General features: G+C 46.2%; 2 protein-coding genes, 1 non-coding gene and 1 pseudogene across 4 annotated transcripts; 1 reads left to right on the top strand and 3 right to left on the bottom strand.

Moving 5' to 3' along the window:
• Positions 1-25,835: 25,835 nt before the first annotated feature.
• Positions 25,836-35,048, bottom strand: LOC116893536 (annotated as a pseudogene).
• A 23,420-nt stretch (positions 35,049-58,468) lies between these two features.
• On the bottom strand, positions 58,469-80,301 carry Nsun2 (NOP2/Sun RNA methyltransferase 2). 2 transcript variants are annotated; one of them, XM_032894827.1, is made up of 19 exons: positions 80,126-80,301; positions 79,861-80,018; positions 79,239-79,343; positions 75,943-76,048; positions 74,034-74,105; positions 73,295-73,379; positions 72,018-72,210; positions 70,131-70,205; positions 68,649-68,779; positions 65,898-65,971; positions 65,293-65,423; positions 64,779-64,875; positions 62,854-63,035; positions 62,494-62,586; positions 61,826-61,961; positions 61,289-61,369; positions 60,915-61,053; positions 59,566-59,605; positions 58,469-59,304 (listed from the first exon to the last, which is right to left on the bottom strand). In XM_032894827.1, exons 1-19 carry the CDS (start codon positions 80,294-80,296, stop codon positions 59,025-59,027), a joined length of 2,349 nt encoding a protein of 782 aa, XP_032750718.1. In that variant the 5' UTR covers positions 80,297-80,301; the 3' UTR covers positions 58,469-59,024. The 2 variants fall into 2 exon arrangements, with proteins under 2 accessions (XP_032750718.1, XP_032750719.1); XM_032894828.1 differs by lacking the exon at positions 74,034-74,105.
• A 550-nt stretch (positions 80,302-80,851) lies between these two features.
• Positions 80,852-116,131, top strand: Srd5a1 (steroid 5 alpha-reductase 1). Its single transcript, XM_032894826.1, has 5 exons — positions 80,852-81,341; positions 91,743-91,909; positions 98,210-98,311; positions 104,994-105,144; positions 114,385-116,131. The coding sequence occupies exons 1-5, from the start codon at positions 81,061-81,063 to the stop codon at positions 114,449-114,451; spliced, it is 768 nt and encodes a 255-aa protein (XP_032750717.1). The 5' UTR covers positions 80,852-81,060; the 3' UTR covers positions 114,452-116,131.
• LOC116894973 lies at positions 112,380-112,509 on the bottom strand. Its single transcript, XR_004387164.1, has one exon. It is a non-coding gene; the product is annotated as a small nucleolar RNA SNORA24 (small nucleolar RNA).
• Positions 116,132-129,798: the final 13,667 nt, after the last annotated feature.

The raw sequence follows: 129,798 nt of genomic DNA, 5'->3' as shown, positions 1-129,798 counted from the left end.
AACAATATGAGCTCTGGGAAAATCAGGGCTGCTGTAACCTTGTTGCTTAGTTTGAAACTGTATGACTTTACGTGGCAAACAGTGTTGCAGTTTGGACAATGGTAGGATGGGGTGCTGGCTAAATGTCATAGATTGCTGTGAACTTTTAAACCAGCCCCATAATTCACTCTGACATTTTAGTGATTACACTTTTCAAATGTGTTCTGTGGTAGTCCTCAGAAAAACAAAGTGTACACATCCGTACAATGCAGAGGAAGAAAGGATTTGTCTTTGGAAAGTAGCAAGTGCACAAGTCTATAAAGCTACTCCACCCTCGTGGGAAAAATAACGATTTTTGGAAAGCAAGCTTTTGAAACCAATAAAGGAAATGCCTTCTCAGGGAACATCTGCTGTGCCCCCGGTGCTCTCTGCCTGGTGACAGTTGGGATCTCCAGGGTTTTCCCTGTGTGTCATCCTCTGAAAAGCGTTGGAGCAGATTTCTGCCGTGTCATGCCCTTGGGTTTTCTGTGCTTTGACTTCACCATGGCTTGCTAAATGGAAATTCTCAAGCACGTATGGGTCTGCTCCTTACAAATCAATGGAATGTAACAGAACAAAATCTAATCACACATCCATGTGAGATGGAAGTCTTTTTCCTTCCACTGCACTCTCATTGTAAAGATGTGTAGACATTTTTGCTGAAGAGCTTCATACAGTTTCTCAACATAATTGGAATATTGTGCTCAGCACTAGACATAGCCTACAACAGCACCGAATTACACAGACCTAGGGCACGGCAATTCCAAAAGTGGCAATTTAAAAATATCTTAAGCATAATTTATTTAAAAGGCACTTCAACTCTTTTTTTTTCTTTTTTACATTGATACGTAAGTCAAGTTAGGTTCTATTTTAAGCTCTTTAACAGAGGGGTTTCTCAGTTCTTAAAAATATTCATAGTAGGTTGTTTTTTCCTAATAATGAGCTCTTTTTTCTTTTAAGCTCTAAAAGCATGGGTTTGGGGTCGGCTGGGCATGCGTTGTGGAGTCACACAACCTGCCTTCCCCTTCTGTGCACCGATGTTAGGGAACGGAGCCCCCAACACTCAGGTTCATGCTTTCCAAATTGAAAATTTGGCATGAGTGTCTTTTCTTGAGGACTGCTGTGACAAAACCATCAGTCTGTGGGAAGAGAGGAGCTCATAAAGGACTGGGTGCAGCCAAGGAGGTGCCCATGATGGCTGCTGCAACCACGCTACTCTCTTCTTGCTGCAGTCTTTATCCGAGGCACAAGACACAGATCAACAAGTGCTGGCAGCGATCCCTAGAGGGTAGAGGGATGGGCAGAGGACAAGCACACAATGTCACACACGTCAGAAGCAGGCCAGCTGTAGTTGTATCCGAAAGTTGGCAGGTGGTAACTGGCATCCCTAAATCCGGAGACACCACTTTCTTGAGGCAAGAGTATGGAATCTGGGCTCTGATAACAATTTCAGGTGTGTTTGGTGTCATTTGGGTGCTGGGGAATGATATAATACAGAGAGATGTTCTAGAGCCTTCCATGATTGCCTCAATGTACTGTGTAAGTCTGTTCTCCCGTCAGAGCACAGGTCCCATCTCACTAATAACAGGAAAAGTAGAAGAAGGATCAAGGCAGATCTACACTCAAGCTCTTTGCCAAGTGGAGGTGAACTGTGTGGCTGTTACTTTGTTTCAGGGAACGGTTATGTATGTAACATACAACAGTGGTCTGGGGGGGGGGGATTTGTGCTGTGGCAACCTGGACAGTTCTGAAACAATGTCTACTTTTGAGACGGACCTGTCTGTCTGTGGCTGCCTGAATGTAGCCCAGACCGCCCTTCACCTTACTGCATCCTCCTGCCATGGGCTCCTGGGTAAAGAATAACTTTTAAAACCTGTTTCTGGTCACTTTAAAAAGGCTTTTTGAGTAATTTGGAGCAATTACTTCCTATAATTTTGAGCATCAAACTGAAGTATTCTAAGCAACACGTGTGAGCATTTCCTTTTATTTTCCTTTCCTGTATTTGCTACTACCTCAGACCTGTCTTTTCTCACCTCCATGGACAGCACAGAGAGGGACTTGTGGTCACAATAGCACATAGGCTTAGAGACAGGAACAGATATTAAGTGTAATTGATTTTTCTAATCTGATTCTACTTAAATGTGATCAATTACTTTCCCTTGTCACTAAAATGTTACATCATGTCAATCCAAAAGCCACATCTCATTTTAATTCTAGGGGACATGCCAAGCTAAAACTTTCCAAAGTTACACACCTTTTCAAATAGCAGCAACTAGCCGTTAGAAGTTCTCACTTTGATCAAACACTATGAGATACACAGGTGCACACATGACTTGTGTGCTTCCCATGAATGTTTCCATAATCAAACAAAGCAATGGGTTCATTATGGCATTTTCATAATATATATTCCTATATATTATTCCTCTGGACCACCCACATTCCAGAGGCTGTCTTCTGGATTTAGCTTCTGAACTACATAAGAGTTGCTTTCCCACAAAATATTACTTTCCAACATAGCACACACTTCCCTGTGCTGCTTCCTGGTCCTTCTCCCCGCTTCTCTGTGACAGAGTCTCCTGGGGACCTTGGAATTCACCTGCTAGGGGTCTTATGTCCTCTGCCACTTGTGTCCAAGAGCTCTGGACATTTTGACATTTTGACATCTGGTTAGACATCTCCATATCCAGTTGTCAGAAATGAAGACCAAGTTTGTCAAAATGTTTTCTATCACAGGAAGCAAAGCAAGCGTTTGGCTTCTAATATCCCTGTCGATTGTGTGTTAAGTGAAGGCACTTGGAAGAGCCTCGATGGTCACTGGGGTGCTCCCGGTCAATGGTCATTGATTACTGCCCCAGCTCTCTGCTAATGCCTCAGCTCCCAGCTAACTTATCCACACTTCCATTCTGGCTCAGGGAGACTTTCCAAGAAGCTGAATTTGATATCTCCAACTGAGGAAAGGAAACTCTACAACAAGGAAAATAAACTTGAGGCCTCACTTTCAGAAGAGTATTACAACATAGAAAATAAGTTCAGACTCTGTGGTCCTCACCGTAAAGCTGGGAGCAGAAATGGGGGCCCATTGACTCTGGTCACACCATCTGGTCATACCCCATTCACCTTCACAGATATGTTAAGTAATTCCTGATGAGATAATGCTTGGTACAGGCTGGAGCCATAGTCCAGTAGCCAGTGTCTTTCAAAGGTAGACTCAAGGTGAGGCTTAGAAAGTAGACACGCAGGGTAGACTGCCCTTGAAGCTTACAGGCTCTGAAAAAGTTGAGTCCACGAGCCAAGGGCTACAAAAGATGACTGAGCACTGAAGGCTAGTAAAGAGGCAACCATGACTGCTGCCTTGTGTATCCAGAAGGGACTGGCTATGATGATATCTCAACTTCAGGCTTCTGTTATTAAGAACACAGAGAACACAGAGAACAAATTCCAATATTTTAAACTGCAAAGTTCGGGTTAATGTGTTATCCTAGTGCTTATATAGTGAATAGTGTCTCTTCCCTCAGTAAGGGGAGGGAGAAGAGGAGAGGAGAGGGAAGGGAAGAAGGGAGAAGGAGAAGGGGGAAAGGAAGGGGAGGGAGGAAGAAGGGAAAAGAAGGGGAGGGGAGGAGAGAAAAGGGGAAGGGAAAAGGGGAGAAAAGGAAGTGGGGAGAAGAGGAGGAAAGGAAAGGAAAGGAGAAAAAGAAGGGAAGGGGAGGTGGAGGGGAAAGGAAGCAGGGAGGGGAGAAAAGGAAGGGGAAAAGAGGAGAGGGGAGAAGGGGAAAGTGAGGGGAGAGGAGGAGAGGAAAAAGGAAGAGAATTTCCTCTGCCCCAGAGGAATCCCCTCTGTGACAGTACTTCAGAACTGTCATTCATACCAGGATCTTGTCAGATAATGTCAGTTCCCATAGCAGCCCTAGGCACTAACTGCCAGAGGGTATCAAGGGACCCACCTGGTAAGTAAGGAAATGTAGTAATGGGAAAATACAGATTTTTGTACAGTCCCTTGGTCAGTTATCACTGTGCCCTTGGTATAGTGCTAGTTCCCTCAGGTTGCTCTAACAAACACTACTAACTGATTAAATTCAAACAATAGGAACTGGCTCGGTATATGGCTCAGTCAAACAAACAAGACCTGAGTTGAATCCTCGACATATCCCTTGTCCCCTCTCCCAATCAGGGCTGGGGAGGTGGCCAAGTAGGAAAAATGTCTACTGCAGTAGTATAAAAACAAGAGTTCTCCACACCCATGTAAAAAGCCGTCTATACCCATGCACCTGAAATCCCAGCACTGGAGTAGAGGGATAAAGAGGATCCTGAAGCTTGCTGGCCAGCCAGTCCAATCAGAAGGGTGAGCTCCAGGTTTAAGAAGATACCCTGTCTCAGGAAATAAGGTATGAATTAACAAAAGTAGGCGCCCCAATATTGAGAGGAGTGATCTAGATCCAGTTAGTCTGTGGGGAATTGTCTTGGTTGTTAATTGATGTAAACAGGTCAGCCCACTGTGGGCAGCAGCATTCCCTAAGCAGAGTCCTGAGCAATATAAGAGAAAAGAGAGCTGGCTAAGCACAAAGCAAGGATGCATTTGCTCTCTTTGGGTCTCATTTTTTCTCAGCTGTGTGTGTGCTATGACTAGTCCTGCCTTGACTTCCCTGCAATAATGGATGTAACTTGAAATTAAAGACTTTCATCCCTGTGCTGATTTTTGTCACAGCAACAGAAGTGAAACTAGGACACCTGGCTTCTGGCTGCATCACTCCCACACCTGCCTGGTCCTCACCAGTCTCCCCTCCCACCTTCCTCAGTCCCAGCACATTCTAGGCATTGTTGCCAGCACAGAAATTTGTTCCCACATCTACATCCTGGCTTGACCTGCAGAGCAAGGCCCTCCCCTCTCTCCCTCCCCTTCCCTTCCTCTCTCCCTCCCTTGTCCCCTTCCTCCTCCTCCTTCTCCTCCCTCCTCCCACTTGTTCCTCCTGCTCCCCTCTCCACTGCTCTGAGACATGTAAATCGCCCTCTCACTGGAGCACTGCCCATTCTTAGTGCCCCACCACCTCCAACCTGCACTCCAGGTTCTACCTGACTCCATCTTACAAGAAGGCTTGTATTGGGGTGCTGCAACCCCCATGACAGCATTCATGGCCAGTCCCCAAACCTGTGAATACCAGGTACTGTCAGCGGCTCAGAACAGTATGACTTGTTAATGGGAGAAGGAAGAACAAGCAGGACCATCATGGTGCCTCTCGGTCTGGGATACCCCCACACTCAGCATTTCAGTAGGAAATCAATTGACTCTTTGGGAACCCAGTTCCCAGCTGCTAAAGAGCATCTTTCTCTGATAATTGGTTTTTCTTCCATCTTGTTTGCTCTAAGTAATGAAATGTTTGCCAAGTCACCAGCTGATGGTCCCAGGCCTGCCACTCAGTGTTGAAGATGCTCCTGAGCCCTGAGTCGTCTGCCTATAGCATCAGGAGAAGAGGAACAGAAAATAAAACTAGTTTGGGTGTAAAAGGATCAATGTTCTCCAAAATGGAAACGATCACAGGAATGTGTACCCAAACTCTGAAGGATGTTGCTGTGCTTGAGGGAGGGGTGGCACCTCCCTGTTACCCTACCCTGGCTCTGAATCAAACAGGAAAGTCCAAAAAGAAAAGATCCCCATCTTCCCAGGTTAGTGTTCCAAACCCCAGGAGCTAAAACTTCACACAGCACAGACCTTGGAGGGCTGCAGCACATACAGGATTTGCCTGTGGCTGAGCAGCCCCAGGGTCGTCGTTTCTTTCTCATCGAATCCAGAATCCAGCGGCACACAGCCTTGCTGGTCTTTAGCATGATTGGTGGATTCGGTAAGGTTTGCGGAAGGACTAGGCAAATGTCAAGGGGACAATTTACCTGAAGGAAGCCAGAGACAGTCACCAAGGGCGAGAGTCTGAGAAGCCAGACACCGCCCCCTTGTGGCCATCTGCCTCTGACTGCATAAGCATGCTTGGGGCTGTTGAGGGACCACTGTTTCCCAAGTTCATACCGGCCAAGGCAGAAGAGATGTAAGTCATACGTGAAATAATTCAGCGCTGCTTTGCCAATTCTCTTTTGAGAGAGATTATCCCTGCATTCCTACTTGGGAACTCACGACCATATTAGACTGCAGGTACCTTCCAGCCCCGGGACAAATAGAAGACCCAGAATCCTCAACCACAAGCAGAACCCAGAATAGCCACACAAACAAGACTTGGGTAAAAATATCCATCTAGTACCCACCCTGTGATTTATGTTCTTTCTTGTTTCTTTATGTCTCTCCCAAGCTCCCTCTCTTTCTTGTCATTGTGAGCAGCGGGCTGAAATAAGGCGTGCATCGATAAAAGATGTTTGATCCCCTTTGGGGTCGCTCAGGCTGCATCTGCATTTCACATGGGGCCCAGCAGGGACCTCAGAAATAAAGAAGCCCTTGCAGGGAGCGGGCTGTGTGGGCCCAAAAATGAGAGAGTTCACACTAAATGGGCTCAAATTGCCCACTTGAGCTTCCTAACATCTTATTTGTGTGGGTTCTTTTTTCTTCCCACTTCAGTAGGGGGCGAAGCAGTATATTTTCTGTAATTTTTTTTTTTTACTTAAAAAGAGAAAGGTGAAGGGGACAAAGAGAAGCCATAAATGAAAAGGAGAGAGGTGGTCAAGCAACTGGGGGTGGGAGGCTTAAAATAGCCAAGGAGCTGGTGCTTCGGAGGAATAAAGAGCTGGAGGGATGGACTGACCTGCTTTCTCCAGGACTGGTCTTGGTCTGAGGATAAAAGAAGGAAGCAGACGTTCTCAGGATGGGCTGAAGCAACTGCGAGTGTAAGGTGTGAGGTACATTAGGAGTCTACAGGAGATCTCACATCAGTGACTCAGGGTCAGGCTGGGGCTCTCTGGTGGTTTGAACAGGTATGGCTCCCATAGACTCCCATGTGTTTGAGTACTTGGCCCATAGTGTCACTCTTAGGAGGTAGGGGCTTGTTGGAGGACATGAGGGCTTGTTGGAGGAGGTGAGGGCTTGTTGGAAGAGGTGAGGGCTTGTTGGAGGACATGAGGGCTTGTTGGAGGAGGTGAGGGCTTGTTGGAGGAGGTGAGGGCTTGTTGGAAGAGGTGAGGACTTGTTGAGGAGGTATGGGCTTGTTGGAGAGGTGTGGCCTTGTTGGAAGAGGTGTGTCTCTGTGAGGGTGGGCTTTGAGGTCTCCTATGCTCATACTGAATCCAAACACAGACTCCTCCCTTCTGCCTGCAGATCAAGATGTAGAACTCTCAGCTACCTCTCCAGCACCCTGTGTGCCTGAATGCTGTGACACTTTCCACCATGATGACAGTGGAGTAAACCTCTGAAACTGCAAGCTAGCCCCAGCTAAAGGTTTTCCTTTATGAGGGACTGTGGTCATGGTGTCTTTTCACAGCAGTGAAAACCTAGCTAACACAGGCTTTATTTACCAATGAGAGACCCTAGGAAGTGGTATCATTTCCAGGTGACCAAGAACCAGACTACTTACTTAGTAGTAAGGACCAATCTGAAAAGATATCTTACAAGCTCCTCTTGAGACTATGAACAGGTCAAACCTGTACACTGTGGCTGTCACGTGTGGAGGCCTGATGACCTGTACCTGCCTAGTGTTCCTGAGGATGTCCTAGTAAATGCCAACCCACCTCGCTAGCAACAGAAACTACGGGTTTGATGAAATCTAAGACCTCGAGGTGGAGCCTCAAGATGGAGCCTTATTCTGGACAGCTCCATTGTCCTCTCAGGGTCACTGGAGGAGGGTGAGAGTCAGAATCGAGGAAGATGTGAAGACAAAGCTGGAAGCAGCCCGGCAGTCAGTGGAAAGGAGCCACCAGGGAGTAGATGAGCTATTGCAGCCTGCAGAAGTTTCTCTTCAGCCCTGGGCCTCAGGCTGCCCTGTGTGATGAAACATGTTGGCTCTGTATACTGCCATGTTTGTGCTCTGTGTGCTGCTACAGAAAACCAACGCATCTGCCCCCTGAGAGGGTGAAACAACACGTTCGAGTTCCTAGGTTCCTAGGGTGACCTGCTGAAGGTCCTAAACAGCCCCAAACATCCAGCTGCTCTCAGGTCTGGGCTGTGCCTAGGATCATCACACGCGGCTGTCATCCAGCAGGGCAGCCAGGAGACAGGTGAGGAAGGTTTTCGAAGAAGATTGGACAAGAAAGGCACAGCCTGAATGTAGGGGATGGGAAAGGGAAGAGAAACCTGCTGGGCTGTCGCTGCAGCATTGTGGGCACAGGAGCCCACTGTTCTGCTCCAGAGGGACAGCCAGGGAAGGGTGGGGGCCATCTATGCTTCACTCAAAGACTGGACCAGATTCCTTCTCACCCAGTGCCTTCTCCCTGGTCCAGGAGATTATGCTCTCTGTATCTGGGCCATTTTTTTCCTGCCTCTTTGGTTTATCCAGAATACTGGGAAGATTCAACTGTGATGCCCACAGTAAGAGTGGATCTTCTGTGCTCGTTCTGCTGATGAGAGACGAGCCCCGGGGAGGACAGGTGATTTTTGGAGCAAGTATACACGGGGCTCAACAGGAAGTGTCAGGGGCTTGCTTGCTCTACAGCGCTTCTTGGTCTTTGCTGATCTTCGCTCTGTCGAGAGAAGTACAGTCAAGAATTTCTCCTGCTCTTCCTCCTGCTGACTTTTGCCAAGGCCTCGCTGTCTCTGCTAGGATGCGCCACTGCTGTAGACTTGTGCTGCTCTCCGGACTCTACCGTCCTCGATGGCTGGTGTATTCTTGAAGTGTTTGCGAGTTCTTTGAGCTGCCGCTGTTAACCTGTGAGCTGAACTGCCGATTTCCTGATAGAGCAGTTGGGGTTTACTTCAAAGAACCATTTCTAAACAGGTCCACTCCCCCGCACACCCGCACCCCCCGCACCCCCCCACCCCCGTATCCTTTCTTTTCCCCTACCTCTGGTGGGTGGTGGGCTAGAAAGGAGGTTAAAACATTTAAGAACCACCGTTAAAAGTAGGCTGAGAAAAAAAATTTCTTTTTAAAGCCTACAGTTTGGTCCAGATAGTCAGTGTGCTGTCTATCCTACAACACAACAGCGTTGGTGAGGAGACCGTAACTGAGAGCTGGGTCCCAGTTTGCATTTCTGGTTTGGTTTCCTTATGGGGCTAGGTGGGGATAATCCCACCTAGAGCAGGGCTTTCTGGCACAGGCTCTGCCTGCTGGCCCACTCAAAAGTGAAGTGAGGAGCTAAAGAAACCAAGTCGGATCCCTTAGCCTCATTCCTGGCGCTCAGTGCTGCCACCACCGAGCCTGGAGCCTGCCCTTTTCCCTTGCTTCACTCCCTGCAGAAGATGGCAGCTGCAGCAGGCACAAGCTTCTCTCTTCTCTACACCCGGCCCCTGGGTGCACCACCTTTCCGGCCCTAGGGATTTGTCCTCTCTTCTCCACACGCGGCTGACAGGTGCCCTCCCTTCCAGCCTCTCGCACAGGTTGGGCCCCAAGGTTTTCTCCTGCCCATTTTACAAGGGCATCCAGAGGTACCCGAGACTTCCCTCATTCTGCCTAGGTAGCCAAAGTTCAGCTCCTTCTCTGTGCCCTCAACTCCTGAGCCCCAAGAAGGGTTCCAAGGCTTCCACCTGCCCCAGGAGACTGAGGCCCATTTCTCAGCTATGGGAGCCTGCGTGCATCCAACCTTGTAACTCCATCCAGCCTTGCTGGGGAGTTAACCTGTGTGTCCTGATGCTTCCTTCATTCCGCATCCTCATTCCCAGGCTCCCTACAAATTCCCATTCATATATCTGATGTTCTCATTCCGATGGATGCGTGGCTTCCACTCCTGGGCTATGCTGATGATGTGTCGACATCCCAAGGAAACGGACAAGGTGCCCTGGGAAAGCAGAAGAGCCCAGCAGAGGTGGCAGGAGAGCATGACACGGAGCAGACAGCAGAGTGCTGCCTCATCCCGTCCGTATTTGTGGTGTGCTTTACAGATAGACTCATCCAGATGTTAGCAGCTAGGCTCATCCAGATGTTAGCAGGTTAGCAAACCTGAATGCCCTTGCTGGACTTAACATTAGAGAATTTTACACCTCAGTTCTGTCTTTATTGTCACTTGTCATGCTGGAAATCGATATGGGGGGGAGCCCCGCAGCAAGGCTGGGGCAAACATCACCTGCCCAACCTCAAAGGAGCCCATCTTCTGCTCCTAGAGAGTCAGCTTTGCTGTTTTCCACACTCTCCTGGCACCATGGGCATCTGACACACCTATTGATCACTACCTCAGGGAGAGAAAGCAGCTCAGATCTGAAGCCAGCTCAGCTTTGACCGGAGGAAAGCTCCTCACGTGACTGACAGAGCCATGTCTCCACAGGAATGCTTGCCAAGTAGGAAACACCAGGGGAGTCCCTGCCCGCCCCTTCAAGTGTCTTCTTTATGGGGTTGGCTTTCTGTTAACATTTTCTTTTCCTATAAAGTGTCTCATGAGACACGAGCCTCTGTGACCTTGGCATGGCCATTTCATTAGCATTCAGCATCTGCCAAAGGCTTGACAGGCACAACGGTTTTTACAGTAACTGTTTTTGTTGTTGCTGCTTTCGAAGCACAAATGTTTTTTAAAGAAATCCATGGCGCTGTGATCTCAGATGTGCAGCTGAGAGCAGCGAGGGAAAGATGGAGTTTCTGTCCCGAGGCAGACATGCTGGGCTGAGCTGTTCTCTTTCAGCTCTTCAGTGTGCTACTGCAGCTTTCAAAGCTCAAACCTGACTAGATACAGAGCGCAGTATCCTCTGACCCTAGAAGGCACCGGTGAGAAGGAATCTGCTCCTGGTCTTCAAGTGAAGCACAGATGCCCCTCCCCCTCCCTTTCCTTGGCTGTGCCCTCAGGCTGTCCCTCCTGCTGTGCCCCACCCTGGAGCAGAACTGTGGGCTCCTGCACCCACAATGCTGCAGCAACACCCCAGTGGCTTTCTCTTCCCTTTCCATCCCCCACACCCAGGCTTGTGCTTTTGAAAGGGCTTTTCGAAAACTGCTTTGAGCAGTTAACTCTCTGCCCTTTGGAAGTGTATAATTCTGGGGTTGTTTTTGTTTGTTCAGATAATGTGCTCCCGCAGACAGTTTCAGAACACTTCGCCGCTTCCAAAAGGAAACTCCTTGCCTTCAGCCATTTCCCTCAAGTCCCTTAGTCCATGAACAACATCACCCCAGGCCCCTGGAGTTCTGGAATCTACTTTCGTTTCTACAGAGAGCCCTCTTTGGGAATTCATTCCCTGTAAATGAATCATAGCCTCTGCCCCTTTGTGAATGGTTTTTCCAGGGAGCATCCCATTCCTGTTCACCCGTGCTAGAGCAGGCATGAATCAAACATTCCTTTCCACGGCTGGAACATTCCCTGCATAGACTTTCTACTTTGGTTTATACATCACCCAGTAGTGGATGATCATCTGGAGTGTCCCCACATTTGGTGATTGTGAATAGAATGTGCTGGCAAAAGAATGCCTCTGTGAATATTCGTGGACAGTTTCCATTTCTCCTGAGCCAACATCTAGGAGTGGCACAGTCGGGTGAGGTGATAAGCTGTCTGTGCAGTTAGGAAAGGGCTTTCTAAGTTGTTGGCACCTTGCTATATTCCCACCAGCAGGGAGAGGTTTGGACTGCCCAACATGTGATTTTTCCCATTGCCAATGGTGAGGGCCAGGTCATCCAGTGCCATGCACCCTGTGGGGCTCTGCTTCCTGAATCACTTCCCAACAGTCCGTCACACCCTATATTAGTCAGGGTTCTGTAGAGTCAATGAACTTATGGAATGTCTCTCTAGATTGAGGTAATGTATTGTAATGGCTTACAGTCTGTAGTCCAGCTCCCCAACAATGGTGAGCTGTGAATGGGAAATCCAAGAACCTAGTAGTTGCGTCCCATGAGGCTAGTTGATTCAGCTGGTCTTCTGTGGAAGTAGATTCCAACAGATGTGCTGGCAAGTAAATGCAAGCTACTGAAGAAGAGTGAATCTTCCTTCTAAATGTCCTCATGTAGATCTCCAGGTGTGGCCCAGATTGCTTTGTCCCAGGCTGACCTTGAACTCAGAGATCTCCTTACCTTTGTCTCCTGGGATTAAAGGTGTGTACCACCTTACCTGGGCCTAAGCTGTCATGGCCACTTTGCCTCTCGATCTCCACACCAAGATCCGGGTCAAAAACTTGTGTCTTCCAGCCTCAAGAGCTGGGTCACAGGCGAGTCCTCCAATTCTGGATTGTAGTTTCATTCCAGATAAAGTTAGATTAACAACCAGGAGTAGCCATTACACACCCCCATGTCGTTCTGACATCAAGGACTGTCACCCTCCTCCCCAGCCCTTGCAGGAACTCAGAAAGGCAGAATGTTGGCCTACCAATCATAGCCACCATGACCCAAATCGGACTCACACCTCCCCTTCTTAATGTCCTTCTGTCCCAGCATGCATTTCTACCTACAGCCAACACCTGCCCACCCTCCCACCCCATCCTGTTCTCAGATTCAGCACCCAAATAGGTTCTGCTGTGCCTCATTGCCACAACATCCCTGCTCCCCAGAGCAAGAACTGGGCTTCTCTGATGCCGCCACAGTGTTGACGGATGAGCTCTTCAGGTCACTTGCCCCCTCCTCTGCTAAGCCCTTAAAGTGCCTCAGAGGACAGATACCCTCTCTGCCATTAAAGGTAATTCTCTTCTATGTCCCCACTCTCACCTTCTCTCATCCCTGAGGCTTCACACTTCATTCATGAGGCTTCACACAACCTTCATACAACAAAGACCATCTCCCCAGTGAACTGTTGGGCTTTTAAGTGAGGGCCTGCAGATAGTGCCCCCAAAGTCTCACAGTCTCTCTTATACTATGGCAAATGCCATGATGGTAAATACTGTGTCTTACTGCAGATGTAACTCAGTCAGCAGAGCACTTACCTACCATGCAGGAAGTGGCAAGTTCAGTCCCCAGCACTGCATAAACTGGGCATGAGTGTACATCTGTTGTCTTAGTTAGGGTTTTACTGCTGTGAACAGACAGCATGACCAAGGCAACTCTTATAAAGGACATAATTTAATTAGGGCTGGCTTACAGGTTCAGAGATTCAGACCATTAGCATCAAGGTGGGAACATGGCAGCATCCAGGCAGGCCTGGTGAAGGAGGAGCAGAATTCTACATCTTCATCTGAAGGCTGCTAGGAGAAGACTGGCTTCCAGGCAACTAGGATGAGGGTCTTAAAACCCATACCCACAAGGACACACCTACTCCAATAGGACCACATCTACTCCAACAGGACCACACTTACTCCAATAAGGTCACACCTACGCCAGAAAGGCCACACCTACTCCAAAAGGGCCACACCTACTCCAAAAAGACCACACCTACTCCAACAGGACCACATCTACTCCAACAGGGCCACACCTACTCCAAAAGGGCCACTTCTTCTAATACCACCACTCCCTGGGTGGAGCACATACGAACCATCCCACCTGTAAAGTAGCTTGGAAAGGTAGAACAAGAAGATGAGCTCATCCTCTATCGAGTCAGCTCCAGATGACTATGGGATGCATGAGACTACATCTCAAAAAGCAAACAGCTGCCACTAATAGAAGCTTCTCTCCTCCCACGGTACAGAGAGTGAGCACAGATCATCTGCAGGTTGGGACACACTCCGGCATCGGAGAAGATTCCATCTCAAGCACAGAAACTTATCAAGCAGGTCTGAGAAGAACACAAAAGCCTTGGAGTGGGGATAATTGCAAAATGCTGGGAAAAGGCCTTTACCTTCTCACATCATGGGGAGATCTGCATGAGATCTGCATGGACATAGGCTTGGCATGGTCACTGCATTGATAACTCATGGCCCACTCTCCTGCAGGCCTCTTGGAAGACAATGTTATTCCCAGTCCTAGCCTGGCTTTTACCTAGCTCAAAGTCTCAATTACCTCCTTGTTTCAGGCAGCTCACCTCCTGGTGAGTCACTAATGTGCCACACAGTCACACAGCATGGGCTGTGCTCTGCCTGAGTGTGCTCTCTGGGGCTTCAGAGTGACCATCGTCCTTCTCACCAGGGTCACCTTTTCAGAGGGTCCTCTGAAACTCAGCTGGTTACCGCCCACCAGCCAGGCAGGCCCTCCACCTCCAGGCTCTCATCAATGATTATGTTGTCTGTTTATTCTCTTAATCCCTTTCCCTCCATCCAGGACATGTCCCCTCTCTCTGCTAATCCAGCATCACCCTCTTCCTTGTAAAATTGAGTGAAGGCATACAAAGTTTTCTTTTCAAAGACTCACAGACTGTACTGGCTAGTTTTGTGTGTCAACTTGACACAAGCTGGAGTTATCACAGGAAAAGGAGCCTCAGTTATGGAAATGCCTTCATGAGATCCCGCTGTAAAGCATTTTCTCAACTAGTGATCAAGTGGGGGAGGACCCAGACCATTGTGGAGGTGCCATCCCTGGGCTGGTACAAGGTTCTACAAGAGAGCAAGCTGAGCAAGCCAGTAAGTAACATCCCTCCATGACCTCTGCATCAGCTCCTGCTTCATGACCTGCTTCAGTTCCAGTTCTGACTTCCTTTGGTGATGAACAGCAACATGGAAGTGTAAGCTGAATAAACCCTTTCCTCCTCAACTTGCTTCTTGGTTATGATGTTTTGTACAGGAATAGGAACCCTTGACTAAGACAAATTGGTACCAGAAGTGGGGCATTCCTGTGACAGCCTGACCATGTTTTGGGGAGGACTGTGAAAGGACTTTGGAACATTGGGCTAGAAGAGCCATTGGGATGTTAAGAGCTCTGTGGGATGTTCTGTAGGAGCTTAGAAAATAATGTTGAGAACAGTGCAGAAGATAAGAGGCCTGGCTTATGAAATTTCAGAGGGAGGAATAAAGACTCTTGTCAGGGATGTTGCCATTTTGATTGTGACAATTCTATGGTTTTGGTTAGCTGGAACTGAAAAATCAGCTGTGATTAACAAGATACCAGAACTACTAAAGCGAAACCTTTGCATTACTGGGACTATTGATGCTGGTCAGCTGGAGCTAAGAAATTAGTGGTGATTAAGAAAAGACCAGCCTCATTGATATGAAATCTTCTGGGAAATGTTTTCTGAGATCTCAAGAGGCTATGTTCCAGAGATAGCCAAGGTTGTACCTTGTGCTGTGGCTGGACTTTGGTAGTATGTGTAAGAGTCAGCCAGGTGGTACTGGTTTTGAAGGCATGAAGGGATCGTGAAGAGCAGCTGAGGCTGGGCACTGTGAGAGGCCATGGAAGGCCACTGGTGAAGATGCACCCTCAGTTGCAATTGATGGCCCAGGACTGAAGCAGTCATGCAAAAGAGTTGAGGCTTGGCACTATGAAGAGAGTCTGTGAGAGGATATTGGTGAAGCCCAGCTGCAGCAGAAGACAGCCATGCTTTGGAGACATCAGTACCGTGAGATGACCGCCAAGAGCAGCAGCAGCAGTGGAGAACAGGCAGCTGGAGCCTAAAAGATAAGGCATGTGCTACAGAGGGCAGAGCTGGAGAAGTGACCCAAGCCCTTGGATAGGCCTAGAAGATTGTGAGTGGATCCCAGATGTTGGATGGCTGGAGTTTGAGTTTGCTTGATTGTGACTGTGCCCTGATATTTTTCTCTCTTGAAGTAAGAAAGTATATTTTAGTGGAGTTCGCAGTTAAGACACTTGGAATTTTAGAAAGACTTTGAATTTTAAAAGATACTGGGTATTTTAAATGGATTGAACTAATATGTAAAGACTGTGTGATTCTTAAAAGTTACTTAGATCTTGGGGATGAATAAAAAAGTAAGGGTTGAGGATTAATAGTGATGTGTTTGTGTGTCAAGTTGATAAGGAGTCAATTGTACTGGTTGGTTTTGTGGGTCAACTTGACACAAGCTGGAGTTATCACGGAAATGCCTTCTGTGGTAATGCCTCCATGAGACCCAGCTGTAAGGCATTTTCTCAACTAGTGATCAAGGGGGTAGGACCCAGACCATTGTGGGTGGTGCCATCCCTGGGCTGGTACACTTGGGTTCTATAAGAAAGCAAGCTGAGCAAGCCAGGGGAAGCAAGACAGGAAGTAACATCCATCCATGGCCTCTGCATCAGCTCCTGCCTCCAGGTTCCTGCCCTGTGTGATTCCCTGCCCTGACTTCCTTTGCTGATGAACAGCAATGTGGAAGTGTAAGCTGAATAAACCCTTTCCTCCCCAATTTGCTTCTTGGTCATGATATTTGTGCAGGAATAGAAACCCTGACTATGGACACTGAGGGACTGGTTGCCTGGTATAGAAGTAACAGGGTTTGCTGCAGAGGTCCTCCCATCACACATTAGCTATGGGCAAGTAATACGACAGTGGTGTGACCTAAGGACTATGTGCCACCAGAAAGGAGACCTTATCCTTCCAGGGAGGCCAGAGAGGGCTTTACAGAGGTGACTTTGGAGGGATGGGGAAAGGGGGATCAAGAGGCTGGAAGGTCATGACGCCACTGTGCACACATCTGTGTGTGAACTCTGTAAGGGTGTAGATATTGTTGAAAAATTATAAAAAGTGGCTTTCCTTTACCCCGCTAGGTTCTGCACCACAGTTCCTCAAGATATCTGATATATATCTTAATCTCAGTCAGCAAAGTCTCTCACCTGATTTGCTCCATCTTATTTCACACTGCCAAAGGCCTTTCTCTGAGCCTGGCAACAATCTCTCTACCCTTCCAGTTCCCAAGGCAGGCTGCCACCATGGCAGAAATATATATCCTAATTCCGTGGCACTCAATGTCCCAGCCGCCACATACTCTCTTAAACTTAAATCACCACATGAAAGAACACACAACACAATAACCTCTGATCCACAATAACTGATAAGATATAATTGCCCACCTAAACATACAAAGCCCTGTACACATCCATCCCTTAAGAACATTCATAACAACCTGTAAAGGTATGGTGTGGAATCTTAACGTCAGCCCACATGTTCTCTCCCCGGCTACCGGAAGTCTTCTCTTCTCTTCCTCCTTTCCGTTCCAGTCTCCTCCCCTTCCCGCAAGCTTTTCTCCCACCCATCCTTCCTTCTCATCCAATGACAGGCCTCATTCTATCTTGTACCTGCCTCGTCTGTGACATCATCCCACACGTAGACATGCACGAGCAGCGTGCACCTGGAAGAGTAAGGTGAGCATGCATGTTTGCATGCACAAATGAGTGTGTGCTCACACAGGCATGTGTACATGCCCACACAGCACACTAGGAGAGAGGTGAGGTTTTCACTCTCTCCCAAGGTCAGCAGTTTTAGAGTTTCGGGGTTTAGAAGGAACAACACCCATCTGTTGACTGTAAGCAGTCCAGGACTGTGAGAAGTGGGGCAGAAAGGAGGTCAGGGTCAAAGAACCCTCTAGGCTCTGCTGCAGACTCCGCACCTGATGGGACACAGTCACCGAACAGCAGGACTTTCTCAGACCCACCAGCGATATAAATAATGACATATATAATATAATGATATAAATAATGACTTCTGTATAGTTTAAAGCTAAGGACTTTTGCTTAGACAATCTCCTAGCCAGCTCATCTAACTTGACCTGACTTTCCTAGCCTAGGACTCACCACGTGGCTAATTCTAGACCGCTCTGTTCAACTTTAGCCCGACTGCTCCCAAACCTGCCAAATCTTCTGCTTTCTTCCTCCGCATCATCTCTCCCCAACCCTACCCCATCCCCAGAAGTCCCACCTCCTACTTCCTGCACACCTATTGGCCACGCAAACTTTATTGCAACCAATCAGCAGCGAGACAAGCTATTGGCCATCCAAACTTTTTTCTTTTTTTCGGGGCTGGGGAATCGAACCCAGGACCTTGCGCTTCCTAGGCAAGCGCTCTACCACTGAGCCAAATCCCCAACCGGCCATCCAAACTTTATTACAACCAATCAGCAATGAGACAAGCCCTAAAACAATTCTTGATTGCCTCGAGGCGTAGAGAGATGCTGACCTTCAAGTGTCTGAGCAGATGGGGAAGGACAAGTATTTACAAATATAATAAGGCCAGTGATGGGCCACAGGAATGACAATACCAATATCCTGCCAGCTTGGGCTGGTACAGAACGAACAACTGAGAATACAGAGACACACCTTCACACAATGTAAAAAAAAAGGTTATCCCAACAATTAGCCCTCGTCCTAGAGCCTGATTTCCGTGGACAGCAGTCATTAGCACATTGCCTAGCCCTTGCTGAAGGGATTATGCAGCATGGACAGCCACAGGTTGGGATTCTCGTGAATAGGTTGCATGACTCAGAGGTATCATCTACACATCCACAGGGAAGCGCGATAGAGATTTTTTTTTTAACTTTTGACGATTTATTTAAATGAGTGGTTTGCCTACATGTATGTAGGTACGCATGCATGAATAGTTCTGAGCCACCATGTAGATACTAGAAACTGTACCTGGGTCTTTTGCAATAACAGCAAATGTTTTCAACCCTTGAGCCATCAGTCCCCTGGGTAGGAATTCTTATGAATGAGCTGCATAGCTCACAGGCACCATTCACACATCCGTAGGTGGACATGGATGGGGATTCTCATGAATGGACTGATACCCCCAGATATCACCATTCAGCCTTCACTCCTCCATCGGTTGATGCCCACAGCAATCGCCTCTCGCTCCCACAAGACCCTGCTGCATTCCGAGAACCATTTCTGTTCACACATTCTTTCATCCTTTGTTGTAAAATTATAAAAAATAAATGGCTGTCTTTATCCCCCACTAGGTCCCGCACCGCAGTGTCCCAAGATATCTGCTAGATATCTTGGTAGAAACACATGGCAAATCCATGGCAGCCCAGTGTCTCTACCGCCACACACTCTCCCTATTCAAATCGCCACAAGAAAGAACACACAACCCAGTAACCTCTGATCCAATTGATAAGATATAATTGCCCACCTACACACACAAAGCCCAGTACCATCCATCCCTCAAGAACATTCACAACAACCTGTAAATACACAGAGCGGAATCTTAATGTCAGCCTCCATGTTCTCTCTGTGGCTTCTCCCTGTCCCTCGTCTCTTCCTCCTTTCCGTTCCTGTCTTCTTCCCTTCCCTCAAACTTTTCTCCCGCCCATCCTCCCTTCTTGTCCAATGACAGGCCTCATTCTATCTTGTACCTGCCTCACCTGTGACATCATCCCACAATCCTTCACCATTTAAACTGCACAGACCCTATATATATATACATGTATATATGGGTACTGCTATGTGTATTTATGTGTGTTAGAATACATGGACTCATATGGGTACTACTATGTATATTTGTGTGTTTTAGAATACATGGACTCATATGGGTACTACTATGTGTATTTGTGTGTTTTAGAATACATGGACTCATATGTGTACTACTATGTGTATTTGTGTGTTTTAGAATACATGTGTTCGTTGTATTTATTAATATATGTAATATGTGTGTGAGTGTATATTTAAGGTAGTTGTCATCAGTTACTTCTAAACCTGTCTGCATCTATATTTTCTCTTACTGTTGTTTGTTGGAGACACAGTCTCCTATATACTCCAGGTTGGTCTCGGTCATCCTTCCTTAGCCTTCCAAGTGCTGGTATGACCAGAATGTGCCACCTCATGTGGATTCCAGCTTTTTGGTTAGACAATCTTCCCCACCATGTAATCTTCTGCCTGTGTATTCCGCTGTCTACCCCCACACAGTTGATTCACATGTATGGCTTTGCTATTCACATGTATGCCTTTGCTATTCACATGTATGCCTCTGCTATTCACATGTATGCCTTTGCTATTCACATGTATGCCTTTGCTATTCACATGTATGCCTCTGCTATTCACATGTATGCCTTTGCTAGCTACTTATCTCAATACAAAGACCAAACCCTTGACAAAGCCACTTAGGGGCGGGCTTGTTTTGGCTTGCAGTTTGAAGGGGCTGTCCAGCGTGGTGCCAAGAGCATGGTGGCAGGAGCTAAAAGCAGCCAAGCACATCAACACCTGCAGGCAGGAAGCAGAGAGACGAATGCTGCTGCTTGGCTCCTCTTCCTCTCTTTCCTCTCAGCCCAGAACCCCAGCCTATGGGATAGTGTTGTTCACATGTAAGGCGGGTCTTCTCATGTCAGTACTACAAATTCTGTAATGATTTGAATGAGAAATGCCCTCCATAATCTCTGGCATCTGTCCCCAGCTCATGGTGCTGTCTGGGGAGGCCTAGGAAGAAGCATGTCACTGTGTACAGGTTGTGAGGCTTGAAAAGCTATGCACCATTCCAACATGTCTGCCTGATGCTTGTGGTTGAGGATGTGTGCTCTCAGCTGTTCCCACTGCCATGCCACTGTCCCTCTGTGATGGTGATAGACTGCTACCCCCCTGGAACCTGAACCCTAAAGTAAGAGCTTCCTTCTGTAAGTGGCCATGGTGTCTTGTTACAACAGCAGAAAGGGAAATGAGATCATTGGTAGGCCCACTTAAACCATTTCTTCTGGAAGTTGACTTGGTCCTGGAAAGTGATACAAATTCCCTCACAGATACGGTCAGAGGTTTGTCCCCCAGGTAATTCTAAGTCCTGTGAATCTCACAACACTCACTACTGCAAGGCTTTAAGAGTGATATTCTGAGATTACCTTTAAATGATTGTTGTTTCAGTGAATTATAGTCATCAAATAGAATTCTTCAGTTTTTAAAATCTACAATATTTTTCAATTTTGTAGTCAATAAAGTGGTAAAAATTTACCTTTCCCTTGGCAGTACACCCTCGTCCTGCAAGGGGAAGATGTGCTGTCTCACATCCATTATCCTTCTCATTTAAAGTCTCCTTAGGGTTACAGATTTAGAGCATGTTTTAGGCAATTGTTGTTTATTTGGGTTTCATTTTGACAGCTCCATCTTTGTCTGTTTAAAACATTAGGTAAGGTTATTTTTTTACAAATCTTTAGATTTTTTTTGAAACTTTCAGCTAGCATGTATCTATCTACCATCTATCCATCTATCGTCTGTCTTTATCCATCTTACCATCTACCTATTTGCTCTCTAACAATCTTATCTGTCTATCATCTATCTACTTATTATCTATATATCATCTAATTTCAAGCAGGAGTGTTTGAGGACCTAGATGCCTGCTAAATGTATAATTTTGTTTCAATACATTACAGAGGAAATTTTAATTTAAATCAAAAGATACTCAGCACATCTGACATGCTTACCTGTCATTCCTAATGAGATCTTTTAGCCAAGTAGGGGTTAAAATTTAAAAATTAAAAAAATTTTAGCCACAAGTTTCATAGTAAAAATCACTATAAAATGGCAAAATATCACCACTAAATTAATTAAGGCCAGGAATTATATACAGAATGGCCTGCTTTTGTAATTTGTGTTTAACATAGTCTGGTTGATTCTAAAGCACAGTAAAATCCCAAGAAAAGGGGGACATAATCACATTTTATTTGCTAAGATTATTCAGTATTAGAAAGTCCAAGAGGCCTTAGAATTAATATGAACACATGCATGCAAAGTAAAATGCAATTACCAAGAGCATTTCTCCTCATCCACGATGTTTCTAGAAATAAAAATGAGAACCATAGATAGTGAAGAAAATTATAAAATTTTATTAAAAACATAAAGCAAGTTAAGAAAGAATAAAAGGCATTCTGTAGTTTCTGATGGAAAGGCATCATATCACCTTCGTGAAATTGGTATTTTTAATCCACTTGCAATTAGTGTCCTAACAGGAGTTTGCATGGATTGGTCCTGAGGAGTAGGAAGATGAAGGCCTGAGAAGCGCTGAGGGGTTAAAGAGCCTGGGAAAAGCATCGTGGAGGAACAGCACATCCTGCTGGGAAGGCTCTCGGACATCAAGTGTGAGCATGGACCAGGTTTCAGATGGAAAGATGATGGTACCTGGGAAAGCCGGACTAGCCTCCTGTCTACTTGAGAAGCCAGTATTCAGCAGCAGTGGTAAAAACTGCCAGATTGCCTCTGCTACACCTGAACACACATGGAGCCATTCAGGATTCTGACTCCCCAGCTCTGAGCTAGTTTCTAGGGCAGACGGATGGAAGGTGACGATTCTCTGGGATGGAGAACTCTTTGCAGCATGTGAACAGCAGGACAGAGTCAGTACCTAGGCCAGCTCCAGAAATCAGTACCTAGGCCAGCTCCATGAGCCCGCAGCCCAAGCGCACCCTCCTCCTTTCTCTTAAAATGGGCTCTGGATCTAGTCTAGACATTCAAGCTCTGGCCAACACCCGTGTTTAGGAAACTTTTTTCAAGTGAGATGGTGGTTTTCTCGGTGGAGTGGAAAAGAACAGACTTTGTGCAGCCTGGCCTGTGATGTTTGCTTTCACTTTTAACTTATTTACTTTACATCCCACTCAAGGGTCCCAATCACCTCCTCCCACAATCCTTCCCTCCCATTCCCCTTCCCGTCCTCCTGTGAGCAGACAGGGGTCCCCGTGGGTATCCCCCGACCCTGGCATGTCCAGTCTCTGCGGGGCTAGCAGATATGCAGCTTGGTCTTCATGTGGGTCCCAAACAACTAGAGCGGGAGCTATCCCAAAAGCTGTTGCCTGTCTGTGGGATATGCTCTTCTAGCTGGGCTGCCTTGTCTGGCCTCAGTGAGAGAGGCTATGCCTACAATGTCTTAGAGCAACTGAAATTAGGATTTCACGGCCAGGGCCTTCTCCAACTAAGTACCCAAAACTTGGAAACTGTGCCTTAGTTCACACAGTCCTTAGTGGCCACAAATGAAGGAGGCCTTAGTAGGTCACTGTGATGTGCCAAGTGGATGGTGGGTACCTTCCCAGGGAGCATGGGTTGCTGCATTGGGCTCTATGGGGTGAAGTTCCTAGTCAGCCAGAACTCAGGCAGCTTCCACTGGTACTTATCAGAAACCCAGCACCTCCTGCTTTTCCCCAGGATGCTGATGGAGCAGCCAATACCGCTAGAACCTTAGCCACGAGGGGAACTGGACGCACCTGTATCTCACAGGACATGGTTTTGCCTTAGAAGAAACGGTGTCTATTGGTTAGGACAGAGAAGTTGACTAGCAACAAGGTCTTTCCAAATGCTCTACAGGCCCATAGGAAGTGAGCAGTGGTTAGGGACCACACAGCAGAGGGGTGGGGCAACCAAGCTTCCATGAGCAGGTGACCCAGTAGGGCACTGTGGCTCCCTGACCCAGGGAGATGGAGGAGGAGCAGATTGGTCAGATACAGGAGAGTTGTCCTGGAGGATGACCAAGAGTCAGAACTCAGGGACAGCAAGGATAGCAGAAGACCGAGAGGCTTGAAGTAGATGACTACATACCCAGGACCAGAAATCTGTGGAGGCCACACCCAAGGGAAGGGAAAATGGTGAACCTCTTGATGAAGAGCAACTGGACTGTCAGCCTGCAATTTCTGCCTAGGCTCAGGGCATGTGTATGGTGCCTCCCCTGAAGCTGGGCCGCACTCCAGTTCTGTCCTATGCAGTTAATGTTTCAGTCCTGAGAAGTCTAGTTTTGACCCAAAACCTTACAGATGATCTCTCAGGTCCAACCATATGCAACTGCCTAATACGAGATTCCCCCAAATGCATTCTGGCCTTGTCTGCTGCACTGCTATCTCTGGAAGGAACTTCAGTGAAAAGGGCTAGGCAGATGTGCCCATCTGTGTATCTGATTTCCCAGCCTCACCCTGGCATGAGGTCATCTACGTACTTGCTCTCCCAGCTCTGGCACCTGGCACCTTCATTGTGGACATGACTGAAGTCCTTCCTCTGCACTGACTGTACTGGCCCACCACTCCTCCTTTTCTCTGGGAGGCAGGAGTCACTGAGAGTCTGTGGTTCTCCTGAGCTCTGAGATGATACTCCATCTGCCCTTGCCTGGTGCTGCTCCATGAGAAGGAAATGTCACACAGGGAGCCCATGCCTGCAAAAGTAAGTGACTGAAGGACTGACAGCTACTCTCAGTTGGCCCATGCCCCAAAGTCACCTCCACCCTGATCGGTCTAGTGCCCTTGTCCGCAACTGTAGGATGATGTCATTGTGCAGCAAGGTGGGTCCAGGATAAGGCAAAGCCTATCATTGGATAAGAAGGAAGGGTAGGCAGGGTCATTGGAGGAGAAGGAAGGGTAGGCAGGGAAAAGTCTAGGAGGGAGGAAGAGGAGCAAAAGAGATGGAGATGGAGGCTATGGAGGATGGATTTAGATGAACTAGATTGCTTTTATCTTGTCTAGGTGAGCAGTTTATATCTTTATAAATTGGTAATGAATTTATTATGTGGATGACTTGTGGACTGAGAATTTAACATGTACATCTAATTGCTAAATTACAAGTTTCTGGAACTTTGACTTACTGGGCTAAAGAGGACAGTGTGTGAAAGAAATGGCTGAGAGGCGGTTGGAGCGTGTGGATCTGGTTCTGTTGCCCACGCAGAGTGAGAGTGCTCAAGGCCTGCAGCACGAGATGTGTGTATGCCAAGCATGGTGACTACCACCTAGGGGATGGTGCAGAGAGCGCAGATAAAAGGGAGACAGCCTGGGGTGGGCAGCTTGCGGACCTTGTGGCAGAGTAGCAGCTAAGCTGGAGCAAACGGATCCGGCTCACGGGAACTGATAGAAAACGTTCCCTTTTCATTTTTACTGCAACGCATAACTATAGTCTGGAGGACTGTAAACTCCTCTGGGAGAGGGGGAGAGAGAGCTGGAAAGGATTCACTAGCAACGGGCTCCCAAAGAGGTAAGCATACCACAGCAACTCTCCTCCAGGAAGGGTCCCAGCGAAGCCGTGGAACCCCACTGAAGGCCAGGCTGTGGCTTTGAGAATGGTTGCCGCGAGCCTCACTGTGTGGCTCATGTCTCGTGGGCACAGCTTTTCATGCCTGCTGGCAGCCAGTGTGTCTTTCTTCCCACACAACACTCTGAGCTGCTGAGATCACACGGATCAGCTTTGTATTAAACCATGCACGTGTAAGCCCAGCACCTGTGTCTTAGTTGCAGCATCTGTTGCTGTGATAAGATATCATGACCAGGGGTTGGGGATTTAGCTCAGCGGTAGAGCGCTTGCCTAGCAAGCGCAAGGCCCTGAGTTCAGTCCCCAGCTCCGAAAAAAAGAAAAGAAAAAAAAACATGATCAAAAGCAACCCCAGGGAAGAAAGGGGTCTCTCAGCTTACACTTCCACATCACAGTCCATCACCGAAGGAAGACAGAGCAAGAACTCAAGCGGGGCAGGCACATGGGGCCAGGAACGGAAGCCGATGCCACGAGAGAGTACGGCTCACGGGTTTGCTTGTTCATCTAACGGTCCCAAGGACCACCAGTCTAGGGGTGACGCTGCCCACAGTGAGCTGGGTGCTCCCACATCAGTCAAGAAAATGCCACCTACTTTTCCACAGACCAGTTCTACGAAGGCATTTTCTCAATTAAGATTTCTTCTTCCCAGATAATCCAAGCTTAAGTCAAGCTGACATAAAAATTATCCAGCAGAGCATGAATCCGTGATAAACTTGCTGAATGAGTGAAGGAATGGGCAAGTGAATGAAGTCTTCAGGTCTCTGGAGAGCTAAGGCATTACCAACTGCTCTACTGCTCATGTCTCCCTCAGCCCAAGCACCAGCCCAAGCCTGAAGTTGCTCAGCTAACAGAAGCAGAATTATCTTCAATTCCTATCTTCACTTCCAAAGCCAGACCCAGTGAAAATGTCTCTTTCCCTTGGGTGTGCCTGCTTCCTTCCCTCTGAGTTTATGTTGTGGTCCCTGGAGCACAACAGGCCTAGAAAAGAAAGAAGTTTCACTTCCAGTCTCTGGAGGCTTGCTCTCACTCAGCTGCCATGCATCAAAGACCCATAAACCACATGGGTAGGGTCCTGCCCAAATCCTAGATAAGGTTCTTCCAGGCAGTGGCATCACTGTGGAAGTCTATGAGGACACCATCCTCACCATTGGGCCGCAAAAGGTGCAGGAGCTCAAACCACCGAACTGAGCCCAAAAACATCTAAGGGAGTAGGGGAAAATGGATAGTGAGAGATAATGCAATGTTTCTAAATTATTATTTTTGCCTTAAGTCACTAAGTTGGGGTGAATAGATACTTGACAAAATAATGGGACGGGCAAAGTCGTTGTTGAAACAGAGATAACAGCTGTGCCCCTGCCAACAAGCCTCCCGTTCTACTTTAGTACAAACGAACCTCCGCTTGGCCGGACCACTCTAAACATCACTAGAGTCCTTTGAAAGTCAGCTGTCTCTAGGAATCATCAGCATCATACACCAGAGAAAGAAGAGGACGTGTCGTTTAGAGGGTCTTTAAAATGTCCACTTGCGGCAAAGGCATTTGTACTGTCCACTTGGTGAGATCTAGAAGCATCTGGAAGATGGGCATGCCTGTGGTAGATTATCTGGATTAGGCTAACTAAGATCTGCCCACTGTGGATGGCACCACTTCCCAGACTGAGATCCTGAATTGTAAAAAAAAAAAAAGGAAAAATTGAGTTGAGCATTGACAGTCACTTCTCCTTGCCTCTTGATTGTGAACGTGGTGTGGTGTGGGCAGCTGCCCAGAGCTCCTGTTGTCACTTCCACTGTATGATGGATAGCTGTGAGGAAATAAACCTTCACCCCTGGGCTGATCACTAGGGAATTTTATCACAGAAACAGCAAAGGAACTAAGACAGTCCCCAAAGCCACTCCCACTGCAGCCTGAGCTCACGCAGTACACTCATTCCCATAGTGTTTCCTCCCAGGCTTTTCTCTGTAGATGTAAAACTGTTTGCCCAAAGACCCAATATTTGAGCATGAACAAGGTCTTTAAATAATTGATCATTAAATAGCTTCAATATAGACTATGAGTCCAAGGAAAACCCAAGATTATCATATGAATAAATATAACTGGGTCAATAGTATCACTCTGGTAAACCCCTGATGTCAAACAGACGAATGTTTGTGTGACAAGAATTCCAGTCACCTCAAAACTTGCTAGAGTCAGAATATGCATAGAATGTGGTGACAAGCATCGGTAATACTGGTTCACAGACTATAGAAGCAGACATGTGAAGGAGGACTCAAGAGAATTTAGTATTCAATGACAGCCTAGACTGCCCAAGCCATAAAGGATCAGAATGTTCTAGCCAAGACCTGAGAATAAGCAAGAATCTGTTTGACTATGTAGGAGGAAAGCTCTTTGCTGGACAACAATGTCTTCCTCCAAGGGAGTGTTGATGGAGTGTAGACTCTGATCTTGGCAAGGCTAGGGTCATTCCTGCTCCCAGGAGAACATTAAACAGCAGCAGCCTTTTCTGAGGAAGGTTTCACAGCTACATTAAGGCCTAGCTAGACTGGGAGTTCAGTAGTGGTGGAAAACAAAGATACCCCCACTGTGGGGAGGAGTAATCAGGACTGTCTGAAGAGCTCATAGCATTCTACCTCGGCACCTTACACAATGGTCTCAGAAGACCCCATATGTTCTCTACCATATGCAGGATCTAGCCAGTAATGTATGTATATATAAACAGGTGTACACGTGGACACAGTGTAATGCATGTATATATAAATAGGAGCACACATAGACACAGTGTAATGTATGTATATATAAACAGGTATACACGTGGACACAGTGTAATGTATGTATATATAAACGTGGACACAGTGTAATGCATGTATATATAAACTAGTGCACACATGGGCACAGTGTAATGTATGTATATATAAACAAGTACACACATGGATACAGTGTAATGTATGTATATATAAATAAGTACACACATGGACACAGTGTGATGCATGTATATATAAACAGGTATATACGTGGACACAGTGTAATGCATGTATATATAAACTAGTGCACACGTGGACACAGTGTAATGTATGTATATATAAACAGGTATACACGTGGACACAGTGTAATGCATGTATATATAAACAAGTGCACACGTGGACACAGTGTAATATGTGTATATATAAACTAGTGCACATGTGGACACAGTGTAATATGTGTATATACAAGCAAGTGCACATGTGGACACAGTGTAATGTATGTATATATAAACTAGTGCACACGTGGACACTGTAATGTATGTATATATAAACTAGTGCACACGTGGACACAGTGTAATGTATGTATATATAAACTAGTGCACACGTGGACACAGTGTAATATGTGTATATACAAGCAAGTGCATATGTGGACACAGTGTAACACATGTCTATATAACGTGCACATGTGAGTACAGTATAACATGAAGAAAGAGAACAAGAAGGCGAAGTCTAAGGGATGATGAAAGATTGAATGTAGGCAATGCAGGCAATGGATACTGAAGGTGATTGCCTGAGCAACTTCACAGCAATCTACGACAGAGTGATGCTGAAGCAGAACAGTGCAGGCTGAACCACTGTCCCATTCCACAGAATGCTCTGTGCATTTGTGGGCCAAAGCACCAAAATAACTTTTATATTTAAAAAGACATGGTCAGTGGTCCTGATGCAGCTACTAATATAGCTATGTACCAACGAAGATATGTACGCCTATTTCACTCGGACTAGTAATCATTCTCAAAGTCTCTGCAAGCACGATTTCTATTTGAAAACTCTGATATCAAGGAATATTAGGTAACTGTGACAGTTTGAATAAAATGGCTCCATAGATTCATGGGGGCATGGCATTATTTGAAACGATTAGGGCATGTGGCCCTGTTTGAGTAGATGTGGCCTTATTGAAGAAAGTATGTCACTAGAGATGGGCTTTGAGATTTTAGAAGCTCAAGCCAGGCCCAGTGTCTCTCTCAGCAGATGCATCAAAACCCAGTTGGACAACGTAGTCCTGTGAGCCTGCAGGTGTTTAAAAGTGAGAAGGGCTGGGAGTGTGCCTCCAGATGACATTGACAGAGGGACACTGTGTGGACTTCTTCTGGAAGATTGCTAAGCAGAGCCGCCCCTACACCCCCAAATCTACTAACATTGGTAAAGACCAAAAAGAACAAAACACAATGAAAAAAACATTCTCAGAAATGAGTTTTTGGATGTTCAGATCATGAGAAACATCCTAGAAGTCCTAAAGCAAAACAGGGAAATGTCCACCTAGGTTTAGCAGTAACCCAAAGGAGTTGACTTGACCATGAACTGTAGAATTACTTCAGGAACTCATATTCAGGTATTAAAAGTCCAACATCCAAGTCACAGAAGAACATGGAACTTATTTTCTCAGAGTCTGTCCCCTGAGGAGATAAGGATGGATCTGAACCAGCTCAAAGACGCCTGAACTCTAAAGCCAGGAGACATCACAAAGACCAAGGTTCAAACCAAGTTGGAGATTGTGAAAACAAAGGAGCTGATTGAATAAGCTGTGATAGACCTAAGAATGGAGGAGACACTTCCCCAGAGGGCAGATGTCATCAAGCAGTCCCACTGGACTGTGAGAATACTAAAAGGGTGCTTGAAGCTCTGGCTAAAGAATCCCAGAAGGAAGCACCTGCAGCTTCTCAAACTCAGCAGGGCTTGTCATGACATGGAGTTGCCAAGTCAGACCAGAACACTGTACCAGATTCAACAACCATGCTCACCGAAGGGAATGTGGTTCAGTTCGATGCTTCGAAAGAAGGAAATGTATACATTTCCCTAATCATAGCCGTGGCCTGAATCTCTTGGAATAGAATTGAAGCATGTAGTTTTTCTATACCACTTTGAGTTTCCAGAGAGTTGCATGCAGGCACCCACCCAGGAGCTATCTTGGATCCACTAATATAACACACACACACACACACACACACACACACACACACACACACACGCACTTTGCCACGCACACGCTGCCTTTACGCTACGCTTTGCGCACATGCATACGCATGCCGCCAGATATTCTTAAAATGCCTTAGCTAACACAATGACTGGTCACTCCTATTCCTTCCCCTGCTACCCTAGGCCCAATCAGAGAAGTGACCATTGGCCACTTACCCAAAAACTCACATGGCTGATTGGCCTTTGTTCCTGCCCCTACTGCATCCCTTTCTCTCTCTCAGTCCTGATTCTCCGAGTCCTACATGTACAGCTCTCAGTGTCCCGCCTTGTGATCAGCCATTGGCTGCTGGCATCTTCACTGATAGATCAAAAACCAACTGGGGGCAAGGACCTTCAGCATCAGTAAACACAGATTCCCAATTAAATCAAAGCATCAGAACCACTCCTTCACACATAAGAAACATAATGTGGGATTGTGGTTATGATGCTGAGCCTGACAGGGCAATCTTGGCAAAAGTGGGTTAATAAATGAAGAGAAAAATAGTATAACACCATATCTAATGCCTATTCATAAAATCAGATGACCAGACTGAAATTACAGCTGTCAGTTGTCAACAGAATTATGGTTAATCCCTCTGTTTCCCGTGTTCAAGGAATTTCATATTTTATTTCTGATTTTGTGTAACTTAGTGCAGTAACAAAAAAGGATATTTCTATATGCATAAGGCATTGCTTGGTTTTACTGTCATTTAACTTTACACATGAAGAATGAAAATATGTTTTATATAAATACCACTGTACAATTTATAATTTATTTGTATTTTATACATTAAAGACAGAATTACAATTAATTTGTATGTTCTCTTAAAAAAATCTTATGACACATAAGTTCTAAGCAAAGTGGTTGTGCATTTTAAACAATTTGTAGCCTAAGGAGAAGAGCTGGCAAGATAGAAACAAGGGCATCTGAATCAGAAAGAAACAACAGAATTTCTTTTTACAGATGATATGTTTTCTTAAGTTTAAAAAAATCTTTAAAAACAACGCGCGCACACACACACACACACACACACACACACACACAGTTAGAACTCTCAAAACAATTCAATTAACTTTCGGGGTACAATGAACACCATACAAAGTCAGTGGTGTTATGCACCGACGATGAGATTTCTGAGGACAGACAGATCCCTCCACACAAAGAAGTATATAAATGGCTAAAAGAAAGTAAAGCTGGCCAGTGTCTCAGCAGACAAATGTAACTCAACACCATGATAAGCTGTCAGCTCACGCTGGCTGGAAGAGCTCTCACACTATCAATGTTATGAAAGCAAAATATGGGAGGGGATGTAGAGAAATGCAGTGGTTGGAGCTTTGAAACCACAAGTGATAGTTTAAGAACACATTCTGAGAAGCTGTGTGGTGATGAGAGACCCCCCCAGACACAATGTTCCTGAGCTTTTGTGACCTACTCTTGCGTTGAAGAGTGGACATTGCAATGTGTGTTCACTGTTGATGGCATGCAGTGACACCAAACAGAACCATTCCTAGAGAGGACTCTGTAAGTCCCTTTCAATGATGAGGAAAGCTTTTTTGATGGTATTAAAGAAGACCCAGGAGAATGTGATCTGAGGGAATACTTTGGAAAGTTGGCAAGAATGAAACCATCCAAGTATGGAAGGCAGGCAGAGTAGAAAGGATTTGGTAACCATGGCATAGTTGACTGAATTGCTCAGAAATACCCCACCATTAGTGGGCATAGTTATGAAGTGAAAGAGAAGCTTGGCCCAGGGAATGACACTATTAGGATGCGTGGCCTTGGAGGAAGTGTGTCACTGAGGGGGTGGGTTTTAAGACCCTCTCCCCAGTTGCCTAGAGGCCAGTCTTCTAGCAGCCTCCAGATAAAGATGTAGAACTTCCAGCTCCTCCTGCACCATGCCTGCCTAGATGCTCCCACCTTGATGATACTGGACTGAACCTCTGTAAGCCAGCCCCAATTGAATGGTGTCCTTATCTGAGTTGCCTTGGTCATGGTGTCTGTTTACAGCAATGGATACCCTAAGACAGGCCCTTTCTAAATAAGAGGTGCAGCCTGCTGGATCACAAAGAGCTCATGGAGGTGGATATGTCAACTTTAGGGGGAAACATTGGATTTGGTAAAGGTAGTTTCAGTCATGGTGGAATGGAAGGCTGTGGTATGGAGTTGGCAGCAGCTGAGGTAGCTACAGAAGTAGCAATGGTGGAAATAATGGTAGAGGCAGTGGATATGGGCTGGAGAGATGGCTCCATGGGTAAGAGCTCCAACCGCTTTTCCAGAGATACTGAGTTCAATTCCCAGCAACCACATGGTGGCTCACAACCATCTGTAAAGAGATTTGATGCCCTCTTCTGGTGTGTCTGAGGACAGCTATGGTGTATTCATATAAAATAAAATAAGATAAACGTAATCTTCAGAGGCAGTGGATAATGGATTTAGAGCTGATGTTAGCAGCTATAACAGTGCCCCTGGCTTTAGTAACAGAAGAGGTTATGGTGGTGTTTGACCAAGATTTAGAAACCACAGTGGTGTGTGGGAAGGATATAATTGTTCAATAAAGGAGGACATTTGGAGACCGTTAATTATAGTGGTGGTGGGAACTATAATGACTTTGGGAAAATACAGGGGACAACAGCAATCTAATTTCAGACCCACGGGAGTGGTAGTGTTGGCAGAAGCAGCTCAGGGGGTCTTTATGGAGGTGGCTTTGGGTCTGGTGGTGGAGGTGGTGGAAGAAGAAGGGTCTGGAAGGTCGCAGAAGGGTTAAGAAAGAGCAGAAGGGGGAGGGGGGAGGTCCTTGGGAAAGCTATTGAAGACAGCCAGCCTAAATGCATTAGTAGAACCTTACTGCAGCTTAAACAGGAAACACTTCTTGTTCAGGACTGTCATGGGTGCCGTTTGTAAAACGTGTAGCTACTGAGAAACACTATGTGGTATCCTTTAGATTCCTGAGGTCTTTTGTCTGTTGTGGCCTTTTCTTTCTGTTTACATTACATCAGGGATATTACCTTGTAAATGATGGTAGTGGCACCAGGAATAAAAAAAAACGAGGAATCTTTATCTTAAAACAAAACAAAACAACTTAAGCTATGGTGTCTTGGTAAGGAAGCCTCTTTCTGATTACAGAACTAGAAAACTCATCACCTGGAAACTCTTCTTAGAACATTATGCTTTGTGATTCTATTTTCATTTAAAAGAAAGTGAACTTTGGGGTTGGGGATTTAGCTCAGTGGTAGAGCGCTTGCCTAGGAAGCGCAAGGCCCTGGGTTCAGTCCCTAGCTCCGGAAAAAAAAAAAAAAAAAAGAACCCTCCCCCAAAAGAAGTGAACTTCTGTGCATGCTGAGAGATGCAGATCCAGTTTCATAGTTGCTCTGTGGACACTGGCAAACCATCTTTCCAACTCCCTTTGACAAACTGTCTCCTTCCTGTCCTTCCCCACAAGGCCACAGCTGTACTGTGCAGGGTGGACTGTTCCTCTGCCTTGTTCTATGAGATTACACCAACCCTGCATCTTATTATATAGTAAGACTGTCCGTGTGTGTGTGTGTGTGTGTGTGTGTTAGAAGTTGCCTGGCTAGTCCTAGAATTGTCTCTTTTTTATGTATTATAATCCAGGCACCAAGCTCATAAAATCACTGCAACTCTGTTTAGAGCTGCATTAACTTTAGAGATCTATTTGGAGAGAATGTTCCTCTGTGTGATGTGCCACTTTTTCATGCTTTGGGGCTTTCTTAAAATCTCCTTATGTGTATAGGTTTTGTATCTATGGGTTTCAAAAAATGATCTTTTCGATATATTCTAAGATCATTTAAATGGGATTTTTTTATATTATCATTTTTGTCATTGAACTTTATATTTATATACAACCATCTTACTAAACATGTTTCTAAAAATGTATATAAGTTAATGTTATCATTATCATTATATACAAGTGAATTCTCTTTTAAATTACAATCTACTAATTTCTCTTTAAGATTTTTTAAAAGAATTTCATATATGAGTACTGTATTTACATCATTTTTATTGCCTTCTCTCCCTCTAAAGCCTTCTGTATTTTTCAAATCCACAATCTCTTCTTTATTATTGTGTGTGTGTGTGTGTGTGTGTGTGTGTGTGTGTGTAAGAGAGAGAGAGAGAGAGAGAGAGAGAGAGAGCACCTGCAACCTACTGATCCATTTAGTGCTGTTCCTATGTATGTGCCCTCTTTAGGGTTGACCACTTGGAATTTAATAACCTATCGGAAGCTCGTTCCTGAAACAGACGGACGCTCCTGCTCAGCAGTCATTAATTGGTCTTCTTCTAGGGGTGGAGATCTTGTGAGGTTTCCCTCACCCACATTGGCATGTCAACTTACACTGTCTCGTTTACTCGGGCCTGTTGATCATATTTTACGGGTACAGCTTCCTTGTCATGTATAGGAGACACCATCTCATAGCAGACATCCTGGTCCTCTGGCTCTTACACTCTCTGCCCTCTCTTTTTCAATGTTTCTGAGCCATAGGGATAGGGATTGCATTGTATGTATATCAGTTGGGGGTGACTACCTCACATTCAGTGTTCTCTGCGTTCTGACTGGTTATGGATTTTGGTGATTGTCTCTGCTGCAAAAAGAAGCTTCTTTGGGGAGGTGTGAGAACTACATTTATCTGTGGGTATGCAGATAAACATTTAGAATGCAGTTAGAGATTATCCTGGTTTGGGAAAATGGCAAGAATAAAATGGGTCATCTTACCTTGTTGCCTTTTTTAAAGCAGATGCTTCAAACATTTCCTGACTAGAAATGCCTTACTGGTATGCTGGCACACAGTCTTACCTGTTACCCAACTTTTATTCACCGTAACAAAATGCCCAAGGTAGCTAGCTCCCCCACCCCAACTTCTGCATAGTCCATTGACGCTTTCTGTGTATGTGTCTTACATCTCTAGAAAAAGAACCCAGGATTTTCCCTCCTGTGTGCTTTTGTCTTGCTTCTTCATGGTTCATGATGCCATGAAGCTGAGACCGCAGAACTGAGGTTGCCAGTGCAATGAACCAAGCTGGCAGGGTGGCAGCAAGTTGTCCTGCTATCTTTTTTAGATCTTTGAGCTGCGCATCAACTATAGGGCTGATGGCTTCCCATTTGCTCAGCCTTCCTGTGAGGTGTACAATTTTCCCAGCTCCATGATCATGCATGATTTCAAACTCACCCATGAAACTGTGCTTCATCACCACAGTTAGGAACCGAATGATGACTCTGGCAATGGCCTGATGAGGACCTGGCATTTACCTCTCTTCTCAGCATTGCTGGTCTTCTTGACAGCATCTTCCAGGACATTCATGTGCACCATGGGGTGGCGGTGTGCAAAGATGGTGGAAAGAGGGAAAGTAGCTTTCTAAACTTTTCCAGATGTTTATGTCTGTGCTCTAGTTCACCCTCTGCTTTTAGAGCTCATGGGAGGCAGCTCATCGTGGCAGGCAAAAAGGGAAAGAGAGAAGGGGCTGAGTATTTCCCAGTGATCTCATTTCCTTTCACCGGGCTTAACCTCCTTAACGTGGCAAACACAAAGATTTGAGCCTCCATAAAGTTATTTGTCTAGAGGTTAAATATTCTTTTTTTTAAAGATTTATTTATTTACTTAATGTACTACTGTAGCTGTCTTCAGACACACCCAACCCATCTCACACATCTCACACCAACAGATGGTTGTGAGCTACCATGTGGTTGCTGGGAATTGAACTCAGGACCTCTGGAAGAGCAGTCGGTGCTCTTAACTGCTGAGCCATCTCTCCAACCCAAGGTTAAATATTCTTAGAAAAAGTTCGCTGCATCTTAAATCTTTATTGTAAACATCTCTTAATGCAGTTTTTTTTTTTTTCCAGAGCTGAGGACCGAACCCAGGGCCTTGCGCTTGCTAGGCAAGCGCTCTACCACTGAGCTAAATCCCTAACCCTGCAGTATCTTTTTAAACTGTCTGCTTGGGGCTGTGTGGCTCCTTGGTTGGCAACTATGAACCCTTCCTGCTCAGCTAGCCACAGCAGCAGTTGCCAGAGATGAAACTTTGTAACTACCTCAGGACAGTTTCCAGGAATGAAACTTTGTAATTACCTCAGAGCAGACAAGAGACAAAAGCTGATGAAGCTGCTGTGATTGTCTGTGGTTCTTGAGTCCACCAGGACCGTGACCAATATCCTGCCACTCTGGAGGATTTGCAGAGGATGCTGTCTCAGCATCAGCACCATCGTCCTCACAGAGTTGTCAGTCAAGCAGCCACTCCTTCAGCTGTCCTACAAGCTGCCATCAGGACAGTCGCAGCTGCAGACTGTTTAACAACAACAACAAAAGGCAAACCTCTAGGCTGCCCAAGAAGATTTAAAAACAGCTACTCCCCAAGGAGACTTCTTCTTCCTGGTGGTGGAAATCATCAACTGTCACGACCACCTTCCTAACCAGGCTTTGTCTCAAGGAGGTTCTGCTTTGGCCATGACCAGTTCAGATGACCCTAGACCCACTCCAGGAAACCCCACTCGCAATCACTGCTGATCACAGTGGACAGTCTTCAACATTATTGGGGAGACCTTCTCCCACACACAACAGCTGAGGTACATGGGTCACTAGCAGGGACACTCTGTTCTTCCAAGCAGTAGTTCCTCACAATACACCTTAAGCTCCAACAAAGCCTCCTCCAAGCGGTTTATGTACTGGCTCCTGAGCTTTTGTCATGAGCAGAGTGTGGTGTGCTCACTGCAGAAAGAACTGGGCTCCCAGCGTAGCCAGCCTTCTCAGAGCCCAGGAGATAGAAGATGTATGGCAGAGAGCATCCAGGTGCAGGGACGGTAGAGAGGGGAGTCCGTGAAAGACAGGAGACCGAAAAAGATGACAAGAGACAGTGGCAAACACAGTACAGAAGGTGGAGGGCCACAAAGAGCCAAGGATGCAAATAAACACCGGAAATTGTGGAGAGCTGGGGCCATGGAAGTGCCTTGGATGCTGTAGGAGTTCTGGAAAGCCAAGATGAATTAATGGATTCCGCTTGGGGGTTAGGGTCCCACAGGCAGAGCTATAACATCGGTTGCTAAGTTTTCAATGTCTTAAGCCCTACCTGTAGTACTAGCTGCTGGAAGGTGGGCCATTGGATTAAAAAAAAATAATAATGTCTTGGGGTATGGCTTTTTTTAATGCTTGTAAGGGTAAGGATGTTGCTTAAGAAGAAAGCTCTTACCTAGAGTTAATGAAGTCCTGGATCTGATCCTCAGCATCACAGAACAATGAAGAACCAAGCAAGCACGCTGGTGAGGGAATTACCCAGGCCGGTGAGTCTGAATATCAGCTTTTGGCTCAACCACTGTTGTTATTCAAAGCGTCCTGAGTGGGTGAATGATGCAGCCTGGACTCACAACCCTGCCTCATAAGAAGCCAATTTTTCTTTCCAATAATCCAGTTATTTCCATGCAGAAATCTTCCTGACTGTCATGTTATGATAAACAAGTGCAGTTGATTGACAGCATCTGCTCACTGCTCGACCTCTTGTGGGAACATAACAGACCTGATGGGATTGATGGAGTAAGGTTGCCAACTTGCCACGCCTCTTTTCTAGTTAGTGAACAGTGTGTGGAGACCTACATGGTAGCAGTGATGCTGACTCCAGCAGCAGCACGCACAAGCCACGCCTTACTAGAATGAAGCAGGGCTCATTTTGATAATGAAGGCCATCTAGTACAAGAAGCAAAGTGACACAATGATGTAAATGACCCAATGTCCTTGCAGATTCCAGAACTACGGGTGCTGATGGTGGCATTTTGTAACATTTTTACACAGGAAGAAAAGTTGAATGGACAGGCAACAAATAACTATGCTAATTGCTTTTGTGCTGAGAAGAATTGTTAGAGGGTAGCAAGAGTCAGACAGGAGAAATAGATTGTACTGATTTGTTGCAAGACGTGACAGCACTAGTTAATAACAATCCACTGTGCATTTCAAGTTCGCCAGAGACTTCAAAGGTTCTCATCAGGAAGGAACAATAAGCACTGAGGTTGCAGATGGGTTAATTATTATCATTTCAGCATTCCACAGTGTACAGAGGTGTCCTGACTACACATGGTACCATACAGATACATACAATTATTAGTCAAACAAAGGAAAACAAGTTCTATTTTTACTTGCTTTTAAAGTTTTAATGCATTGGTATTTCTCATATGATAAGGAAAAAAAATTAACCCATAATATAATGGGTGGTGGCTTATTCTATTTAAAGAATTTTTGCCAGAAATTTTGTGTACACTTTAACTCCAGGATAGGAAGCAAAGATTCTGTATGGTCCTTTATGACCAAACCTGGGTTTAGTCATAGTCTCAGTTGCTCCAGAGACTGAGGAATGAGGATTCAAGTTCAAGGTTTACCTGGGCTGTAGGTGAGGCCATGCATAGCCTGGGCAATTATGAGACCTTTCCTCAAAACAAGTGAACAGAGAGCTAGACAACTAGTGGCAGAGAGCTTGCTTAGGTTGTGTCAGATGTGGGCTCATGCCCAGCCTTCTCCACCAAAATAATAACAATGAGATTAATAAGGACAACGCGTAGAGCCAGGACAAAATCCAGTGTGGCTTTTCTCTAAGGAACTCTACAAGACCTACCCCTTCCTCAGTCTCCCCATAAGTTGTTAGCTCACAACAGCTATATTTTTCTGTGTGGTGTCCCAGACTTCAACAATTATAACAGAACTGTTTGAGCCTGGTGCCCAACCCTTCAGGCAATTTCCTAAATCTTGCCAGGTGCCCCTTGAATTAGCAGGAGCAAACAGAGTGACCTCAAACACATATTTAAGAATGAAATTCCTAGCGAAGTACCCATTGCAAAGTAGAATATTCAGTTGGTTGTGTGTGGTGATGCTTGTGTAGCCCACATGTAGGAGCTAGAAGCCAGCTTTGACTATAGAGTGAGCTCAAGGCCAGGCTGGGCTACATAAGACCCAGTGTCAAAACAAAACACATTCAGTAGACAGGGCTAGTGATATGTAGAATTGCAGCAACTGTTCGACTCAGAAGGTTAAGGTGAGGAAGAAGAGCTCAGGTTTCAGGTCAGCTTGGATCAAAAGAAAGATAAGAAGAGTAAGAGGGAGGGAAGAAAGAAGGTAAGCTTAGGATTGGGGCATAGGTCAGTGGTTCAATTCCCAGTATACAAGCGCAGCATACACACACCACACATATGCACGCATATGCACACACAAACACACATACATACCCACACACACACCACATATACACATATTCATTATAAAACATTTACAACATTTCTTTTTGAAGATCTTTGATCAAATCTCAGCATGTGATCAGAGTGGAGGCCTGGGTTCCTGGGTGGGATGCAAGACGCAGACAGACCACGCCTCCCAAGATAAGAGGCTTGCAGAGTCCCGCCTTCAGTTTCAGCTTGCCACCTGGAGTGGGCCTGAGACCCAGAGAGTAGCCAGGCTTTATCCTAGGGCCAGAGGCCTCCCTGTGGCACTGAGACCAAGGCCCTTTCTTGATCAATGGGTTCCCACTGAGGCCATTTCTTTCAATGTGTTTGGCTCTTTTTTTTTTTTTTAGGTTGGGGGGGCTGTTTCTCAGAACGAAAATAGAGCGTGATACAACCCCTCACACACCACGGTTTAGCTCTGAGTCAGCCACCCTCCTGAGCTAGAGGAACCTGGCTGAGCACTAGCCTCTACCTTTTCCTGCTTCCTGACAACACGTGACCAGTCCCCTCAGCCCCCTGCTGCCCTGGCCCCCCTGCTGTGATAGGCCATACCAGACAACTGCCAGCCACACTAAACCCTTCCTCCCACAAGCTGCTTTTGCCAGGGTGTTTTATCACAGGAAAAGTGACTAGTACAGATGACGTTGTCCCCATGTGTCATCTTCGTCTACTTCCAGTCCAGGCCACTCTGATGCACTCACTAAATGCATGGGCTCCGTTTTTCCTGTGCACCCAGTACTGAGCCAGGGTAGACCCCACCACCTATTCCGATTCCGTCGAACTTCAGAATGGCTTCCTCTCTGGGGAGGTAAGATATCGGAAGAATAAATCTCCCTGGGAAGGAAAAATAGAATGAGTTCCCCAGGTAGGCTGGGGCGGGTGAGGACCAGCATGGGAGGGACCAGGTTATGGGAAGGGATGGAGGGAGAGAGTTCGGGGAGAGACAGCTGGAATTGGGGGGCATTTAGGGAGTGTTGTGGAAACCTGGTGCAGTGGAAACTTCCTGAACCCCAATAGAGACAGACTCCTAACAATGGAGGACACAGAGTTTTAGCTGGCCGTCTTTTATAGCCAACCAAGGCTTCCAGCAGTGGAACTGGGTTACATTCGATTGAGTTATTAGCCCAGGAGATCCCTAAATAACCCAGGCTAGAACAGAAGGTCATCCTCTGAAAGCTGACTGTGGGCCCCATTGCCAGGGACAATCGCAAGTCAGCTCGTTGAACCTATGGAGGTCGAGCTGGTATGAGGTTGGAGCCTTCACCTCTACTGCAGGCTGTGAAGCGGGAAACCTGTACACCAGCCCGGCCACAAAACCCTCAGCTGCCTGAAACCCGTGCTGGGGTAACTGTGGCACAGAACTTGTGGGAGTGGCCAATGTTTGATTTAACTTGAGACCCATACCACTAGGGGGAGCCCTTGCTCTACATTGCCTGGATGGCCAGGCACTCAAAACTACATAGTCCAGAGATCTAGAGTAGAACCAAACACAAGTGGAAAAAAATAATCAGGAAATGATTCCTAATGATATTCTGCTAGATCTGTGTCTTGTCCAGTTGCCATCGGAGAGGCTTCCTCTGGCAGGAGAGGGGAGCAGGCTGCAAAGACCCACAACCAGACATTATGCGGAGAGTCTAAATTAGGGGTCTCCACCGGGTCCTCCCCTCAGAGACTGAAGGAATCCTGTGGAAGAGGGGGAGGGAAGACTGTAAGAGTCAGGGGGGATAGAGGACAGCAGGAGATCATGGCCCACTGAATCACCTAAGCAGGGCTCCCACGGGCTCCCAGACACTGAACCGACAAGCACAGCGTTGCAGAGGTCTGCCTCAGGTCCTCTGTGTGTATGGTATGGCTGCTAGCTCGGTGCTCTTGTGGGACTCCTAACAGTACAAGCAGGACTGTCTCTGACCTTGCCTGCTCAAGGCTCTTCCTCCTACTGGGTTGTCTTGTCAAGCCTTGTTATATCTGATTTCACCTTGTTTTGTCCTGTCTGACCGTTGTCTCTTGGAGGCCTGCTCTTTTCTGAAGAGGAAACGAAGGAGGAGTGGGTCTGGGGGAAAGGGGAGGTTGAGGGGAACTGGGAGGGTGGAGGGAGGGGAAACTAGCTGAAATGTACAAGAGAAGAATCTATTTTCAATTAAAACAGAAAAAAAAATGACTTTCTTTAGGTCAGAAACCAGCATTTATTGGCCTCTCCTGGAGCTGGGCAGTGACACCATAAACAAAGCATCATAGTGAAAATGTTTGCATATTTGTAGATCTCAGTCCAGACTGGTAAAATGCCACCCTCCCCCTCCCCCTCCCCCTCTGCCTCGTACTGCTTTCAGACCCATCTTCCGGAACATGATCACATGAGCGACCCTCCAGAACATGGCTGCACTGCGGGAATTATCTCTGTTTAATTTAAAACATGCTGTGTACGTCTGGAATGTTCCCGAATGCCCAAAAGAAACGATTTCAAAGGTTTCATCTCATCACTCTAGAGAGTTATGGTATCTGCTTTTTTGTTCACGATCCTGAGAGGGGTTCTCTACTCAGAGTCACCACCAGCCACCCCACAGGCCACTGTACTCCCTCCAAGGGAACATCTGAAAAGCCTGTCTTTTACAGCAGGTCCTAACCAGGGCAGGAGGACACCCTGAACCAGGCTGCCCTCAGCCCAGGACCTCAGGCAACAGGGCATGGCAGTTTGTGGGCATCCGGGGGAAGAGGAGTCAAACAAAGACATTCAATACAGGGTCTCGTTTTGAAGTCCAGTGCATGCCACACCTGGATTGGTTATTTTCATCCCTTACACACCCACAACTATCGTGTGCATGGAGTGAGATGAGAATAAACTGATGGTGTAAGCCAGGATCGACAAACACAGTAATGACCATTTCCATTGAGCCTGGTTTCCTCCTAGGTTCTTTGTTTGGAACTGCAAGACCAATTACAAAGACCATACCAGCTTAGGTTTACTGAAGAGATGTGTATCCAGCCGCGCACACAACCCGCGTGCTCAAGGCAGGGAAGGGATGGAGAAACCCACTGAAGTAGCAGTGGGTAACAAATTCTGACAGGTGGAAACGAGCGAGCCCTGAGAACATTACCTCAAAGCGAGGAAAGCCACTCAGAAGACAAATGGTGCCACATGATTCCACTTACACGAGACAGCATTGAGGGGAGACAGTGGTTTCCACTTGGTGAGGAGGAGGAGCTGTCCAGGGAAGACACAATGCTGATGACTGAGGAAGAACAGAAAACTCGGAGGGCCAGGGAAGCAGGGGCTGAATACAGAAGGCGGGGAAGCCTCAGTGAGAGGACCTTGGACAGAGGAAGGGCACAGGCCTGGAGAGGTGTGGTGAGGTTGGGAAATGGGAGAATGTGGAGAACCAGCGGGGAGGAAGAATAGGAAACTTCTGCTTAATGGGCATATGGTTCCAGGATGCTGGAAATTCAGTTCAATCTAATTAATGTGACGAATAATATTCACAGTATGCATATTTTACTGGAAAATAATCCCCAAGACCCACTGTCTGCCATCTCATTGCTTCGTGGGCTTTGGGGCACAGACTCAGCAGGCTGCTGTTGTGTAGTCAGAGACCTGTCTGTCTCCTTCCAGGATGCTTCACAGGGCACGATCCAGCTCTCATACACTCCAGGTTACTTAGTCAATCACTAGGTCTGAAACTCTAGAAACTCTAGCTGTCGTGTTAACTCTCATCCAGAAGCCTGTCAGGTCTTTGGCCTACAGGCCCTGCCCTGACCAACTCTAAGTCCCTGAGCCCAAGGACCTTGAAGTCACTCACCTGATGAGATCTGACTCATTAGTATTAGCTCTAACTAGATCTGCTCAAAGTCAGCTGGTTACTAAAGTAAGCAAGACGAAATCCCTTCACTTTCCTAGTTCTGCCGATGTTCCAGGAAGGGTGTGGTACAGGGTGTGCCTAGTAGAGTGTCATGGGATCCATGCCAGACTTTCACCTGTCTGTCCATCCTTTGCCTCTGCAGGACCGGCCTCAATGAATCGAAATGACCACAAATCAGGTGAGAGTGGGTAGGCTGACATCCCCATTGGCTGATAGGACCCCAGGAGAAAGAAGAGTGTACAACGAGATGCAGAAGGAATAACACACGTCTGTTCTGGAGACCTGCATCTGCTTTAAAGACCTGTGAGCCCCCTTGATAAGACACACAAAGGAAGGGCCAGCACGAATCCCTACATCTCTCTGGCAAAGGAGCCTCTTGTGGCTCTCAATTAGGCAACACTTCTCAGCTTAATCGTCAGGCTCCAACTGTTCCTAGACTTGAAAGCCGTAAAACTAGGTCAAGCAAATGATTTCAGGCCTCCAGAGCAGTAACTCCTGCCAATCAGTTCGTTTTCTAGAAGCTGTCAGTGCTTTGAGGATGGGCCAAGTAACAGTTCCCTACAATGGCTCCCTCCCTGTGAGGGAGCTGAATCCCAGGTGCCCAGCCTTGTCACAGCAGAATCTGCAGAGTAGACCAGGTCTTCTCAAAGTGACTCAGGCTATCCTAACAGACAGCCAAGGTGGAGAACCAGATAATCATTTGGGGAATAACTTCTACTCAGATAAAAATCATATACATTGATTTCACTGAAGGAGCAGTCAGCTTATTAGAGCAAGAAGTACAGCCCTTCAGAGAGGACAAGTGCATCATGGGAGGAAACTGGCTGGGTACAGCTGGGGTGGAAACGGCTCATTTCAGGACATCCAGGCTCATCTGGTGAGCACTTATAGAGTGTGCCCCGAAGACCAGATGCTAGAGGTACAGTCAATTGCACACACGATGGACAGGGACCTTGCCTCCAGCAGGCTGCAGTCCCTAGAAGTGTATTGTGCTAGCTGGTTGGTCCTTAGAATGCTAAGGGCCTGGAACTAAGGGCCTGGAATTTTTTGTGGAGCAATAATTTTACTATTTTGTATTAATTGTAGGAAAATTATATCATGGTTGTGTTAAGGCAGAGTGTTTCTTGACATTCTTTCCTCCTAGAAATTTATGGAATGAAATTGTAGAATTCTCTCTCTCTCTCTCTCTCTCTCTCTCTCTCTCTCTCTCTCTCTCTCGCTCTCTCTGTCGTGTGTGAGAGAGAATGGAAGAGAGAATGTGTGTGTGTGTGTGAGAGAGAGAGAGAGAGAGAGAGAGAGAGAGAGAGAGAGAGAGAGAGAATGAGAGAAGGGGAGAGGTAGAAGAAGAGGAAGAGGGGGAAGGGGAGAGAGAGGAGCTGTGGCTCCCTGAGACTGGGCAGCAGCTACAGGAGGAGCCTCCTAACACTCTTTCTGTATGCTTGGAATTTTCCATAGGGAAAAAGAACAAAATTAAAATTTAAGGCTTAATAAATCAGGAGACAAAGTCATAACTTAGTGACTACAAGTTTAAACTTTTATCATGTTTTTATTGATCGAATGGGTGCACAGGTGTCATGGCACAAACTTGGAGATGGCGTGGGGGGTGGGCAGCTTGTGGAATCATTCTTTCCTTCCACCATGTGGGTCCCAGAGATAGGACTCCAGCCCTGTCTAGCCCTCATCTAAGTCTTTAGAGGTAAATTAAAAAGAATGGAGTGAAAGCAGCTGCAAGGCATTGAGGCCTTCAGTTAACCAGTGTATCTGTGAATATTTACAGACAAGCGCAGAGACAATTGTGAAACCGAGGTGGCGCTGAAGCCCTGCCTTCCTGCAGATGAGGCATTCACAGAGCAAAGCCAGCAGCGCTAGGCCAAGACACATGTGCAGTTCTCGGTGGAACTTAACTGGGGGCAGCGTGAGAACTCTGCACATTTACAGAACTGAAATGGACCAAGGGGAACACACGCTCCTCTGTTCTGGAAAAGTGAAGGCATTTCCAGAAGTGTGATTGCCCACACCCAGAGAGGACATAAAAGCATATTGTAAATCTAAAAAGAAAGCCCCTAGCCACAAGAGCTGGACACCCAGGGAGCCCAGGCGCTGGTGGCTGTAGATGGAGTGTCAACTCTGAAGAGAGCCAATAGAAGAGACGGATTGCGACCACAGTGGCAAAAGAGGGGTGGCACCAGAAAGAACTAGGTTGAGTGGTTGCCACAGGTGGAAAGGGAATCTGTTTTCTAGCCTTCCTGAGCAGACAACACAGTGCTGGGCACGTAGACATATGTGCCAGAGGGAGAAAGGGGGAGGAGGACGGAGGGGGAAAGTCAGGAAGGGTGGGGGGAAGATCGCAAGTCCCTGGATCGTCTCTCTATACTTACCGGCACCCGCCTCAGGAGGCTCACAACTGCCCAAGTCCATGTCCAGAGAGCTGACACTTCTGTCCTTGCAGGCACTGCTGTCTCCTGCACAAACCCACACACATGCACAACCATAACGAAAGTTAAAAAAGTAAAATGTCACGAAATGTGCCATGCTAGTTATTCTGAATCTGTGTTCTTGGGACACTGGCACTCATGTTTGGCTCCGGAACAAACTGTCTCTTCTCTCCTTTCAAGTGGGAGGTGTGCTGCTGACGGAAGGGCGCTGCATGTTCTCTACAGACCTTCAGGAGAGGACAGAAAACATTTGGGATGTGAACACCCAAGGCCCAAGTCAGTCTTAGAGAGAGAACTGGGTCTAAAAGGCAGAAAAGATGCAGAACACATTTGATGTTCAAGCCTCAAATGGTATCAAGGATGTTGTCTTAGTCAGGGTTTCTATTCCTGCACAAACATCAGGACCAACCAGCAAGTTGGGAAGGAAAGGGTTTATTCAGCTTACACTTCCACACTGCTGTTCATCACCAAAGGAAGTCAGGACTGGGACTCAAGCAGGTCAGGAAGCAGGAGCTGATGCAGAGGCCATGGAGGGATGTTACTTACTGCTTTGCATCCCCTGGCTTGCTCAGCTTGCTTTCTTATAGAACCCAGGACTACCAGCCCAGGGATGGCACCACTCACAATGGGTCCAACCACCCTGATCACTAATTGAGAAAATACCTTACAGCTGGGTCTCATGGAGGCATTTCCTCAAGGGAGGCTCCTTTCTCTGTGATAACTCAGATGGTGTCAAGTTGATACACAACAAGCCAGTATAGGGGTGTCGTGTGGTCAGTCAGCTTCCTGACTCCCCAGGGCAAGTCTCAATGTTCATCCGGTCTCTCAACGAGGGGCCATTAGAGTCCATATCATGAAACAGTCCTAGCACCGTTCTGGGACAGGAGAGTAGCACCATGTGGTCTCCTAATATGGGCAGTTGAAGGACATCCTCTTTTGAGTAATGGAAAAGACATGAGGCATAGCATAGGCCTCACATGTTAGCACGGAGCACCAGCTAGATCGGCCATAGCTGTCATTTACCCCATTTCTTTGGCTTTCAAATCCAAGCTAAGTGTGTGTGTGTGTGTGTCTGTGTGTGTGTGTGTGTGTGTGTGTGTGTGTGTGTGTGTGTGTGTCTGTGTGTGTGTCTGTGTGTGTGTGTGTCTGTGTGTGTGTCTGTGTGTGTGTGTCTGTGTGTGTGTGTGTGTGTGTCTGTCTGTGTGTGTGTGTCTGTGTGTGTGTCTGTGTGTGTGTCTGTGTGTGTGTGTCTGTGTGTGTGTCTGTGTCTGTGTGTGTGTGTGTGTCTGTGTGTCTGTGTGTCTGTGAGTGTGTGTGTTTAACTCTGGTATGAAAAGCCACCCTCTGAGAAGCCAGTATGACTACCCTGGAATCCTGGGTAAGAGACCTAAGGGCTCTTAGATGGAAAGATTGGAGAGCACTGAAACTCCAAAGATTCCGGGATGCTGACAGAGCATGGTGTGTTTGGGATGAAGCAGAAGAGGGATGGAAGACTGGTCCCAGTGACTGACCAGGAAAGGCAGACCAGGGTCTGTGCCTTTTCATGAGATTCCTGGGCAAAAGCCAGCATCTTGGGGCCCATTGTTTAAATGTCTGTTAGTCAGATTCAAGGACACCGAGGTCTCATTAATAAAAACCACTTCATTCTGCTAGGCTGTTATAATGCCAATGCCTGGATGGTGGTGTGTGTGTGTGTGTGTGTGTGTGTGTGTGTGTGTGTGTGTGTGTGTGAATGTGTATATGTGAGTGTGTATATGAGTGTGTAGGCATGTGTGAGTGTGTGTGTGCATGTGTTTGAGGGTGTGTGAGTGTATGTGCCAATGTATATATGTGTGTATGAGTGTGTGTGTATGCGTGAATGTGTATATGTGGTGAGTGTGTGTGTGTGTGTCTGTGTGTGTGTGTGTCTGTGTGTGTGTGTTTTGTGTGAATGTGTATATGAGTGTATATATGAGTGTGTAGGCATGTGTGAGTGTGTGTGTGCATGTGTTTGAGTGTGTGAGTGTATGTGCCAATGTATATATGTGTGTATGAGTGTGTGTGTATGCGTGAATGTGTATATGTGTGTGTGTGTGTGTGTGTGTGTATGTGTGTGTGTGTAAGGGCAGTTCTTTCCTTCCACTGTCAGTTCCAGGGATCATTATCGATTTAATGTTATTAGCGTTTTCAAGTGTTTGCCTATTTTTAACAATGCACTGACAAATGGCAAAATGTAAAAGGGCATGATGTTTTCTCCCCAGATTCCCCCCTCCACAGTCTCCTCCCTCCTCCTCCATCTTCCGAGGGATGGCAGGCAAGTGGACATACTGGCAGGCTCTGCAGAGTTCCACACCGTGCTTCCTTTCTCATGCTGGTTCATACCAGACTTCTGCACAGCTGTGCTCCAGTGCGGATGTCCCATGACAGACCTTGTTCTGCTTTCAGACTCATTCAATGCCACGGTGACTCACCAGGCAAGTCTGTCCCCTCTCGCCAAAATGTGCATTGTCCACCTTCCCAAAAGCACAACTCCTAAATCAAAGAGTTGAGTGTGTTTCACTTGGCGGCATTGGTAAAACTGTCATCCAGACAGGTTTGATCAACATGCACTTGGCCCACACGGTATGATAGGAACAGAAACTAATTGCTTGGGTTTTCATTTCCTAATGAGACAGGACAAATTTACGCATGATTATTGGCTGTCAATATATATCTATTTTTCCAACTTCAGTCTTCAGTGATGTTTTCCGTTTGGTTTGAAGGCATTGTGTATTTGTTTAAAAGTCAGCCCTTTGATCCAGCGTTTGTCATTGTTTTATGCTGCTTGGCATGAGGGAAATGCTTATGTTCTTGAGCTTGTATATATCTATCTTTTCTCATGTCTCTTGGGTTTGGGTCCTATCTTCCCCACTCCAATACTGTAACTTCAATAGACGTTAATCTACATTCCTCCTGAGACACGTCTGAAACAATTGAAGCCACTAACCTGCTTAACACCCGACAACTTGTGAGATCTGGGATCACCTGGTGTCTTGGTTAGGGTTTTACTGCTGTGAGCAGACACCACTTCCAAGGCAGCTCTCATAAGAACGACATTTAATTGGGGTTGGCTTAATAGGTTCAATCCACTATCATCAAGGCGGGAACATGGCAGCGTCCAGGCAGGCACGGTGCAGAAGCTGAGAGTTCTGCATCTTCCTCTGAAGGATGCTAGCAAAATACTCACTCCCAGGCAGCTACACACACAGTGACACACCTACTCCAGCAAGGCCACACCTCTTAATAGTGCCACTCCCTGGGTAGAGCATATACAAACCATCATACCTGGGATACGGTCCTCTGGGCATGCCTGAGAGGGATATTATCTTGCTTAGGTTGAGATGGGGGACAAGCCCACTACGGGTGGTGCTATTCCCTGGAATGAGATCCTGGGTTGCATAAACATGAGCAAGTGAACTGAGCACACATGTTTGTTTCGCTCTGCTTCCTGACGGTTGGTGCCATATGGCCAGTGGGTGAAGCTGCCGCCATGACTGTTCTGCCATGCTGGACCGGGCCCTGGTGTTGCGAGCCACAAGCCATTTCTCTCACGTTGCTTTTGTCAGGGTGTTTTATCACAGCAACAGACATAACCAAGACAATACCTATCCACAGAATGCCCACCCTTCTAAACTGGAGGAATGAAGAACAGTAGGTCTATGGTGGGCACGGTGGCACATGTTCAATCCCAGCCTCTGGGTTACAGGCAGAGGTGGGCGGAGATAACAAGCCCCTGAGCCAATCGTATAGCTAAAATGTACAATGGTTGTTGACCTTTTGCTCCTCCTAACTCTGCACAGCCTCACTTCCTGCCCTTGCAGCTTCTTCATAAACCTCGTATTCTGTTATCAGATGAATTCTCTATTGCCCACCCGACTGTCTCGACCCGCCAGCCACCCAAGTAATGACACGGAGGCTTTTCATTAATATGAAAGCTTAGGCTTTAGCCTAGGCTTGTTTCCAACTAACTCATATAACTTAAATTAACCCATTTATACTAATCTACACTCTGCCACGGTCCCGTGACTTCTCCTCAGTCCCAGCAGGGCACCTGCTTCTTCCTCTGTCTGGCTGACAAATCCTTTACTCCCACCTTGCCTCTGCCCCATCCCCATTTTTTCCCAGAGTTCCATTCTCTGCCAGGATGTTCTGCCTTTCCTTTCCTGGTGGGCTATAGGCTCTTTATTAAATCTATCAGAAGGAGATGGAGAAGAATGTTTACAAAACACTGAGACAGGTGCTTCTTCCTAAAAATAACAATACCCAAGTCCGGCCTGTACTCAGCTCTCTGTGAGCACAGAAATTGTCATCTGAATAATACAAAGACAACTTTTACACACAGTGCACAAAGAGATCATCTCAACAATTCTGAGTGGCAGAAACTGGATACAATTAAAGCTCCAGAGAGGAAAGGGAAAACATCTTGCCAATCTCTTCCTGGCATGTGTAGTGTAAATGGTCTTGAAATAACACTTATAAACCATAAGTTTCCATCCCTTGTCCCAAAGTCTCATGTCTATCTGTAATGTAAAATACAGTCAAAGTTAGCCCCCACAGACTTAATTTACAGTTTCAAGAAGTCTAAAGTCTCTTTACTGTGAGCACCTTTAATGTAAAAATCAAGTTGCAAACTTCAAACACTGAAGGCACAAAGCAAACTTTATTTTTCAAAAGGGAAGAATCAGGGCATAAAATCAGTGGGATAAAAACAAAACAAAATCCAACAGAGAAAAGACCAAAAGTTTGCTTCTCCTTGTCTGTGACTTGTAATCAACTGGAGTTCAAAGGATGTAGATCCCCCTGAGCCTTGCCCTACCACACACACACACACACACACACACACACACACACACACACACACACACACACACGCATACGCACACACACACACACACACACATGAGCCTCTATCCCAGCTCTCCCGCTTACAGCACACAGCTTCTCTTTTCTGATAGTCCAGGTCTAGTCTGTACCTGCGACTTTCCTTGGTGAGCAGTTACTCATAGAGTCCTTGTTCCCCTTTGAATCCTCATGAACTGGGTCTCCATTGTTCATGTTTCTCAGCATTACTGACTTGCAAGATTTAGTAGCCTGTTAGGTTCCGCTTCCAGCATTCCATATAGTCAGTGTACCAAATGCTTCCACATTCTACCCGCACAATAGTTCCAGAGACTCAGAAGCCACAGGGTAAGGTTAACCATGAAGGCATGGTCCTACTCTCAGTACCAATTCTGACCTGGCTTTGCTGCTATGATAAAATACCCTAAAGGGGGCAACTTATCTTTTGATTTCAGCTTACAATCCCAGATTATGGGTTATAGACCATCACTGTGGAGAGGTCAGGCAGGACCCTGAGGCAGCTGCTCACATCCTCCTTCAAAAGCGTGCATGGCTTGTGTTCCGTTGGTTTTCTCCTTTCATACAGTCTTTGAGTGGCCTCTGTACTTACACAATGAGCCAAATTAGTAGTAGAGATATGAGTTTATTGGGAGCAGCTCTCTGGTGGGTTTCCTGATCTCACCGGAGGAGCTCAGGGAAGTCCAGCATCCAGGATAGGGTAGGAAATTCTTAAAGGAGAGGGGGAAGTGGTGGTGTGGTTACAGGCTTAGTGACTTTGGGGCCAGTGTCACTTAGGAAGTCAGGACTAGGAGCTGGCTTTGTCCAGTGTGTTGCACAGGCTCTCTTCATGGGCCTTTGTAAGTGCAGGCTCCTGGACTTAAGAGGACAGGGATGTTTCAGTCCAACCATCTCAGTCTTTGTCCCCCAGCCTCTGGACTAACAATCTTTACATTAGTTTGGTGGTTGCCTTCCTCTGGGCTTCATCTAAACTTCCTGTGCAAAGTCACACTGCATCCAAACAAAGAAGTGTCTCACCTTGTGTGACCTCCCTGCGAAGGTGGTCCCTGTGAGGCAGGCTGGCCTCAAACCTTGCCAAGCCCCTCGTGGTGTTGCTATGGGTTTGCTGAAACCTAGCCTCAGATTAGCGATGCTGAGGGATGGGGTGTTTGCGGGGAGGTTAGATCAGAAGGGTGTGGCTCTTGTGAATGGAATTAGTGCACTTATAGAAGGGCCTGACAGAGGCTTGTGAACGTGGAAATGATGTTCACAGGCATATAACCTGTCAGAGCCTTAACAGCACGATTCTACTCACAGAACAGTGAAGAAATGTTTGCTATTTATACACTATTAGCTTAAGTCCTTTCATTCTAAACCAGGATGGCCCAGAACAGAGCGCCACCTCAGTGTATATCCCCATGTCAAAATGAGATATTGGGCCTTTAGTGGATGGACAGGGGCTTCCCAGCAGAGAAGGAATCCAAGAGAGCGTTGCTGCACTGGACTGCAGCCGTTACTCCTATGGGCTGTTCTCCTTGTATCAATGCTGGTGTGTCACCCATACTGCTTCCTTTGCTCCCTCTATATTGGTGTGAAATAAGACTGGGTATGTAGGCTCTTGCAGGCTTTTATCTTCTGCAGTGCAGTGCCCAAAGATTTATTTACTTTCTCATCCCTGTTATTTGAATTATTGATCAGTCATACCCAGCATATATTCTATTTCATGACTGTTTATTAAGTTTGTGGATACAATCCCTCCTACAAGGCCACACCTCCCAATATGGGCCAAGCATCATATGGGGCCATACCTATTAAAACCACCAAATTCCATTCCATGGCCCCCATGGGTTTGTAGCCATAATGTAATAAAAAATGCATTTAGTTCAACTTCAAAAGTCCCCATGGTCTATCACACTCTCAACAATGTTTTAAAAATTGCAAGTTTAAAGTCTCTTCTGAGATTCATGCAATCTTTTAACTGTAATCCCCTATAAAATGAAAGTTAAAAAAAAAAAAACCAGATCACATACTTCCTACATATCATGCCACAGGATATATACATTACCAGTTCAAAACATAGGGAAAGGGGCATAGTGAGGAAATACTGGAACAAAACCAGCTGGGCAAACTCCAAACTCTGCATCTCCATGTCTGATGTCTAAGGCGCTGGCTCCACTTGTCAGCAGCTTTCCTCAGCAGGTATCCCAAGGCTCAGGCATCTCTAACCTCTTCCAGTATTCATCTGAGCTTCTGTACAAGGACATCCCTGCCACACATCTGACCTCAGCAACTTTCTTTAGTTGCAGAGGGAAAATCTATAACCTCTTTCTTATTATCTTTGACCATAAAGCCAGAACCACATGGCCAAACCTGACAAGGTCTGCTGCTTGCTAGGGCTGGAACATGATCCCCGTGTTCAATTACATCATTACCAACTTTCTGTTTTCAATGGTTTCCATCACTGCCTAAGCTTGGCTGTCATGGAATTTGTTCTGCAGACCAGGCTGGCCTTGAACTCAGCATGGGTCTTCTGAGTTTGGGAATTAAAGGTGTGTACCACTATGCTTGGACTCAAGTTTTTCTTTAATTCCTTTTCACAAATGGGAGGATAGCTGGATGGGATCTTGCCTGGAGGTCACTGGTGCCTTAATTCCATTTAATAACTTTAATCTATTTATCTCTTTTGAGCACAGGATTTAGGGCCTTTCTATTTCCTGGTGTCTCTTTAATCCCTGAACCATACATTTTGTATTTTTCCTTTCTCAGCTTGCTACCTTTGATCAAAACACTCTTCATAAAAGTGAACCACAGAATGGGTTCTGTCTTAGGCCATTTTGAGATTTTCTTTCCTAATGCAATTAATCTAAATCTCCTCACCTTAGCTCCAAGCAGACTCTTTGGACAAGGGCCAAAAGCAGTCATGTTCTTCACCAGAATATCACTGAGAACAATCTCTAGGCAACATATTAAAATTCTTCTCCACTGTAAGCCAAGTCCCCACAGTTTAAATCATCCTCAGCACCACGGTTTTCCATGCTTCTAAACAATTCTTTTTAATATTTATTTGGGGTTTTTTTTGGTTCTTTTTTTTGGAGCTGGGGACCGAACCCAGGGCCTTGCACTTCCTAGGCAAGCGCTCTACCACTGAGCTAAATCCCCAACCCCTATTTATTTGTTTTATGTAAGTATAGTGTACACTGTCATTGTCTTAAGACACACGGGAAGAGGGCGTCAGATTCCATTAGAATGGTTGTGAGCCACCATGTGGTTGCTGGGAATTGAACTTGGGACCTCTGGAAGAACAGTCAGTGCTCTTCGCCACTAAGCCATCTCTCCAGCCCCCATGCTTCTAATAGTATGGTTTATTAAGTCCCATTTAAAGCATTCCACTGCTTTCATAATCCAAAATCTGTTATAGTTTGTATATGCTTAGTCCAGGAAGTGGCACTGATGGGAGGTGTGGCCTTGTTGGAGAAGGTGTGTCACTGTGGGCATGGGCTTAAGACCTTCACCCTAGCTGCCTGGAAGTTAGTATTCCACTAGCAGCCTTCTGATGAAGATGTAGAACTCTCAGCTCTGCCTGCACTGTGCCTACCTGGATGCTGCCATCCTCTTGCCATAGTGGTAATGGACTGAACCTCTGAACCTGTAAGCCAGCCTCAATTAGATGTTGTCCTTTATAAGATTTGCCTTGGTTATGGTGTCTGTCCACAGCAGTAAAACCCTAAGACAGTCCCCAAATGCACATTCCTCCAAACAAAAGCATGGTTAGGCCTATCACTGCAATACCCCAGTCCCTGGTACCAATTTTTGTCTTAGTTAAGGTTTCATTGCTGTGAAGACAAAGATACCATGAGCAAATCAACTATTATAAGAAAGACATTTCATTGGGGCTGGCTTACAGAGATTCAGTCTGTTACAGGTTATTAACGTCTGTTACAGGTTATTTGATCATGTAGTGCCAGGGAAATGTTAATGATCCCCCAAAAACACAGGAGCCGATCTGATGCAACTCACAGCACGGTCTTTAGTCTATTCAAGCTAGCTCAGCCCCCACCCCCCAACACACCTCTCATGCAGGATGGTTTTAATGGTGGGAGAACCCCAAATGTATACGGGGCAGGGCTTTATAGTAAACAGCAAGTAGGAAGTGTGTGTGCAAGCATCTAATTGGAACACTACTATGGCCCCTTAATATAATTGGCTGGTGCTGGGAGTCATATTATAAACTTAACTTCTGCTCCACTCTGTACTGGTGGTTGTTGGGCTGGGGGTAGGCTTGTAACCTGGGGGTGCAAATCTATTGGGGGAATAACCTGGAGCGCTGCTCTTGTTGAGGGTATAACCTGGAAATGCTGGTCCTGTTGGGGATTAGCCTAGAGACTGGAGCTAGGCTTGAGTTTGTTGGGAGGCAACTTGAAAATTAATGCTAGGTACCAGCCTGAGTTCTAGTTAGTTTACCTGAGTTCAAACTTAGGTCAGGTTCTTTAAAATGAAGTCTGAACTTAAAAGATTTGGCATCTCAATCACGTTGTGAACCCCAAGATTGTGAACAGGAAAAACCTTGCTGTGGACTTTTTACTCAAGAGCTTTGTTTGCTATAAACAAGTAGTCGTGGTGTGGCTCAGCCCTGGCACACACCTTTAACCCAAGAGCTTTCTGTAAACAAGAGTTAATAAAGTCAAGATAGGTCAAGAGCACAGCAAGCAATCAGTTGACAGGGAGTGAACATAAGGAAACCCAGGAGGGAGAAAGGAGGGTCTTTGAGTTGAAGGGTATTTAAGACAGTGAGGAAAACAAGGAGGGGCTTTTTCCTTCTGGGGTGTAAGTGGAGGAGGAAGGTCCAGCTGGGTGCTCTCTCTCTGCCTCTCTGAGCTAGCAGGCTTTCACCAGTGTCTGGGTTCTGTGTCTTCATCTGGTTAATCAGATGTTGTTTTAAAAACAAGTCGTGTTGGGAGGTATGGCGGCCTACAGGCAGACATGGGGCTGGAGAAGCCAGAAGTTCCACATCTTGATCTATAGGCAACAGAAGGGGACTGTGTTCATAGATCTCAAAGCCTGTCCCCACAGTTGGCACACTTCTCCCAATGCCATACCTACTCCAACAAGGCTACATACCTAATAGTGCCACTCCCAGTGGGCCGGGCATTCACTCATGAGTCTATGGGGGCCGTACCTACCCAACCCTCCACACTATGTCTTGCCATTGAATCTATGCTGATAATTGACAAGCCTAATAATACCAGCTATTACTTGAAATGTACATACTTCCTGACCAAGATCACTTCCAGAAGCATGCTCCCGTCCATGTGTATGGGCTTCCAGAAGCATGTTCCTGTCCGTCCGTCCATGTGTATGGCTATGTCCTTCCTCCCACTTTATTTTTAGTTGTTTGCCATGCTTCCATCTAGTTCTCTAACCATTAGCCCACAGGTGAACATTGGAGGAGGAGGAATGGTGACAGTTGTGTTGAGTGTGGGCCAATGTTCTTACCCTGCTGAGTTTCTGAGTCACCCACCACAGGGCTGTCCATAGCTCATGGCTGAAGATGGGCCGTGGTTTTGTGTGCCAACTTGACACAAACTGGAGTTTTCAGACAGAGGAGGCTCCCTTGAGGAAATGCCTCCATGAGATCCATCTGTAAGGCATTTTCTCAATTAGTGAACAAGAGGGAAGGGCCCAAGCATTGTGGGCAGTGCCATCCCTGAGCTGGTAGTCCTGAGTTCTCTTAAGAGAGCAAGCTGAGCGAGCCAGGGGAAGCAAGCCAGTAAGCAACATCTCTCCATGGCCTCTGCATCAGCTCCTGCTTCCTGACCTGCTTGAGTTCCAGTCCTGACTTCCTTTGGTGATGAACAGCAATGTGGAAGTGTAAACTGAATAAACCTTTTCCTCCCAAACTTGCTTCTTGGTCATGATTTGTGCAGGAATAGAAACCCTAAGACAACCCCCTAAAGAAAAGACACAGGAATCCATGAGGGCATGGATTCTCAAGTTGGAAGTCATCACTGTTAAGGCCTGGTGATGGCCACAGAATCAGCACAAGCCACCAACTGCATGTGGCTAAGCCTTCCCTTAAGAGGGTTGACAGGCAATGGTCCACTTTCTCAGTGTTGAGGGGCACTGCAGCCACTAGTGTGGCCACGTTGAGTATCCCAAAGGTTATGGATGGCAAGAGCTCCAACCTTTGGACTCTCCAGTTGTATGACTGTCTCCTATACTCCATATTTACTTATCTCTGGTTCAGAGTAGCCTTAGATCTCTACAGTTCAATATTTAAATATTTATCTGTCCTCACTCAGTGACCAGCTCTACCCAGAGCCCAACAGTTTCTGTATTCCTGTTTTGTGAACTTGTAAGTCACATGCTCACACATGTGTTTGCTTCTCCATCAACAGCAGATTTCCACTTTCCTGCCCAGGTTCTGTGCTGACACAGAACTTTCTGTTGTTGCTTAAAATGTGTGAAATGACTGTGCAAGCACACTTTAACACCCCTGCTGGTCTGTGGCACGGTTAGAGGAAAGCAGCATCTCACCCAGACCTTAGTCATCATGGCCATCCACTCCTGAATTCAGAGGAAACAAGGTCCCCCGCCCCCCAGCCTTTGTTATTATTTAACTTGCATGCATGTGTGTGTATATCTGATAGAAATCAGACAACCCTTTCTGAAATTGACAAGAAAACATACTACACTATAAGCACTTTAAATATCCTAGGACCCAAGGTTAATGCACACAGCCTGAATGGCTCCACGTCTATGTGGCCCCAGGACTGCCACCTGACCTGCACTTCCAGTAGGATTTGACCAAGAATCAGACTAAGTTTCATCTGCTTAGATGGTCTCTACAGGACGGAATCCAAAGCTGGACATAGTAACTCATGGCCATCCACTCCTAAATTCAGAGGAAACAAGGGGAAAACAGTACTTGGGAGGCTGAAGCAGGAGGTCCTCAGGTTCATAACTTATTTAACACAATGACGTCTCAGAAACTATGCTGACTGTTGAAGTCTGAGGAAAAAGAACAAAGTCTTGAAGGGACTTCCCTATAAAACACAAACATGGGATGGGCACAATGGCAGGCAGCCGTCTGCCAACAAGCAAAGCTGCCACAAGGTGACAGACAACCAACAGTGCCACGGCCCTAGCTGCACCGCCTACCTGCTCTAGTAAGAAGGAAGAGCCCGAGAACATTCTACAAAGTAACGAACCCACATCCTGTAAGAGAAGGAACCACAAGATGGAGGCCGCCAGGGCAGCACTGGCTGAGGTTGTCACCAGGCTACTTGGCAGTGAGGTACTTCCAATGGCTACAGCTTAGAGGTCTTCTCACTAAGTGGTCTTCTCAAGGTCAGGCTCACCTATGTTAGGAGAGACCCACTACTGCTAAAATGTCTCCTTCCCCTGGACAGGGAAGTAAGCAAAGTCTGCCCCTCCTCCTTAGAGCCCAACACCATGCTTTCTCTAAACCCCACACTTCTACCAGAATTCATTCTGGGGAACCGGTGAATTACAGGGCTTACTTGTAGGACAGGTGAGGGCTACTTACAGGAACTTGGGTTTCCTTCCCCTGAAAGACAGTCTTTTGTAGCCCAAATCTTTAACCAGAAGATGGCTTCCCCACAGACACATAGATGGGATTCCCACCCTGGTCTTCTTTATCCTCTGGCCCCTCCCTCCCCAAGGCAGAGTTACATACACCTTGTGGTGTGGCGCAGCTGGACATTCAGGTGAGGATCCTATGTCTCTCCCCAGGGGATAAACAGTCAACAGATCCAACTGGATTGAACTTTTATGAGCAAGGCACAGCTATCCCAGAGATAGCTGGTGTTTGGCTCAGAGCATATATAGGAAGGCCTGAAGAACATACATGTAATTAATGCTCAACAGTGCAGGCAAAACACATTACATACACAGGGAAGAAAGAGCACCTGCAAGAACTCTGCCCGGAAAATCTGGGTGAGGGGGAACACAACAGCTGACAGGAAAATGTTTCAAGAGGACACGAATACAGAGACGTCACTGGATACGTCTGCCCTACATTTGTGTTCAATGATAACCAAACTCTGAGCATGAGGCTGATGGGGAACACTGCTGAGGAGGATAAACGTGGCCGGCCAGGCAGGGGACACAAGTGCAGGTCCACCCAGCTCTACTTCTTTACTCTTAAATGCTGAGACATCAATGGCTCAGTGGGCATGAGCTTGGGTCTGTGCTACAGCCAGTCAAGGATCCAGCACAGCCCAGGTCCATCTGCCTCACCTCACTGTAGCAGGAAGCTGCTTAGGACACAGTGGCTGACAACACTGCGGTGGCCCAGCTTCAATTCCTATATGAGACACAAGAGGGCTTGGTTCTCTCTCTCCCATTAGCCAACTAAAAGCAAATCCAAGTCATATGTCAAGACACATTATAATAGCTCTTTATTTCATGACCCCAGCAATCTCCACCCCACTTAAAGCACTTCCAGGATAAGCACAAACGGTCCCCAAAACTGCTGTCATGATTCACCAGGCTTACCCTCACCCTTTATCACAAAGGCACAGAAGTCACCTGAGACCTCAGTGTCAGCGTGACTGCACAGCACACTGATGTGCAGCCCAAAAAATATTAAAAGCATAGAGTTGCTTCCCAAAGACTTGTAGATTTTTTGCTATAATTTTAGACTAGGCCAATACTGGCCCGACAAGGGATCCGAACTTCTGCAAAGGCTGTGTCGTATTAGCCTTTAAAGCAGAAACATGTATCCACTCTGCAAAAGCGACTTCTGCAAAGGCTGTGTCATATTAGCCTTTAAAGCAGGAACATGAATCCATTCTGCAAAAGCGACTTCCAAATGCTAGAAAATATAGCTCTCCCTAGACTAGCCACCCACTCATCTCCAGGTCCCAGCTAAGGACATTCTAGGTTTGATCTCCAACAAAAGGATGGTACCAATTCAGTGTGTGGGACATCTTCACCGGGATGGCTCAGCTGCACCTGGGTCACATCCAGGAACAGAGTCTGGGTTACAGGGGTCTTGTGCTGTCTGCTTGGCATCCTCTTCTTCAGGCTGTTCTGGGCTGGCAACACTCTCATTGGTAAGAATGACACCTTCTTTTTTCTTTTCTCCCAATACCTCTAGACCCATCATCCTGAGATAATGCAGCCGCTCATTTTTGGGCACAAAAGTTCTAATAGAGGCCTTTCCCCGCCACCCACACAGCACAATGGGGCACCGGAGGGTGTCTGGATTCCTGCCAAAAAAGAAGGTCCTGTGTAAGAATTAAGCATGCTGTTCACTACACCATCTTGTGATAGTGACACACAACCTCTCAAGAACGTGCTGTGCCCACTGCCCCATTCCTGCCACGTGTGCAGTCGAAGTTGTGCTCCCACCGCCCTCAGTGCTGCTGGGAACTCCCCAGAATTCCTGTAGGCCAGGCCCCCCGCCCTAGCCTTACACCAGAAGCCGCTATGTCCGGCCACTTATCCAACAGCTAGGCACTTGTACTTACGCAGAATCTGGTTCGTACTTCAGCACAACACTTCCCTTTGCTGGAAGAAAGAGAAACAGACACATGTGACAAGGTTTCACCTGGTGACCACAACTACTGAGCAGATGTGTGTGCTATTTCCAAGAAGGGTCAGTGAGCTCTTGGTCTCAGGGATACAGGAGGAAGAAAATCCACTCAATCAACAGACTGAAGCGGGGGGTGTGTGGAGGGGGGAATATATATGCAAGTGTATAGTATTTAGCACACTCTGGGGAAGAAACATGAAGTTGAAATTTAACTAAAATCCCAACTTCTAGACACAGCACAAAATAACATGAGAATTACCAAGTCCTATACTCTATCACCTCAATACACATAAGGGCCAGCAGACAGCTCAGCTGGTCAAAATGCTTTCTATCTAAGCCTGAAGACTGGAGGAAGAAGTCATATCCAGAACTCAGTGGGCAGAAGTAATCCCCGTGGGCTGTCCTCTGACCTCTGTATGTACACTTCAGGCACAGGTATGTCCCATACCCAATCAAAGGTACAAAGTGAAGTAAATCTTCCCAGAAGATTTAAGAGACAGAGATGTAAAGCTCCTGTCCCTTCCTTCCCTGCTGAATGTCCTGCATTCTGCAGGCCTGTGACTCACACCAAGGCAAGAAGAGGGTGTAGAAGGCCAAGGTAGTGTGGTGCCCAGACTGAGCTACACCAACAGACGTGAGAAAGGTGTAAACGAAAGAAAAGCACAACAAAACACACTTGGTGAAGATGTCGCCATGGTGACCTAATGCCGGAGTTTGGGAGCTGTAAGAGGACAGTGCAACTGAGACTGCTGGTCTCATGGGTCTATATAGAGAACCTGGACTCAAGTCCTACCAGGATTGTACCGGAGTCAAGTGGTGCCAGGCCCAAGTGCTTTATAATGAGTACAAGTAGGGGTTCCATGAGAGACAAGGCAAAGAATCCTCAAAAGAGCTCAGGTCTTTCCGAGAAACGGCACAGCACATCACTAAACCCACTACAATCTCTGTAAGGCTATCTCTCTGTGACTTAAAATCCCTTCGGGAGTGACTGTCCTGTCAGCAGTTGTTATCCTGCATGCCATCTGAGTGGGAATGGTTCTGATCTTGCTAAGTGCTGGAACTATAGGCACGTACAGTTCATCACTCTCCCGAGATCAAACTCTGTGCCAACGAGCAGATCCCCTGCCAGGCAGGACTGCTTTCCTCTCAGTTATCCTCAATCCACGACTGGTCAAATCTGAGAGTGTGGAGCATACAGAGGGCTAACTGAGGAATGTGCAGCCTCGTTTGTAGTCCCCATGGAAGTGACACAAGCTACTTAGCGTCTTGGATCCCTTTACTCACTGAGGTCCTTAACTTGACTGTAGGCCTCACTGCTCAGTTTTCTAAAGAATGGGTTCTCCTGGGTCAACAGTGTCTTCACATCTTCCATTGATACAGTAATGATTCTTGAATTGATAAATGGATACAATGTATATATTCCCTGTAAGAGAGTCAAGAAAGAGCATGGTTATCCATGATTCCTTACTGAGGGGCTTTCTTGCATGGTTCATGACTCAACTGAAGTCCCTCCCTTGGGTCAAGGCCCCAAAGAAACCTAGGCCCTGGAGAATCCCAAGGACCTCTGAGATATGGAACTCGAGTGGCATACCAGAAGGCCCTCTCTGGCTGCTAATTATTAACCATGGCTAGTACTTTGAAACCCTTTTCTAAATTACCTCCTGTGCCAAACGGAACGCACAGTCAAACTCTTCACCACTGTTATTTCGACACCAGACTTTTATCCCAGTGTTAATGACCTGTAAGTTAAATGAGATTCAACAGGAATTAAGGATAATCATTCACTGCTACACCTTTCACTACAGGCAGTATGGCTGCCTGTGAGCAGCTTTAGAAAGGGATGGACAGAAAAATGGGCCCTTTCTGGAACTGGTTTTCAAGAATCAAATCATAGTTCCAATCGCTTCTATGCCCACAGATCATGGAAACAATTAAAAGTTGACCAGTTAAACACAAGAATAAGTTGGACACATCTAAGTATGCATGCCTCATGTTACTGCTCCCACAGCCCAGAAGACCCAAGGAGCTGAAAGGCAGTTCCTGACAGCATTGTTAGGAGGCACAGACACTAGGCTGGCAAACCTAAAACTGTCCAGGGAGAAAACAGAGAGGAAACTCTGGGACCTGCCCCTCCCAGATGAAAACAGTAGGATGTGGTCCTGCTTGTGCTTAGCCAAGCCCCACTCCCCAGACACCTTCATCTTCTCGCTGTTGTTGAGCAGTACATTCCTCAACTCCTTGGAGACCATATAAAGCTGCCGCTTCTTTCCTTCTGTGGTTCGGGTTAACAAATTCATCCTCGGGAATGAAGGATCCAAGGCATAAAACTTCCTGTCAACAAAGTAGCACTGCTTACAGCCCAGCAGGCCACCTGGCTTCACCTTGAAGCACAGGTAGGATGTGCCCAGAGGACAGACAGCTAAAGGGCTGTTCCAAGAGCTGCTCTTCTGCTATTTCAATGACCAGAAGCCCAGACTCCTAATCTGGGCCAAACCTTAAAGCTTTGACAATGTATGCTTTTCTGTGTTCTCCATGCAGGGCAATTCCACTCCCACTCAAACCTACTGGCTCCTCAATTTCCTAAATAAGAGCAGACCAAGAGCCTTGGCCACTGCCTGCTATATTAGCTCTGAGTGAGCTAAAACCATACTGGGTCCCAGCTGACAGTGCTTCCTGTCACCTTTACCTCCAGGTAGTTCTTTTTTTCAGCTTCATGAAGAAGACTGGTGTCTCTCAACTCTAACCACTCTAACAGATCGGGAGGAAGAGCTAAGTACCAAATATCCGTTGTATGTGATTGGTAATGCATTTGTTTTGCTGCAATGAACTTTCAAAAGCGGGATTCAAATGGCAAGATCCTTACTCAATAGGTGGAAATAAAGGATCATCCTCAGGAATGAACACGAACGGATCTTCTTTGAATCCAAACAACTTCATTTTCTTTGATGGAGGAGGGCTGAGGAGGGAATAGAAAGCATTAGGTAGTGCGTGGGAGCGTTCCACATCAGCAGCACTCATCCTGCCCTGCCCAGCGCTTAACCGTCTGCAGTGCTGGAAGCGTCTGTGGGTGCTGTCTCAACGGCAGAACATAGCACACAAGTTGTGCAGTATCCCCATTTCTCTCGAAGTCACCATGGCTAAGGCTCTGAGACCCCATTTAGTTTAACAAGGAGGGCTATGAAGACAACAGATAGCCCTGCTCAGAGGCCATCTTCTTCCTCACCCACATACGCCATCTTTCTTCTCATTACTCTCTGTGTTCTCAGTCGTCTGAGCTGCTTCTGAGTCACCAGCTCCAGTGATCATCTGGCTTTCCAGCTCAGACTGGTCACTGGGATTTCCCTTTGTGGCAGCCACAGGGTTGGATGCTTTGGGCTCTCTGGCCTGTGCAGATTTACTCTGTACCTGTTGAAGAGAACAAATTCATTTTCACACAAAAGCAACACACTTCACATCACTGTAAGGAAATTAAGACTACTATGCTCCTGTCAACCACTTCAAGGTTTTTACAGCACTGGAAGACAAATATTCTTTTTATTAAAACATTGCTTTTAAATTGTGCTCTTTAAATGGAATCTGCAGACAGTCATTGTTCAATTCAGAGCTGACTTTCCAACAGCTTCACAAAGAACCCAGACACCTAGAGAGCCGGCCTGCTCTTACTCAGTAACCCTGTGTCCACTCTGGGGAAGGCCTGAGCTCACGTGAGTGTGAGACTATGCTAACCAAGGGTCCTGCAGGGTTCGGCTCAGGCACATAACTAAGGACACTTTAACGAGAGGGCTGTGGAAACTGTTCCAGGGTGTAATTAGGAGGAACACGCACCCAGGGCTTCAAGAAGTGGGGTGAAAAACGGGGCAATTATAATATACAACTAAGTGGCTTAGAGCAGAAGCAAGCCGTTTGTTCACATGCTGACGCTCTTACCCTGGGTGTAGCCTGGCATTCTAGCACACTTGCCTGCAGCACAAAGCACTCTGTGGCTATCAACTGTCCTGCAAACTTCTGTCTCCTCCAAGTCATCTTGGATTAGGACTGAGGCTGCTCAGCTTTGAAAACACAGGAAGGAACTGATCTCTCAAAGGACCCATCCTTCTCTGGAACCGGTGGCTCGGGGTAACTGTTGGTCCAGTTTCTACCTGACCTAGCTGAAGCTATCGTCCTAACTCTGGAGAGTCCCAACCCCTTGGGATTCAAAGCTTCGAGCTGTATTCTTTTCTGACAGTAGGATGGCGGTCCTATGGCTGTGTTCATTTCTGCTCTACCCATCTCGGCCTCCAGCCTCAGTAGTTGTGTGCTCTGGGCGTGATGCATCTTTGTGTGTAATAGTGGCGTCCCCTGTGCTCTGTGCCTACAGCTGATGGCTCTGAGTATTGTGAGTATTCTACAGACTGACCCACACCTGAGGTGCCTTCCAGCTCCATGCTTTAACAGGGCTTTGGCCTCTCTTCCCTTTTACTGTTGATATTTTGTCTTGCTTTTTAAAGTATTTGTGTCATTTGCTGGGTTCCATGTTAGCATGCCTCTCTCACTTGGTCTCATACTCATCTGGCCTGGCCTGTGTAAAAGTGAATAGTGTGCCCTGCTGGAGACACCCTCCTATGAGGTAGTATTTTACTTGTCAGTCATGTAGAGGTGGACACCACTCATAATTAAAGCCACAGACATAGCTGTGCTGTGTCCTTTCAGAGGCAGCAGGCACTGTTGACAGTCTCTTGGGGCTATTGCTGTGACTTGGATTTGGTTCTTAACAGCCGGTGGCATCGAGGTAGGGAAGTCTGCGCATCATAGCCTCCCAAGATAGCGCACAGATGGGAGGAAAATGTCTTATTCTAGGGCAGAATGAACCTGATTGTACAGGGCAGTAAACACTAGAGGACTCCAGGCTCAGGGTCCATAGTCCTGTCCACCATCAATCTCATGTCCTTTCAAGTGCTATTAAGTAGCTGGGAATAAGACACAGAGAGGACGTGCTTCCAAATACACCCTTTCTCACTGTCTCTCTGTGAGGAATCTGAGATTCAAGTGAATCCCCCCTGCTTTTAAGTTCCCAACTTTTCTAACACCCTAGGCCCTCACAACCTCCACTTTGCTCTGCATTTGAAATGAATGAACTCTTAACAGGTTTTGTCTTCTGGTAAAGCTTACCTTGGGCTGACGTTTGTTCCATGGCATTGGTGCTTTCTTGACCAATACTGCCACAAAGAACCCTCCAGTATTCTGATGATGGGGCAGTATTCGAAGGCTACAACAGTAGAAATGCACAAAGTCATGCAAACGATCCACTGTTCCTTTGGTTTTACAGAGTCTGCCCGGGTCTGATCTGGCTTTACTGCAGACACTTAGCCCTACTCACAGAGCCACATATCACTGAAAAATCCACGGAGGGGAAGGTAAGGGGCACACACAGAGATGGGGAGATGACAGTGATGATCAGGGCACACTACATGCATTTATGGAGCTGTCATAATGAAGCAACTGTGCTGTACAGTTACTACACATAAATGAGGAAACGACAAAGGCACGCAGTCTCCAAAGTGTTAGCTCTGCAATTGGAACTAATCCCAGTATTTGTAAACACTGGTGCTAGCAAGCAATGGACACCAACTTCGTGGACCTGACAGTCTGCATCCCTACCCCACAGCCCACAGTGTGCACTTACCATCGCTCTAAATGCATTGCCTGTAGTTTGTCCAGGTCCTTTGGGGGGAACATGGTGGGCCGTATTTGCGTGTGCCTGCCCTGGGGAACCTCCTGCCAGTCTGCAAACCACTGCCCATCTCTAGTCATGACCTGTTGAAACAGACACGCAGCACTGCCACAGTCAAGAGCACACTGGTTCCCAGAGCAAGGCGACTGCCCCACGTAAATAACCTTTACCCCAAAGTCCAGAAGAACATTATCACACTACTGACTAAGCTCCTTTTTGTTTTTAAAACAAATCTCAGAATGTTTTGTGGAGGGAGGTCAAGGGGGAACTATTTTGATTTATAAACCAAAGTTGATCTGCACATCACACACATTAAGGAAAAAAAAAGGTCATATTTATGGGCATAAGAGCAAAGCCAGGTTCCACAAAAGGAACAAAAGCAGAAAAAAAGCCACCACATGCAATTATAACATTTGTCATTAAACAGAATCTGCAAGTGGAATCTATACTGTACAACGGCCTGATTCACAATGCCAAAACGCAAATGTTTTCCAACGCTTGTGGCTCTCTCAAGGTGTCCCTGGTCCTCAGAAATAAAGTCTCCATCACAAGATTACCTTCCACTGTGAGACTCCAGGCATCCACTTTAGTCCTGGCAACTCAGCAGATACATCAGCAAGCTCCAGGGCACCTGGGAACACAGACAGACAGACAGACAACTCAGCAGATCTATCAGCAAGCTCCAGAGACCCTGAGAACGAACGCGCGCGCGCGCACCCCCACAAAGGCATACACTGTGCCCATTCAAAGAAATCCCAGTAAAGTGCATGCATCAAAGTGGACACACTGCAACTCCACGCTTAAGGATGTCCTGAGAAGGCCAGGCCATAGACAAAAAACAGCTTAGAGTACGACAGGGAGTGAAAACCAGTGGGCATAAAGAACCTTCTTGGGGTACAAAAATGGCCTCAAACTGGATTGTGGTGACAGACTCAGCTGAGTGACTTCACTAAAAGTCATTTAACTGCATTCTGGAAATGCAGATTAACAGTTAATAACAAAGCTGCAAGTGTAATTACAGTCGCTGCCTGTTTGCCCCACAGCGGGGGCTCAGACGCAGGCATGCTCCACACAGACACTGGTTGGGTCATCTGTGTGTCTCCATACCTTTCTGTCTAACAAACACTCCAGAAATTATGTTCAATCATAAAAGTTTTCTAAAATTGCCCACTGGGTACCATGGGGGCATCAGGGCAGCTGTGAACATGCTCTAGTTCTGTGTCTACAACAGTGACTTGGAAGCGGCACAGCGAGGCTTCAGTCAACATTTAACCAGCCACCAACACAGACTCAAGGAAAACAGAGCCCCTTGGAGAAGTGAAGAGAAACCGAGGAACTGTAAACAAGTCTAAAGGCTCCCAAGGGGACACTTGCTAGGAGAAATTTCCAAAGAAGCAGTCTGCTCTTAAGAATCTCCCTCCTTCAAAGAAAACACTCGGGTAGGCACCAGTTCTCTTCAGCACAGGCCACTGGCCACATCGAAGAGCAACGCTCACCCCTAGTCAGATAGGAACTCATCCACCCTGCAGATTCCCTGCTGCAGGCCATCTTTCTTCCAGTCCTCAACTGAAGCATGTCAGTTCTGAGCATCTGACAGCCCCTGGTTTCCCCACACCGAACTACTCTACGTACTTCTTGTTGCTCCGTTTTTCTGTTTAAAGCTTGTGACTGGGACTAAATGCCAGGCCTGATGACAGAAGGAAGGCTCCTGTCACCATCAAGCCTGTGCTTCAGGTGAGATTAGGTGCATTTAGTACCTACTCTAGTCAACGAACTGCTCACCAAGAAACCAGTCATTTTTTATATCAATAAAAAGCACCACTAGAGTGTGAATCCCTCAAATCCCACAACTACCCTCAGAGGGTTCTGTTGAGAATCAGTCCCAGGAACTGTTCATGCCAGTTAAGGACTGTCACTGAGCTACATCCCCAACCTGGGCCGTTCGAACGTGCGCTAACGTAGGCATAAATCTGATCAAGTTCAATTCTTATCACTTGACCCAAAGTGCCTGTGGGTATGACATCATCATTTCCTTCTCCATGTGCAAAATGATTGTTCCAAAATCCCAGCTTTACTAAGGCTAAATAAAGTGTAAGAATTCAATCCAACATATCAAATGTTAATCCAAAGGACCCAGCTGAGGGCTGACTGCACAGCCCAGACCAGCAGAGCTGAGCACACCTCATACACGGGACTGCAGGGGTGGGTGCTGAGCCACAGGAAATGTGAGTGCACTTTCCACATTATGTTGAATTTCCTCCATGCTTGTGAAGATGGCACCCTGGTGGACTGTGATTATCAACACGTGGAAAAAGTCTACTAATTGCTTTGTAAAAACTCCAACACAGGCTATGTTAATGGTGTAAAGCTGACACCTCAGCAAAAGGCTGAACGTAAAGCTCTTCTGAAACCATCATGGAAACGCTGCCTTGGAATAGTTAGAAGTAACTCAGTGTAACTCAGGGTCTAAGACCTTACGGCAGTGGGAATGGCCAAGCACATGACGAAGCTGGAGCCTTATGTTCGGATGTACAATGACATCACTACAAAGAGCAGCCTGGTAAATCCTCAACACAGGAAGACTACTAGAGCACTCAGCCATCCCCTTCCAGATCACATCCCAAAGCATGGAAAGCAGGCTGGGAGACTAACACCATGTTCACAGCCCCAAGTTCACAGTTCAAAGTAGAAATTCAAGGGCCCACCCACTGATGATCTGGTAAACGAGACAACTGGGTCCAGCTCAGCTTACACATGGAATAAAACCCTGACAGAACCTTGCACTGAGGCAAACAAGGCAACCAAGGGAGACAGCTACATTATGGCTCACCTACAAGAGGACCCTGGAGTCACAATTCCAGAGACAAGAGCCGGGTAGTGGTAGCAGTGGGACACACGGCTTCAAGTTCAGTTTTGCGGGATGAGGAACTGAGGACAGTGGTAAAAGCTGCACAGCGGCAATCAGCCTGATACACTGCACGCTTGCAGACAAGATGTTCAGTGGGAATTATTCTACCCCATCAAATTCTTCTACATTAACCAATGTATAAGGGCCTAACGTAGTGACAATTATCTTGTCATTAGAGAAAAATGAACACAGCTTTGTCCTTAAGCTTTCAGGTTCCAAGCAATTCACAAAACATGTCAAACACGTCACAAGAGCGTATTTTTTAAGTACTATATCTCTCACTTTAAAAAGTTACAGGCAATGGGTTAAGCCTACATGCAAATGGTGAACACCCGCCCTGCCTTCTCCCCTGCGGCCTGCTCACTGTGCGCTTTTAGGGACTGGCTGCACACATGCTCACCTTCACTCTTCTCCAGCAGAGCTGCTATGATGGCTTCATCCTCCACAGGGTTCAAGGAACAGGTGGAATACACCATTCTGCCACCCTCGGCCAGCTGCTCAGCACCTCGGGTTGCAATCCGAAGCTGTAGGCTAAAGGTAGATCTCAGGTTAACACAACAAACAGCCCCAGAACAGCCTACAGAGCACCTACTCACTCCGCCACAGACATGACTTTGATGACACTTTTACAATGAAAACAAGGCAAACACTTCTCCAGGTTGCAAGTGATTTTAACGTAATCTTAGATAAGCTTGTATGTACATTCCAACATCTATTTTTATATTTTTTCTGCTCTGTTACAAGTTTCCCAACAGTTTAACAACAAAAGTAGAGCATATTTGGAGAATTTCTCTACTAAAATCTCCAAATTTATTGCAATATGTAGTTTTTCTATGAAAAATATAAATCCTTTTCTCCATTTTACAAAACCAGTAAGATTTAATAAACAAAGTACTTTTAGATTATTTGTAGTCAGTCTATACTAATATACTAGACCACCCATTACGCACTGGAGAACATGTGCTTTTCATGATAAAAGAGATAAGAATACCAAGCTCTATAGAAAGAGCCATTTAGAATCCGTGCCGGGAGGGAGGGAGGGAGGGAGGGAGGGAGGGAGGGAGGGGGGGTCTGGAAAGGTAACTCGGCAGTTAAGGGCATGTACTGAGGACCTGGGTTTGGCTCCCACCGTCCATATGGTGGCTCATGAACATCCCTAACTCCAGTCTTCTGACCTCCACAGGCACTAGGCAGACATGTTCAGATGAAACATAAACAGGAAGAGTGCCACACACAATACTGCAATGCCCTAAGCATGGACAGATGCTACCATGAGAACCACAAGGTGAAATGGGCACAGAAGGCAAATATGCATCCACCAAGACAGCATAAAAAGTAGCTGTTACCATACCTTATTTATTTGTTTGTTTGTTTATTTACTTGGTTTGGTTTGTCAAGACAGAATTTCTGTGTAACAGCTCTGGCTGTCTTAGAACTCACTTTGTAGACTATGCTGGCCTTAAACTCAGAGGTCTGCCTACCTCTGCCTAAGTGCTGGGACTGAAGGGATGTGCCACCACGGCAGCTAGCAGCTACTACTGTTACTTAAACAAGACATTAAAGAAACTGTTCTCAACCTTCCTAATGTTACAACCCTCTAATATAGTTCCTTGTGTTTTGGTGAGCCCAGCCATAAAATTGTTTTGTTATTACTTAATAAGTCTAATTTTGTTACAATTATGAATCAAAGTGTAAACATCTGATATGTGTCCTAACAGTGTCACAACCCACAGGTTGAGAACTAGTGCTTTAAAGTAACTTCTATTGGCCATTCATTCTCATGAGGCAACTATTAACTGTGACTCCCAGTGCGACCGGGATGGTTTGCCGGGAAGCAATGCATCTTTCAGTCTACCTGTCTCGGGCTAAGCAATTCACTTACCCATGGAGCTGCAAGCTGTTTAAGGTAGTCCATTTCTTCCAGACATCAATGTTTTTTCTCATTGTGCCATCGCCACTGGAAAGAAGATATGTAACAAGTGAACCGTGCCCAGGTCATACCAAGCTGAACCACAAAGCAGGCATGATAAATACTGACTAAGGCAACTCCATCCTCATAAACTTTCCACTTTAGCTTTCAGGAAACTGTATTTTACATTCAAATCTAAAAGCAAGCAACAGGAACAGAAAACCTCAGTTGACTCTCAAGAGATTGCTTCCATGGACAAGTGTCAGCTACATGTGACCAGATCCACAATGCTCTGCTGCAAAGAAGTGCTAGGTGTCTTCGCAATGTGAGGATGAGAGCCAATTCTAAACAAACATATCTGCTCTGTAGCTACCTTACATGCACAGTCTGAAGATGACGAAGTGGCACTTTCAATAGGCAGTGTTTTGGTTGTGACTTGTCACCAGTTAGGGTGTGGAATTGTTCACTTAGATCTGCCAAGGACTCAAAATACTTTTGACTTTAGGAGAACTTTACATTTCAAATTAGGGATACTCAGCCTATATCAGCAAAATTAAACAGTATACCTAGGAATTAGGCCCTTGCATAAATGTTTCTTAGAAATCTGGTTACTAAAAGACATTTAAAAATCAGTACTATACTAGCAAAGGTTTTGCCACAGCGATCAATTCACTCAGGCTAACTTAATCCTTCTACACCTTTTTTCTATGCAGTTAAATATTTCTCACGGATGATTTGATAAAAATTATCCGATATACACTTTACAGGATAGACTTGTGTTGTCCTATTTCATCAACCCAGCCCACCCTCCGGGGTCTGTTCCTGCTCTGGCTTATAATTCCTCAGCTTCATGTCCATAAGCTTCAGGAGTAGTTCCACAAGACAGCAACACTTTAAAATGACCCTGGCTGGACGACAGGCCTCATGGTAGAAAACCTACCATAATTTCAGGAGTTTCTTCAGCCTACAATCAAGAGCTTGAAAAGACCATATGGGAAGAAAACATAGAACCCTCGAGGTTAATCAGAATATTTTAATATTTTAATTAAGGAAATAAGAGAGCATTCATGGCTCATGTATTTAATGTTCATACAGAACATTAAAAGTTTTACTTACCACACTGAAAGTTAGTTAAGGTAATCCCTGCTTTTAAATTTCATACTATTCTGAAGTATAAAATCTCCATGTATTTTAACTCAAGCACACTCAGTGCTACCAGCTACAAGTCAAACTAGTGCTACTACAAGCAGTAAATGTTTAAGAAATGGCATCCTTGAGTTGCCCTAAGCACTTTGATAGGTTCTCTCCAGCAGATTCAGAGCTCTAATTTCCACCAATCCATTCTGTTCAGGTATTAATGCTTGGGTTTCACCTACCTCTCAACTGATGTCTATAACAGGACAGGGTCTTTCCTTCTAAGACAGCAATTCAGTCACTTCACAGACACAAAGTCTAGTTCTCTAACATTTATGCCATTAAAATTGAAGCATCAGTACACAGTTAAAATGAGTTTTACAAAGGTTTCAACTCTGCAATTTCTTTCACTGAACTAAGTAACAAACTTTAATAGAAAACTGACATTTTTTATATACATGCTCCATGAAGAGAAGACTTAAGATATGTGTGTGTAAATTTTACATTCCTCAAGGATGTCCCATCTCTTCTGGAGCTGTCATGACTGTTCTATACCCAGCACCATGCTAAACTGTTTCACAACTACCTCAAGTCTTTTTATTCCAGCTCACATCCTCCTCCATTCCACATGTGCATCACTGTGTTCATGTGCTTCTTCACTTCATCTAATCTGCATGTGCTTGGATTTCCTGATTTTGGGCATTCTGGCCTTTTAATAATAAATACCTGCAAGGGACATCACATAAAATCCGATCATAGAAGAGAATCTCTTTCCTTCCATCCACATCTACCGTGAGTCTAGGAATGCTGGATGCGTCATGGTTCACCACCATGATGCAGGGACTGCTCAACCGTTTGGCCTGATGGACGAGCAGATAGCAGCGCTTGTTGTCCACGTCATTTGCGATTACAAATCCCTCTAGGAACATAAAATTGTAGTCAGGAGAGATGCAGCAGGAGCAGACTCATCCCCTGAAACACACAACCAGAACCTCTGGGTCGGCGGGTGAGGAGGAAAGCTCCGTGAAACGTAAGACCTCAGAACAAGACTTTATAGACAAGGGGAAAGGCGCCGACTGCCGACGTGTGCATTTTAAAGGCACTAAACACTCAAAACCTCAAGGCTCATCTGTTAGCTGCTGTTTACTTTGTGCCAATGGCTTTCCTACGAATATCACTAGTTATAAGGAAGGCATAAACAGAAAGGCACATAAAACCTGGCAGAGTTAAGACCCTGCCTATGTGCCAGGGGATCTGCTCTAGAATAAAAATCTGGCCTGGGGTGGGGTCTTGTCAACCCAAGCCCATCATCTCCTTCTGGGACATGATACCCAAGCTCAGGAAGTTTCCCAAGTGTGCTCCGGCTCATTTCCAGCTTCTCCCATACTCCATCACAGAAAACGTAACAACATTTACAACCAGAACTATGCTTCACAACAGCGAGGGACAAAAGACAGCAGGAATACAGAGAAGAAACTGGTCCTGTCCAAACTGGGACTTGGGCAGCTGCTGAAAGCCAGCAAACAGGACAGACCAAGACCAAAGCTGACCTGACCAACACTAGAAATCCTGCTCCCCACTCCCAGGAAAGACCTGCAGAAATGGCTGCGGCCTTATGAGCGTCCTGCAGCCTCCCCACACCACTGCCCATCACATCCCACTTCACATATGGCGTCTAATGCTACCACATCCCTCTCTTGAAGGTGGGGGATCTGAATGGAAGAGGCTAACAGCAATAACCAAGAACATCATGCAACTGCTTCTCACCTACTCAAGTTCAAACGGGGGTGTTCCTACTCAAGTTCAAAAAGAAGTCTGTCTGTACTATGTGCAGGCCCGTTTCCTATTACAGACAGACAGAGGAATCTATCAGGCTGACTGTGCTGGTTTGAGGACTCATCAAAGTTCATAGTGACAGGAGCAGTCACTGCCCAGGAAGCAGGAAAGGAAAGGACCTTTCATCGACCACAACCCAAAATAGCCCTCTGCCCCACAGTGATTACCTGGAAAGGGCACACTCATGTCTGCATGCAACATTTCAATTAACTGTGTGGTCTTGGATCCAGGGGCTGCACACATGTCTAAGATCTATAAAGACAAGCAAGCAAACAAACATGTCACTTATGAAAAGCTGTAACACTCTGCATTAGATCTCAAACCATTTTGTGAGTCATTCTAATACACTGACTTGCATTCCAACAAACTAAACTTCTCCACGATGAAGAATGTTCCCTACTCATAAAACCAAGGAGTCATGAAACAAAAGGAGGCACAGGGCTGAGGACAGAGTGCTGCTGTGAACTGTGGAGTTAGAAGTGAACAGGAGTGGCCCAGCGTGACAGTGTCAGCACCACAGTGTGGGTCCACTGCATTTCTTCTTCCTTTTCCTCATCGGGAAAATGCAGTGATAGAATGTGTACTCAGAGAATCATGTGGTCACGGGCAAGCCATCAGGTTACTGATAATCATACAACAGTGCTTAGCTCTAAAGAGTGCCATGGAACCAATGTGATTTAGACAAAAGACTTACTCAAGGTTATCTATCTGTATAGTTAATTTGTTATGTTAAGAAAACTTGAAGAGTAGAGAAAGTTATATGTGACTATGTGTATTGTAAGACCCAAGACAAAACTACAAAAACAAAACCCTAAGGAGACACACTCATACTACTAAAGGTTTCAGCAGAGTGGACACACACAGCCAGTACCTACCTACCCTCCCGTCCTCTATCTGGTACACTACCTTATGATGGGGTTCAACGTTGAGCAGCAGTGGGGGAATCATGCTGACAGCCTCCTGGCGGCTGATGTTTCCCTTGAGAAGAGAAAAAAAAAAAAACACCAGCATTTCAAATCAGGAATGTTTCAAGTGTAATATGAAAAGCCCATGTAATCTTACAAGGAATAGGCAAATCTCTACTACCACAAAATAATTCAGTGAGAGACTTCTATATCAATCAATAGTTGCTTGCTATTTAAAGACTAAAACAACCATCAAGTTAGGGTGTCAGGTATGACAATGGAGGTTAAGACCACAGTCTCATTCCTCTAAGCACCAGGGTTGGGTGAGTGTCCTCAAGGGTGGTCAGCTATCTGAGCAGCAGGCAGCCAGGAGCCAAACAAAACAGCACAGGAAAGCGCATCGAGTGATAATCCTTCTTCCCTCTATCAGGAACCCTCCATATCCACTTTCTAGAGCCAAGCAACTCCTTGCAAAAACCAGACATCAGTTACTGATCCTATCTTCATCTTTTGAGCAACTAATCAACGCCCTCCTGTTGTTTTCCCAAGAGCCAGGGCCTGAGAACTGGCAGATAAAACCCATTCAAACCCAACAGGGAGAGGCAGGGCAGTACTGCCTCAGTTATAACCCTACCAAAACCAGGAACATGTGGGCCACGTAAGCTACCCACTTCTCAGCACGAGGAACACTTGCCAAGCATTTGACGCATGACAAGTCAGGCATATGACAGTCAGAACTGACATCCAGACTTGACATTTTTACCTGTCTTGAGTTTCTGGTTTCTGATCAGCAGTCATTCTATGGCACCTACCTAAACTTTGATTCACTCACCTAGGCACACTGACTTAAGCTTCCAGTTTATCAATGTGACTTGCTTCCAAAACTCTGCAGAAGTTACGAAGCCAGCCCTGCTTAGCTGCACAGTTCTCACTACCTAGTTCCCAGGAAGACCTTGAAACCTTCCTTCCAACCAGTCACCTTCCCTCACAACTTGGATCTCCATTACCACCCAGCTGCCTATGTCACTGGTCAACACCCAGCCTGAGCTCTACTCAAAGCACAAATTGGATGCTCCCTAATGGTTTGCTAACCTTTTACTCAACCACCAACCCAGATAAGGAACTGGGCAGAGCACAGTACAGACAAGGATGTGGCAGCTTTCAATTCTTACTATCCAAGGAGGGAAAGTCAAGCAAAGTTATGCCCTTTACCTATTTGGACAGAAAGCCACAGTGGTAAAACAGCTAGTAATTGAACTGAGCCAGATCCAACTTTCGAATTGGTAATGGCATCAGTAAACAGGGAAGCACAGTACTTCTAAAGCTTGGTGAACAAGAAGAGGAGGGGAAACCCCCAAGTAAAATATGAAATCAAAGACTCCAAAAGAAAAAAAAGGAAAGCTACAGAGGGTACACTTATCCAGCTTCACGTGAAAGGATGGGTGCTGCCCTGGGACACCTCTAGGCTAGAGTCCAGTGACTAAAGTTGCTCAAACCAACCCAGAAGGTCTGCACCTGTGAGAATTACAGCTGCACTTGGCTACATGCATTTGGTTGCACTGGTAACGATTCAATATAGGAAAAATTCAATAGGCAAGATACAATAAAGTGTGATATTAACAGTGCCATTATAAGTAAACTAGACAACTTCTACAGGCCAAGTAATCTTGTACTTTGTATGTGTGACAGTCAAGGGAACATATCTAAGAAGAAAAAGAAGCAGACCACACAGAAGCACTGTGAGTGACAGCCTGGCCCTACAGCATGTGAATCCACCAAGAAGAGACAGTCAGACAAACTGACAACAGAGACGTGAACTTAGTCACAGAATACTAAAACTAGTGTCTCCTGACCAGGGCCACAGTGCCAGTGTGATCAGCAGCACTCAGTGTACTGCAGAACCCACTTACAGACTCAGTCTCGCTGACCAGGAACTGATGAAACTTTGCCAACAATGGGGACTTCCTCAAGATTTTCCGACTTAAATTTGTGTGCCAGGCAAGTTCTTCAGGGTACCTAAATAAGACAAAAGATATTCACTATTTTCATACAATAAGACATGAGTAGCAGGCATTTACATGTTTGACAAATTTGTGATTATGATTGTTAATCTATTTTCCATTTCTGTACAAAGCAATTCTATAAGGCAACAACAAAAGAGCTTACGTACAAAACCCAACCCTACATCCCCTCCCATTCTTGGAAGCCACAAATGCACTCAGGTTTAACGGAGTCTGTTATCAGCTATGCAGTAAAGAAGGAAGCCTCCTGCCATCTGTGTCACTCTGAGGACATTCCTTCTTTATGAAGTCAGTGATCGGGACAGGTGTTATCTACACCTGGCCTGTACGTATTCACTTACATGCAAAGGCAGGAATGAGGGCCTTGGTATGACTCACAGCATCCTGCTTACCAAGGCTACTCAACCCAACATCAAACTAAGCAGGTCAGACAGTGATCAATCTCTGTCAGTGCTGATTGTTACACCTGAGACAGGACAATGAACTCCTAGAACAATGCAGGTCAAAAAGGTTCTATGTATCTCTGTAGCCATGGTAACAAATGGGAAATGAAATCAGGCTGATTGGAAAACAGACCCAAGTAACAAATTTGAAACCTGGGAGCGACACAGAGAAACAGCTCTGAGTATCTTAAGACGTGCTCAACCATTGTGCATTAAGATACTTCTGATAATTTCTGTCTAAATTATGAAAATGAAATTTTCTATGGATGTTACACACAGCATCCTTCCACTCATTTTGAACCTATCTTTGACTTATCAGGCAATTAAAAACAACTGAAGTATGCATTCTGTTTTACAAGAGGCAGCACATGGATGCCACCAGTATGAAGTCCAGTGTGGTTATTTGGGAAATCTTCTGTACACTGATTAGTGTCTGACATTTAGTACTCATTTAAATAAATGTGTTGTGCTTAACTATGCTAAGGATACTGAAAATCAAATAGCCAGGGAAAATTGGCAAGCTATATTCCACGATAAAAAAAAAAAAAAAAACCCACAAAAGATTACCTAAAAACAAAAGACAACATCAATATATAAATAGCCAAAATGCAGACATGGTAGCATAGGCCTTGGTTCCCAACAGAAGAGGGAACAATCTCTCTGACTTCGAAGCTAGCCTGGTCTACATAGAAACTCCCAGACTAGCCAGAGTTACATGAGACCCTACCTCAAAATCAAAAAGCAATAAAATTCAAAACCTATAGTTATCAGAAAAGGCTTACTAAATTCACCCTTATATATTTTCTTTTGTGAAAATTCTACCTCAAAATCTGAAATATGAAATACTTTATATGTAAGCTCACTCAGGATATAGAACATCTGAGCTACTACTGAGCATTTCATGTACTGAACGAGGAATTCTACACCATTGGCGCCAGGGATGACAAGTAATAAAAGGGTTGTCACAGGAGCAGTAGACGACTGACTCTGAGCCTACAGGCAGGCTGTGCTGGGAAACACTGGTATACAAGCCATAGCAACCTGTGGTGAGACTCTAACAAGTAGAGCTTGTCTTCCAGAGACAAAGGGAGGACATCTACTCTGAAACCATGATGTGGAAAAGTGGGGACTGTTAACAGAAGTTCAAGAAGCCACTCAGATGAGGTAACCCAGTCACAAAAAAACACACATGGTATGTATTCACTGGTAAGTGGGTATTAGGAAAAGGCTCGGAATACCCACAATACAATTCACAGACCATATGAAGCTCAAGAAGGAAGACCTAAGTGTGGATGCATCAGTCCTTCTTAGAAGGGGAACAAAATACTCACAGGAAGTAGAAGGTGGGAGGGACTTGGGAGGAAGAGAGGAGGGGAGGGAAAAAAGGGGATGGGGATCAGGTATGAGAAGAGACAGGGTAGATGTACAGAGGGTCAGGTAATTGAACAGAAGTGTGTAGCAGTGGGGGATGGGGAACTGGGGATAGCCACCAAATAGCCCCAGATGCCAGGAAAGCAAGAGGCTTCCAGGGCCCAATGGGGATGACATTAGCTGAAATACCCAACAAAGGGGAGAGAGAATTTGTTGAGACCATATCCAGAGGTTTGGCATGGCCCCTGGTTGGGGGATGGGGCCACCCACTCATCTCCAAAATTTTAACCTAGAATTGCTCCTGTCTAAAGGAAACACAAGGACAAAATGTGGAGTAGAGACTTAAGGAAAGATCACCCAGAGAGTGCCCCACCTAGGGATCCATCCCATATGCAGACAACAAACCCAGACACTATTGTAGATGGCAAGAAGTGTTTGCTGATAGGAACCTGATATGAATGTCTCCAGAGAGGCTTCGCTAGTGCCTTACCAATACAGATGGAGATGCTTGCAGTCAACCATTGGACTGAGCACAGGGACCCCAATTAGAGTAGGAGTTAAGGGAAGGACTGTAGGAGTTGAAGGGGTTTGGAACCCCATAGGAAAAACAATAATACCAACCAACCACAACCCCCAGACCTCCCAGGGACTAAACCATCATCCAAAGAGTACACATAGAGGGACCCATGACTCCAGCTGCATGTAGCAGAGGATGGCCTTATCTGGCATCAGTGGGAGGGGAGGCCCTTGGTCCTGTGAAGGCTTGATGACCCAGTATAGGTAGGGGAATGCCAGGGTGGTGAGGTGGGTGAGCACCTTCATAGAAGTAGGGGGCTGAGGGGTGGGATAAGGGTTTCCAAAGGGGAAACCGGGAAAGGGGTAATATTCGAAGTGTAAATAAATAAAATATCCAAAAAGAAAGAAAAAAGTGATAGAGAAAACAGAAGAAAAATAAAGCTACCCAGCAACATCAAAGAGGAGGAGGCTGGGCCCAAAACCAATTAACCACACTCATTAAGTCAATTAACTGCAAGTCATTTATGAACATGTATACACCAATCTCATGTTGATAAAAGCACTACAAAGAAGAACATTTAGAGGTCTTAACAGAGGAAAATGATGCTGGTACATGGATTTAGTCCACCCAAGCAGAGCAGTTAGATCGGAGCTTGAGGCTAACCTTGTCTACAGAACAAGTTCCAGGACATCCAGAGCTGCATATAGAAATCCTGTCTTGGAAAACATACAAACAAATGCTTGAAAAGTACATCCAAGCTTTTTATGCCAACAGTGACTGAAGAATCAAGAAATCGCATTCAAGGGGGCTGGGTACCTAAGAATACACAACACAAGGAAGCATTCTGTACCCACCAGCTTAGTGGCTGAGGAACTTCAATTTTCTGTCCATCTACCTCCAGGTCCTCCAACTCCTTAAAATACTTGTTCTTCAAGCAATGGAGAATCTCTTTTGCATGGCTATGAAAAAATAAGCAAATTTCACAGTAATCGAAAGAGGAGAGTTGTAAGATTTAATAACTTTTTTAAATGTAAAGCCAGTTCTGATAAGACGTCCCATAATCGCCCTGGGGTGTGCAGACTTCATTTTTAGCACTGTGATCACATCTAAGAAAGCAGCACAATGATTTTCTATTTCCCTCCAGTTTACTGTTGTGTTGGACCACAGATCGCACACATCTTACAAATAAGGTAAATGGAAAACTGCATTTCAGCCCAGCTTCATTTCCTATTTGCAACAGGTCTTGGGGATGGTGTATACTGACAGTCAGGGAGAGGCAAAGTTTCGTGCTGCTCAGATGAACCGATCAGTTCACCCATCCCCCACCCCACCCAGGTCTTTCCCAGGTTGCCTTTTCTATTCTTGTTCTAATCTCCCACCTGCAAGTGCCAAAGCAACCCTGGCTGCTCCTGTGCACTATAGCTCCCTCTCCAAAGCCCCCAAGTCCACATCTTAGAAAAGACACACCAAACTTACCTTTTGTAACCAGTGATTCTCAATGTGGCTGGGAGGGGCTCTCGAAGTGAGCCCATGAATTGGTCCCATTCTCCCTCCGGCACGATCTTGAGTTCCTGATAGTAGTGCTCAAAGAGCTTGTTCTCCTTTATGATCTCGGGATATCCACCTTCCCAGCCCTGACAGGAAAGCGACAGGTGAGCAAGCTCCAACACCCGCTAACCCAGCCCACGAGCAAGCTCCCAACGCGCGAGCCCACGGGGCACCCCTCTCTCCCGGCACCTACCGCCTGGCCGCGCTTTCTGCTGCCGTCGCTGCCGTCTTCCTCGCCCTCAGGCTGCGGCGGCTGCTGGAACCGCCGGCCCCGCGCCCGCCGCCCCATGGCCCACGCGGCTGCACACGCGGAGCGCACACAGCTACCCACCGCACAGCACACACGCCGTACTTCCGGTTGCATCCCCAGGACCCCGCTGCTGGGTCCTAGCCGGGGCAGTCAAGAAATATGCCTGAAAGACACAACATGCTCTTGCCGAAAGCTTGAGCGAGAAAAGAGTGGTATTCATACCGAGAACGTGTTTCCTCAAAACAACCCCAAACGCTACTAAGCGTGTTTCTCTCCGTCTTACACGTAGACTCAGGCACCTGTATGGACGACCTGATCATGGTGCGTGCGCAGAGAGTCATGGAGTGTTGGCCGACCTGTCGCTCTCCGGAGGCGGGACAGACCGTGGAGGGGCGTGTTTGCAGAGCTGGGCAGAGCGAGATTCGGTTTCGAGCAAAGAGGCGGGGTCTTTGCTGGGTAGGCGGGGCTTTGTGGGTGCTGCGAGGCTCTGGGACTCTGCTGTGGCGCTGAGGGGGCGGAGCTCCGGTTGCACTCCTCGCGGGCCCGAGAAGCTCTGGGCCAATGTGTAGTTCTCAAAGATCGGGAGGGGGCGGGGCTCTCTGCGTGGGCGGGGCTCAACTAAGGCGCCCTTCCCCAAGGGGCGGGGCTCCCTGTGTGGGCGGGGTTTTGCCCAATCGGGCTCGCGTTTGGATTCCGGGCGGGAGGGTATCGTCTGGTGGTACTAGCCTGTGGTCCTGTCCCCGCCCGAGCAGGTGGCTCGCCCCTCCCCTGGGCAGGTACACACTGCTGGAGAGGTGGCCCGTCTGCGCCCTCCTCCTGGGCTTATATGAGGCTCCACTCGGACACCCGGGCATGGAGTACGCTGCTCGACCTCAGCTATGGAGTTGGATGAGCTGTGCCTGCTCGACACGCTGGTCTACTTGGAAGGTTTCATGGCCTTCGTGGCCTTTGTGTGTCTCGGGTTAGTTGGCTCTCCTTACGGCCGCTACTCGCCGCAGTGGCCCGGCATGCGAGTGCCCGCGCGACCTGCCTGGTTCATACAGGAGCTGCCCTCGATGGCCTGGCCGCTGTACGAGTACATTCGTCCTGCAGCCGCGCGACTGGGCAACCTGCCTAACCGCGTCCTGCTGGCTATGTTTCTGATCCACTACGTGCAAAGGTAATGAATGGTGTTCCCTCCTGCGCTTGCTCCCTAGGTCCCACGGCTCAGAGACTTAATTCCAAAGTACATAGGATTTTCTACAAAGTGGGGTAGATAGAACCGCACAGAAGTGGTGGAAGTCTGTGTCTGGTCAGGGATAGTGGCACAGTGGTCCCGATTTCTTCTCTGGCCATCTGCAGACTCCGCCCTAAGGAGTATCTGCGATGTCACCCAAGGAGGGTGATGTTATTGCATTTCTACTGTTTCCCCCTTGGGGAATCTATCCCTGGTAGCCTGTCTCATAGCCAGGTGACCTAGCTTCAGCTTGCTAACATCCTACTCTGGAATCACTCTGGACCCCGAATGTGGACTTGAGCAATTTCAGAGATCTTTCCCAAGAAGTATTGTGTGAAAAATGTTTCAGTGACCACCTCAAGTCTTTGGGTTTTCTAATAAACGAGGCTGGACTGTCTCTAGTTCTTATCCCTAACTGACTCAACATTTATAAATAATATTTAAATGTTTTCATCTAGATTCTGGAAACTGCACAATAAAAAGGATGCCTCTGTATCTAAGAAAATTGAGTTCCACGACATTTGGGACAATGGAAAATCTCTTATCCTCTCTGATCCTAAAATACTCATTTCCTAGAGAGGCTGGGAGAATTCAGTGTTGTGTTAATAGCCTCTTCTTTCTTATATTCCAGTGAGGAGGAAGAATGGCTTCTCAGATCTAGTGCCCACAATTCCATGGTGTCCAGTATGGTATAGGAGTTGATTGGTTTTTTTTTGGGGATGGGGGTGGGTTTTTTTGTTTGTTTTTTGTTTTTTTGGGTTTTTTTTTTTTTTTTTTTCTTTTTTTTTTTTCAAGACCGAGTTTCTCTGTGTAACAAACAGCCTGGCTGTCCTGGAACTTACTTTATAGATCAGACTGGCCCTGAACTTGCAGAGTTCAGCTTGCCTCTGCCTCCTGAGTGCTGGAATTAAAGGCGTGCACTGCCACCACACAGGGCTCTGGAGTTGACTTGATGTGTTTCTCATCAGTTTTAATGCAGGCATTTTATATGGGGACACAATCAACATACAAGGAAGAGTGGATTCTGTGTACCCCCAAATTGTTGATAGAGTATTCAAGAAGCTGAGGAGATGGCTAAGTGGGGGGGGGGTAGCCATTCAAGCTCAAGGACCTGAGTTCGCATCCAGGGACCCAGCTCCTCCCTTCTCCGAGCCTTCGTTGCACATCTTAAGGGACTGGTCTGCAACCGAGCTCCGTTCTCAGTCTGAAGGGAATCTCCGGAATTCGTGATTTATTTTGACACACCTCTAGCGCTCTGCCTCGCAGAACCTGCTTTCATCCATTGGAGATGCACACAGACACAAATTTTGGTGTTCTTATGGAGGTACTCCTGAACGAGAGTTCAGTGGATATTCAAACAACAGTAATGTCTCAGCCCTTCATAAAATAAACCAAAGCTGTTTGATAAAAAGTCCGTTTAGTAGACTATATCTTTTTTGTAGCTGTGCGTGCGTGCGTGCGTGCGTGCGTGTGTGTGAGAGACAGAGAGAGAGAGAAAGCGATAGATTAGGTGGGGGGAGAGATGCACATATGTCACAGAGCACGTATGTAGGTCAGAAGACAACCTTGGCCATTGGTGTTTGCCTTCTACCTTGTTGTTCACGCTGTGTTTACCATCCTACCTACCTGCTGAGCCTCAGGGGTTCCCCGTGTCTGCCTTCCGTTTCCCTACAGGGGCATTGGTATTATAGAAGCACATACGTGCTCTGTGACATATGTGCATCTCTCCCCCCACCTAATCTATCGCTTTCTCTCTCTCTCTGTCTCTCACACACACGCACGCACGCACGCACGCACGCACAGCTACAAAAAAAGATATAGTCTACCAAACAGAGCTTTTATCAAACAGCTTTGGTTTATTTTTATGAAGGGCTGAGACATTACTGCTGTTTGAATATCCACTGAACTCTCGTTCGTGGGAGTACCTCCATAAGAACACCAAAATTTGTGTCTGTGTGCATCTCCAATGGATGAAAGCAGGTTCTGCGAGGCAGAGCGCTAGAGGTGTGTCAAAATAAATCATGAATTCCGGAGATTCCCTTCAGACTGAGAACGGAGCTCGGTTGCAGACCGGTCCCTTAAGATGTGCAATAAAGGCTCGGAGAAGGGAGGAGCTGGGTCCCTGGAACGGAGAAAAGAGAGGGGACTCACAGACTATTGGAATGAGAATATATGTGCCATATTTAGATTGTACAGCCAAAAAGATTACCAAAAGCAGCCTGAGGATTACATACAGCATTTTGAAACTAATACTTGGCTTAAAGAGTTGAGGGGTGGGGATGGGGTCAACAGTCTAAGGTTTAAAAGACATCCTTGCAGAAGTTATTTTTGGTGTAAGGTTGTGGTGACCATTGCCCAAGGTTCTAGTGCTGGCAGAGTCTTAGGATAGATAAGTCTTGTCAGGAACACATGTGTGCAAGCCCCCTATTTTAGTACTTATTGGCTTTATCTGTCATTAGTACTTGGCGAAAGTGATTCTTATTTGAACAGCTGTCACCTTTTCCCCTTTTGATGGAGTACTTCCTCTGAACTCTGATCTGGTCCTATGAACAAGGGATGGTAATTGGAAACCGGTGTTCACAAGTGCCCATATCTCGGGCCGTGAACAGGGGAAGCGTAGAAGGGGCAGTTCTCCCGAGCCCACTGCGAGGCTCTCTTCGCTGTTTTGTAGACAGTATCATTCTAAAGTGCTGGTTCTTACACCATCTTGTTAAAGTCTGTGCATTTGCAGAGGCTTGACATGCAGTAGGTACAGAGTTCAGAATCCTGTTACTCAACTCAGGAAAAAAAAATCATTCTACCACACAGAATTCTTTCTCATAAAAAAGTAAGCCATTGTTCTGTTTAATTTTTCTCACCCAGAATTCAGACTTCTAACTATCACCCTCTTCAGGGCTATCTCTTCTATTTCATGGTTCCTTTCAACTTCGCTTATATTTCCCTCTTTACTTTTATATCTTGTAAATAATCTTATTTATTTAACCCTCCAAGAAGTAGACAAAATTAGTCTACTTCTCACTAAAAGAGCATGCCTTGGGGTTGGGGATTTAGCCCAGTGGTAGGCGCGCTTGCCTAGGAGGCACAAGGCCCTGGGTTCGGTCCCCCGCCCCAAAAAAAAAAAAAAAAAAAAAAAGAGCATGCCTTATGTTCTTCTTCTAGTTTCCCTACACCCCAAACTCTTCAGTTTGATTTTCCTGTGCCCTGTATATATAATTTAGTATAACTTTACATTTTCAACCTATATGGGTGTGATAATGTACTTATTTCTTTAACCAAAGCTCTCTGACTTCCAAACCAGAGATCCTGAATTTTTTTTTCAACTTATGGAAATTTCATATATATATATATATATATATATGTATATATATACATACATATATATATATATATATATATATATGTTGTCATATCTTCAGACACACCAGAAGAGGGCATCAGATCCCATTACAGATGGTTTGTGAGCCACCATGAAAGTGCTGGGAATTGAACTCAGGACCTCTGGAAGAGCAGTCAGTGCTCTTAACCACTGAGCCATCTCTCTGGTACCCTAATTTTGGTTTTCTGAGACAGGGTTTCTCTGTGTAAGCCCTAGCTGTCCTGGAACTCACTCTGTAGTCCAGGTCTTGAACTCAAGAGACCCACCTGCCTCTACCTCCTGTGTGCTGGGATTAAAGGTGGGTGCCACCATGCCCAGCTACAAAGTTCTTTCCTCTGTCTTAGGGTTTCCATTGCTGTGAAGACATACCATGAACAGGGCAGATCTAATAAAGGAAAACATTTTTCCCCAAGGCTGCCTTACAGTTTCAGAGTTTTAGTTTATCATGGTCGTGGCAGGATGCAGGCAGACATGGCGCTGGAGAAGGAGCTGAAAGTTGATCCACAGGCAGAATAAGACTGTGTCACCGGACATAGCTTGAGTATAGGAGACCTCAAAACCTGCCCCTACAGTGACACTTCCTCCAACAAGACCACACCTCTTAATAGCGCCACTCCCTATGGACAAGTATTCAAACACAAGAGACTCTGGGGGCCATAAACTCATTCACTATTCAAACTATGATTTACATTTGTAATTACCTAACTTCATTAAGTGCCATACCTAGATCACCTGTGAAGAATGAGCTATCAAACAGTCACTGTCTCAAGTTCAAAGTCAACCTGGGCTACATATGGGACCCTATCTCAAGAAAACAAGGAACATATGCTATGATGGGTGGTCCTTTTAAAAAACAAAACATTATTTGTAAAATTGAGCGTATTAGTGAAAAGTCTCCTGCCTAGGAGCAAGGAAGTCACTGAGAAGGACTGTCCTTTTGACACACAGACAAGCAGAGAGCAGCCCAGGGGAGTTAAGGCAGAGTGGGAATCCTTCCTTACCTGTCTCAGAGAGAAGAGAGACCTGAGGACACAGGCCTGCAGTCAGGTTGTCCCTGACTCGCCAGTGGCAGGCTAAGAGATTGTCAAGAGGAAGAAAAGCAGAACTCGGGGGCTGGGGGTTCGCGTCTGCTGAAGTGTCCCTGACTTACAGGTGGACATGCATGCATCTTAGCTCCCTCGTGCCCAGCCCTAGAGAAGCAAGAGTGGCACCTCACTTCCTTGGAGTCCAGACACACCAGGAGACCTTAGGTGACAAGTCTGTCTCTGTGTAACAAGTGAGGAGCCCAGAATCAACTATGAGGTTGGACACAAGGAAGGCAGCAGTTACTCTGGTCTGGCACTCTTTTTTTCTTCTCTGGAAAGGGTTTCTCTCAGTGTAGCCCCAGCTGTCCTGGAACTCACTCTGTAGACCAGACTGGCCTTGAACTCAGAGATCTGCCTGCCTCTGCCTCCTAAGTGCTGCGACTAAAGGTATGCTCCCCTGCCAACACCACCAAGCTTGATCTGGGATTCTGACAATTTGTTTGTTTTTAAGCTTTTATAAAGAAATGCTTCCAAAATGTTTTCTTTTTAAAAATATATGAAAAACTAAAGCCCTTGGGAGTAGACGCTGCCTTGTGCTCTCAGCTGCACATTGTTTAAGGGAGATCTTAAACCCCTCACAAATACTGAGAGCTCCTCCTGGCCAGCCAGGCAAGGGGAAGCAAGCTGACAGTCCTGCGCACGTCTCTCAGTTTGCTAGCAAACTTCAAAACACTTCACTCCTCAGGTTTGCTTAAAACGTGGCATAAAAGAGATTTGGGTTAAATACTTTTCAAAGAATGTTATGTGTCTGAATGTTTTTGCCTACATGTATGTCTTGTCTGCACCACAGGGGTGCAATATAGAAGACATCAGACACCCCAAAACAAATGACAGGACCGCGAGCTTCCATGTGGATGGTCCTCCAGGCCCTCCATTACTGTTAACAGTGTTGGTTTAGTTGAGCCATAGTTTGTAAGTCAGCCTTAGTTGAGGTGCGTTAGGCATTTTTGGCCTTAAAACACAATTTGCAACAAGTGTGGCTATGTAACTTACAAAAATGGGAGGGCTCTTGTTTTAGAATATTTATTAATTGTGCACCAGAAAAACACTGATGTTCATTAAAAGGACTGAATCCAACTTATGTTTCTGACAGAATGGAACAAGGTTCAGCTTTGGACATTTTCTTTTTCCTTAATAAGTATTCAGCCAAAACAAACCATTTAGGCTAAAGCAGGTCCCATAACAGCATGTTTTGTTTGGTTCTTTGACACAGGATCTCATTGCAAAGACCAGGCTGGCCTTACACTTAGGGTCCTCCTGCCTGCCTCCTGCTTGCCTGTTCTCTCTTTACATTACTAGTTCACCTTCTTTCAATGCTTTCTGAGTTTAGGGATGAACACTCACTTGTTCACATTTTAGGTAGGCCTGTTGGAAAAATCCGCACACGATCCCTTGGAATTGAGGGACAGAATTTCTCAGTTTCCCATGAACCAGTCAGTGCCGGTGATGGGAGAATCTTAAAGTGTTGTTTGCAGAGTTTGGGGTTCCCATGGCTCTTGGCAGCAGACAGGTAGGTTTGTACCAGACAAAGGAATCTCTTATTATTGTTTGAGTACAGGGATTTGACCAAACAGGAAGGTGGGTGAAGAAAATGGCACACCTATTTCACTACTCTAAGCTATGGGTAGTGAACCCAGACAGATGAATACACTTATTTCCCCTCCTGGAAATAAATAACAAGCAGAGAGAGCCGGAAGAGGAAGACACACACCTTTGGGGGTAGCAGAGGGCAGCAAGAAAATACCAACACAACCACAGGGTTTGCATATTCAAGAGAGTTGAGGTCAGGCAGGCTTTGCAAAGGCACATGAGAAGAGAATCACAGAAAGCATTTCTTGCCTCAGAGGATCAGTAATAAAGGTGTTCTGCCCAAGACAAAGCACTTAGTTTTCCATCAACACGGACAGCAAGGAAACTGATAGAAGGAAGTGCTTGGCAGGGCAGACTGACAGCTGAGAGCTCACATCCCAGATCAAAAGCAGCAGATTGGCCTCAAGCGGCACATCTCTAAGCTCTCCAAACTGTCCCCAGTGAGACATTTCCTCCAGCAAGGCCCTATCTCATACTAAGTCTCTCCAAACAGGGATCCAAACCTTCACATGCTGAACTACGGGAGATATTTTGTCATTCGAACCACCACAGCCAAGTTAAATTGTGAAAACGCCTTGTAGAAATGGCCTGTTCCATCTGTTTGTTTGTTTGTTTGTTTTGTAAGGTGGCTGTTGTGCAAGCCACGATTGCAAACGTGCTCATTATCAGGCGCACTGCAACAGACCTGTTCTCCCTCATTACCTTCCACACTTAATTATCTGTGCTTTCGCTGTTGTTTGTGTTTGGCAGTAACAGGGTCCCACTGAATGGCCCTGGCCTGTCTGGAACTTGATATGCATAAGAGGCCCAACAGTCTGGCCTGGAACTCAAGAAATCCTCCTACCTCTGCCTGCAGAGTGCTGAGAATAAGGCATGTGCCACCACACTTGGCTTTATCTGTTTGTTTGGTTTTTGTTGTTCTGTAATAGAGTTTTGACAAACAGTGCATTGTGAGTCTGCATGCTATCACAGGGCCATCCAACACCACCTTTTCATGGGGTAAATGCCTACACTGTAGAGGATTTCCCATCGATAACATGAGCTGTTTCTTCCTGGTGCCTTACCATGAATGAAGGATTGGCACTCATGATAAATAGTCTACTGTCTGAAGCGCACACAGTACCGGCAGATCCAAGGGCTTGATAAATGCCAAGAGGCTCTGTTTCCCCTTTCATACATGCTGGTCTGTCCGTGTGTATATTCTTCCAGGCTCAATGCCAGTGATGAGCTTCTGGAAACAAGAGATTAGAAACAAAGGCAGTGCTTCCTAAAATTTCCTTTGGTGTTCTGAGTCTAAGCCTTTGGATTTGAAATGCCAGGGTTAATCATAGGCAAGTGAGGGAACAGAGGCAGCCCCACAGATGCAAAGGCCACCTCCAGAGTGGCAGGGGCTAAGCAGACCCTTCAGTAATGAGGAGAGCCTGAGCGCCTCTGCCAAGTGGCCACCTTGGGCTACTCGTCTGGGGACTGATGGTACTAGAGTCCTGGTATCAGCGACTTCATTCACTTATTTGTTTTTATTTGTTTTAAATGAAAATTAATTAATTAACCTTAATTAATTTAAATTAATTTGGCATCCAAAATAATGAGCAGTTGCCTGACTATCTGTTGGTCATCTTCTCCGCTTGTCTTTTCCATCCCACTACCCCCTATCCTCTACCCCCACCTGCCTCTCCCATCTCCCTACCCGCTTTCCTCTTCCCACTCTCTCCTTCTTTCAAGTCCCATCTGTCTTTTTATGTCATATGCCCCACCAATATCTTTCCCCCTCCTCAAAGTCCCCACTCTGGTTTTGGGACCTGTACCAGTACTATATATATATATGTGTGTGTGTGTGTGTGTGTGTGTGTGTGTGTGTGTGTGTGTGTGTGTGTGTGTGTGTGTGTGTGTGTGTGTTATATATATACTATATATATATATATATACATATGTGATCCATCCATAGAAAGAATATGCACTATTTGTCTCACTAACTCTTGCTTGTCTTGCTTAGCATAAGGATCTCCAGTTCAGTCGACTTCCCTGCAAAAGCCATGTGACGTGGTTTCTTTGTGGCTGAGTGGAAAACTGCTCCAAAGCCCTTGTTTTGCATGGTGCAGTTTTTAAAACCACTGGGAGATACGTGTATGTGTGGTGGAGGCTGTAGGGGAGGGAGGGGCACATGCCACTAGACACATAGTCCAAGCAGTTAGGCAACATTGACGTTTTCTCAGCAGAAAAGATAAGCAGTTTCCATTCGCCCTAAACATCTCACTTATTTATTAAACGGCCATCCGAGCTGTATCAGCAAGTCCTGGAGGTAAACCAGGGTGGAAACAGCACTTGATGCTGCTAAGAGGCCACTGCAGCCAGTCTGGCAAACTCTCCCTCGTTGGTACAGGTTGTTGTGGGTGATACAAGACTGAATGAGAGAGCAATAGAGAACAGGGCCCCTTGGGCAAGGCCCAGAAGTGGCGCTAACGAGTCCAGCCTGGCTCCTGTGTGACTGCACCATTGCCTTGGGAATAGAAACCTGCTGTGGTGCTGGAGGAAGAGAGGCATTAGTGGCTGGGAGGAGCCGAAATCAACTGCAATAGCCCTGTACACTTTGGAGAGTCTCTTGGACTCCCTTGACCAACAACCAAGCATGGGAAGCCATGCTTGGCACTGGGGACTTTATTAGATAGTCTGTGGCTCTAGAGACAAGCAAACCACGCAACTACTGAGAGCAGTCTACGGAATGCAGTTCCAATGGTTCACTTGAAAAGTTCGTGTAATTCAGTTTGGTCCAGTCCTTAGTAGGCCCGCTCCGTAATATTGTAAGCTTGCAGATGCATTTCTTCCCATTAAATACTGGATAGCAGCTCCTGAGTACCAGAGGGATTTTTAAAGCCAAAGATTCCAGCTCAGGGAACATGGGCAGAGGCGCAGGACTTAACGTCTATTGCAAGTTTACGTGATAATGTAGATTTCGTGTTGAATTTGGGCACCGTGGAAAATCTGGTAGAGCAGTTGACATGACTTCAGATTCCAAAAACCTTGACATTAAACTGTGGTGTGCTTGCACATCGGTGCAGAACATTGCCTTTGAAGTGGATGATGAATCATGGAGATAGTTATCAAGTCAGCAGAGAAGCTGTTCTCAGAAGCCCCCGCAGAGATCACCAGGAGCCTGAGTGTTCTTGCTCTGAACTCAGAAAAGTGCACAGACCCCTTTCTAAGCCACCAGACTACTGGGCCATAACCTAGCAGTAAGGGCAGCCCATTCCTCATGCTCAGAGCAAAGGGTGGTGTTCGAAGCCATGGTATACTGGGTCTGCCAGTGGGTGATGCCCTTCCCAGTCCAACAGATTAGGAACATCAGATGCAGCAAAGCAAGAGGAACACACAGACAGAATAGCACTTCACACTAAAAATGTCCCAGCCAGTACTTGTGACAGGTTCAGAAATTAGCACTGAACTTAAAACCAAATTGCTGCCTACGATTCCAACATCCTGGAGAAGTTGCCACCCACAGTGTGTCATTCATCCCTTGGAAACTCTGTGGCCTTAGCCCAGAGTGGTCAGACTGTTTGTTTTCACATCTGTTCTGTGTGTTTTAATCTTAATTTTTCTTTCCTCTTTTTGAACCCTTAATCCTGGGGATTAAACTCAAATTCTTATGTTCATAAGACCATACCTAGATACCCTTCTGGCCACCAGTACACTGGATTCTAACAGGCATATTTTCTTTTAAAGTTTTTATATTTTAAATGTCTTTCCATGACATTAAATGCTGTGTATGTGTGTCTGTCTGTGTGGGGTGTGCACAGGCAGACAGAGGCCAGGGTGTCAGACTCCTTCGGAGGTAGTTTTAGGATGCAGGGATCTGTCCAGTTCTCTCTGAGTTGGTGTATGTGTTTCGTGTTCTGTTTGATTAGAATCCTGAATACTATCTGTGGCTGGTGAACATGACTGAAGCATAATTAGTCCTTCATCTAAAAACCCTGGTTTTAAAGAATTATTTATTTATTTTATGTGTATGAGTACACTGTTGCTGTCTTCAGACACCAGAAAAGGGCATCAGATCTCATTACAGATGGTTGTGAGCCACCATGTGGTTGCTGGGAATTGAACTCAGGACCTCTGGAAGAGCAGTCAGTGCTCTTAACTGCCGAGCCATCTCTCCAGCCCCAAACCCTGGTTTTAGCATAGAGTTAATCAACATGAGTGTGAGTCAAGGGTGCCATCTATAAGACAAGCCCGAGTCATGTAAACCAACGATACAGGACACCCTCCAAGTCTTAAGTTTGTTTCTTCCTTGTGTTTCCTAAGGACGCTGGTTTTCCCGGTTCTGATCAGGGGAGGGAAGCCCACCCTCCTGGTCACCTTTGTCTTGGCCTTCCTGTTCTGCACCTTCAACGGCTATGTACAGAGCAGATACTTGAGCCAGTTTGCGGTTTATGCTGAAGACTGGGTGACCCATCCCTGTTTCCTGACAGGTGAGTGCACACAGGTCGGCCCTTCCACTCCTGTCCTATAGGTTTCTATCAGAAAACCCACATTAGAACCACAAGTCTGGCGTGTGACTTCCTCCTCCTCAGGGGGTCCAAAGGCTGAGGCTGTCCTTGATTGCTCAGAATAGGACAGGAGGCCTCAGCCAAGTACCTTGCTGTTCTTGGTCCTTTAGCAGATGGTGTGATATAGAGAACTTGGAATCATGGGCAAGCTATGTACAGCAGGGTGAGGGTGCCTGGAGGCACAATGGCTGCCCCTGACTCAGCTGTCTGTGGGCCCAGAGCTAGGACTCAAGAATAAGAAGAGGAGTTGCTGGGGTTGGGGATTTAGCTCAGTAGAGTGCTTGCCTAGCAAGCGCAAGACCCTGAGTTCGGTCCCCAGCTCCGAAAAAAAAGAAAAAAAGAAAAAAAAAAGAAGAAGAAGAAGAAGAGGAGTTGCTTCTCTCTCTCTCTCACTTGCTCTCTCAAATGCTTATTTTATTTATTTATTTTTTGAGGATTTTATACATCAGTATTTTCTTTATTATCTTTCCACTCCTCTCTTTCCCCCTCCTCTGACTCTCCCCTATCTCCCCAACTTCCTCTCCGACTCATGAACCCCTTTCCTTTAATTATTGAGACACATGCACGTGCGCATGTTCTTCCTCTTTCAGCAGCCATTGGTCGCCTGCAGCTCCTCATCTTGTGAAATTTCCCCCAGCCACATTGGCGTGCCAACTGGTGTTGTCATCACATAAGTCTTTGCTTAGGTAGCCATACTGTTGAGATCTCATGGGTGCACCTTCCCAGTCATGTCTAGAAGGTACTGTGCCACAGCAGATGTCCTGGTCCTTTGGCCCTTACAATCTCTACCCCCTCTTTCTTGATGTTCTCTGACTTGACTCCAGTGGTTGGGTTACGGATGGATCAGTTCAAACTGGGTGCTGCGCCTTCACTTGGTCTCTGCATGGCGAGAGCCGTAGGTTCCTGTGACAGTATCTGCTGCAGCAAGGAACTTCTTTGAGGAAGGATGATAGCCACACTTAGCAGGCTGGGTTGGAGCACAGGCTACGTGATCCTAGCTAGGTCTGGGTCTCAGATAAATCAAATGAGTCATTTTTGTGTAAATTGTTCAAATCATTCTGATAACATCCTTTCGGCCTGTGGGTGTAGTCACCATCTGAAGCAGCTCCTGGGACATATCACGTCACCCAGAGGCACCTTTGCAGCTGGTCTGCAACCTGAGCTGTCTGTTAACTGTTTAAAGAACTCTTGGCTTCCTCACCATTAATCGGAAGGATCTGGAAATAGCAGTGACACGCCCAGCAGGAAGGAAGCCATATCCCTCTCCTGGGTGGATTTCATACACTGCATCCTCTGTGAGGACACAGGAAGCTGCACGGATAGGTAGTTGCCCTTTAGCTAGTTACTGCCAGAAGCAACATTATTTCCCCTAGCCATAAATGTGCTCAGTCTGAAAGATTTGCCGCTGCAAGTTATAGACGAGGAAGATTCTCTGAACCTCAGTGATGTGTGATTCAGGTAAAAGGGCTTTACCACAAAAATGCACAGCCTGTTGCAAACTGTCAGTGTGTTCAAGGATGCTGAGGCAGAGAGAAGGTTGTAATAGCAAAATGAAGGGGAGTGTAGAAGGCATTTACAAAGATAACCAGGGTGGATCGAGTTAGCCTTAACTATTTCCGAGGCAGACCCCTTACAGATACCTCTCCTAAAAGGTGCAGTGGCTGGTGGGTAGGGCTGAGCAAGGGTCTGGCAGAACCTGTGTGGTAGTAGTTCCTATATACATGCATGCCGCCTGATGTACACTTCTTACACGTACATATGCATCCCCTCTGTTCTGTTCTTCCTACATGTATACATGCATATTCCCTGCTCTACTGTTCCTACATGTATGTACATGCTTGCACCCTCCTACTCTTCTCTTCCTATATGTATAAATGGATGCCCCCACACCCTATTTTCCTACATGTACATGTGCATGCCCCCCATACTCTATTCTTCCTACATGTATACATGCATGTCCCCATACTCTATTCTCCTACATGTTTACATGCATGACCCCCACACCCATTGTTCCTACATGTATACATGCATGCCCCACACTCTTTTGTCCCTACATGTATACATGCATGCCCCACACTCTATTGTCCCTACATGTATACATGCATGCCCCACACTCTATTGTCCCTACATGTATACATGCATATTCCCTGCTCTATTGTCCTACATGTATACATGCATGTTCCCTGCTCTATTGTCCTACATGTATACATGCATGTTCCCTGCTCTATTGTCCTACATGTATACATACATGCCCACACTCTATTGTCCCTACATGTATACATGCATGCCCCACACTCTATTGTCCTTACATGTATACATGCATGCCCCACACTCTATTGTCCCTACATGTTTACATGCATGTTCCCACACTCTATTGTCCCTACAGGTATACATGTATGTTCCCTGCTCTATTGTCCCTACATGTACATGTGCATGCCCCACACTCTATTGTCTTACATGTACACATGCATGCCCCACACTGTATTGTCCTACATGTATACATGCATGCCCCACACTGTATTGTCCTACATGTATACATGCATGTGGTACACTCTATTGTCCCTACATGTATACATGCATACCCCCACTCTATTGTCCTACATGTATACATGCATGTCCCACACTCTGTTGTCCTACATGTATACATGCATACCCCAGACTCTATTGTCCTACATGTACATGTGCATCCCCTCACCCGGCTCTGCTTACTTATATCAGTTAGGTTTGGCATAAGTGGATCCATTTTAGCTGTGGTAATCAGTTACTATTCTCCCTACTCTGACTAACTATAAAAATGATAGTAACTTAAGGAATGAAGGGTTTATTGGGACTCACAGTTTAAGGGTACAGTGTATCATGGCAGGGGAGGCAAGATTGCAGGAGAGCAAGGTGTCTGGTCACGTTGAATCCAGTCAGGAAGCAGAGAGAGATGAGTGCTCAGCCTGCTTTCTCTTTATTCAGCCTGGGGACCTTAGCCTGTGGAAGGAGTCACCATATTCAGGGTGGGGGGATCTTTCCACCTTAGTTAGGGAAGGAGAGGATCAGAACTGAGCTCCAAGGACCTGCCCCAGCCCCCAGAGCCCATGTGTTCCTGGGAACCCTCTCAGAAGCATCCTGAGGTTTGCTTCTCCCCCAGGAAATGCTACATTTTTATCCCAGTGCTACACTTCTTACTCCACATCCTGAGCAGCAAGCAAGTAGTCAAGCCACAGCTTAGATACTCTCTTGTCTTAAAATTCCTTCCACTAAACATATAGGAGTGTGTGTGTGTGTGTGTGTGTGTTAGTGTGTGTGTGTGTGTGTGAGTGTGTGTGTGTGTGTGTGTGTGTGTGTGTGTGTGTGAGTGTGTCTGGAGGACATGGCATCCTGCTTGGGAAGGCATGGGAGTCACTCATCATGCTGTGTCAGCAGTTGGGAGGCAAAGGGAGGTGAACTCTGCCCTCTGACTGGCTTTCTTTTATTTAATCGAGGACCCTGGGCATCGTCTCACTCCAGTTAACCCGTGCAGACTTGTCCAGGTATTTGTTTCCTCTGTTTCTGGATCCTGTCAAGTTGCCAATCAGTTTTTAACCACCTCAGATACATTTTTAAAAGGCTTTTAAAATCCCATGAGTTACACTCAGTGCATGTCTCGGATGCACACACAAATGCTAGTTTTCTTCCCGCCTCAGCACTGAGGAAAGCTAGTCTTTTAGAAGGGAAATGGGGTAAACATGGAATCCGGACTGTCTGCTTTCCTTTGTGACTATTTAAAAGCCTTACCACAGTATTTGACATGTTTGAAAAGCATAAAATTTCAGTGGTAGCATCAGGATGAGGAAACCCAGGACTCTTCCAAAGAGTTTGTTTACTATGAGAGGGCATCCCAGGGCCCAGCAAATTCAACGGTTTCTTGAGTGCACACAGCGCTGATAACAGTTGCAACACCATTTGGCCTTCACATTTTTTAATATCTCAGAAAAATCAGATTTGCCTTTTGATATCAGAATAATTTTTTTATTGTTGTTATAAAGCAGAATCTTGGCATCTTGCCTTTCCTGGTTGAAAACAACTGATATGATACATATGCTTTTCATGATGATCTCTTCTGAGAGCCTCTTTCCTCACCTCCATGCAGAAGCAGACATGAATGTATCCTTAATAAAGTCTCGCGTGCCACATCCTAAAAACAAGAACACTCCTGAGCACGCTAAGAAACACCCCAGGGAGAGAGGCCTCATAGGTGCTGGGTGGAGGGCGGTGAGAGTCCCTGTTTGTAGCTCCTGGGGACGGAGATGAATGGCCAAGTGTCTGAGGAGAGCTGACTGGGGGGACTGGGAAGAGGTTAATGGAATGAAAGCCAGAGATGTGTACTACAGAGCAAGAAGGAGAGGAAAGAGGAGCAGTCGTGATCCTAGGATCTAGACCTACTCCTTAGGGGTAGGATGTATAGCCAGTCTTTGCCTCTTTTTATATGGAAGGAAGACTATGAGTATTTCCTCATGCAGTTTCCTGAGGAAAAGGGGAGATAAACATATGTGCGGGCTAGCTCCCCTGTCCAGGTCACACGTGCAGGCTAGTGCCCCTGTCCAGGTCATACGTGCAGGCTACTTCCCCTGTCCAGGTCATACGTGCAGGCTAGCTCCCCTGTCCAGGTCATACGTCCAGGCTACTTCCCATGAGTTAAACTCAGTGCATGTCTCGGATGCACACACAAATGCTAGTTTTCTTCCCGCCTCAGCACTGAGGAAAGCTAGTCTTTTAGAAGGGAAATGGGGTAAACATGGAATCCGGACTGTCTGCTTTCCTTTGTGACTATTTAAAAGCCTTACCACAGTATTTGACATGTTTGAAAAGCATAAAATTTCAGTGGTAGCATCAGGATGAGGAAACCCAGGACTCTTCCAAAGAGTTTGTTTACTATGAGAGGGCATCCCAGGGCCCAGCAAATCCAACGGTTTCTTGAGTGCACACAGCGCTGATAACAGTTGCAACACCATTTGGCCTTCACATTTTTAATATCTCAGAAAAATCAGATTTGCCTTTTGATATCAGAATAATTTTTTTATTGTTGTTATAAAGCAGAATCTTGGCATCTTGCCTTTCCTGGTTGAAAACAACTGATATGATACATATGCTTTTCATGATGATCTCTTCTGAGAGCCTCTTTCCTCACCTCCATGCAGAAGCAGACATGAATGTATCCTTAATAAAGTCTCGCGTGCCACATCCTAAAAACAAGAACACTCCTGAGCACGCTAAGAAACACCCCAGGGAGAGAGGCCTCATAGGTGCTGGGTGGAGGGCGGTGAGAGTCCCTGTTTGTAGCTCCTGGGGACGGAGATGAATGGCCAAGTGTCTGAGGAGAGCTGACTGGGGGGACTGGGAAGAGGTTAATGGAATGAAAGCCAGAGATGTGCACTACAGAGCAAGAAGGAGAGGAAAGAGGAGCAGTCGTGATCCTAGGATCTAGACCTACTCCTTAGGGGTAGGATGTATAGCCAGTCTTTGCCTCTTTTTATATGGAAGGAAGACTATGAGTATTTCCTCATGCAGTTTCCTGAGGAAAAGGGGAGATAAACATATGTGCGGGCTAGCTCCCCTGTCCAGGTCACACGTGCAGGCTAGTGCCCCTGTCCAGGTCATACGTGCAGGCTACTTCCCCTATCCAGGTCATACGTGCAGGCTACTTTCCCTGTCCAGGTCATACGTGCAGGCTACTTTCCCTGTCCAGGTCATACATGCAGGCTAGCTCCCCTGTCCAGGTCACACATGCAGGCTAGTGCCCCTGTCCAGGTCATACGTGCAGGCTACTTCCCCTATCCAGGTCATACGTGCAGGCTACTTTCCCTGTCCAGGTCATACGTGCAGGCTAGTGCCCCTGTCCAGGTCATACCTACAGGCTACTTCCCCTATCCAGGTCATACATGCAGGCTACTTCCCCTATCCAGGTCATACGTGCAGGCTACTTCCCCTGTCCAGGTCATAAGTCCTGTTTTCTGTTCCTGTCATGGTAAAAACACAGATTGAGATCACGAATGAGGTCAGAGTGTTTTGGGGAGAATGGGTGTCCGTAAGCTTGCTCAAGGAAACAGCCAGCACTGAAGCACGTGGCATTGCCGCCAGCCATGGCTCACACTCAGGCTGATGCTGGTACAAAGGATTGTGGTGTGCTGTTCAGTTGAGCATGGCTTTCTTAAGTCCTGCCAGTTATTAACTATAATCATCTTGTTTATTCTTCAGGCTTTGCCCTGTGGTTAGTGGGCATGGTGATAAATATCCACTCAGACCACATCCTGAGGAATCTGAGAAAACCAGGGGAAACTGGATACAAGATACCCAGGGGTATGTACCAGGGGATCTCTTTGCTCTGCACGCTGCCTGCCTGCCTTCCTTTCTCAGCTCTGCGAACTCAGCGCCGTATTTACCAACTGAAAGTTTTCATCACGAACCACAGTTAGGTCTGGCTTCTGGGCAGGTGATTAAGCATCTGTCAATGTTTGGAGGCCCAATAAGTAGGACTTACAGGCCACTCTGGTACTTCCTGTCCAGCACTGTGACGGAATGGCTTCTTCTATCAAATCTCCCTCTTTAAAAGCTATATAAAATATTGGATGAGACTTTTTGTTTAGAAAAACTTTTAAAAATACATTGCCTGGAAAAGCAGTCACGTGCCAACAGCATCTGAGTGTGTGGTGGAGTTCAAAGAATCCGCTGTGACCGTGTATAACTGGTACCTCCTCTTGCTCATTTACAGCCCAGATCCATGGCCCTTGCTTCATCTGAGAAGCTCGGAGCTGTGGGTTATGTTCCCTGTGGTCTAGGTGTGGTACCTGCCTTCACCACATCTATACAGCCCTCACTGCAGTATCATGCCCAAAAGAAGGGATATTCTAAAGTCGTGGGTCCCACGAGGAACTAGAGCACCATGTTTAAGAGTTACGCTGACACAGAGAACTGGATGGAGGTGTCACTGATGGGTAAACTAGGAGAGTTTTGTGGATGAACCTGAAATATTGATAAAGAAAGCACGTGAGGTCGACTAATACCAAAAATAAGATGTCCAGTTGTGTGACAGGCTGCTGTGTGACTCCTCCCACCCCCCAAGTCTGCTCCCACCCACCAATGACTGCTGGAAGAAAGGATTCTACTCCAGTCTAGAGTCATGAGCAGGTGGGTTGGTTGGTGTGGTTTACAGGAGCAGGGGTGACTCAGAGGCAGCTGGGCCCCCCACAGCCCACCCCAGCCAGGGTAGTGACTCATGAAAGCCACATTGCTGGACTTACCCTGCCTGACTTGCCCACTGGCAGCTTGATGGGCCAGAGAGTCTCTCCTCCCCAGTGGTAACCCTGTCAACCCTGTCGCTTTCAGGAGTTTCCTGAGCCATGTAAGCGTATAGAGTGATTTCTCAGTCACATGCCCTCCTCTGGGTGCGAAGGTTTCACTGTGAAGGAGACAGCAGCACAACCCGGGTGTAATGGGAAGAGGGGCAAGAGGTGAGGGATGGGAGAGGGCCGTTGAGGTTGTGAGTGCTTGTGAACTCCAAAGGAGAGTCCAGTGTGACTTTCTAAAGGAGACTGACAGGGACTGTCCCTGCCCCTACCTCCTGCCTCCCACCAACATCTGCATGATAAGCACCTGATTCCAGCCATGGGAGCCAGATACAGGGAACAAATAGAAGGATGCACAAAGTGCCCAAGCCATCACAGAAGTGACAGGTTCAAGAAACACCACATCTAAGAGACTCAGCACACCTCTCTCATCTCTAGAGCCAGTTACTGAACAGAAAGTAACTTGGGGAAGGATTTGTTTTGGCTTGCAGTTGAGAGGGTGCCGAGAAGCATGGCAGAAATGGCCAGAATACTTCACAGTAGGAATCTGGAAGCCGAAAGATCTAGGGTAAAATCGGGAGTGGGCTGGAAATACTCTGAAGGTCTACCCACCTTGACAGCCATTTTCTCCTAAAAATTCTGTGAGCTGCCTGGATGGTGCCAGGAACTGGGGACAAAGTGCTCAAACACATGAGTCTATGGGGGACACTTCATCGTCACTGATACTCATAGAGTCCAGAGATGGCAGGATCCCTGCTTCCGTTTCCCAAGGATTAGTATCAAAGGCATGTGCCATCATGTGCCATCATGTGCCATCATGTGCCATCATGTGCCAAGACTCCCTCATTTCTTGATGTCAGTTGCAGATTTATGTCCTAAACCTGTCCCAACATATTAACAAAAAACCTGAAGATCAAGAAAGAGAAAGTAAAGAGACCCTCACTGACATACTGCTGAGGAAACAGCAGTGAAACCTGTCTGAACAGGAATGCCTCTCAGGGAGCAGAGGAAGCTGCAGCTGACACCCCACCCAGTGCGGTTTGTCTTGGGGGTCAGAAATGAAGAGGCTGCAGCCTCGGTGCCTACTGACTGGAGCAGAGTGCTGCCTGCGGATCTGCTTTCACCCCGCAGTGAGGACTAACCGCCCCCTTGTCTGCAGCAGCACCATCCCCAGAGGCCTCCACAGCCCTTAGAACAAGCTCAGCAGAGATGCAAAGGCTGATGTCTCCCAGACAACAAGAGATGCCACGGCCACACAGGAAAGGTCAGGCCATCTCGTAGACAGATCGTCATTTCTAATCTTTTTGGGGAGGGACACCAAGAACAACAGCCGAACAACCAGCAGGTCCCGCCGAAGGACGACGTCAAAGATGGAAAGGAAAACAGAATCAAATGAAGTCTGAGACTTGGTTCCATGATACCCCCACAAGCAGGGGGAAGCCCCTGGATGCCCTCAAAACTGAAGTCAAGAGAGCATTGGTGGGGAAGCCCGAGCCTCACGCCTGCCATTCAGAGGAGCTCCGCACACATTGCAGGAAACTGACAGAAAACCATTGGCTACACCCGGACATTCCTCTGCTTGGTGGCTGCTCAGATCCTTGAGCGCCCCCACCCCCACCCCGCACCCAGGAGGAAACACAGGCTTTTTGCCCTAGCATCCCTTGCATGCACTCTGTTGGTGGTTTTGAAGACCCAGGACACGCGGGACGAGGTGTGACAGCTGAGTCTTGAACTCACCCCCTCGCCAAACGCTATGGATTTCAAGAGACTCTTTGGACGCTACCCTCAGCACAGCCACATTTTCTCCTATGCTAGGTCTGTGCTCAGTGACTGAGCCACACCCTGCAGAGTCATTTACCAGAGCAGGCAGTTACTGTGAGCTGTGCCACCGGCCAAGGCCAAGCGAGGTGGTTTGACAGGTTGGTGGCAGATATGGAGATAGGATCCCAGCGAGTCCACACACGCAGCATGCAACTTGGACAAAGGGCAAGCACTGTAGGTTATAGGTGACAGCAACAATTCACTGGGTTTGTTTTGTTCAAAACGTTGTAAAGAGCACATAAAAGCTTGATTGACTGGCTGGTCAGAAGGCCCTGGGATCTGCCTGCCTCCGTCTCCCGAGATCTGAGATTGTGGGATGGGGATCAAAATCAAGCCCTTGTGCTTACAAGGCAGGTGTCTGAGCCATCTGACCTGATCTTAAGCTTTATAAAATTAGCATATATTAATGTCTTGGCAGTGCATTCGTTTGTGGCATGTTATACACACTTGTCACGCACTGTCTTGTCACATGCATCCTTACGACGCTGCCTGTATCTTAAAGGGGCAGTACCTAGCAGAGTGTCTGGGATGTTAGTCAGCTGTGCACTCACCCACCCCTGTTCCCACCCCCACATGTTTCCCCCAGAAAGTCACTTCTCCACACTGGACACCAAAGAGAAAGATCACTTAGTGTCCTGTTGCAGCCTCACTCCATGTTGGGGTGGCATTTGAAGGGAGACTGCAGAGGTGCCTAGTTCGAGGAGTCAGGGTTTTGTTTCGTTTTGTTTTTCCATTTTTCATCATCGTCATCATCATCATCATCATCATGTGGGTATGTGTATTCGTATGTGTGCAGGGCAGACACATGTCACCTCACAAGTTGGAGGTCAGAGGACAACTCATGGATTCAGTTCTTCCTGCCAACCTGTGGGGTCAGAGGGTTGGATTTAGGTCATCAAACTTGGTGACAAGCACCCTCAGCTACCTTTGACCACATGCCCAGACTCTAGTCCTCCTTTGCATACTAGCCTCTCCCGCAGCACTGCCTATACCCTAAGTCCTGAGTCATATCCCTAAGACACTTTGGTTTTCCTGCAGGATCTCACATATCTGGTGCTGAGGTAACAGTCCCGTGCCACCATGCCTGGCTTATTTTCTGTGGTGGCAAGTGAGACAGTGTCATCCCAAGAAGCATCTAAAGCAACACATGATCCCCACAACCTGCTGGGCTCTGACCACAGATGCACGAGGACAGGAATTCTAAAAGTGCAGAACTTGAGATGTGCACACGCGTGCGCGCGCTACAATTTAACCCCTAGAATTTGAAATCATGCCCTTTAATTGTACGTTAGGTCACAGACCCTCTTTGGGACTTGGACCTGATTGAGGCAGTGAGGGAATAGATAGTCACACAGAAGATCTAGGATCGAGACAGGACTATCTGACGGTGAAACCACAGCCTCCAGAAGCTCATCACATTGAATGGAGAGCTGAGGTCATCGCACAGAGCTGGTTCAGAGGTGGAGTGTATGAAGTACAACCAGACCCAGGAGGGAGGTTTAGCTGGCCTTGATAGAAGGCTCTGTAAGGGAGCAGTCTAGGCTGTAAATATCTGTGGGGAGAAAGCTATGGTAGACATTTTCTACACATACTGTCAATGACCACACAGGGACCAGAGAATGGCCTTCCCAATCCTCTGAGCCTCAGCCAGGGAAGGCGTTGCCACTCCCATAAGACCGAGACCCATTGACTTGACCATGCCCGTGACAACACATTCACTCAAGGCTCCGGGCTTCCTAGGCTCTGTACGCCTTGGACACAGAGTTAGGAAGCCCTACTGTACTGTGCTTAGTACCCTCTGGCAACCAGCAGCCATGTATATATGTATACATGTGTATAGTCCTACCCAGGACCTTGCGTCTAGACTTGCCTCACCCAGATGATATGGAACTTCCTCACCACCCCTGAAACTCTGTAAGAGCCACAGATTCCCACTGTGTTTGTAGCAGAGCCAGGCCTGGGACAGGGCTCTATGTATTTCAAAGGAGTGGGTCTGTACATGAGACTGAGCTTTGTCCTCACTGTTGGAGGTCCATATCAGCCCACCACTAAGCCAGCTACTGTTTGGCTATTATTCTGCACTCCCTGTGGCCGCGTATGTCATCTCTATAACTGTAGACTTGTCGGAGAAGCAGACAGGCATGGATACAGGGATACTGACCCTTCCAAAGTTGTGGTTGAAGGAGTCCGACTTGTAGCAAGGTGTCTGTCTCAATGGATGACAGTTAACAAAGGGCTCCTAATTCTGTAAACTTCTCCGTTTTGGTTGAGCTGAGACAATTCCAGTAACTACAATACTTTGGTTCCTAGAAGTTGATTAACCTGTGTCTTTTGACTTTGGCTGCCCTGCCCCATGACCTTCCCAGGATGCAGTAATGGCCAATTGACAGAGGGTTGTTTGTTGTTCATTGTTTATTGATCACTACTCACCACTCCTGGGTTACACCTAGCAGTGGCCAACCCCAGGCCAAACATGGAAGCTCTCAATTCTCTCGAGTGCCCTACATTACAAACCTCAGTGTGCAAATGAGCTCTGATCCTTACTGACTCTTCTCTAGGTTTTCCTCCCAAATAAGCCGTTAGTACCATACTGTAAGTTTTCCTGCCTTGTCTGTCTCTCTTCTCACTGTAGCACACCTTCTTCCTCTCTGGTTCCTGTCCCCAACCCCCAGACTCCATTCCCTTGAGCGCTCTCTGCCTGCCTCTTCCCTTTGAACTCCTGGCATCCCCACCATCGGACTTGGCTCTGGCTGAGCTTTGAATTTCCTTCCTTTCTCCAGAAGCTTCTTTTCTAATCATCCTACACGTGGACACCTCAAAAACCATGGTGCACAGCTCCCCAAACAGAACTGTGGGGCAGTAAAGCGGCCTCTGTCCTCTGGCTAAACAGAGCTGTTGGTTGGGGGACATATCTTCCTTTCTGTTAGGAAGACTCTCATCCCTCCTTTCAGGCATGGCCCAGCAACCCTCTAACTGTCTAGACATTTTCTGACATGTGTCCTAACCTTTCTACTAAGGCATAGGCTGGCAGAGGCAGTGCATGGCTGCTGTTTGCCAGAGGGTACTATGCTTAACTCGCACATGGAAGCAGTCCTCACATCTGAGGTGTCCTTCTTCAGTGCTCTCTCTCTCTCTCTCTCTGTCTCTCTCTCTGTCTCTGTCTCTCTCTCTCTCTCTCTCTCTCTCTCTCTCTCTCTCTCTCTCTCTCTCTCTCTCTCTCTCTCTCTCTGGTCCTCCTCCAAATAAACCCTCCTGTCAGCCTCCCAGACCTGACACCCTTCTCTAGAAACTGCCACCTCTCCTTCCTGTACGCCGCTTTCCAAAATCTGCCACTAAAATTTACTACAGAAAAGAGCTGTTTCCAAATCCTGCAGACAGAGGACAGCAGCTACCTTGCCTGGCTATCTGTCTGTCTTAGCAAAGCTCGTTTCTCAACCTGACTCCCAGCGATGATCTAATCCTGCAATCTTAACTGACCTCTGCCTCCTTCTCCTCGGACACACAGAACAGCTTATGGCCGCTGCCCATGTCTCCTCTCCCACCCCAGACCCTAACCACAATTTAACACCTGAGTCACCTCTCCCCTCCCCCCTGGCCAACCTAACACCTGAGTTGTCTGGCTCAGAACCAGGGGTATTCACGGAAAACCAACCACCCCTCTCCTGTAGCCTTGTGTAGGAGGTAACATTCTGCAGAGCCTCCCTCCATAAAGGCATCTACTGCCCTAAGTCCTGTCATTCCACCTCATAAAACCTTCCAGTCCATATCCTGCCAGGGGCTTTTTTCCCACTGGAATTTATGTTCTGCACACAATTCCCAGAATCCTGCTAGGTACCATTTATAGTGATGTTTCCCTTTTCTCTCCTTTCATCTAGGAGGCCTGTTTGAATACGTATCTGCAGCCAACTATTTTGGGGAGCTCGTGGAGTGGTGTGGCTTTGCACTGGCCAGTTGGTCCCTCCGGGGTGTAGTGTTTGCACTGTTCACACTCAGCACACTGCTCACCAGAGCGAAGCAGCATCATCAGTAAGTTTTAACACATCTCTGCTTTCTAAGTTCATTCTTAGATGTCAGCATAACAATTTCTGGGCTACACTTTGGGAATGCTAACATTAACTCGAATTGCTAATCCCACTGCATAAAAACCGAGAACCCAGAAGCAGGACTTGCAGCTTTGAGGATCCTCAGGTGAAGAGGGAAGGTCAGACATCAATCACAAGAGCCAGTCACTATTCAGTTGCTGGGACACCATGACCAAGGTGGCACTTACGAATGCAAGCATTTAACTGGTAACTTGTGCACAGTTTCAGAGATGAGGTCCATCCATTATCATCATTGTGGGGAGCATGGCAGCAGGCATGATGCTGGAGAAGTAATTGAGAGCTACATCTCCATCTGTAGGCAGAGAGAAGGAAAGACAGATAGACAAACAGACACCGGACTAGGCAAGGGCTTTTCACACTTCCTCTAACAAGGCCACAGCCCCTAATCCTTTGATAGCTCCACTTCCTGGTGATTAAGAACTGAAGACCTCTTGAGCAACCTGCAGAGAAAGACAGGTGTAAAGAGACACTGCGCACGCCTGCAAGGAAGGTCGTGAAAAGGAACGTGCACTGTCTGCAGTGTCTGGAAGTGCAGTGCAGAGAACTGCTGCTTGTCTGTGGCACTGACCTAACTGTAGAGAGGGAAAAAGTAGCAGCTTTGTCCATCAGGATGGGAAGAGCCTGGGCTGGGAATCTGTTGTGTGCATTCCAGCTTGGCTATTTTATAGGGCTTTCCCTTTCTCCTAGTGATAGTTCAGAGCCCCACCCCCACCCCGTGCCTTCCGGCTGCCTGACCTTGAAGGAAGCAAACAGTCATCACAGGAAGAATGCATTTGCTCTCCTGGTTCACTAAAACTGCTACTCTGGTTCCCCTGCAGCCCCTTCTTAGATAAGAACACTGACTCCTGTCAGGGAATAGGGAGTGACTGCTGTAGCTGCTTCATGCTAAGAAGGGGCGGAGTCTACAGGTGTTAGCGGTATATCTAAGCTCCGCCCCACAGTTGCCTGGCAACAGCCAGGTGTGCCTGACTACAAAAGGGGCTGCTTGCCCCCTCTTCTCCTTGCTGTCAGCCTCTCACCCCTCTCCCTTCTCTGCCAACTCCCTTCCCCCTCTCTACCTGCTTATGGCCTGCCTCCACTTCGCTCATGGCCTCTTCTCTCTCTCTCTCTCTCTCTCTCTCTCTCTCTCTCTCTCTCTCTCTCTCTCTCTCTGCCTTTCTCTGTCTCTACTACCCTCTCAGCTCCCCTCCCCATGCCCTGAATAAACTCTAGTCTATACTATCCCATCTTGTGGCTGGTCCCTCAGGGGTAGGGGATGCCCCAGCATGGGCCTGCGGAGGCACTCCCTTCCCCCACACCTAACTACACCTCCATCAAACATATTCCCTTTCTCCTTATCTTTTTATAAAACACAACATTTGGTGCTGACAGGGACATGGGTCTTAAAAAAAGAAAGAACTCTTAGGTGGCCTTCTGGGGCTGCTCCAGGTGGCTTCGGTAGAGATTGGTCAGGCAGTGCATCTTGAGCTCTCTCTGCAGGACCATCTGTAGAAGCCAAGGGGTAGAAGGACTGGAGACAAGAATGCTAGTGGCCATTTTAGTGTATCCCAGAGAGTGATGAACACTGGCATTTTGTGGCTGTTAGAGTGGCTAGTTTCACAGTGAGAGGGACCTTCCAGAGAGAGAGGGGGAGGGGAGGGAGGAGGAGAGGAGAGGAGAGGAGAGGAGGAGGAGAGGAGAGGAAGAGGAGAGGAGAGAGGAGGAAAAGTTTTAACCACCACTTGACTATTAGGTTAAAACAGTGGACCGGTCTCTTGGCTTCACATAGGTGCTGCTGTTGAAATTGAACCCAGTGTCCAAAGAATATGATCCCTTTAACCTCTTAGAAAAGTATGCTACTCATTACACCCCTGCACTAACCTTTCCTGCTGGGTGTTTAAGTTTAAACGGGGCTAGGATCAATCATTTATCTTTTAGTAACTTATATTGGGTTTTACTGCTATGAAAAGACACCATGACCATAGCAACTCTTAAGAAAGAAAATATTTGGGGTTGGGGATTTAGCTCAGTGGTAGAGCGCTTGCCTAGAAAGCGCAAGGCCCTGGGTTCGGTCCCCAGCTCTGAAAAAAAGAACCAAAAAAAAAAAAAAAAAAAAAAAAAAAGAAAATATTTAATTGGGGCTGGCTTACAGTTTCAGAGGTTCAGTCTGTTATTGTGGCAGGAAGCATGGCAGTGTGCAGGCAGGCATGGTGTTGGAGAAGGAGCTAATAGTTCTACATCTTGATCCGCAGACAGTAGAAGGAAACTGTGTCACACTGGGCATAGCTAGAGCTTAGAAGACCTCATCCCCAGTGACACACTTCCAACAAGGCCACATCTCCTGATAGCGCCACTCCCTATGGGCCTCTGGGGGCCATTTTCTTTCAAACCACCACAGGCACCTTGCTCTCGGCCACCCTTTCTCCCTCCTTCTGTCTTGTAACTTCTGCTGCTGTGCGGCTACTTGACGGCGTCTACTGCCGAGCATGCGGTCTCTGTCTGCTTCGTGTCCTCCCCAGCCCCAAAAACAGCTGCCAAAGACAGCTTGCAGCTTGTCTTCCTTGTTCTTTCTCTCAAAGTCCAATGAAACTGTCACTGTCTTCCAGCCGCCGCCTGATGCACTGTTTAACTCTCTCTTGGTAAGATTGAGAATCTAGAGACCCTGATTTCCCTGGCAACGCCAAGAATGCCTTGTGAGTTTTTGCTAGTAGAGATTTCCTGTGGAAAACTGAATTATTTATTTCCCATTTCTGGATGCTTCATATCCAAATGCCAAGTTTTGTTAAAGAAAACTGCTTTGCAATGGAGTTGGCCACCTCATGTTCAGTCCTGCCCTCCCATCCAGTTTCAGAAGTATGATTGACAGCTCATTCGTCCAATCAGGGATGAGCCACCATTTAGTATTTCCTATCAAGTGCTGCCGATGTAAAGAACAGCAGCATGCCTGGACAAGACAGCAGTCGCTAGAGGCCATGGTCCCTGTGCACGAGGAGCAGTGGCTGAAAATGGAGCTAAATCTTGGTTCCTTGGCTCCTCTAGTGCACCAATAGGCTAATGAGCAGGAGCCTCCCTGCCTCCTCCCTGACGCTGGCTCTGTCTAGCTCTGTGAACATAGGTGAACATAGGTCAATGAGGCTGGATTGGATAGAAACTGCCCCAGATAGACTCAGCAGATGTGGCTCCTGGCTTATCTCAGAGTTGGTGTGGTTTACTAAAGGAGAAAACTGGGGGGTGATGAGACACTGAGCCATGGGTAAGATATGGAGATCCCATTGTTTATTCTGACCTCTCCTGGGGACAGACTAGACTATAGTGGCTGTTCCCTGCTGACAGACTAGCCATCCCTGTTCAGATAGACTAGGGAATTCAAGTTGGCAAAAGGCAACTCTGACCTGAGATTTTCCCTATCTCTGCTGTTCTGTTTCACGTTAGATGGGAAAACTTCTAAGAATCCTCCAAGGTCACTACTTGGCTGCTTTCTCAAACACTGGGCCAAGTTAGACAAACGAAAAAACCCAAGGCAGAGACCCAGTGTCCCCTGGGATGTTTCCCTTGCAGGAGAATTTGGATTAGTGGGAGAATTTGGATTAGCCTATATTCACACAGCCTTCTCCTTAGTGGAGTCTAAAGACAGCAGAAGGTATTCTAGACTTGCAAGCAGTCGATGACCCCAAATCTAACAGGAATTCTGGGTCGGACAGTGGTGAAGGTGGGGGTACATTTGTCTGCTTCTCCTTGAGCAAGGCCATTTGCTGCAACTCACCCAGACACATGAAATTTAAAGACCTGTCAATTCCTATTCCCAAAGAATGGCCCAAAAGATGGAGTAACCTGGACAAATTCATATCCCTTACAAGGAGGACAGACGGGTGCTCCAGGCGCTGCGAGTTGTGCGGGATTCAGAGGATTCTTTCAGTGTAAATCACTGGCTTCAGTTCTACCGTGGAGCACGTGCCTTTCACGTATCTGCCACTCCCACTCATTCAAAGCGAAGGCCACAACTGTAGAGATCACTAAGACCGCCTTGTATTTTCCGTAAGGTTTCCTTAGCAGTTTATGAAGCCACACCGAGTGACTGTACATAGGTGGTATCATCTTACTGTACAGTGGTGTTACATACCCCTGCCTTCCATGCCAGACAACGGCGTGGTCTGAGCCGTGAAAACTTAACAGAAGTGCATACGGCTAGGCTGACTGACTATCCTGTGCTCTTGGTTTATATATCACAACATGGCTGGATGCCTTTCCAGAGTGAAAAAAGAAATCTGGAAAGTTAATCATGTTACAAGGGTCTGAGAGATGAGAGAGTTTTATGACTATGCAAAAAAAACTTTTTTTAAAAAAGATTTATCTATTATATATAAGAATACTGTTGCTGTCTTCAGACACACCAGAAGAAGGCATCAGATCTCATTACAGATGGCTGTGAGCCAACGTGTGGTTGCTGGGATTTGAACTCAGGACCTCTGGAAGAGCAGTCAGTGCCTTTAACCATTGAGCCACCTGTCCAGCCTGCTAAAAACTTTTATGCTGACTAGATATAAGCTAAAGTCATCTGAGAAGAGAGAACCTCAGTTGAGAAAAGACTTCCATTGGCAGGCCTGTAAGGCATTTTCTTAATTAGTGATCAAGAAGGGAGGGCCCAGCCCATTGTGGGTGGTACCATCCCCGGGCTGGTGGTCCTGGATTCTATAAGAAAGCAAGCTGAGCAAGCCATGAGAAGCAAGCCAGTGAGCAGCACCTTCCATGACCTCTGCATCAGCTCCTGCGTCCAGGTTCCAGCTGGACTGGGTGATGAACAATGATGTGGAAGACAAATCCTTTCCTTACCAAGTTGGCCATGGTTGTTTCATAGCAGTAATAGTGACCCTAAGGCAATGGGATATGCACAAGGTCACAGCTTAATACACTGTCATCAAACTGCTTAAATCAGTGGATTTAACTCTTCAGAACAATTATTAACAGGGCTGGCTCTAAGAATCAAAATTTATTTCTTCGTACAGATGGAACAGTTTGTAAAAGGAGAAAGGAGCCAGAAACTCCTGCCAAGCCAGGGATCCTGATCCCTAAGTGGCTGTGATTCTAAAAAGGGTGCTTTGAATAAAAATGGCACCCATAGATCAGGAGGTGTGGCCATGACAATAATGGGCTAAACCTCTGAACTGTAAGCCAGCTGGCACAATTTTCCTTTGTAAGGGTTGCTGTGGTCATGGTGTCTGTTCACAACAGTAAAACCCAAACTAAGGCAATGCCCAGGAAAATGGGCTTATGCTTTGACCTGATGTCTAAAAGAAAGAAAAGAAGGAAAAGAAAGACTTTTAAGCTCAGTAAAGTGAGCAGGCTCAGCAGACTGCCTGTTAGTGGCATAAGCAACTGCACTGAGGGCAGGGTTCTCAAAGGGAAAGTGTGCTATCTCGTCAAGGGGCAGTTGTTCCTCCTGTCTCTTTACCGTGGCTTTAAATGAATGTGACTTCCCGAGGGTCCCTTGGCCAGGTGACTAACAGTCCCAACTGGATGAACTTTTAATGAATGGTGTACTCACTGGAGTAGATCAGAATGTAAGGTCCCCACCCAAGGCTAGAGGTAGATTCCATTCCTTTGACTAGGAGCAAATCACTTTCTTAATGGACCTGGACAGAACCCTGATACCTCACAGTGGACTCTAAAGCTATGGTCACATTTCCCCCATAAGAATAAGGAGCCTTAAAATCACTTAGGAGACGGGCTCCTTGAGAGACTCAGCAGAGGGATTTCTAATTCCAGACCTGCCAAGGTAACATAACAACATCCTACACCCCACCCCCAAAGGAATAATTACTTTGTCCTTAGCTTGCAAGGCCAATACTTTTGAACAAATTCTAGGCTGACATATATGTAGAGAGAGAGCTCAATAAACCGAACAGTCAAACCATCTGATAAGTTACTGAGAAGAAAACACCTGAAAGAGACAGTCCCAGCTGTGTACTCATTGCAGTGTGGCAGAACGCTGTTGCCTGGCACTGAAACTGTAGAAACAGTGCAATTCCAGTTTATAAATGCTTGCACGGACAGCCGCCTCCTAGGACATTAGCTGTTGTAGCTTGCTAATACATGTACTCTGGTGAGAATAAAACTTAAAGAAGTGTAAGGGGAGGCTGCCTTTTTCAGGAGGCCAAGCAGCCATACTTAATTAGCACAGCATTGAGTCTTTGACAAGTCACACTGATAGGTCGCAGTTCTCCAGAACGTGGCAGAGCAGATACAGACACACTCTTGTTTGTTCATAGTAAATGCTTGCACCTAAAGGTCAGCCATAGACAAAACACTGAAATCTAAGAGCGAGATTTAACTACCGTAATGCTGCCTACTTACCAGTTTAATGACCCTTTAGAAACCACCTCAGTGGGGTTGGGGATTTAGCTCAGTGGTAGAGCGCTTGCCTAGCAAGCACAAGGCCCTGGGTTCGGTCCCCAGCTCTGAAAAAAAAGAAAAAGGAAAAAAAAAAAAAAAAAGAAACCACCTCAATGTGTCCTCGGGATACAGTGATGGGATTTTTTTTTGCAGTAGGGATTTAGAAAAAGGAAGACAACAGAATGTGTTGTGGATCGCTGGCCATTCCCACCACCTCTCCAGCCCAAGACTCAGAAGCGTAGTCTGTGAAGTCCAGCGTTACTCCAGCCCTCGAGACAGAAAGATAATAAGTCCCTGAGTAGGGCCTGCTGTGGAGGGGCTGGGAGCGCAGGGATATCCGGAAGTCATATACACACTAGCTCACTGCAACACAATTTCAGGACTGATTGGCATGAATCATACAAGATAGAGGGAGGCAGACGTGGAAGTCGTAAGAGACGGCATTTTGAGGCGGACTGTGATTTCAGTAATTTAAGTGGAAAGGCTTTAATTGTGCAATCAACACATCTCGTTCCTGACTAGCTAATGATTTTTCAACAAGTTTTACACCACCTTTAGGCTAATGACCTTCGACCACATAGTAGCCAGAGGTGTACAGCATCCCTCAGCCGTGTGCCAGGTCACCCTACCAGTGTGCACCGTCATCTTTGCTGGCTTGTGCTCTCCTGGTTATTTTGCCCTTGCCCCTCTGGGTCATTTTCAGTAGGCAGCTTCTAGAAGAACCAATGCCCTTCATCCACACGGGCACCCTGTTCAGATATCCCCAGGGCATCTTTTTTTTTTTTTTTAGAATGTTACTTGCTCAAGTCAGAATCTGGTACCAATGAAATGGTGACAGCTTTGCCAATAACAAGAACATGCTCTTCCATGGCTAGGAAGGGAGACTGCCACAGGAGGCAGGTCCCAAAGATACATGGATAGTTTCACAACCCAAAATCCAAGTTAAATCCCAGAGGCGGCACTCACCATTTGACCCAGCGGTGGCCAACTAGGAGTGGCGCAGCCTCACATCATATCGGTTTTACATGGTGGCCAGCGAGCTAGCCTTTACTACATTTCTGCAGAGTTGACGGCCTGCGGCCAGCACCATTACCGCCCTATGGCTCCCGCATCTTGGTCGCTCGCAAATAGGGCCCCCAAATCATTCGCACAATACAACTACATACAGCTGTCCAAAGAGCAGCAAAAGAGCTCCCCAGGGCATCTTAAGAAGGAGCTGTGTGAGGCAGCCGAGCCCCTGGCAGGCCTTCAGCACCTGTGAGTGTCCACAGTCACACTGGGAAATGGGTCCCTTGTCTGCACTGGCAGCCATTCATAACCTTTGGAAAAGGGTCCCATCCCCGAGTTTCATGCCAAGGAGGTGACAGGAGGTGCAGAGGCCCTGGCCATCTTCTTGTCGTTTTTTCCTATTGTCTAGATAGCATGTGACAGTGACTGTGGTGGCCGACCCCATAGGTTATCATTTCTGTGTTTGTGGATCACAGTTAGATCGACCCAAAGACAGCAAATAATGCCTCTGCTTCTCTTCCCAGTCCTTGTCTCATATTTCTGCTACACTAACAAATAATCATTTTCCTTTATCATCTTTACTCTGCTTAGCATCTTCCGTGCCTATGGAAGCTTCTTTTTGTATACCATTTCTAAATCTCATAAAGGAAAAAGTGAATTTCCGCAGATGAGGCTTCATGCGCCTTTGCTCAGTCTGTCCTCCAGCTCCCGGACTCAGGCCATCCTCCAACCAAGCCTCTCAAGTGGCTACGGCTCCTTCGTTCCCACCCTTTCTCTCCGCCTCTTTGGCTATCAACCTCCCGAGCTGGCAGCCCATGTTGATGTAATTATATCAAAACTAAAGATACCATTTGTTTGGAGTGGAAAGCTGAATTTTGGCTATTACCAATTGTATTTTTTTTTTGTTATTGTTGTTGTTTTTGAGTGAATATATAATCCTAGCTAGCCGGTATAAAACACATGCAACCCAGGTCTTCTATTTACACGCCGTAAGCCTAGCTTGGGCGTGTTTGGAACCATCCTAACCTATTCCCCAGCTATGAAATCCCTTATTTGCAGTTCCTCCTGGTCATGGCAGCCTCCTCCACCTCCACTTCTTTCTCCCTCTTCTCCTTCTACCTGCGACCTCCTCCCTCGACCTTCAAGTCTCACCTTTCACCTTTTCAGGCTGTAGCCTTTTATTGACCAGTTACATTGGGGAGCAAAGTTCAGAGCATCCCTTGGTGTACGTGAGGATCTGAGGATCGAGGGGTTGGAAGGAGCAACCTCACCCTGGGAATCCAGTGTTTAGCATTACAATACAAGCAGCACCAGACCAACCCACTTCAGTCTTTAGTGTACACCAACTACGTTCCTTCCAAAAGGAAAGGTGAATTTACCCAGGCCGCTTCTGAGGCACACTCCAGATACTTGAAATTGTTCAAATAGGGACAAAACTACACTTTAAACATCCCTGTTGTTAAGAAAACAAAACAAGAAACTTAAGGCTGACAAGCTGTCTCCGTAGCCTAAGGCATTTCCTGCCAAGCCTGAGAATCTGAGTTCAGTGCCTGGTGTGTATGCAGTGGAAAAAGAGTCAGTTTTCAGAAATTTGTCTTCTGACCTCTACACACTCACCACGGTGTGTGCGTGTACACACAGACACACACACACACACACACACACACTTTTAAAATGTAAAAAAAAGAAGCCCGTGGCATTTCTTGCAGTCACCTTTGTCAACTTCTTCACAAATGCTTAAGCCTTGAAATGAATCGGCTCCGAAATCTTTTCTCTCTCGTTTCAGGTGGTACCATGAGAAGTTTGAAGATTACCCCAAGTCAAGAAAAATAATGATTCCATTTGTGCTTTAGTGCTCTGTTAGCGCTGTTGCCTCCCATGAGCTGAGCGTCTGTCTGTCTCCCTGGTGACTTTGCTCTGAGCACTTATGAATGAATTGTTTTCCTTAATTCTCCTGCAGCCCCTTTCTCAGGAAAGGCTGGGGGGTGGGGGGAGGGTGTTGTCCCCTGGTAAAGGACAAAGCCAATGATAAACTAATCCACCACATGCAGTTAGGGGCTACGCTGCCTGCTGGATCCGAAGCAGGTAGCCCTGAGTCATTATGGCGCTCTCTGACTTCAGCAATCAGCAGCCCTTACAATCCTGCAAGGATTCCACCCAAGTCAGCAGCAGTCACGGGCCTCCTTCACTGATGTGTGTTCTGCCACAGAGGTGTGGGAGTGTGGCCCAAGCACAGTCTGCCATCCTTGACCGCAGACCTCTTGGACCCACCCCCACTCCCTCCAGACACTGGTAAGAGAAGCCTTCCTGCCACATGTCCTGTCCTCAGGAGGTGAGACAGCAGAGTGCTTCCATTCACTCGATGACCCCATTTTTGCTCTTCCTTTGGGCTAGAATTCATTAAGTTCCTTAAAAACAAAACAAAACTTTTTCTTAATAGTACAAAACAAAATATCAAAACAAAATTTGTTATTTTGAATGCACCCAAGGACCAATCATGTCACACAAAGAAAGCTCAGGGCTAGCCTGGACTGTGTAGGGAGACCCTGTTTGGGGAAAAAAAAAAAATGAAGATAACAACCAGCTAACTGTCCAAAGAAGTGACCGCAGTAATAAAAGACGCCGCCCACACAGGCACCAGCTTGGGAGAAAGATGTGTGCCTGGGAATGTAAACCCATTGTTGCTCTGGGCAGGCTGAGGCCCACTGGTGAAGAGCCATTCCCACCGGACCCATGCACACTGCCTCAAGGCAGCGTCTGCACTCACTTCTCACCCGCTGCCACCACAGCTAAAGGAAACAGAACGGATAGAACTGTGTGCTCTGAACCCAGTGAAGATGCTGCATGAAGACCTGCGGGCACACCTGATGGCGTGCACGGTGCTCACCACTCGCCTGACTCGGACCATCTCTGTGTGCCCGCTGCCACCTCTGTGGGCCCTTTCCAGCTGGCTTTCCCATCAGGGCTTCCTGAGCTCTTCTGCTCTCAGACAGAAACTATTCTCTGTTCCTCTGGTTCGCAGATTGTCTAGACTTGACCCAGAAAACTTCATGACGCAGCTAATTCATTTTAACAAAGAACAGTGTTTAATGGGGAACTACCCTTCAATCCTTTACCCTCCCCCTTTCTGGCCAAGTAACTGCTTGAAAACCTAAAGCACTAAACATTGTAGGTCTCCTCTCAAAACCTCAGGCCTGTCTGGTGTGTTCTGAAACGTTTGTGTGGAAGGAGATGTTCAGCTGAGACCCTGGGAATGTTTGCTGTGAACTTGACCTCCCTTGGAGGGCATGGTGCTAGATAAACTTGGAACCCAGGACTCCAGGTTGCTAGGCAGATGCCCTGACACTAAGCCACATCACACATTAGCTCTGTGATGCCTCTTTCTTTATGAAGGACCAAGCTGCCCACATACTAAGTGAGATTAATTTAAGAGGAATCCTGTCCTAACACTATATACTTCATTCCCTACAACTCAACTTACTTGTATGAACCATGATTGTTAAGGAAATTAATAAACTACATTTATAAGTACAGATGTATTATTTGTCTTCATGACTGGTTGGCACCATCACCTTTTTAGTATTCAGCCCTGGAAGCTCACTTCTTTCCCAGTGGTGGGTGGTCCAACCCCCTTTAATACCCTAGGTGAGGGTGCATAGTTAGAGACCCTTTCATGGTTTTAATTAAGGTTGTTAGATATTCAAATGAAAATCTGTTTCAACAGGTTTTTAAGTGGAACAAAATGAAGCTATGAATGTTTCTGGCTTCACCTTGTCAAACTACACTGCTAAATTATCTCATGCAGGCCAGCTTTTCCTGCCACCACCCTCGGATTTCTAGCCGAGCAGCTTTCAAAACTGTCCCATGTCTGTCAAAGTGGTTACATTGTTGCCATTTGCTGCTTATGTCAGCAAGAATGTGGCGGAAAAACATTGGGGATTCTCTGGATTCCCATGTGATTTGGGCATATGGCAATATGAGTATTCTTTTATTTCCTTGCCTGGTTACTGATGTCTTTCCTTGCCTGGTTACTGATGTCTTTTCTACCTTAGCCCTTTGGATATTTTCTTTCCCCTTTTTAAAAATTATTTACTTCATGGGTAAAAATCATTTACTTCGTGGGCAAGCAAGATGGCTCAACCAGTAAATGCATTTGCTGCACAGACTCGGCTGCCTGAGTTCAATACCATACAGAGATGTAAGGGGAGCATCAACCCCAAAGCTGTCCTCTTAGCCTAACTCACCATGCACGCCATGGCATGTGTGTGCTACCCCTACAGTAATGAGTCAAGTACCACTTACTTAATTTGAGATTTTTTCAGATCTACTTAATACAGAAAGGAAACAAGAAAGGATTCTACAGCGGGTGGGAGAATATGGGTGGTTAGAATACACCTTCATTGACACTAAATTACCTTTTTTAAAAAAAAATGTGAACATGTGAGTTTTGCCTACATGTGTATCTGTATACCACATACATGTAGTACCTATAGAGGACGGGAGACCATCAGATCCCTGGTACTGGAGTCACAGATGATCTGAGCTATCATGTGGATGCTGGGAATCAAATGCTGGTTCTCAGGAAGAGCAGCCAGTGCTCCGGAAGCCAGTGCTCCGGAAGCCAGTGCTCCGGAGGCCAGTGCTCCGGAAGCCAGTGCTCCGGAGGCCAGTGCTCCGGAAGCCAGTGCTCCGGAAGCCAGTGCTCCGGAAGAGCAGTCGGCTCTTTCACCCACTGAGCCATTCCTCCAGGTCCAATGTTTACCTTTTTATGTTTTAACCTAAGCTACTGTTGAGTTTAACTTTACCTTGGTTTTTTGACTTTGGGTGGGTATTTTGTTACACTCACAACTGCCGGAGGCCTGCACTGCTCTGTATGGGTTTACTTAGCTAGGATGGTTTTAGGTTTTGGGGATGTGTGTTTCCTATAAATGAGACCCTCTTTTCCTCATCATAACACTGTTCCTATGGGGCAGGAAAGGACTCCAGTTCAGTTCCCACCTCATGACCACCTATAACTGCCTGCAGGGGTCCAATGCTGTATTCCAGTCTCTACAGACAACTGTCCGTGTACACACACAAACAAGAACACAAACTTAGTATTTACGAACATTTATATATTTATGTTAAATACCCTCCAATTTTAGCTTTTAGATTAGTTATTTAGGATAATATACTGAGGATACTTTTTACCTCTTATCGATTTGGAGTTTTTATTATTTTGAATTGAGACAAGATTGTATCAAGTATCCCAAGCTGCCCTTAAACTCCATCCTCCTGCCTCAGCGCCTTAAGTGTTGAAATTACAGGCATGTGCCACCATACTCGGCTCATTTAGGTTTTTATATGAAAGGATTTTTCTTTTGTCCTTTATCACGTGTGGATATAGATTACTTTCTGCAAATTTTCTTTGTAGATTTTTTTTCAGCTTGAAAGTTTCTAAAGTTTATTACTGGACAAACACCCTAGTTTAGACATGAGCAAGTCTCCAGGTTAAAAGTGTTGAAATCTATCTTTTGGACTGATTGATTACCACAGTTCAGTCTTGCCATTGTGTGAATCATTACAGACCCAGATTCGTTCTCCTCAAATGCCTTCTCTTAAAGCTGTACCTGATTTTGTTACCAGTGTTCATCCAAATCCACTGAGGAGTAGGACAATTTCTTGGCCAGGAATCGCTTGATTCTGAAAGTCTTGTGAGACCACACGGTGAGAAGCCGAGTCCAGCGTAGTGCTCACAATGAATGATGTGTGTGTGTGTGTGTGTGTGTGTGTGTGTGTGTGTGTGTGTGTGTGTATTTTTGTTTTCTTGCTAACCTGAAGAAAGTTCACAGTTTATGAAAGTGACAGGGCCACATCTTAAAATTCATCGTGGTTGGGGTTGGGGATTTAGCTCAGTTGTAGAGCGCTTGCCTAGCAAGCGCAAGGCCCTGGGTTCGGTCCCCAGCTCTAAAAAAAAAAAAAAAGAAAAATTCATCGTGGTTGGTTCTGTTATTGTTACTTCAAATATATTTTAATTTTCCTTTCTAACTTGATGTATCTCCCGTGTCTAACGCTCCTGTATTATCAAAAATACAGGATGATAGCCCTACAACCCTTCAGGCTGTGCTTTGTAAACCCCTCCTCTTATGAGTCCGTACCAGTTGGCCACTTCATGACTTCTGCTTTGGTAAGAACATTCTATGGTGGGTTTTTTGTTTTTTTTTTGATAGACACACATCTGAAATTAATGAATTATTTTTATACTTGCCTTTGAACTTTTACTTTTTTTTTTTTTTTTTTTTTTGGAGCTGGGGATTGAACCCAGGGCCTTGCACTTGCTAGGCAAGCGCTCTACCACTGAGCTAAATCCCCAACCCCTGCCTTTGAACTTTTAAATGGCACTCATTTTAGTCATCTTTAACAAATAAATGGATTTCGGGCTGGAGAGATGGCTCAGAGGTTAAGAGCACTGTCTGCTCATCCAGAGGTCATGAGTTCAATTCCCAGCAACCACATGGTGGCTCACAACCATCTATAATGAGATCTGGTGCCTTCTTCTGGCCTGCACGTGTACATGCAGGTGCAACACTGTATACATAATAAATAAATCTTAAAAAAAACCAAATAATGGATTTCACAGACAATAAGCAGTTCATATTTTTTTACTAATCACCACACTGAAATATTGAATGTTTCTTTTTACTTTAAAAAAAAGATTTCTTTGTATTTTGTGTGTATGAGTGTCTTGTCAAAATGTGTGTCTGTGTACCATGTGTGAGCAGTGCCCAGGGAGGCTGGAAATGGCGTCAGTCCCTGGACTTGGAGTTACCGATGGTTGGGAGCTGCCATGTTGATGCTGCAAAACCACCCAGGATCCTCTGGGAAAACAGCCAGTGTTCTTAACTGATGAGCTTCTCTCCAGCCCTCCCTTTATTATGTTTTACAAATTCTTTCTCTTGCTATCTATAATTTTGAAGAGTCTTTAAACAATTGACACTGGCTTTTCCTTTTGAGAAATGCCTCAGACTATCCACACACAGAGATCAGCCCGGCAGACGCACTTGCCACGCCTTGCCGTGTTAAAATCCTGTAAAAGGATTTACATATAGAACATCATTGTGTCACGTGCATTCCTGCCTCTGGCAAAGAAACTCGAAGCCCAGAAATCAACTGTACACTAGTTCTCAGGGAAAAAGCAGAGAGAGCTACTAGGCACCCACCCTAGAGGCACAACCTCTCAGGCTGGTGTGAGGAGAGCTGAAGAAGAAGGATTTTGAATTCAAAGCTATCCTGAGCTACATGGTGTGTTTTATACTGGCCTGGCCTACAGCATGAGGCCCTGTCTGGAAAAAAATTGACATATTGGTTTTTTAGTGGTCATTCTATAATAGTTAGGTACCTTCTACCTCACTGCAGGACGGCCTGGATGAGGCTCCCCGAAATCCACTCCTGCTCTGTTTTGCATTCTTTCTTAAGTGAGCCATGACACAGTCACCGTGTGCTTCAGAAAGAGGAGGCTCCTGGAGGAATGTTACTTTACAGATGTGGCTGCAGAGACTGAGTGAGCATCAGCCATTGGTCATCTGTGTGGGACAGCTACTATGAAACACTTGTAACAGAACAATGAGCAGATGTTTCAAATGAGCTAAGAAAGATCTTGTGCAAAAAATTAACCAAATTTCAGTAATAATAGAAATTGTTTATTTTCATTGTGTTTCTATGTTGTCAATTGTGAGCACCTATGGGAGATGGGGGGATGCTGGCACACACATGCTTCGCTATACATACAGGGATCAGGACAACGGCAGGAGCCAGTCCTCACCTTCATGGCTTGAAACTGGGTCTCTTTGTTGCTTTTCCCAGTTTGGTCCAAAGCTTCTGGTGCCCCAGGTCTGGCCCATCCACCAGTCTTCAATAAGCCAATCAAAGGTCAAATAAAAAGTGAAAATTGGAAAAGGATTCATTTAATATGACCACATTGGGAAGAGAGACAAAGGTCCAGTTAACCAACCCTGTCAAGTCCATCTTAGGAGTCCTGAGGTAAAACCAAGGAGTTAGATTTCTGCACATGTAGGCAGTCCCGTCGAGGGCTGGCCCTGCCCTCCACCGACCCACCACTGTCTGAGTTTTCACTCATCTTGTAATGCACTGTGACAAGCTATTACACCCTCAAGAACTGTGAGGAGCTTCCAGGGGACCTGGGTTCAGTTCTTGGCTCCCGCACTGCACCTACAACACTCTGTAGCTCCCATTCCAGGAGATCCAGCTCCCCCTGCTGGCACCACATGCATGTGGCACACATGGACAACTTCACCAAAACATCTACCATGATAAATAAATGTACTTTTTCCAATCCTATAAAATTCTTTTTCAGAAGACAAGTCCTTCCACTGGCTGACACCTTTTCCTTCCCCCAGAATGTGATTTCTTGGAGAAATTCCTCTTCCCTTTGGGGTTCTTCTTTGTTTGAATAGTTGAATCATCAGATTGACAGATCCAAAATGTCTCTTTAGAATACTTTCATTTCTTGCCTTGCCTATGATACCAGGGACCAGTGCTAAGGCCCCGAAACTTGACCTGGTTGTGGCTGACCAGCTTCCTGACAGACACATCAGATGTGTCTTCCTACAGTTCACTGAAACTACCTCCTATCCAGGCCAGTCCTCAGAGAGTCAGTACAGACCTCAACCCCTTCCCTGAAAAGCTCATGAGGAGCTGCCCATCTCTCCCTACCACGAAGACTGCATCTGCCACCCTGTGCATAGTCATCAGGTACCCTGCTCAACAGTCAAAGCCAATGTGACAACCTTCATGTATCTATCTGCTTGTCCCACAGTGTGAGCACTCACCATGCATGTGTCTGCTTGTCCCACAGTGTGAGCACTCACCATGCATGTGTCTACTTGTCCCACAGTGTGAGTGTTCACCATGCATACATCTGCTTGTCCCACAGTGTGAGCACTCACTATGCATGTGTCTGCTTGTCCCACAGTGTGAGCACTCACCATGCATGTGTCTGCTTGTCCCACAGTGTGAGCACTCACCATGCATGTGTCTGTCTCACAGTGTGAGCACTCACCATGCATGTGTCTGTCCCACAGTGTGAGCACTCACCATGCATGTGTCTGTCCCACAGTGTAAGTGTTCACCATGCATGTATCTGCTTGTCCCACAGTGTGAGTGTTCACCATGCATGTGTCTGCTTGTCCCACAGTGTGAGCACTCACCATGCATGTGTCTGCTTGTCCCACAGTGTGAGCACTCACCATGCATGTGCCTGCTTGTCCCACAGTGTGTCTGCTTGTCCCACAGTGTGAGCATTCACCATGCCTGTGTCTGCTTGTCCCACAGTGTGAGCACTCACCATGCATGTGTCTGCTTGTCCCACAGTGTGAGCACTCACCATGCATGTGTCTGTCTCACAGTGTGAGCACTCACCATGCATGTGTCTGCTTGTCCCACAGTGTGAGCACTCACCATGCATGTGTCTGTCTCACAGTGTGAGCACTCACCATGCATGTATCTGCTTGTCCCACAGTGTGAGCATTCACCATGCATGTGTCTGTCCCACAGTGTAAGTGTTCACCATGCATGTATCTGCTTGTCCCACAGTGTGAGCATTCACCATGCATGTGTCTGTCCCACAGTGTGAGCACTCACCATGCATGTGTCTGCTTGTCCCACAGTGTGAGCACTCACCATGCATGTGTCTGTCCCACAGTGTGAGCACTCACCATGCATGTGTCTGTCCCACAGTGTGAGCACTCACCATGCATGTGTCTGCTTGTCCCACAGTGTGAGCACTCACCATGCATGTGTCTGTCCCACAGTGTGAGCATTCACCATGCATGTGTCTGTCCCACAGTGTAAGTGTTCACCATGCATGTATCTGCTTGTCCCACAGTGTGAGCATTCACCATGCATGTGTCTGTCCCACAGTGTGAGCACTCACCATGCATGTGTCTGTCTCACAGTGTGAGCACTCACCATGCATGTGTCTGTCCCACAGTGTGAGCACTCACCATGCATGTGTCTGTCTCACAGTGTGAGCACTCACCATGCATGTGTCTGCTTGTCCCACAGTGTGAGCACTCACCATGCATGTGTCTGTCCCACAGTGTGAGCACTCACCATGCATGTGTCTGCTTGTCCCACAGTGTGAGCATTCACCATGCATGTGTCTGTCCCACAGTGTGAGTATCTGCTCACCTCACAGTGAGTAAACACTCACCATGTACCAAGCACATGTGCCTACAGACAGACACTGGCCAAATGAGATGCCAAGCAAGACACAAAGAAGCCAAGATAATGTCAGCAGTCTCCAAGCTAGGTACAGGGTCTTCTGGAGACACTTCCCATCTAGCAGGTCTCTCTACCCCTCCACCTTCCCTGCTAGAAGGACTCTTTTGGCATGACACAGCATACCAAAGAACTGGCACATGGACTGGGGGTGGGATAGGTACCTCATCTGGGGAAATTGTCATCAGCAGGCACCTCTTAGCCCTGGTCAGCCTGGCATAGGATTCTTCTGCTGGCCACATCCACCCAGCCCCTGGTTGCAAACTGTGCTCAAAGGTCTGAGAAAGGACTAGTGTCTCTAAAAGACTCAGCTGGATTGAACCTTCCCAACACCCTTGTTCCTACAGTGATGGGACACAATAGGTCAAAAGTCCAAGTAAAGGGTCTGGGCATAGATGAGTGGTAGGAAGAGTCCCTGGCATGCAGAGCACAAGGCCCTGGGCTCAACTCTCAGCCCTGGAAAAGAAAGATCTTGAAGGGAAAAAAACTTTCCCAGGTATGGTGGCTCATACCTGTAATCCCACTAGATAGGAACCCAAGGCAGAAGAGGTCTGAAGTTTAAGCTATCCTGGGCTACCCATTAAACTCCTGGCCATCCTGTGCTACAGAGTGAAATTCTAAAACAGTATCAGACCCAGCAAAGATTTCAGTGTAATACAAACTAACTAGGACCAGTGCAGGGGGTTGGGGGTGGGGCTGACATAGACACAACTGGGACAGCTGCAAGTTTACAAGATAAACTCACTCACTGTCCTGGAGATGTCTGGTGCTATTCTGAAGAGCCTCAGTGTTCCCCCCAGAAATTTATCACACAAAAATTGTGCACTGAGAATTCTGGTCTCTTAGAAACACCCAGTTATGTTAGGTGGATGTTTCTTTGTTTTAATCCCAGGTGTGAGGTATGGGGCTGCTCTCCTTTGTCCACAGCTGATCACTATGATTGTCTCCTGCACTAGGGGCATAATATTTGCCAGCTGCAGAGAGTTTAATTCAGGGGACTCCAGGGAGGGACTAAATGACAGAGCTCCTGGGGGTTTGGGGGGTGCTCCAAAGAAGGAGGGGGCTGCTGCTGTTCCTGGTTGCTGTTCCTGGTTGCTGTTAGGGTTAGGGTTAGGGTTAGGGTTAGGGTTAGGGTTAGGGTTCGGGTTAGGGTTGCAGTTTGGTAAGAAGTTGGATACTCTGACGACTTCCAAGCATCGCAATCCAATCTTGACATCCAAGAAGCTCAGCACCCCTAGTCAGTGGGAAGTCGTCTAGTATTGGCTGGAAGAGGTTTGTGCCCCTTTCCCCTCTAACCGTTTTTCTTTCCTACCTAGTGTTGGGAGATGGAAAAGGATCAGAGTGGAATAAGGGTGGAAGGGTGAAAAACATAAGAACCCAATTCAGCCAAGTCTCTGATGACTGGCCACTGCCTCTCATACACTGTCAACACAAACAAGCAAACAAACCCCAAACAGCTCTTATCCTATAAGACATAGTTTGTTCTGGAGCCATTTTAAGTGACTATGGCTCAGGAACACAGATTCAGTTTACCCCAAATTCCAGGTCCAAAAGTGGAAATCGCTTGGGGAAGTTTTATAGTCTTCCAGAACAAGGGAAGTTATACAAAGGCAGGTTTAAATTTCATTGGTAGGTACATCAGAGAAGTGATTCCAGCAAGATGGAGGAGGCTGCTCTCTAAGCCTGAGATGCTCTCTGATGATATTCTTAAGCTTTTGAATTGGTGGGAGCTAGTGGTCTGCAATGTTAATAGATTTCAAAGGGTTTTATCTATTAGTTATGGGATGTTAGTTCTGACACTTAGGTGTGCAAGGAATGGCTGTTCTTGGGGGTGGGGGGGCTAAAGCTAGCCAGACATAATCAGCCCCTCTGGACCTGCAACATTGTGCCTTTGCACATTATTGTAGATTTAGTTAACCTCTCTCTCATTTATAACTTGTTTCCCTGTTGTCCAAGCATAGTGTTTTCTGTATACAGAGGTCATATATTATTGATTAAACATTGTAAGGTCCTTCATATCCTGGAAGCTCACTTCTAAGATCTGATGTAGATGAGGCTGAGAGATTTGCCATCTCAGGAAAGAGGAACAGCTGATACAGGCTTTAGGAAAGAAACTCAGGAAGTAGAGACAGGAGGATCTCTATGAGTCTGAGGCCAGCCTACTCTACATAGTGGACCACAGGACAGCCAACATTGAGAGACCCTGTCTAAAAAAAAAAAAAAAAAAAACAAAAAACAAAAACAAAAAACAAAAAACAAAAAACAAAAAAAAAACAAAAAAAAAAAAAACAGGAAAGAAGGACATAAGGAAAACTGCGGCTGTCAGCCAATGTGACTACTATCAGACTGGTTTTCTTTTGCCCTCTGTTTCTGACATATAAGATTTCATGTGACAGACAATAGAACTATTAGACCTAAAATTAAATAATCAAGAACACAGTTTAGTCTAATGGAGTAAAAGTAACAGATGGAGAAAAATCTATTTTAAACAGCCTGTGTTACACTTAGGAGCCTAGATTGTCTCTATGTTTACTTGCCCTGCATTATTTACAGTCATTTGTACTCCATGATGCCATGTACCCTGTGACACCTAAAGGGTTAAAGTGGGACTCTGAAAGGAGTCACCCCAGTTTTGTCCTTTTGTCTACAAGCAAAACAAAAATATTGTTTAATGTTTTATTCCCATCCAAAGGCATTATAGGACATCACAGACTCAAGTTTATCAAGAACCATCAGTACTTAATATATAGCATCAAGAATGTTATTAGAGATTAGTCTTTTGCATAATTTGGATAAGAATTAAATCTTTGATTATCTCTAACTAGAGTAAATGGAGTTAAAGTGGAATTTCAAGACGAGATTTTTTTTATTTTATCCAAATTATGCTGAACAAATAAGCCACATATATATATACATACATATATATGTATATATATACACACACACATATATTTACACACACACATATATATTTACACACACATACACACACACACACACACACACACACACTAGAGAAAACCTCTTGGATCCTTTAAACATGAAACTAATATAGTATGGAGGTTTAGCGTAAGCAACAGTTATAAAAAACATAAAAATAAAAATAAAGAACATATTATCTTCAATTATACACTTATTAAAACCAAGACTAGCCTTATTTTATCTCTTGGGATATTAAATGTCACAAACAATTTTTATAAATCTAATCATAAAAGTATTTTAAAAACATAAAGTGCCAGATGTGGTGGCACATTCCTTTAATTCCAGCATTTGGGAGGCAAGGGTAGGTGGATCTCTGTGAATTTGAGGCCACCCTGGACTACAGGGCAAGTTCTAGGACAGCCAGGGCTACTCAGAAAAACCCTATCTCAAAAGCAAAGAGAGAGAAACAGAAAAAGTGAGAGAAATGTTTAATCGATCCCATGCTCTCTTATCAGTGCTGATAAAGATGGGCATCACCCACCATTTTAGAAGTCCTTGTGAACGGACTCTCAGATGACATGAGTTCCCCTGGCTGAATGCGGTCTTTGATATGATGGCTTTTTTTTCCTTTTTTTTTTTTTTTTTTTTTTTTGGCTTTCACCTGCTCAAACAAGGAACAGAATTTCATTTTTTTTTTTTAATTAACTTCAGTATTTCTTATTTATATTTCGAATGTTATTCCCTTTCCCGGTTTCCGGGCAAACATCCCCCTAATCCCTCCCCCTCCCCTTCTTTATGGGTGTTCCCCTCCCCACCCTCCCCCCATTGCCACCCTCCCTCCAACAATCACGTTCACTGGGGGTTCAGTTTTAGCAGGACCAAGGGCTTCCCCTTCCACTGGTGCTCTTACTACGACATTCATTGCAACTATGAGGTCAGAGTCCAGGGTCAGTCCATGTATAGTCTTTAGGTAGTGGCTTAGTCCCTGGAAGCTCTAGTTGCTTGGCATTGTTGTTCATAAGGGGTCTTGAGCCCCTTCAAGCTCTTCCAGTTCTTTCTCTAATTCCTTCAACGGGGGTCCTATTCTCAGTTCAGTGGTTTGCTGCTGGCATTCGCCTCTGTATTTGCTGTATTCTGGCTGTGTCTCTCAGGAGAGATCTACATCTGGCTCCTGTCGGCCTGCACTTCTTTGCTTCATCCATCTTGTCTAATTGGGTGGCTGTATATGTATGGGCCACATGTGGGACAGGCTCTGAATGGGTGTTCCTTCTGTCTCTGTTTTAATCTTTGCCTCTCTATTCCCTGCCAAGGGTATTCTTGTTCCCCCTTTTAAAGAAGGAGTGAAGCATTCACATTTTGATCATCCGTCTTGAGTTTCATGTGTTCTATGCATCTAGGGTAATTCAAGCATTTGGGCTAATAGCCACTTATCAATGAGTGCATACCATGTGTGTTTTTCTGTGATTGGGTTACCTCACTCAGGATGATATTTTCCAGTTCCAACCATTTGTCTATGAATTTCATAAAGGCATTGTTTTTGATAGCTGAGTAATATTCCACTGTGTAGATGTACCACATTTTCTGTATCCATTCCTCTGTTGAAGGGCATCTGGGTTCTTTCCAGCTTCTGGCTATTATAAATAAGGCTGCTATGAACATAGTGGAGCACGTGTCTTTTTTATATGTTGGGGCATCTTGTGGGTATATGCCCAAGAGAGGTATAGCTGGATCCTCAGGTAGTTCAATGTCCAATTTTCTGAGGAACCTCCAGACTGATTTCCAGAATGGTTGTACCAGTCTGCAATCCCACCAACAATGGAGGAGTGTTCCTCTTTCTCCACATCCTCGCCAGCATTTGTTGTCACCTGAGTTTTTGATCTTAGCCATTCTCACTGGTGTGAGGTGAAATCTCAGGGTTGTTTTGATTTGCATTTCCCTTATGACTAAAGATGTTGAACATTTCTTTAGGTGTTTCTCAGCCATTCGGCATTCCTCAGCTGTGAATTCTTTGTTTACTTCTGAACCCCATTTTTTAATAGGGTTATTTGTCTCCCTGTGGTCTAACTTCTTGAGTTCTTTGTATATTTTGGATATAAGCCCTCTATCTGTTGTAGGATTGATAAAGATCTTTTCCCAATCTGTTGGTTGCCGTTTTGTCCTAACCACAGTGTCCTTTGCCTTACAGAAGCTTTGCAGTTTTATGAGATCCCATTTGTCGATTCTTGATCTTAGAGCATAAGCCATTGGTGTTTTCTTCAGGAAATTTTTTCCAGTGGCCATGTGTTTGAGATGCTGCCCTAGTTTTTCTTCTATTAGTTTGAGTGTATCTGGTTTGATGTGGAGGTCCTTGATCCACTTGGACTTAAGCTTTGTACAGGGTGATAAGCATGGATCGATTTGCATTCTTCTACATGTTGACCTCCAGTTGAACCAGCACCATTTGCTGAAAATGCTCTCTTTTTTCCATTGAATGGTTTTGGCTCCTTTGTCAAAAATCAGGTGCCCATAGGTGTGTGGGTTCATTTCTGGGTCTTCAATTCTGTTCCATTGGTCTATCTGTCTGTCTCTGTACCAATACCATGCAGTTTTTATCACTATTGCTCTGTAATTCTGCTTGAGTTCAGGGATAGTGATTCCCCCTGAAGTCCTTTTATTGTTGAGGATAGTTTTAGCTATCCTGGGTTTTTTGTTATTCCAGATGAATTTGTAAATTGTTCTGTCTAACTCTTTGAAGAATTGGATTGGTATTTTGATGGGGATTGCATTGAATCTGTAGATCGCTTTTGGTAAAATGGCCAATTTTAATATATTAATCCTGCCAATCCATGAGCATGGGAGATCTTTCCATCTTCTGAGGTCTTCAATTTCTTTCTTCAGAGTCTTGAAGTTCTTATTGTACAGATCTTTTACTTGCTTGGTTAAAGTCACACCGAGGTACTTTATATTGTTTGGGTCTATTATGAAGGGTGTCGTTTCCCTAATTTCTTTCTCGGCTTGTTTCTCTTTTGTGTAGAGGAAGGCTACTGATTTTTTTTTTTTTTGATTCTTTTTTTTTTTTTTTTGGAGCTGGGGACCGAAACCAGGGCCTTGCGCTTCCTAGGCTAGCGCTCTACCACTGAGCTAAATCCCCAACCCCGAAGGCTACTGATTTATTTGAGTTAATTTTATACCCAGCCACTTTGCTGAAGTTGTTTATCAGCTTTAGTAGTTCTCTGGTGGAACTTTTGGGATCACTTAAATATACTATCATATCATCTGCAAATACTGATATTTTGACTTCTTCTTTACCAATCTGTATCCCCTTGATTTCCTTTTGTTGTCTGATTGCTCTGGCTAGAACTTCAAGAACTATATTGAATAAGTAGGGAGAGAGTGGGCAGCCTTGTTTAGTCCCTGATTTTAGTGGGATTGGTTCAAGTTTCTCTCCATTTAGTTTAATGTTAGCAACTGGTTTGCTGTATATGGCTTTTACTATGTTTAGGTATGGGCCTTGAATTCCTATTCTTTCCAGGACTTTTATTATGAAGGGGTGTTGAATTTTGTCAAATGCTTTCTCAGCGTCTAATGAAATGATCATGTGGTTTCATTCTTTCAGTTTGTTTATATAATGGATTATGTTGATGGTGTCTCAGACGCAGCAGATTTCCTGCTTCTGTGCCCTTATCCAAGGGAACCCAGGGACCGTATACAGTTTCCTCTTGGGCCAGGGATGTGGGCAGGGGTGGGCAGTGTTGGTGGTCTCTTCCGCTCTGCAGTCTCAGGAGTGCCCACCTGTCTCGGCAGTGAGCTCTCTCTCCCACGGGGTTTGGGAGCCGGCTTTTTTTCCTTTTAATCGAAGATATGATCTGGTTTTATCCTTTGAGAAGACTCTGTAGCTAATTTAGAATTTTAACTACTATACTTAAAAGTCCTTTTCAATATGTAAAGTTGGTTGGTGTGCCAGATGGCTGTTCATCCCCAAACACTTTTTGGAAACTTTGTTGCTCCCCACTCCCATTCT

This window comes from Rattus rattus, chromosome 2 (genome assembly GCF_011064425.1).
Source record: "Rattus rattus isolate New Zealand chromosome 2, Rrattus_CSIRO_v1, whole genome shotgun sequence".
NCBI classification, from domain to species: domain Eukaryota; kingdom Metazoa; phylum Chordata; class Mammalia; order Rodentia; family Muridae; genus Rattus; species Rattus rattus.
Note: the sequence above shows the minus strand (reverse complement) of the source record. Positions and strands in the feature narration are given on the sequence as shown.

Bases quoted from the DNA above. Each gene is read 5' to 3' on its own strand.
- Srd5a1 (XM_032894826.1), top strand. From the start codon at position 81,061: ATGGAGTTGGATGAGCTGTGCCTGCTCGACACGCTGGTCTACTTGGAA. The intron at 81,342-91,742 runs GTAATGAATGGT...GTGTTTCCTAAG, and splicing joins CTGATCCACTACGTGCAAAG to GACGCTGGTTTTCCCGGTTC. The intron at 98,312-104,993 runs GTATGTACCAGG...CCTTTCATCTAG, and splicing joins TGGATACAAGATACCCAGGG to GAGGCCTGTTTGAATACGTA.
- Nsun2 (XM_032894827.1), bottom strand. From the start codon at position 80,296: ATGCAACCGGAAGTACGGCGTGTGTGCTGTGCGGTGGGTAGCTGTGTG. The intron at 68,780-70,130 runs GTAAGTGAATTG...ATCTACCTTTAG, and splicing joins AACAGCTTGCAGCTCCATGG to CCTACAGCTTCGGATTGCAA. The intron at 64,876-65,292 runs GTAAGTGCACAC...CTACTGTTGTAG, and splicing joins GCAATGCATTTAGAGCGATG to CCTTCGAATACTGCCCCATC.